At 41.3% G+C, this 113110-nt stretch overlaps 1 protein-coding gene across 3 annotated transcripts; it reads left to right on the top strand.

Annotated features, from left to right (window-relative positions):
- Positions 1–24808: 24808 nt before the first annotated feature.
- PKIA (cAMP-dependent protein kinase inhibitor alpha) lies at positions 24809–99909 on the top strand. Of its 3 annotated transcripts, XM_084864339.1 has the most exons (5): positions 24809–24973; positions 73770–73896; positions 84644–84781; positions 93068–93245; positions 96337–99909. In XM_084864339.1, exons 4-5 carry the CDS (start codon positions 93095–93097, stop codon positions 96414–96416), a joined length of 231 nt encoding a protein of 76 aa, XP_084720465.1. In that variant the 5' UTR covers positions 24809–24973; positions 73770–73896; positions 84644–84781; positions 93068–93094; the 3' UTR covers positions 96417–99909. The 3 variants fall into 3 exon arrangements, with proteins under 3 accessions (XP_084720465.1, XP_084720464.1, XP_084720466.1); XM_084864338.1 differs by lacking the exon at positions 84644–84781; XM_084864340.1 differs by lacking the exons at positions 73770–73896; positions 84644–84781 and having other exon boundaries at positions 24810–24973.
- Positions 99910–113110: the final 13201 nt, after the last annotated feature.

Genomic DNA, 113110 nt, shown 5'->3' with positions numbered 1-113110 from the left:
AATGGAGCTTGGTTGGGATGTTTTGCCACATCCACCATATAGTCCTGACCTTGCACCATCTGATTACTTTTTGTTTCGATCTTTACAAAACTCCTTGAATGGTAAAAATTTCAATAATGATGATGATGTCAAATCGTACCTGATTCAGTTTTTTGCTAATAAAAACCAGAAGTTTTTTGAACGTGGGATTATGATGCTGCCTGAAAGATGGCAAAAGGTCATTGATCAAAATGGGCAATACATTACAGAATAAAGTTATTTAGTTCCATGAAAAAATTGTCTTTGATTTTCTTTTTAAAATCCGCAATTACTTAGTTGCCGACCCAATAGATGATGTGTGTGGGGGGAAAAAAGACAAGTGCTGGTATGACTACCCACCCTGCGCCTCTAGACTGCCTTCCACTCCCCACTGCAGGCTTGCATCTGTGGTCATTCCCTTTGTGGTCATTTCCACTTATCTCCACCCCCTACCCCCAATCCATGGTTTTGCCCGCACTGAACCAACCCGGCCAACTGGTCCACCCCTTTTCTTTGGAGCTTATAAAAGTGGCCACTGCTAGGCGGGGCCCTACTATGGGGCACCGTTGTGAGCTGGCTGGACCATATTGGGCCCACCGGTGAGGTGGGGACACTTTACTGGCAACTAGGAGCTTTGGAACCTTTATCCTCTCTCAATCTGTCCCCCTCTCTCTTTCTCATGCTTACATATTTTTTTTTGGAATAGAACTTTGATCAATCCTATTCAAAATCTGAAAATTGAGGGGGGGAAAAAAATGAAACAACAAAATACTCAATATGGCTTTCCAGGCAAAAATTCACATATTCTTTTTCAAATTATAAACAGCACATAAGATACCTAAGAACAAAACAAAACTGTGCCTGTTTAGCAAAGCACATTACTATATGTTAGGAGAGTAAATGATTGTAAATATGATGGTGATCCATTTTATTTTTTAAAGATTTTTATTGATTTTTAGAGAGACAGAAACATCCATGTGAGAGCAGAACACTGATTGGCTGTTCCCTGTCAGGAATCAGGCCTGCAACCTGGGCATGTACCCTGACCAGGAATTGAACTATGACCTCCTGGTTCATAGGTAGATGCTAACCACTGAGCATGGTGGCCAGGCCCATATTATTAGTTTTAAGCAAACTGATAAAAAAAAAAAAAAAAAAGGCAGTAAGAAAGATTTGAGTTTTTATCCCATTTTCCCACCTTACAGCTGAACGGTGTCAATCATTATCAGTTTAAGGGTAATATCTAGTATGGTTCTTTCTAATAGTAATTGCCTTCAGAAACAACTGATTAGGTACATGAGAATATCGCTGCCTCATTTGAAGCATAAATGCTTCCATACTGATTCAAAAGCACAGTACCCTCATGTTTAACAATATTAAAAAAAGAGATAGGAAGAGATATTTTTATTACATTTACAAGGTTGACATTGGTTAATAGGATCATATAGGTTTTAAATGTACATTTCTATGATACATGATATGTATCTTGCATTGTATGTCCACACTCAAAGTTAAATAATCTTCTATAGCCATATATTTGGGTCTCTTTACCTTTTTTTTTAGATTTTCTTTTTTTTTAAATATATTTTATTGATTTTTTACAGAGAGGAAGAGAGAGGGATAGAGAGTTAGAAACATCGATGAGAGAGAATCATCCATCAGCTGCCTCCTGCACACCCCCTACTGGGGATGTGCCCACAACCAAGGTACATGCCCTTGACTGGAATCAAACCTGGGACCTTTCAGTCCACAGGCCGATGCTCTATCCACTGAGCCAAACCGGTTTCGGCTCTCTTTAGCCTATGCAGTTGTCTGTGTGTATAAGTCTCAGTTTTATATCCCACATATGAGTGAATTCATATGGCCTTAGCTTTTTCTGATTGACTTATTTCACTTAGCAGAATATTCTCAAAGTCACAAATGGCAGTATTTCATCTTTTCTTATGCTGAGTAATATTCCATAGGATACATGTGCCACATCTTTCTCCAATCCTCTGCTGAAGTACATAGTTCTTTCCATGTCTTGGCCATCATGGATATGCTGCATTTAATTAATATTAGAAATGTTTCTTGCCCTAATCAGTTTTGCTGAGTAGACAGAGCATTGGCCTATGGACTGAAGAGTCCTGGGTTCAATTCTGGTTAAGGGCACATGCCCCGGTTTTGGGCTCAACCCCCAATAACAGGTGTGCAGGAGACAGCCAATCAATGATTCTCTCTCCCTCTCCCTTCCTTTCTGAAATCAATTTATATATATATATATATATATATATATATATATATATATATATATATATATATATTTCTAAGTGATTGCCTATCTCAATTTCTTTCCTTCAAATTCAGGATGGGTCCTGGTATATTTAGACAAGCGTTTTCAGCATGATAGGTAAGATATAAGTTTCATTAACTAAATTAAAACATCTTGATCCTGGTTGTGCACATAATCTCTAAGGACCTTTCAAAAACGCTCAAGTCTGGGCCTCAGTTTTTTTTTGTCCTTCAAAAGTTTAATAACATGCAATTTTGATACAACAGAGCATCAGAGTCCAGAACAAGAAACAGAATTGACATGAAAGGAAACATGTATGCTGAGGGGTTGGTTCTCAGTGAACCACTTCCCAAAGCTGGACTGCTGGGCTTTTTCAGCACAACTTCCTCCTAATTTTCCTTCGGTTCTTACAACGTTCTTCTTGGCTCCTGGCTTCTGCCTCCCTGGCCAGCCTGTCTGCCCTCAAAGCCACACCCTCTCCCTCTTGCTTTTTTTCACTTTCAGATCTGTCTCTGGATATCTCCAAGGGTTGCCTGCAGAGAAGCTGTGGGCCACAGAGACTGCTCCTGGGATCATCTCTGCCCAATTTAAAAACTGGGCTGCCGTGAGCTCCGGGCTGGTGTGTAGAGACCCAGGACCAGCAGGGCTCAGTCTTGGATAAAATGCATTGTCTCTTCTCGGCTAAAGTCTGGGGCATCATATTACTTTGGAGCTTTCCCTGAAAAGACTGGTTTGTCTTCCAGATCATTCCAGGTTCCCCGTGGTGCAGAGTTGTCTTGCTGAACCACTGCTGAGATGCAGACAGTCTGTGGATTGTTGGGAACTGCCTGGGCCTCACTCTTGGTCAATGATTTAAAATATCTGGGGTGGGGGGTGGGGGGGACGAAACTAAGTGTTAAAAATTAAAAAATTAAAAATTAAATATCGGGAAGGAGAGTCTGGACAGAAATACTTTGTAAAAACGTTTTAGTTGGTCTTAATGTGTAATGATAAGAAGCACAACACCAACACTGACATCATGACAAAGTACTTGTTGGCTAATGTGTACCCCTAAGTCTTAGCTTAAATAACAGATGATGTGATACACATGTATTGCAAAATGATTACCACAGGGTTAGTTAACCTTTATCCTCTCACATATTACCATTGTGTGTTTGTATAACATTTATAATCTACTGTCTCAACAACTTTTAAGTATATAAGACACTACTGTTAATTATAGTCACCATGCTGTAATTAGACCCCCCAGAAATTATTTATCTAATAGCTGAATTTGTACCCTTTGACCAACATCTCCCCATTCCCCCTACACACTCACAGCCCTAGCAACCACTATTTTATGCTCTCTATTTCTTTCTGACTTGGGCATGTGTGTGTGTGTGTGTGTGTGTGTGTGTGTGTGTGTGTTTTCTTGCCTGTGGTTACATTTTCCATGCATTCACAACAGATTCCTCTTCTATGCTAAAAAGCTTCACTTGCCATGGAGTTATCTTATTTCCTACCCTTGAAATAACTTTCCTAAAACTGCTCCAGAGCCATTTCTGCTCTTAGAATGTGTATTCCTCTGACTGTTAAATAGTTGTTTTACGCATTTATTTGACATTGTTGAGAACTTATTCCATGCTACCTATCACAATTGGTGCTAATATTCAGACATAAGCAGAAAAGCTGTAGAGTTGTAGGTCAACTGAATAAAACACATGGATTCTAAAATAATTATAATAAAAATAAATAGATGTAATAAAGAGTCTGACTCCAGTGTTTTTTTTTTATTTAATTTTATTGATTTTTTACAGAGAGGAAAAGAGAGAGGGATAGAGAGTTAGAAACATCGATGAGAGAGAATCATTGATCAGCTGCCTCTTGCACACCCCCTACTGGGGATGTGCCTACAACCATGTATATGCCCTTGACCGGAATCGAACCCGGGACCTTTCAGTCCGCAGGCCAACGCTCTATCCATTGAGCCAAACCGGTTTTTGCCTGACTCCAGTTTTGATGTTGGTTGCTGACAGCTTTCAAATGACTTACCACTTCCTCTTTCCTTTGTTGTGGAGCAAATGTGAGAGAATGATCAATGGAGCTCAGACCAAATTAAAATTTAGGGAGCTTTTATTAGCTGGCTGGCCAGCCAGCCAATGACTGCTCTACCTTTCTCCACACAGGGAGTCCAGAGAGCAGCCCGACCCTTTGTGTAGGATGACTGTTAAGCATATTAACCACATCCTATTTTTGCAGAGCAAGCAACCCAAGACAAAACAGTTTTCCCCAAGCAACGTCAGGATCATGCCAGTGACAACCATGTTATTCCCAGGGTCATCCTGTTCTTCAGAAAGCTTACAGTGATCTACGAAAGGAGGCATATGAGCTGGGAAGGGGCCATGAGACCATATCTCAAGGTCTGGCCTGGTCTCGGCACTGACAGCTCTATCTGGCGCTTAGTCCACAGCCCCTCTGGTTCTCCCTGCTCTCCTCACCAACACCACCCCTTTTTCTTCATCAAAAATTGCCACTCTCTAACACCTTTAGGCTCTACTTCTGAGCAAGCACATAAGAAATCAATATATATATATATATATATATATATATATATATATATGGATATATAATACAGATATTAAAATGGCAGCAAGAAAAATTGATTTTATTTTTAGCAATCACTCAATTATTCCAGAAATTGAGCACCTTCTACGTTCTGGAGACGGTACCACAACTAAACAGGAAGCAAGACAGAGGTGGCCCCTACCCTTATATCCATTCCCAAGGTGTTCCACTGATTTCTGCTTGTATGAATTAGAAACTCAAGTAGTTCTTTTGGGGTGTAGCTCACTTTGTGAGTCACACCTTCTACCTCACCTTTAGGGTCCTGTGGGACTGCAGTCTAGGAAAGATCTAGAAGCACAGAGGGGTGGTGGGGTGGGTTGTGAGGATCACCCACATTGTTTTCATAGTAACTGTCTCAGGAGAGGCATGACTGTTTTTTCTGGAAAAGCAGAATGAACCTCTCAGACAGACATGGAAGGACCCCTACCCCTGAGGGTCAGGAGACCTCCTTACAGAGAAGATTCATATTCTAAGACTCAATGGCCCCAGCTTCAGAAGGATCCTCCCACACATCCCCCGTGCAACTTAAAGAACCCATCCCCCCCCCCCCCCCCGACCCCTCCAAATCAAGCCCTCCTTTTAACATAGACACCCTATGGGGCTGGGAGCTCAGCTTGCACTGTAATTCAGCCAATCACAGGATGAGATCCTATACTGGGTTTTCTCAAGAGTCAGCCCTGTGGTTCCTGGAGGGAAGCTCCTAGCTCAAGCTGAGAATTCAGATACTGAGCTCATCCTGTTATTTTAGCACTTTGTCCAGAGGCCTTAGAGGCCAATGTCATATTTCTTAGTGTTCCACAACATTCAAAAGTATCACAGACGGAGTTACACAGTTCCTTGCTAAGTGTCCATGAGGAGTGACCAATGCAGATATTTTGCATATCTCTATAAACAGTTCAAGCTATAGGCTATGAGGGTCCTCGTCACTGCTGGAGATAGAATCATTAGCATCTTTCAGTCTAATCAGATTAGAGGGCCAATTCCAGAAATTCTAGAACCAATTCAAAAAATTTATCCTTAAAATTGTGTTCCTCTAGAACACATGTGTCAAACACAAGGCCTGCGGGCCAAATCCAGCCCGCCAGGCCTTGCAATGTGGCCCGCACCACGCTGTCATCACTGCACTCCGCTGTCAGTTTATGACATTGTCAGTTTATGACTGTTCAGTAAACCATTCGGCCCGCGATTTAGGCTGGATTTTAGATTTTGGCCCCTTCTCTGATTGAGTTCGACACCCCTACTCTAGAAACACTGTTGACACCAAAATCAATATTAGTCAGGATTCTCTGGGGAATAGAACCAGTAAAACATTAGTTGATATATATATATATATATATATATATATATATATATATATATAGAGAGAGAGAGAGAGAGAGAGAGAGAGAGAGAGAGAGAGAGAGAGAGACTTACAAGGGATTGGCCCTCATGATTGTGGAGGCTGAGAGATCCCAGGAGCTGCAGTCTGCAAGAAGAGGCCCAGGAAAGCTGGGGTGGGGGGCAGGTTTCGGGGGGGTGGGGGGGCAGACGTGGAGTAGGGGGTAAAAGTGGGAGGAGGCTAGCTCCAGTCCAAACCGAAATCCCTAGAACCAGAAAATCAAGGATGTGAGTCCCACTCTGAGTCCAAAGGCCTGAGAACCAAGAACATTAACATCTGAGGGCTGGAGAAAATGAATGTCCCAGCTCAAGAAATAGAGCAAATTTGCACTTCCCTGCCCTTTTGTTCTGTCCAGGCCCTCAGCGGATTGGATTATGCCCACTTGTAACGGTGAGGGCAATCTTCTCTACTCTGTCTACCAATTTAAAGGATAAAAACAGCCTCACAGACATACCCAGAAACAATATTTTACCAGCCACCTGGGCATCCTTAGACCAATCAAATTAACCATCACATATAAATACTTGGAAGACTGCAAACAGCATATCAAACAGAGCTGCCTACCCGGTAAAGCCTGAAGGCATCCAGGTTTCTGAGAGCTTTAACAATAATAAAGCCTTAATGGTGTCAAGACACCAAAACAATTATTCCAAGATCCAGTATTGCTCTTCCTTTTAAAATGTATTAATATTCAGATGTTCATTTTGAAATAATATCATAAAAACTGTAACCAGATTAATCTCTCAAACACTTCCAAAAATGGAACTTATAAGACATTCACAAATGTAGGTTACCTTTTATTCTTTTACAATAAACTATAACTAAATATAGATAACAATAGGTCTCTATATACTAAAATTTGTAATGTAATCTAAAGTTTTTTTCCAGTGCCTGTCTCCTTAATTTTTCCCATTGTTTTCCTCTTTTTCTTCTTTATTGATTTTAAAGGTAGAAAGGGAGGAAGAGAGAGGGAGAAAGAGAGTCAGAGAGAAAGAGAGGAGTGAGAGAGAGGGAAACATCAATTTGTTGTTCCACTTATTTATGCATTGGTTGGTTGATTCTTGAATGTGCCTGACTGGGGATGACACCACAACCAACTGAGCTACCCGGCTAGAAATATATTTAGTATTTGTGAAATATGTACATTTTAAATATTATCCTTGAAAAAAAGTTGTAGCTAAACATTAAATACATTGTATCTTTTAACTATAACATACTTGAGGAAAATCAATATCAGCAAAATCATACTATTACTGAATACCCTAATATTTGTAGATATATTGCCATACTTACCTCTATGTCCTTTAAAAGACTCTCGTTTATAATAGAGACAATATAATTTTGCAAATCTATATCATAAGGTCATCAAGAAGTATTTACATTATGATAATCAAAAGGCTTAATAAGAAGTTTAATAAAAAATTTAAACTCTGTTTTTCTTTGAATCAACCAAGATTTGTGCAACTGCTTCACTGTAGTTTTTTATTTTGCTGGTTCAGTGAATTTGGCAGAGAAACAATAAACAAGAGATTTTAGTCATCTATTTTTCAAGACAGAAATGAGTTCCCTCTTTGCTACAGGGTGTTTTGTGAAGGATTCATTGACAAATAAATTTATGCTTTTCTGCTCTATTGATGACTTTTAAACATAGTAAGAATTGGTCTCTAAAATTCATATTTTGATTTGACTAAGACAACTAAGCTATGTCAGGTTTAATTTAAATTTATTTTCAACTTGTTTAAGATATGGGCACATATTCATTAGAACAGTATTGTGGTTGCCCATTGAATAAGTAGAAATAAAGTATAATATTAAATTCAGATATTCACAATTAAATAAAATATTTTATATTTATATAAATAATTATGTATAGCAATAGTATAATAAAGATAGATGAAAGATGGTAAAGATTATTTGTCTACAATAATACTGAGTTTTATTTTCTTTCAATAGTTTCATATCAAATAGAAATGTGATTTAGTATTAGTTAAAAAGCAAAAGAGAAAAATGCTAATTGACCATACCTTCGCTACACCCACAGCCAATCAGAGTGAGTTTGCAAATTAACCCAATAAAGATGGTGGTTAATTTGCATATGCTGAGGAAGGGAGTAGTGAAGACTGAAGACTGCATAGAAGGAAGAGGGAGGGAAAGTGGAAAGCAAGGTGGCTGAGGCGGCTGTGAAAGGGAAAGTGTGGGTGGGCTGGGCGGTGGCTGGCAGCTGAAAAGTGCAGGGCAGCAGTGAAAGGGAAAGCACGGGGTGTGGTGGGAGGGAAAACGCGGGGTAGGGGGAACCGCAGCTGTGGGAGGAAAAGCACAGGGGGTGGGCAGCTGCAGGAGGAAAAGCATGGGGTGGGCGGTGGGGTCAGAGGCAGCAGGAGAGGTAGCAGTGGTGGGAGGGAAGTTCACTGGAAGCCTTGTTCTTGCAGGAATCTTCCTGTTACAGGCCTCTAGTCATAATATAAAAACTCAGTGTGATAATATTAATAATATATATCATAATATAAACAAAGTATGATATAAAAGTCATAAATTTACCATTGTACAAATGTAATCATGTAGAGTTTTTTTGATTCAGAAAAAAAGAAAGATTATTGAGAATTGAATAAATGTTAATTTTAATCCATCACGCGCATGTTGTTAAGTATTCTTTGGAGGCGGGGGCGATAAACTTGTTTAACTTCATTTTCATCATCCATACAATAGTTATAATCATTCCAACCTTAAAAGATTGCTGGTTAAAATATACAATGTGCATAAAGTACATGACCAAGGTAGTCAACTAATGGGAGTTCATGTTTCATTCCATTAATGAAACACGAATTCACAGTCACTCATTCTTTCTTAATTTTTTAATTTATTTTTATTGATTTCAGAGAGGAAAGTAGAGGAAGTGAGAGATAGAAGCATCAATGATGAGAGAGAATCACTGATTGGCTGCCTCCTGCATACCCCAACCTGGGGATTGAGCCTGAAACCTAGGCATGTGCCTTGACCCAGAATTGAACCATGACCTCCTGGTTTATAGGTCAACGCTCAACCTGAGACACACTGGCCAGACCAAACACATGTGATTTAATAAGTAAGTACATGAATGAATGATGGAAGTACTGAGTGATTGTGCCCTGCAGAGAATGTAGTTCTTTCCATTTGTTCACACTGACGTTCAGACATTTGTCTGTAGACTCTCAGCTCCATTTTCACCTCCTCATTGACTTCCATGTCAGAAGGTCTCATAGACAAGGCACCCATGTTAATGGAGACTTGGGCAAGAACCTGGAAGATGGGAAGACAAGAAAGGTTTTTGGTTTTCCTGGAGATGCTTTCTGCAGTGGCAACGTCAGTGGGGACCATGGGAAGACAGCAACCCATGCAGAGAATTTCAGGCTCTGCTGGCATTTGTGGGATTTTCAACCACAAGGTCAGTAGCACAAGCCTTCAGCAACGTGCTGGCTGACCAGTTCAGGGTCAAGGACGTGTGGGCGCAGCCTTCTGACATGTGCTCACATCCTCTTTGTCCCCTTACTCCCCAACCTTGCCCCTCTCCCTCTTTCATCCCTGCCAGTGACTTTGTAACCAGTCCCCTGCTTTAATTCCTCCTGTCTGAATGCCTGAGGCTGCTTCCATTTTCCCGACTGACACTGTCTGATACAGTCCACGTCAGTGGTGACTCTATCCTTAGGCTGCAGCAAGATGACAAGATCCGTTCCCCGCACCATCCAGACATGACAAGGTTCACAGGGGGCAAAGGTGGCTCTTCCTACAGTGCTCTCAGCAGTGAGGGTCCCTTCCCCAGAGGGCCCACACCGGATAGCTCTCCAGGCACACTGGGCAGTCTTGAGTCTTCAGCGGGTGTTAGCAAGCCAGGCTGCAAGAACAGACTCATAATCTTGTCTCTAAAGACAGACTTAAAAAAAAAAAAAATCTCTAACAAGCATTTCAAGATAGATATTCCAAGACTAGTACGGTGGTTCTGGCGTTGCATGAGACACAGCCTAGTTCCACTTTTTACTTCACTGTCCTAGGAGACTGCCTGGGTTACACAGAGCAGGAACTCTGGGTGGAGAGAAGAGGTCTGTGTCCAGAAGAGAAGGAATGTCCCACACAGGAGCCCAGACACATTGATTAATGGTTCGGGAAAAACCCAGACGAGGTGGCGGCATGGAAGCCACAAATAGTAAGTCCTTCAAGGAGGGAACACCGACCCTGAGTGGCAGGGATGAAAAACGCTCCTCATAAAAATAGGCCCCTAGGCTCCCTGCTTCTCAGAGAATGCTCATCGCTCCCGCGGAGATGGTCCACACTCCTTAGGAACAGAAAAGAGCGCCCAGGCTTCTTAGCACAATGGGGATGACCTGGGACAAACAGCACTGACAAAACTGGCAAAGAATAGGTCACCCCTCAAACCTGATGGCATTTACTCAAAATATCATTTCAAAAGTTCCATATGTTTAAATAAAACTATTTTTTATTAGAACATTTAAAAGTTAAGTATTTGTCCGAAACTGGTTTGGCTCAATGGATAGAGCGTCGGCTTGGGGACTGAAAGGTCCCGGGTTTGATTACGGTCAAGGGCACGTACCTTGGTTGCGGGCATGTCCCCAGTAGGGGGTGTGCAAGAGGCAGCTGATGGATGACTCTCTCATCGATGTTCCTAACTATCTCTCACCCTTCCTCTCTGAACAAAGTCAATAAAATATATTTAAAAAAAAAAAAAGTTCTCTCACCCTTCCTCTGAACAAAGTCAATAAAATATATTAAAAAAAAAAAAAGTTACGGTAAGTATTTGCCAATAATAGGAAAGAGCATCAACTTCTAATTCTTACAGTTATAAAATTGTTAATATAATCTAGTTGAATGTCATAGGAATCCAGTAGATGATATGAGTTTTAGTATTAAGTGATGATAATGACTTTATGAAGAAGGTCAATGAGCCATCATAATCCTAAATTTGGTTTTCTAATATTCACCAAAGTACCTCAAGAGTATTGTGATATTTACAATTAATTTTCCCCTTCAATTAAAAATAACTATCAGCCCTAGTCGATTTGGCTCAGTGGATAGAGCGTCAGTCCGTGGACCGAAGGGTTCTGGGTTCGATTCTGGTAAAGGGCACATTTCTGAGTTGTGGGATCGATCTCCAATGGGGGTGTGCAGAAGGCAGTTGATCAATGATTCTCTCTCAATATTGATGTTTCTATTCTCTCTCTGCCTCTCCCTTCCTCTCTGAAATCAATAATAAAAAAAGTTAAAATTAAAAAAATAAAAATAAAAATAACTATCACCAGTCAGCAGCTGAGAAAAGAAGGACCAGCATTTTACTACAGGGAGCCTAGCAAAGAACTGTAGATAGGATTTCTTGTCGATGTTATATACATATATAACTACCGTGTTTCCCCGAAAATAAAACATCCTCCGAAAATAAGACCTACTTACAGGTTTCCTTCTGAGTAAAATATAAGGCATCCCCCCCCCCGAAAAAAAGGCCCCCCTAGGCTCTGTCTCAGTCTCAGAATGAAAATTAATTTACCGTAAACTGGTTGCTAGGGCTGCCCCAACTGGCTTCTAGCAACCAGTGACGTTATGCGGAGTCCTGATGTCACTGCTGTGTGGAGGCGGAGCGGAGGTTGGAGTGAGCAGTGAGTGCGGGGCTGGAGAGAGGAGGAGACTTTCACAGATGTGTGTAGAAGAACAGGAAGATTAGAGTGGACAGGACACTGCGAAGGTGGTGAGTGCTGGTCTGTCTCTGGTGACACTACCTGATGCTCACTGCCGCCCTCATGATGACTGAAGGTTCTCAGTCAGTGGCAGACCCTGCTCCAGCCCAGATCCAGGCCCCAGCAAGCCCAGTGACAGTCCCCAGGCAGGCCCCAGGGGGTAAATGTCTGATAAAGGGGTAGGGGGGATGTCTGGTGAAGGTGTTCAGTGGCACAGGGGTGGGGGGGGATCACTTAAAATGACACAGGAGGATCAGAGGAGGCAATCAAAATGACACAGGAGGATCAAAAGGGGTTACTAAAATGGTAATCCCCCCTCTGATTCTCCTGTGCCATTTTGATTTCCCCCTTTGATCCCCCCTGTGTCATTTTAAGTGATCCCCCTCCCCCCACCTTGATACCCCAATTCCTTTTTTTTTTACCCCTAGAAATGAGCGCAAAAAGAAAAAGCTATACTCCATGGAATACAAGAAAGGAATCGTGGAAGACTCTTGGGGCCAAAATCTTACTGCTTTCTGCAAAGAGAAGATGTTGAGTATCCGATTGGTCCGAAAATGGTGAGCAGAGTATGGTAACCTCATTGAACAAGTGGACAAGGGAAATGCTAAAAAGCGCAAGTGTGGATCAGGTCGGCAACCATTATTTTCCGAGCTGAAAGACCTGATCTGTGAATGGGTTGTTGACAGGAGAGCAGAGGCTTTGGTTGTGAATAGGGTTCAGATTTAAGAATTTGCCCTTGCAATGGCACCATAGTTTGACATAGCCCCCGAAAACTTCAAAGCATCACAACACTGGCTGGATAATTTCCTTCAGTGAAGTGAACTGTCTTTAAGAAGATCTACAACATTGTTTAGGTTGGAAGATACTCAAGTTAGGTATTAAGCGAGCACTTGCATTCAAGTCCTTTATTGATGATGCTGACTTCTCTAAATACAATCTTTCCAACATGATTGCTATTGATGAAACTGCAGTGTTTATGGGCCAATCATCTCAAACAACAATTGAACAGCGGGGTGCCTCCTTAGTGTACATTCCCTCCACTGCTTACAAAAGTGTACGTATTTCCTGTATTTTGGCAATTCGTCTGGATGGCACTAAAACCCCACCTTTAATCATTTCTAAGGGCAAGAAGGAAAAGAGTGAACGTGTTTTGGGCGTTTTTATTCTTGAAACTGAAAAAGCCTGGGCCACACAAGCAGTTATAAGGAAGTGGTCGATTTAATGCTGCCACTAACAAACATTGCCAGAGAGCCAAAGAGGTCTTCATGAAAGAAAAATAGATCAGATAATGATTCCCACAGGAATGACAGCCTAGCTCCAGACTCTTGATATTGCAATAAACAAGTCATTCAAAGACAATTTGTGCATGGAAATTAATGACTACATTGAAAATAGAATGGAGAGAAGTCAGCGTGGAAACTTTGTGAAACCTAAACTGCAAGAAGTTGTGACTTGGGTGAAGAATTCATGGGAGAAAATCACTGACAGTTGCATTGCAAATGCACTGCCAGCAGGCTACCTTGACAAGAAGTACTCATTTAAAGACAGTGCTATTGCTAAACATGAGAGATTTGGTCTACTGATTCTGAAAGAAATGGAGTCACAAGAAATTCACCAAGAAATTCAGGAATTGGATTGTTATGATGATATTCCAGAAGATGATGACATGATTATCATTGAATAAATGAGTAAATTCTTGATACTGTAGGATTCACAGTTTGTCTGGTTTGTGTTGACAACTACCATAGTACCGTACCGTATACAGGTAATAAATTTCCTTTATTTTCATTTAACAATAAATGTGTACCATATTCTTCTTCATGGAAAAATAAGACATCCCCTGAAAATAAGACCTAGTGCATCTTTGGAAGGAAAAATTAATATAAGACACTGTCTTATTTTCAGGGAAACAGGGTTTGTACTACATTTATATAATTGCATAGATTATAAAAATTATGACAGGCTTTGATCAGAGTCTTTAAATGAGTATAATTTAGGCAGTTAGTAGAGCTGCCCTCCTCTGTGAAAATAACTCATGTGGACTCTACTCTTTTTTTGTAAAAGACAGACCACTTTTTCCAAGGGGTATTCTTAAAGTCACAGACAGGAATGTGACAGTCATTTTAATCAGTTTCACCACAAGAAGGATTTGTTCACAGCTATTTTCCTCTTTTCCTCCTCCTTCTGTGATTAGCTGGGGTCACTTTTAAATGGGAGGTGTACTCTGGAAATGGAGATGGAGGGCATCTCTTTCTCTCAGAGCTCAGAAAGAAAGGTGTGTTTCAGTTTCCCTGCGGAACGCTCTAGTATCTTGCCCCTCTTTTGGAAGAGCAACTAACCCAGTGTTCCCTCTTCTTTGTCTTCTTCCCTTCATCAGCAGGGAGGCCCTTTTCAGCCCAGAGGATAATTTGTCTGATTCCAGACCATTCAAAAATGGTACCTTAGGAAGATAACGGGAACAGTTCATGTTTGGGTATAAAAATGGAACAGCTATGGCCTTACTTCCTAAACAGTATAAAACTTTGACCCCTCACTATCAAAAAGCCTTCTTCAGACTGAGGGTTCAAAGAAAGGCAGCAAACAACCTGAAAGGAGCTGTTTACTGTTATTTGTAAAAAATTCAAACATAAAATTTTCAACCAACCAATAATTCATTATTTGACTCATATAATTCACATACACCAGTTGATTTGTAAAATAAAAGTACCCAACTGTTTCAACCTTAAAGAGCGATCATAGCATGTACTTCTCTCTACTGTGCATTGCCTGGGGGTGGGGAGGGTTTCCCTGATGCTGCCTAACAATGACATATGCGTGTGACTTCCCGCTATGTGGGCAGAAGTCAGACATTCAAAAGAATTCTTTGTTCCCAATAGACATACATGACACAGATTTTTAGTCTCTACTCCTGGAGTAGTTCTCACTTTTATTATTCATCCATGGGCACTTAAGGTGCATTCATCGAACAGCATCATAAACAACAAAGTCAACCACTTCACTTTACCTTTTATGAAGTTATTGTACTTAACAACCAATACGTGAGCTCTTAGCATGGGCAAACCGTGCCAGCCAGTAGAACGCAGAGGTTCAGGGAATGGAGGTGAAAGTGCACAAGCCCAGATTTTATCTGGTTATTTACTCTGTCTGAGCCATCTCTTTTCTTTTGTTTTGTTATCCTCACCTGAGGATATTTTCTCCATTGCCTTTCGGAGAGAGTGGGAGGGAGGAAGGGAGGGGATGGGGAGAGAGAGAAACATCTATGTGACAGGGACATATCCACTGGCTGCCTCCCACGCACACCCTCCCACCAGCGGAGTGAACCTACCATCCAGGTAGGTGCCTTTGACTGGGAACTGAAGGGCTGAGACTCTAACCACTGAGGAAAAGTGGCCAGGGCTGAGCCTTTGTATGTGTAAAATGAGAATAACGACAACATTGAACTCCTAAGGTATATGGAAGAAAACATTTATTATACTACCTGGCAATAAAAATTTGTTCTTTAATTGTTAACATGATGAGGAGGATGAGAATGAGGATGATGAGGAGGAGAAGGAGGAGGAGGAGATCAGCTGGTGTCCCTTGAGGCCTCCAAGAACGGGTGAATATGAACAAGACCATGCCTGTGCACATGAGCTTTCTAAGACCAGACTGCTCTGCCCCACTTCCCTTCTGTTTAAAGACTCCCAAGACAGCTCAGCCCTCTCTTCCATGGAGCTTTTCTGAGCTGCTCCTCTGAAATGAACTGAAAATATGTCGCTTGCATTTGCCCCTGAGCAAACTTCCGCAGTGAAATGTATAATGCGTTATGGCCATTTTTGTCTCTATATCAGACTGCAACTCTTCTGAGGAAAGAAGGTGGGTCTTATTCCCACAGCCTAACACGTGCCACGCACACACAGTAAGTGCTCGGTGGTTGTTTTGTTTAATAAATGAAGTCACAAGTAAACGGAGGAATGACTGTTATAAGATACTCTGCTCCCTAGGAACCAGTCATACATGCTGAGCTAAGCACATTGAAGTTATTTTTACTAGTGTGTTAGAGGAAACCCTAAGGGAAGGCCAGCCTCATGGGTGTGTGCACAGTCTCCAGATGGGATTTTCTCAGAACTGGTAATTCCATAGGCAGCAAGTGAAGATTAATCAAATGGCTGGCTTCCCTTTATTTGTATTTAGGTTAACTTAAACTAACTTAAGGGAAGCTTTATCGCCCCTTGGCCCCACTCTCAGTAAACATTAAGGCTTTTACTATTTAAATAATGGTGAGAACAGCTTTCTTTTATAACTCTGTATCCTCATATTTAAAAAGAATGTCAACAATTTTTTACTTCTTTGACTATCATCTCCTTCAGATTTAAAGTGTGGCCTTTACCATAATTCCAAGTTTTGAAACTAATAGAAGAGTGTTAAATGTCTGGAAATTTCAACCTTTTTTAGTCAGTCTCAACATTTCTTTAAAAAGAATGCCCATTGGCCACAATACCTTAAGTTTCAGTCTTCCCCCCCCCCCCCCCCACTTAAAACAAAAAGAATTCATGCTAACAACAGTTCCAGAAATATCCACAAGGGGGCAACCATGGCTCACATACACAATGAAGGGAAAATTAGAAGTACCTAATAAACTAGTTCCATTGGAGGGGAAAAAATGAAAGTGGACTCAGTAGCACGATTGGCCCATATTAGAGAAAACCAGAACTGAGTTACATAGCCCTTTGAAGATAAGATGTTTAATCTTGGCTTTTTATTCCTATTTTCAATGCCGAAGAAATACACCTGAAAGACAGGCAGGTGTAACAGGCAAATGTCTCTTAAGAGATAAACAAAGTGCTAGGAAACATACTGTAAGCTCTGCTATACTTATTATTTTAAATTAAAAATGAATTTCATAAAATACATTTCTGAAAGGCTATCAAAAATTCCCCCCTCACTTCAGATGATGTTACTGACTTGAGAGCCAAGAACTGCAGGCAGGAATTCAGGGAAAGACAATGTGGAATTCCCGTGTAACAGAGTGAGCTCCGGGGCTTCTAGCGTGCTTGCTCCTAACATACCAATTGTGAGTCAGGCTTTCCCATAAGTGGGATCCAACATACAGTTAAAACCAAATGCAGCGCTCAAGGTCTAACTCCTCAGTTCCCTGCCTACCCTGATTCAAATCCACGGCCCATTATTAGAAGCACTTCTTTGTATAGATTCTGTGAGGTCCCTTGGCCTCACTCTCAGTTGTATTGGCCGTGCGAAATGCCAACTCTAGTGAACTAGAACTTCGTGCCAAGTCAGCACCTGTACCAAGTAGCCAAACCTAACTGAGAAGAATGAGCAACCTTGCTAATTGGCTTTCTAATCATTAACCTTATGTCAACTCTTAGTACTTACTAGAAAAGTAACTAAATCAATTTTCATTCTTTCCGTCCTAAGCAGCAATTTCATGACTTCTTTCTTACATCTCCAACACCTCTTCCTCTAAGTTCTCAGCTGCCTCTTATTTCACCGAGAATATAGGGGAGATTAGAATAGAATCTCCATTAGCACCAACATCATGTCTACCTGGGTGTACGCTCTGCCTTCCCTCCTCCTCTGACCTAAGGGGAAACCCTCTACTGTGCACAGAGACCTCCCCTGTTGGCTAAGCAAGGATTTCTCTCGTGTCTCCACCTTCCTGCACCATCAATGATTTGCTGTCTACTAGATGCTCCCATCAGCATGCAAAGATGTCATATCTCCCATTTTAATGGAAAAAGCTCCTTTGTTCCCATTTCCCAATCCAATTACTGTCCCATGGCTCTGCTCCTCTTTACTTGAGTAAAACTACTAAAAAAGGGTAGCTCTGCCTAATGTTTTCTCTTCCTTTCCTCTCATTTACCTATTTTGGTCCTCTCCACTGCACATTCACTACTCTCTTCAGGATTATCTCTAGGGTGCCAAATCCTACACTAAACGACCAGTTTTCATTTTTATCTGCTGGAAGCATAGGACTAATAATCACTCCCTCCCTTTTCTCCTAACACCTTTCCACAATTCTTCTCATCCCCCCACTCACTTCTTCGTACCCACCTTGGCCAAATCCTCTGGACACTAGAGTCCCCCATGACTCAGCGCTCTAACACCATCTATTCTCCGCCTCCACCTACTTCCACAGTGACTTGGTCTAGCTTAGAGATTATAAATACCACGATGATTCACATTTCATCTACAGACATGCCGTCTCTCTCCCCCGAATTTCAGATTGGTATATCAGTTGTCTGTTCACATCTCCACTGAGACTGACAAGCATTACAAGCTTAGCGTGTCCACTTGCAAACGCCTACAGCTGTCTCTTGACCAGTGCACCTACCTGTCTAACCTCATCTGGTCACTGTTGTGGGGTCGAACCCTGGGTTCAGAATAAGGCCACCGGAGGCTGATGATTGATTAAAAAAGCAGGCAAGGATTTATTGAAATATCTGACCAGGACAGCCTCGAGAGCACCACACGCAGGTGGATTCCACAGGACTGCACCATTTCAGGGGTAGGCAGTCCCTTTTAAAGGTTCGAAAACCACAGGAATTTTTCTTTGTTCTAAATTCTAAATCCTAAAGACTGAGATCAGCCTGCAGGATCGTTGCTAGTCACATCCTACTGGACATTGGAATGTGGCCCTATCTTGCGATAGCCGATAACACAGAAGGAGAGCTCAGAGGTTATCTACAGTTTCTATCTCTGAAGGTTACTGAGTTAGTGGGAATTAATCTCCTGTGGTCCTGGTCCCAGGCAAGGGAAAATTGCCTTAGCCTCCAGGTCTCCACCTGAAAGCTAAGGTAAATAGCTTCCACCCCCCCCCCCCCCCCCCCAGGTTTAATCAGGTGCAAGAGCCAAACTAGAAGGGTTAAAATTCAAACAGCAGTTTTTACCAAAGTATGGTTGCCACTATATTTCAGTCACACTTTCCCCCTTTGGTCATTTCACTACAGACATACCTTCCAGCCTCTGGAACACGTAAGGATAAGCCCACCTACCTGAATATGCCAGGCCCCTTTCTCAATGTGTTCATGCTGTTTGCCCCCACACTCCTTTCACATTGCTGCTCAGATGTCCCTTGACTGTCCTATGTAATTGCCCCCATCCCGCACTGTGATACTGTTCCTGCATAGCCTCTCCACTAGCTGCCACGCCCTGTTTCTGCATCTGGTCCTCTCCCTCCGTGGGAATGTGCGAGTCACGAGGAAGAGATTTCTTTGCTCACTCCCGTCTCCAGTGCCTAGAATACTCTGACGATATCTATTGAATGAATGATACCAACCACACACAGCTCATTGAGACTTATTTTGAAATCAAATTTAAATGTCCTTTGTTGTATTAGCCTAAATTGGATGTGGGCAATTGAATACTCTTTTTTTCCCCATTAAAAATGAAGAATTTTAAAGACGCAATTCTATATAAATACTATTTAATAATCTATTCATTTCAAAAGAAAAGTTTTCACTAAAGGGTGCTTTTCTGCAGAAAAGATTTATTGGTTTTTGTCAAATTCCTTAAAACACTTGAGGTCAAAAAAATATTGAGTATCACCTAAATAGATTATTTGACCTCATGACTTCATAATGAGGATTAAAAAGCTTATCTGAGAATCACCTATACCACACTACTGACTGTATCATATGCCATTTATCACACATTTCACTTAAGTGAATATACATTTCACAATAAATATGGAGTTCCAATTACAGAATATTACCTCTGTTACGTATATCTGTTCTACATATGTCAACTCCCTACCCAACGAAACAAGGGGAATTCTCAGCCATGCCCACAGAAAGTTTCTATTCTGTTTTTGTCACTTCCCCTTCTTTCACTGTCCGATTTCTGTTGTAACTGCTGATACTATTCAATGCCTAATACCAAGCTTTATCTGAGTGTGCATTTTCTTGTATCAGTGCTTTCATATTAATACAGAAAAGTCTTAGTGTATCTATAGTTTCTTGAATGCAACTCTATTTCTATTACCATAGCCTTGCTGTCCCTGAATTACATTTGTATGTATTTTACATGATATATCTTCTGAGCTCAGTGAAAGAGTAGACATTTGTCATAAAATTGTAAGATTTCTATAAAGCATAATGAATCAACCCCAATCAACTGGCCACCACACACACACACACACACACACACACACACACACCACCTACACACTATTATTATAGAAACTCCCCTCCTATCCTTTCTCATAAATCAAAATTATATAAAACAATACTGACTGTCGTGTACTAAGTGCCCAACTCTTTCCTGGTGAAGCAAGCGCCCAGCTTCCGGCAGACCCCTGTAGAATGATGAGAAGAGGAGGCCTGGCACTCACTGGGGACATATGCTTGGGCCAAATCACCCAGATAGCTCCTCTCACAATAAATCTGAGAAGCTAATCTCTGCTGGATTGTTAATGGCTTTCTAATGAGATACTCAATACAAGGTTACCCCTCCCGGTAGTGCATTTGCATTTAAATGAGCCTCTTCTGGAAGGACTCCCTAACTCAAAGAGTGATTCTACTGCTGGCTGGCAGCTCCAGGCACACCACCCAGGCCTCGGGGTTGGGTTTCACATGATCTCATTAGGCCATTTGATCCCTAATTCCAGACAATCAGGAAGGAAGCATGACAGACCTCAGAGTCACAGTCCAAAGACTGTTTTTATAGAGGAGCATACAGTGAAAAGTCATGGAGTAAAACATTGATTTGTTTCACCTCAGGCCGGCCTCTTCTGAGTCAATCATCTGGCATACTGGTGTAGGTTCAGGCCCAAAAACATACATTCAAACCCTGCGATATAAGACATCTTTCGTCTTGCTATCTTTTCCTTCCTAGGTCCCTCATGCCTTTAGTTGTGACACTGTATCTGCCCAGAGGTACTAAGATAATTAGTTCCTGACATTTAACATATTTCATTTTTGTCTTTTTCTCAGCACCATCTACAAGAAGTCTCTTCCATGGCAAGAGTTGTTTGATGGGTGAAGGAGCCTCAATTACCCTGAGAAACTGTCTCTACCTCCAGGGGGTCTGGCTTTCCAGAATGGAAACCACACCGGGAGGGATGCTAAGATAAGTCTGGGACCTTCCCATGTCACCACACGTAATCCCCCACTGCCTCATACCAATGGGAGAAAAAGCTAAACTTCCACCATCACTCTCAAGGACAAACCTTTGTAATAGTCTTTGTTGTCCTTATTTCAAAAATGAGACAAAGTCAGCCTGGGGAGGGAAGAATCCGAGCCCAGATGTGTTCGGTTACAAAAGCCCTGAACTCAGACATCTCAGTCTTCCCATCCCCGTCACCTTCTCGTCCTCCCTCCCCTTAACTTCATACAACCTTTTACCTCCAACACCTGATACCTAATGAACCCTCCAGCTAAATGATAAATTATTAGCCACCAGGTTTAGCATGTTCTCTCTTCCAAGGTACTGAGAACTCTAAAGGAGATAGAAGCCTGCTTACATCGGCAAGGATAACATTTATAAGGGTGAGCTCCCCCTATTGCTGGCACCAAGCAATTTCACTCCATCTCACTATCCCAGTGGTTGGACCTTAACCTTTTTACTTGCCTCGGATCATTTTGACAATCTGGAATAGCCCTATGAAACTCTTCCTAAAATAACACTTTAAATTCACAAACTATAAGAGACTTTCAAAGGAAGCTAATGACCAATTTAAAATGCAAATTTGTGAATACAAATGTATCCAATGAAATAAATGAAATATTTAAGCTCATTAAACAACAAGGTGTAACAGTAGCTCTACTAACTACTATATTTAACAATAGTGATGCCAGGGGAATGAGTTACCTCTAGACACATGGACTAGAATGGAACAATTAACTAAATGGATGATGAGTGGTGGGAGCAACATTTCCCACTATTAGAGAAGGAATTTACAGACAAGCAAAGGGTAGAAGCTAAAATGATTCATGTGTTAATGGATTAGAGTTGGAGAAATCCGTATGCATGCATTTAGATCAATATCAAAACACTTTTAGACAGGTGCCCATACATGGGCTATACATAATATTTCTTTGCTCTCTCAGTTAAGAGAGCCTAAACAAATGATGCCTCATTAGCAATCAGCACACATAGGGCCCAAATCTTGTTTTCTATTCAATAAAAGGAATTAGGGCTCCTTGAAGAAATGGCTGATTTTAGGACTGGGGCAGGAAATAGTATAAGAAAAGCTTGGAGCATCTTTGCAGTGTCAGAAAATAAAAAAGTGTTCACACACAAAACACCCCCTTCCCCCACCAAGGGAGTATGCCAAAAGAGCTGCAATGGCCAAGTCTGGAATGTTAGAACAACAAAACAAAGCAGCATTGCATTAAAACCCAAACTATAAAATAAATATTCATGAGTTTATACTGACATAAGTAATTGAATAAATTAACTTGGGGGGGGGGGGTAGACAAATGTCACTGCAGAAGAATTCCAAACACTTCATTCATGCACATACTCTGTCCTCAAGGAGGTGGATCCAACTCTTCACCCTTCGGTGTGGGCTCCACACAGTAACTTCCTTCCGACAAGGACATACCAAGGGGGCAGAGGCGTAACCTCCCGGGGGAGAAACGCGGGACCCTGCCTCAGCCAGGTGATCAAGGTCAACAACAGGCATAAATAAACCACGTCGATAGCATATGCCTTTGACAGGATGTTATGAAAATGGTGCTTTAGCTCTGAGATTGTTCTCCCAATAAACCATAACCCCAGTTAAACATCAGACAGAGATGACAGGAATGAGGCATGCTGCAAGAGACTTGACCAGCACTCCTCAAAACTGTTAAGGTCATCCAACACAAAAAAAGGCTGAGGCATTACCACAGCCCGGAGAAGCCTAAAGGGTCATAACGACTAAATGGGATGGGGTGACCTGGATGGGAGCCTGGAACAGAATTAAGGACATCAGGTCAACCCAAAGAAAATCTGAATAAAGCACTGACTTTGGTTAACATTAATGTATGAATACTAGTTCATGAATTGTAACAAAAGAACAATACTAATGCAAGGTGTTAGTGATGGAGGAAAGTAGAAATGGGAACTTGACTATCTACTTAATTTTTCCACATGACATTCTAAAATACAGTTTACTAAATATAACAAAAAAGGTAGTGATGGTTTGATTTGAACATCAGAGTAATCTATAAAAGGTGCAATAAAAAATTATCTGTGGCTTCCATTGTGCTCCTATTATTACTGTGGTTTGCTCTCTGCATGTGTATTTACAGGAAACGCCAAACTTCAGTTTGAGGTTAATGAAACGAAAGATGTCCTATTGCCACCCAGACCTCACTTACCCCTTAGATACAAGTTAGGGATCCCTTGAGCTGTGTTGACATGAATGGCCTAATGCTCTGAGTGTGGGGCTCAGAGGCATGGGTTAGCTTGCTCTGCCTTTCATACAACACACATTCTAGGGCCAAGAATTCTCACCGAGCTTTGTTGGAACCCCTGTTGCTACTCTGCCTCCCAGTTTGGGAGCTGGCAAAGGAGGATGGGAACATTTTACAGAGCAAAGGTGCTTCCTGCGTGTGCAATGCGCTTGTTCAGGTCCCTGGTCAAACCCGCATTTGAAGGCTGGCCTGGACCTGGTGACGGGTTCAAAAGCGAGGCAAGGTTGCTGAAACAGGTTTGGCTCTGTGGATAGAGCTTCAGCCTGCGGAGTGAAAGGTCCCAGGTTCGATTCCGGTCAAGGGCATGTACCTGGGTTCTGGCACATCCCCAGTAGGTGTGCAAGAGGCAGCTGATCGATGATTCTCTCTCATTGATGTTTCTAACTCTCTATCCCTCTCCTTTCCTCTCGGTAAAAAATTAATAAAATATATTTTTAAAAAACCCCAAAAAACAAAAGCAAGGCAAGGTCAATGAGCGAACTCCAGAGACAAGGACCCTCCCTGCCCTGGAGGGAGTGTCTCAGCCTCGATAAAAGAACCCTAGGCTTGGCTATAAGACAGCAATCCTTGGCTCCCCTCCCCTTCCACCCCCCTCTTAAACCCCCAACTGCTCATTGGTCAGCAGAGGAGAAGGAGGTGGGGGAAAGATGGGGCGGGTGAGGGAAGCAGGGGGCTTCTATGCTGGTACTCTCTTCTTGTTCCTAAGGCCAAGTCTGTTCAGTTCTCGGGGAAGGAAAGAATAAAACCATCCGTGACTGTGGCTCTGCTTCCTCCCCAAATGGCACAGCTGTCAGCCGAGCAGCCAGCGGGCGGGGTGGGAGGGGGGGACGAGGAGAGGGCGTGTGTCAGAGGAAACATCTGTCCACTGCGTGCCCCACGGAGCAGCCACCTATCCTGGGGTGACCCCTCTCTGCTCCTCCGCGGCGGCGGCGGGAGTTTCCCTCCCGTGACGTAGGCGCGGGGGCCGAGGTCCCCGCTTCCACCAGGACAGCGATCCGGCCGTGCGTTCAGGGAGGGTGGGGCGCCCCTCCGGGGGCTTCCAGACATGGGTGGCCAATTTAAAACGTTCCGGATCCTTTGAATGTTTATCTGAAAAGACAAGCCGGTACACCTCGAATTCGGCGAAATGAACAATACCGGTGCCGGGAGCGCGAACGGGGTGGGGAAACCCACTCGGCGGCTCGGAGCTGTCCATGCAGCCCGGGCGGCGGGGGCGCGCGCGGGGGAGGGCGCTTTGCAGGGACCGCCGCCCCGGCTCCTCTCTCTCTGGCCACGACCCCGCGGCGCGCCCCCCGAAAAAGCATTGGAATGGGGAGCCACCCGAACCCCCGGAGGGGGAGGAGCGGGGGGCGGGGGCCCCGGGGGCGGGCCGCTCCCCCCGCGGCGGGCGCGCAGTGCGGCGGTCCGCCCGGCCGGATGACTTCATGCGCGCGGGCCGGAGCGGCTGCTGCAGCGGCAGGTGGGGCGCGGGCACCGGGCACCGGGCATCGGGGACCGGGGACGGGGATCAGGGACCGGGGACCGCGAGGAGGCTCTGCGGCCGGGCTGCGGGCGCCGGGACCGGCGCGGACTGCACCCCGAGAAGGTAAGCCGCCGGGCGGTGATCGATGAGCCTGGACCGCGCAGAGCCGTGCATTCCGCGCGGCTGATCGTGGGGTTCGCGAGCCGGAGGAGGGGACCGCCTGCCCTGCCTGCCTCTGCGGCATGCTGCCGGGGACCGGGGCGCCGCTGGGATCGCAGGGGGAACCAGCCCGGGGCCCGGGATCGGGGGAGGCTGGAGGGCAGACAAAGGGGGCCCGCGGCCGCCCTGTGCCTAGCGACCGGCGCCCACGTCGGGGCCCGGCTCCGCACACCGGGAAGGGGCTCCAGATGCACCATCACCGGAGTGGTACCTCCGCCTCTGCCCCTGCAGCCTTCGCCTGTTTTTTTTTGTTTTGTTTGTTTTTTGTTTTTTTGTTTTGTTTCTGGCTTGGGAGCAGCAGGTGCTTGGCTCGGGGAAGAGGTCAGAAACCTCCCTCTCTACCCTGGCCTCTGCCTTCCCAGCGGGGAGGTGGGTCTGTGCAGGTGTCAGTGCCCGGCGCCCCCGCCCGTGCAGCGCCCTGAGGAAGTCTCGCATCAGAGGAGAAACTTCTCTCCTCTGCAGTTCAGCTTCGCCCAGCAGCACCTGCCTTCATGCACAGCCTTCGCTGTCAGTCCTTCCACGGGCTGGGGAGGGAGGGAGGCAGGGAGGGCGGGCGGAGGGGGGTGCTGGGCTCACTCACAGGCCCCCCTCGCAGCTCCCGCCCACCGCCTCTATTCCTGGACTGACGTTGCCAAGGTCCCAGGAAGGACGGTGCGCGCCCCAGGTCTGGGGATTCGCTCTCTTGCTACCTGGGCCCTCCCTCACATACATGACATCAGAAATCCTGCTTTTAGCCCAAATACCGGCGTGGTTTGCGGCACCTCCCTCCACGGTGGTCCCTGCGCTACCTGCCAGGAGGGTTTCCCGGAGAGCAGAATCTGCGGGTGAGCCAGGAGGCCGTGCCGCACAGGGGCCCTGTGCCCGGGCGGAGGGGGTTAGAGGTGTGACTGCCAGTCTCGCCTGTTACGCCCAGAGCCTTTTTCGTCGGGGGGGTGGGAGTAGGGGGGGTTGAGGGGTGGGGGTGGGGTGTTGAGGGCCATCTAGCTGTGGGGTTTGGGCAAGTCCTCCCCCCACAAGCAGTGCCTTGTCCTCAGGATCCCCAGTAACCTCAAAGGGGTTTCCAGAGAGCCTTCCCCTTGGCTCTCTTAGGAAGCCAGTGGAGCTGGCCAGGCTGAGCCTCAGGTTATTGGAGCTTCAGGTTAGTCTCCCCGTGAGGGGTGCTGACCTCTTGTCCTAGGGGTTCCCCCGCCGCTGGGCCCAAGTGCCTGCCCCTGTTGCCCCTGGGGACGCACATTTGACTAGCATGCTGTGAGATGGTGGAGATGGCCTTGCCAGGATCCCGGTACCCCTCCACCGACAGAGAGCAGTTGCACTGAGCCAGACTGTGGGGAGTCTGTGTGCCAATATTCCATTCAAAAAGGAGATCTGTTATCTTTAAATTTGACATGAGAGAGACGTTCTGACTCAACAGCCATGCAATTTCATTTTAGCAAATTAAAACAGATCAATGAAAAGGAGGGGCAGGGTTTGCCGCTAGACCTTTACCCCTGCTTACCTTCATGTCTGGATGCTGCTTTTAGACAGAGATGTCCTGGCTCTAAACGTTTATGCTAATTCCATTATATGCCGTTGTTGCTCTTCTGAGGACACATACTCTTTAAAGAAAACCCTTTAGAAAGATTTGAGTTGGTTTCTTTGTCTCCACCTTCAGTGCATGAGGCAGAGGGAGTGGAGGGGGTGGGCAAATCCCACACCAGTGGCCCCCCCAAAACTGTTCCCTGGGACCACGGACACCTCAGGGCCCATTTCATTTTGGGCTTGTTGTGGATGTTCCTGATATATGTCGAGTGTGGGCTGCGTTTGAAATATAACATTTTCAAGAGCCTAGAATCTTAACGCAGGCACACCAACTAGAAGAGGGAACAAAGAACAAGAACAACAAAACCTTTTATTTGATCACCTTCCTCTCCTAACCTTGAAATATTGAACTATATAAATAATTATTCTGGACATTAAGTGGTCACAAATATTAATGCAACAATTCATTTAGAATAAGTTAGCCCCAGGCCCGTGAGCTACAGATGAGTGCAACTGATTTTAAGTGCAACCTAAATTTCTGGAATTTTAAGAGGCATCTTTCTGGTGAAGAATAGTGCATGGGAACATCCTATTGATGAAATAGAAAGGAAAAATGTCTATTGTTTGGTTTTTGGAGAAACTAAAATCTTTGGCAAGACATGGGTCAAGATTAGTGGACAGTTGCTGCCTAAGTGATCATCCCTGCCAGTGATCTTACACGTGAGAAGAAGCCACTGAGCCAGGGGCTGGAGCAGCCTTTCAGAAAGAAAGAAAACTAGTTAGAAAATGTGATTTTTTCAATCCTGTACAACCGAGAAAGATACTTACACTTAAGGGGTCACTCTCTGAGGAGAGTGTGGATTCAGAGCCCTAAAGAGAAATCTCCCTATGGTTTCTGACTAACGCTGGCTTTAGGACTTTCTTTCCTTTTCTCTCACCGTCTCTGAGGGAAAGGAGAAGTTAATTGCCTGGTGTTCAGCAATGGAGAAATGAAAATAGGCTGATGTGCGCTAGTGGGTGCAGAGTGACCCCGGCGCTTCTGTAGGTTTGTCAGGGCGGAACTGGAGTCAGTCTGCCGCTTTCCAACCTCCTACCAAGCATTCAGCCTGGGGCAGTGGGCGCTGTAAGGAATTTAGTACAAACGTCCCAGTCCCTGTTCCCTCTCAGAACAAAGACGTGTCTGGTGCTGCATGAGTACCGGAAGCTAGAGTCAAATGGCCTAAGAGATTTTAAGAAATGGGAAGGAAAGAAAGTAGGAATAATAGTGTGAGGAAGAAAGGCCGTTCCTGTTTAACCAGGGCCCTCCTGAGAATGGGTAGGAAAGCACTGTCTTGGAAGGTCTCACAGCCTCTTGATCGCCAGGTTCCTGTAACGTCACCCTGGTCACTGTGTATATATGTTTGTTATTTAAAAATACTTGGATTTAAAAGTTATTACTAAGTTATATCTACCAGACACTGTAATACTTCTTTTTAAAAAATATATATTTTATTGATTTTTCACAGAGAGGAAGGGAGAGGGATAGAGTAGAAACATCGATGAGAGAGAAACATCAATCAGCTGCCTCTTTCACACCCCCCACTGGGGATGTGCCCCAACCAAGGCACATGCCCGGGACCTTTCAGTCGGCAGGCCGACGCTCTATCCACTGAGCCAAACCGGTTTCGGCTGTAATACTTCTTTATCTAGTTTCCCACTAATTCCCTTAAGTTAGCCTCTCCATGGGGGGTGCTCACCCCTTGTCCTAGGGGCTCCCTGCAAAGCCCTGTGCTCAGCCCAACTGCCCGTTCCTGTTGCCACCTAGGGATGCACATTTAAGTAATATGCTTCACACACACACGTAGAATTCTACATACCTTACTGGTGTGTGAAACACACACACAGAATTCTGCATGCCTTGAGGGTGTGTGAAACACAATTCTGCATACATTGTGGGTGGTTGAAACACACACACACACACACACACACAGAGTTCTGCATACATTGCAGGTGTATCAAACACAATTTTGCATACATTGTGGGTGTGTGAGGCCCGAAAGCCCTCCTTAGAGAATTGTTTGAGGACATCGCTTTGGGCTCCCTTTGACAACACCCATGTCCTCCCTTCGCCCAGACCTTTCTGCTCCTCGTTCTTTGCCCTCCACACGTAGGGCAAAGGGAGCTCTGTGCTAGCACCGGCTCAAAGGCGCTGGCATACCAAGAGGCAGGTGCCTGTGAGAGCAGCCAAAGCACCTCCAGGCAGGAGAAAGGAATCCCAGAAGGAGCCCTGAATGTTGCACTTCCCACGTGACTGGCTTAGGTTGTTCCTGCCCAAACCGTTTTCCCCAAAGGGAAAGGGTTCCCAGACGCAGAGGGATCACACCTCCAAATACTCGCAAGAGCTTCCCTAGTAGTTGAGTGGTGAGTTCTACTCTAAAATGTATTCAGTTTCTTAGGGTGGACGTGTTTCTGCCTCAAAATCCCTGTTTCTTTCTGGCAATGCTGTCTGCAGTGATAGATTTGCTTTTGCCAAGTTAAGGAAAGAATGACAAGGTATGTCCAGCCCTCCTAGTTTCTAAAACGATTGCCAGCATAAAAATGCGTTCAGGTTCCGGGCTTCCTATGGCCTTGAGGAGTACTAGCTCGCCTGGTTCCTGCTGGTGCTGGTGCTCAGAGAGGTGTGACAAGAACCACATTGATCTAGAAAAAGCAAAGACGGAGAGTGGGGAGAGAAAACTCGAGGACAACGTAAGCTGCTGCTTTCTTAACGTTCCCCGAACTATGAAATAACCGCACATGGAAGTTCCTAAAATGAGTGCGATTTTGTGGGAACTTCATCATAATATGCCTAATATGAGGCACATCTGAACTTTATTTGATAGTAGATTTTTATTGTGATAAAGTATAAATAACAAAATTTTACCATTTTTAAGTATCTACCATGATTCACTGGTACTTCAAAAAAATTGAGTAACCATCTCCACTCGCCATTTCCAGAACTTTCACATCATCCCAAATAGACACTTTGTACCCAATGAACAATAACCTCTCATTCTTCCTTCTCCTCAGCTTCCGGTAAATTCTATTCTATTTTTTGTGTCTATGAATTTGCCTTTTCTAGGGTCCTCACATAAGTGGAATCATGCAATATTTGTCCTTTTATGCCTGACTTCTTTCACTTAGCATAATGTCCTCAAGGTTCATCCACATTGTAGCATGTAATAGAATTTCATTTTTTTTTTAAGGCTGAATGAGATTTAATGATAAATATACTGTATATAATAATTTCTAGTTACAAAACACTTTCAGCATATCGCCTTTCTATTATATTAATGTTAACCTGATATATAACACTACCCTATTACCTTAGCAGATGCCTAATAATGTGTATTATGGGTGTGCCATAATTTTATTCATCCAAAAACAATGGATAAGCATTTGCTAAGTTCCAAATTGTTTTATGATTTCAAATGGTAATGGACATAGGGGTACATGCCTTTATATGTTGGTGCTTTTAGTTCTGATGGAAAAATTCTTGGATTCTTGGAGTAGTATGGAGTGGTATTATTGGGTCAGAGATTATGTACAGTGACTATCTGTAATAACAAAAGCATAATATGCTAATTAGACCCGACATCCTTCCAGAAGAGCCGGGGCTGCAAGGCCTCTAGTAAAAATCATAAACTTTTTATAAATAAGTTAGAAATAGTCTAACTTTTTTCACTTTTAGTCCATGGGGAAAATACACTACTCACAAGAATTGACAGATTTCAAGTTTCTCAATCATCCATTGCATAATTTCAGAAATATTACACAGCCATTGCAGATGTCAGGAGAGGCTTCTGGAAACAACGTGGGAAACTAGACACATCTGTAGTTAGTTTTGTTTTGTTTTTAAGCTCCAGCAATGGGTCATGTGTATCCAGCCTAACCTTAAATTTGATCTATTTTTTTGGTTCAAATATATGTACCTGCATTATGGTAAATATTTTATTTTGCTGCATTTCCTTTACTTTCTCTCTTTTTTTAATTTAAATATTTTATTGATTTTTTACGGAGAGGAAGAGAGAGTGACAGAGAGTTAGAAACATCGATGAGAGAGAATCATGGATCAGCTGCCTCTTGCACACACCCCCACCGGGGATGTGCCCACAACCAAAGTACATGCCTTTGACCGGAATCGAACTCGGGACCCTTCAGTCCGCAGGCCGATGCTCTATCCACTGAGCCAAACAAGTTTTGGCTCCCTTACTTTCTCTTAAGTGCATTCTTTTTAACTTATACTGGAACAAAATAATTAAAGCCCAATGATGGAAGTGTCTTATAGAGTAAATTGCACAATATTGGAACATCTGAGGTATAAACAGAATTGGCAAGACTTTTAACTGCCCTCCGATGGGGACTGTCTGGATTTGCATTGTCCCACGGAAGAGAATCAGGGAGCTTGCTGTGGATTGCATCATGCTTTACACGAATCAGACATTAACAAGCCAAAAGGGCAAAGCTCCCTAAAGCGAAAAGGCGGCAAGAACACAAACACACCTCAGACACACAGTATTGTCGGGTATGGTTTTTCTTTGGTTGATTGGGCTGGAGGGACCAATTAAGAAACATTTTCCCTATTATTTACTTTTGTGTGTGTTGCTGGTTCATCAAACCCTCATTAAAAAGCAGACAGAAAACCAATAAGCATTCCGATTTTTGCCCGAATCAGCAACAAGAAGCCCACATTTTCAACAGGGCACTGCTGTGGCTCTGAGCCTGGGGGTAGAAGTGCTGGTGTTTTGGTCCTTGCAATAGTAGCGACCACGTGACCTGCTCTGTGTTTTCTGCTCAGCGTCGCACTGAGTCAGCGCGGGGGCCAGTCATGCCATTCCTATGCTCCTCTCCATGATCTCTCACGCTCAGGCCCTCTGCTCATTGGAATGTAGAGAGAAGCAACCAGGATGTCAACACCCTCTCTCCACTCACAGACGTCATCTCGCCAGGATTTGCAGATACTGGTATCATGTTGATTCTATATTGGTGGTTGATCCCGTTGGGTAATGGGTTCACTAACAATAATGGGTCAGACTCACCAAACCCAAATTCAGACTTAAACGCTATCAGATGTTTAAAGATTGCAAAGATTTAAGGATTTTAATATTTTCTATGTATGGTAATATGTAAACATTGTAGGAAAGTAACGTTATATTTATGGGTTTTTAATAATAAGGTATGCATGTATGCAGGAGAAGGATGTATTTTTAGAAGAATTCATTCTGAAAAGGCTGCATTAGCACATTTTCTAAAAAACACCACTGCCCTTAAAAATTCATTGTGACAAAATCATTGTTCACCCAAGTTCATCTCTCCTCTCCGGGAAGTGAGTTGTTTTTAGGGAAAGTGCTGCCATGTAATCTGTGCTTCCCACTGTGGTAGGGGCTGAAGTGAAATGGGCTGGCATTCTGACCTATCGCAGCTCACCCACACTTGCCAGAACTACCTAATGATCGGCACAGAATGGCTTTATAAGAAACTAGGGGCCCAGTGCACGGATTCGTGCAACTTGAAAGGAACTGTGGGCAGTGAGGCTGTGATGAGCACAGAGGTGGGTCTCAGCCCATCTTCCATGCCCCTGTCTGGCTCTTCCCGCTGCAGGACCCCTCCCCCCTCCCCCATCCCCTGTCTGTTGGCAGACCTGCTCCCACACCGCTGATGGTGTGGAGTGATCTGGGCTGGAGCCAGCAGCGAGTGTGAGTGGGATCAGCACCATCAGCGGGTGAGAGTGACCCCTGATCATCCCTCAAAGAGGAGAGGGAGGTGGAGAAGCCCTCAGGGGCAATCGGGGCCACCAGCTACTGCTCGCACCTGCTGACCACACTAGTCCCTCTTGCATTAGTGCCAACCCCAATTGTTCCATGTTGGCAGTGGGTGCAAGTGGCAGCTCTGATGCCAGCTGTGGGTGTGAGTGGCAGCTCTGGTGCCGGGAGCAGGTGAAAGCGGGGCCATCATCAGTGGCAGGTGCAAGTGGTGGCTGCCAGCCCTGATTGCCCCTCAGGAGCAGGGGGGGGGGGTGGTGTAGAAGCCCTGAGGGGCAGTTGGGCTTGGCAGCTGCTGCTCGAACCTACTGATGGTGCTGAGCAATCAGGGCTGGTGCCAGGCACCGGCAACTCCGGTGCCGGCAGCAGGGGTGAGTGGGGCCAGCGCTGACAGCAGGTGTGAGCACCCAGTGGGAACATGGTGCGTGGGAGCAAAGGGTTTTCAGTAATACGAGAGGCTCACCAATGACAGTGACTGGGCCCACCTTGGTCTGGTTCTCCTGCTCACTTGCTCCACCATCCCACTGTGGCCAATTCCCCGCCATGTTCTGTGCTCTGCCGCCCCTTGCCAATGTCCGCCATCTTTCACATGTGCCCCCTGGTGGTCTGTGCACATCATAGCAACTGGTTGTTCGGTTGTTCAGTTGTCCCGCCGTTCGGTCTATTTGCATATTAGGGTTTTATTTATATAGATAAATATGTAGCTACTGAGACTCTCCACTGATAAAAGTCAGTGGAGATATGGAGTGATCTTCTAGAAGAGAAATCTAAATCACATTTTCTATATCAACTCCATGTTAGAGAAGAACCCAGTATTGCAAAGAAGGCACTAGCTATATCTTATAAAAGTTCAGATGTTTAGGGAGCTTATTGGTATCATACTACGGTAAGCCCTCAATAAATGTAAACTGTTACTTTAAAAGAGTAACATATCAAGAGCATAAATATTTCTGCACCACAAATGGCCAGTTTTGTACTTGCTTTCATTTATAGGCATTTACAAAATATTTGTTTAAGAATAAAATGAATCAATACCATTTAGTATTAAAAGCTGCCTTCTGCCCTGAACAGTTTGGCTCAGAGGATAGAGCGTCGCCTTGTGGACTGAAGGGTCCCAGGTTCGATTCTGGTCAAGGGCATGTACCTTGGTTGCGGGCACATTCCCAGTGGGGGGTGTGCAGGAGGCAGCTGATCGATGTTTCTCTCTCATCGATGTTTCTAACCCCCTCTCCCTCTTTCTTCCTCTCGGTAAAAAAATCAATAAAAAATATTTTTTAAAAAACTGTCTTTTACGCAATTGGTATTCTATGCACGTTCATTGTGATTATTTTCATAGGTGTGGTGGGGATGAATTAAAGATGGAACTATCATTTTTCCTGTTTCTTGCCAAATCATATACTCTCCCACTGAGGCTTTGGTAAGGTGGGAATTAGAGGTGAAGCGCTTTTCAACCTCATTTATTGTGAAGAATACCATCAGAGAGTACGCAGAATCATGGTCGATTGAAAACGTTTTCTGCCGGCCTGTAGGTTTGAGATGGTGGACTGGTGGCATTATCATAGGGCTTCACGAAGTTACTGTTTTACCACAAAAATTAAATAAGACACTAAAATGGTCTCACACTGAACAGTCTCTGAGTAAGGGGGGGAGGGGAGGTTTGGCATCTTGGTCACCATCATTTAGGGCACATGTGTCAAACACAAGGCCCGCGGGCCAAATCCAGCCCGCCAGGCCTTGCAATGTGGCCCGCACCGCGCTGTCATCACTGCACTCCGCTGTCAGTTTATGACATTGTCAGTTTATGACTGTTCAGTAAACCATTCGGCCCGCGATTTAGGCTGGATTTTAGATTTTGGCCCCTTCTCTGATTGAGTTCGACACCCCTAATTTAGGGGGGGAAAAAATCACTGTCCTGTTCAGACAAAATACTTAGGTGGTTAAATTCCCACTTAAAAGAGAAAGTGGAAAATGACATAACATGGCAGTACAATGTCATGAAAGCAAAGCGATTGATCTCGAAATGCCTAACCATAAAATCACTGTTTTTGGTTTCGTGTGGTAATTTTCTGCTTAGAGCTCTGGATAACTTTTGGTCATTTTCAAGATCTATCAAAAATCTCTAAACATTAAGTTCAAACTACGCTGATCACTAGAGCTCCCTTCCCTTTCCTCTAATTTTTCTTTATTTTTGAAGTGTTGGCTACCGCTCATAACCGAATCCCGCCTTTCAGGAGGTGATTCTGGGCCTTACATCCACCTGGTGTGAGCCCGCCCGTACCGTTCTCTCGCGCTGCGACTTAGGGGAACTTACTTGACCTCTATGAGCTGTTTCTTGATATTTAAGACAGGAAAGTCAGTGTTGTGAAGATTAAAGGTAACATAAAAGAAGAACTTGGTGTAGTATCTCAAACATAGTAAGGGTTAATAAATGCTTTCAATTTTTATCCTTCTAATTGGTCATGGGCAATTTGCAACCAGGTCTCATTGCGAAATGTTTTTGAACATGCTTTCCTACGTCTCTCTCCACACTAGTTAAGCGAAGCCTTGAGATGGCTCTGAGCCTCCCAGGAAGATGTCTATGTGCAGATGATAGCAGGGAGGGGCGAGGTCGAGTCCAGCACAGTTGTTGTCAGGCTGTGATCTGGCCCTGGCTGTGGCCATCGGACTTACCTTCTATATTTAACTCTGCAAGGAGTTGATTGGATGACCTGGAAAAGTCGATTGGCTCTTAATTCTGCAACTTATTTTCTTTCCGAATTGTGTCATATGTCTAAACACTCTTCACTGACATGATCAGAAAGGATAGCAAGGTTGTTGAATAGGGTGCTCATTTCAGAAGCAGGTGTCACACAAAATGAGAATGCTCCCTTACTTAAAAGCAAAAGGCAACTTTTTCTTTCCTTTTCTTTCCTTTTCTTTCCTTTTCTTTCCTTTTCTTTCCTTTTCTTTCCTTTTCTTCCCTTCCCTTCCCTTTCCTTCCCCTTCCTTTCCCTTCCCTTTCCTTCCCCTTCCTTTCCCTTCCCTTCCCTTCCCTTCCCTTCCCTTCCCTTCCCTTCCCTTCCCTTCCCTTCCCTTCCCTTCCCTTCCCTTCCCTTCCCTTCCCTTCTCTTCCCTTCCCTTTCTTTCTTTCTTTTTAATAATATAATGTGGAAGTTCTTGGAGAGGCAGCACTGATTTATAAAGAGCTGTTAACACTTCCTCTAGCAAAAACTTTGACTATTCTGCTAATTAGCTGCCTTATACCCAAATAGATTTAATATATATATATTATTGACTTTTACAGAGAGGAAGAGAGAGGGATAGAGAGTTAGAAACATCGATGAGAGAGAATCATAGATCAACTGCCTCCTGCACATTCCCTACTGGGGATGTGCCTGCAACCAAGGCACATGCCCTTGACCGGAATCAAACCCGGGACCTTTCAGTCCACAGGCCAATGCTCTATCAATTGAGCCAAACCGGTTTCGGCCCAAATAGATTTTTTTTTTTTTAATATATTTTATTGATTTTGTACAGAGAGGAAGGGAGAGAGACAGAGAATTAGAAACATCGATGAGAGAGAGTCATCGATCAGCTGCCTCTTGCACACCCCCCACTGGGGATGTGCCCACAACCAACGCACATGCCCTTGACCGGAATCGAACCCAGGACCCTTCAGTCCCCAAGCCGACGCTCTATCCATTGAGCCAAACCGGTTTCGGCCCAAATAGATTTTTGAATGTGTAACTATTGAAGAACTTTCTTACTGTTAGTCAATGTCATTCAATTGTCCAACAGGAAAATTAATCTGTTACTCCACAATCTATCTTATAGAAAGGACTCTTTGGTAGATGTTATCTTTCTCTTTTACTGAAGCTCAACGTTTTTAGAGAGCACACGTAAGCATTATAAAATTCAGGCCCTTGTTCATTACTAGGTGCTACGGAATTGATTTCACCAGTAGCAACACTTTTTAAACAAATAAAAAATAGAACCTGAATTAATGTGAAACTTTAGTACCAGAAACAGCTGCCCATCAAACCTGCATTATTAGTGTGCACACATGCTTTAGTATGATGACAATTTCTGTTGGTCTTGAAAAGCACATATGTATACATTTTTTAAATATGGATTTTTATTATTGATATGGACTGTTTTGGTTTAAGGAGACAAGTATAAAAGCTGCCTTACACCTAATATGTGAGCCACAGTTGTTAAAAACTGAGAATTTTGTGATCAACCTTCAGCCAAATTTGTAATAATTTATTTCGATTGGTAAAGTCCATGTGCACATAACAATTCTTTCAAGTAAAAAGTACAAATCATTAATAGGAGTAAATTATCCTACATTTCCAAGCCTATCATGCTAATTCTTGTTTCAGCCCTGAATTCATTAGCTATTCACTAAAGGCTTGAGGCATAGATTTTGGCCATAGTCTGATTCTAAGATGAGATGTTGCAAACAATGAAAATACCTGTTTTAAATATACATGCACATACATGTATACACATGCAAATATAGTCACATGTTTTAGGTGTATGTGTTATATATTGATTATATTTAAGTAGCTATCTGTGTGACTATATGTACACATATGTGCAATGTGTATATGTCTAGTTCATGAAAATTTTCCTTCTATTTAAAATATTTGATTATATTATCAATAAAGAATCCTTGTTTTCAGTCAGGTTTTGCAAAGAAAATATTTTTTTTCACTGCCCATTTATTTTTCAGAAGTTAAAAAATATTTAAAATTTCAAAGTGGTTTTTAAATATATGAATATGTCTCTATTTCAGATTGCTACACATGTTAAATATGTTATATGTGTGCATACATGTATACGTATGTATGTATATTCTTAACTTCATCTGATTGGGCTGTATCTACCATCCAGTTCTGGGAGAACAGTGGTGTGGTCGCCTTTCAGCTTGGAACATGTTCACGTGATTCCATTTTATCCGTTCAGGTCTGGCCTTCCATAGTGGTTCTGCTCTGAGGAGTACATTGTGCCATGGCTAAGAAATGTTCTTCTATGTCTGTAGGTCATGCTAATATTTACCAGTGTCCCAGAGAATCCTGATGTGAACTGCTCTCGATTGAATTGTGTTTCAGAATAGGCTGGTCCCTCTGTGAATCATCACATCTGTTCCTTCGGCATTTCTCACTTTTTCCGTTAGAGAATGAGCAGAGAAAAGGGGAAGGAAACTGTTTGTATTAAGGAACATTCCAGTTATTTTTATGTTTGTACTTTTAAAACATGCACTTTCATAGAAACACTGGGAATGTGAGCGTCATAGTTACACAACATATTTTATTGATTATTTTACAGAGAGGGAGAGGGACAGAGAGTTAGAAACATTGATGAGAGAAAACATCGACCAGCTGCCTTCTGCACACCTCCTACTGGGAATGTGCCTGAAACCAAGGTACATGCCCTTGACTGGAATCGAACCCAGGACCTTTCAGTTCACAGGCTGACGCTCTATCCACTGAGCCAAACCGGTTAGGGCTGTTTTCATTTTATTAAGTTACTAGAGGCCCAGTGCACGAAATTCATGCACGGGGGGTGGTGTCCCTCAGTCCAGCCTGCACCCTCTCCAATCTGGTACTCCTCGAGGGATGTCCAACTGCTTGTTTAGACTGGATCCCACTAAACGGGCAGTAGGACATCTCTCTCAGAATCCAGAACTGCTGGCTCCCAACTGCTTGCTTTCCTGATTGCCCCTAAACGCTTCTGCCGGCTAGCCTGATCACCCCCTAACCACTCCCCTGCCAGCCTGATTGATGCCCAACTGCTCCCCTGCCAGCCAGTTTGCCCCTAACTGCCCTCCCCTGCAAGCCTGGCCACCCCTAACTGCCTACCCCTGCTGGCCTAATTGCCCACAACTGTCCTCCCTTGCAGGCCTGGTCTCTCCCAACTGCCCTCCCCTGCTGGCCATCTTGTGGTGGCCATCTTGTGTTCACATGGGGGCAGGATCTTTGACCACATGGGGGCAGCCATCTTGTGTGTTGGAGTGATGGCCAATCTGCATATTACTCTTTTATTAGATAGGATAGTTCATGAATGGGGGCCAACTGGTTGCTGAAGGGTGTCCCGGATTAGGATGGAGTTTCCTTGGAGTGTGGGGCGGCCTGGGCAAGGGGCCTGTGGTGGTTTGCAGGCAGGCCACACCCCCTAGTGACCCAAACAGAGGCCTTGGTATCTGGGATTTATCTTCTGTAATTAAAACTTTGTAGCCTTAAGTGGAGGTCAAGGCAGGCCAGGGCTGCAGAAGCTTAGCTTCCTCCATTGCTGGGGGAAACCCTAGCCTCTTGCTCTCTCCAGCTCCGTGGCTGCTGCCATTTTTGTTGGGATTTATTTATATTCTATAATTGAAACTTTGTAGCCTTGAGTGGAGGCCTGGGCTGTCCAGGGTATGCCGAAAGCTTGGCTTCCTCCATTGCCGGGGAAACCCAAGCCTCCCTCCTGCTTTCTTTGTGGCCACAGCCATTTTGGTTGGAGTTAACTTGCATACTCTCTCCTGATTGGCTGGTGGGTGTTGCTTATTGGTGTAATGGAGTGATGGTTAATTTGCATATTACTCTTTTTTTAGATAGGATTGAAGTATCATATGTAATATTTCATATGAACACTGCATCAACTGCAGTACTAGTTTAGGAATTTTAATCTGGTATATAAATATGCTAACTTCTGTTGAAATTGCTACAACTTTAGGTTCAAAATTAATTTAATGGTTACTAATTGGTGTTATTATTCTTGTTTCTAATTATTGTTACCCCAAATAATGCATTATAAAGATAAAACTCCCTGCCTTAGAGTTTCTGTCCTATTAATCACAGACTAAGATTTCTCTTGGATATCAGCACAATGATATAATTTAGAGCACAGCCTAACAGGGGTTCTCAAACTTTTTAAAGTGGGGGCCAGATCACGGTCCCTCAGAGAGCTGGAGGGCCGGACTATATGAACTACTAATCCCTACTGTAACACCTTGGCTGCGCTCACTGCCCAAAAAACCTGGTGGGCAGGATCAGACTCCCCTGGGGGCTGCATGTGGCCCGCGGGCCGTAGTTTGAAGACCCCTGGCCTATGACATGACTTGTGAGTTAACAGGCAACCTTTAACTATAAGACATTCCTGATACTCCACTTTTGCAAATTCATTCTACACAAATGTGATCTTAATAACTGACACATGACTATCAATATTCAGTCATTCTCCATAATACGCTATTACAAATTATTAACAGAATATTGAGTAGCCGATAGTTCTATAGTATTTGTTCAGATTTTTATGTAAACTCAAGTGTAATTTACATTTATTTTTTAAAAATAATTTGTTGATTTTTTTTTTTAGAGAGAGGGAGCAGGGATATCCTTTATAGCCTATGAATTTCTAATATTTTAAGGTTATGCTGAACTTGATTCACTTACATAATAACTCACAGGTAATCTTTGCAATTAAGTATGCTTAGAGTAGGAAACAATATAGAAACTAATAACTAAAATTTTCTTTTTGTGAAATGCTAAGTGAAAAGGAAACAATGTTAAATAATAAATAAAGCATATTTGCAACTTGGTTTTGAATATCACATACATGGAGGAAAAAGACCTCAAGGATGTTTAAAAATCAATTCTCCCTGGCTAACCCAAGAAGCATAGCCCTGGCTCTTGTGGCTCAGTGATTACAGTGTCAGCCTGTGCACTGAAGGGTCGAGGGTTCAATTCCTGGTCAAGGATTCCTGTACTTCGGTTGTGGGTTCGCTTCCTGTGCTGGAAGCAGTCAGTCAATGTGTCTCTCTCACATCGATATTTCTTCCTCTCTCCCTCCCCTCTTTCATTCTCTGAAAAAGCAATAAAAAATATATCCTCTGGTGAGGATTAACAACAACAACAAAAAGATGTAGAGAGTCAGGGAGTCCTCTATGTCCTCTTGATCTCATTCTGTATTTCCAGATCCATCGCGATGTGCGTTACTGTTTAAGAAGAAATGTGCTAGCTCGGATGTGTGTTTTAACATGGAAACAGTGCTGAGTGTTGTTAAAATGTCCAATTTTTTGGCAGATTTCTGGAAGACCAAGGCTGAACCATAAAAATATTGAATATATGAGAAGAAAGGGAATTTCCCTTTATCCTGAAATCACAATGATAAATATTTTTATTTATTTTTTAAATAAAATATTATTTTTAAAACACTATACTATAATTCTCAAAGCGACTTTATGCTGGTCGCCTCACTGGACAGAGCTAACTCTGAAGCCGGGGAGCAAGGCCGCCCTCAGCTTGCAGCGGGCAGTGCGGGCCGCAGCTTACCCGTGTCCGCGCTGCGTGCGGTTATCAGTGGCAGCTTTCCTCGTGCCAGCAGCTTCCAGCCTTCTTCAGCTCACGGCACACACGAACCAGTTACTAAAATTGTGCCGACCTGACAAAAACGGAGGTACAATTTTGATTTATTCATACCAGCCAGCTATTATTGTGTTGGCTGTTGTAATTTTTTTTTTTTTTTTATTAGACAATCTAAGGGAAAATGAGGGCAGTGATCCTATTGACTAGCTCAGTATTGCGGCTTTTAAAAATCCTTTCAGCACACCAGTTCAAAGTCTCCGACAGGAACTGGGCAGGTCTAAGAGGTAAAAGCAAAAATGAAAATAGGCCGGGCTCCGCCTCTAGTTAGGAATTTGCTTTTGGTCTTCACTGGAGCCTGAACCAGGACAACCTGTGTTGATTACTTGCTTCAGCACAAAAGAGATGGACACCGTAAATAAGTTCTTAGGTTTAAAAATAAAACCTAGATTTTTTTTTCTGCCATATTCCAGTTTGTGTATCTGGTGTCTGTCAACTTCTCCAGAGAACCATGCCTCCTACCTAAAGGACTGCATTGCTTATAAAAACAATTGACAATGCTGACGGCTTACCAGAGTTAAATAATATGCCAATCTAGGTTACATTGACATATAATCATATAATCATGAGATTATATCATTTTATTTAGACACACACACACACACACACACACACACACACACACACACACTTACAAAGTCTAACTTAAGTAGTAAATTTCCTCCAAACTAGAATAGCTACATTGGACAATTGTAAGACATGCCTATGAGTTTGTTAAGTATAAAATTATTTAGAAGGTCACCTGTGAGACCTGCCTTAGAGTATTTGTGCTTCTAAAACATCACCACTATTACCTGCTTTTTAAAATACTCTGACTCCCGCCGAGCACTCCTTCACCTCCTACAAGAAAGCAAGAAAAACAAGCGTTTCTGTTCTCAATTTTAGTGGAAGGTTCTTGATTTAAGAATTAGTCATTGTCTGCCATTTGAATTTCCAGTATGCAGTAAGTATTTGGGGTTGTTTTAATATACTTTTCTGTAGTTTTCACACATATCACCTTTCACTTTGGATTAGTAAAATCAAAACGTTGATTTTCTACTATTTCTTAGTTACATTTTCATTTCAAATATTCAGAGCCTTCTCCAAAAATAGTACTATGGCTTTGGACTGTTTGATGACAGATAATACCAGGAAATGGTGATTCAGGTTTTCAGCTAAAAAAATAAAATGAGAAGCCAAGGGAATAATTACTATAGCATTTTCCTTTCCATGTAGCCAATCAGCTATTCACATCAATGAATGTTAGATTTTGAGCCTATGGATCCAAATGCTAAACATTTTGCATATTCAGAGAAATGAGAAATAATATGAACTGTGCTCATTCTGTGCTAAATGCTGTCCTAAAGCCAATGGTTCTCTCTCTCCCTCCCACCCTGCCAACAATCGTAAGAGGCAGGCACTTCTGTTCCCTATTTTACAGATGGGCAAACTGAGGCATAGAATGACTGAGTGACTTTCCCCTGGCTACACAGCTGGTAAGGCGCAGAGAATAGTATTGAAAACCAGGTCTTTGGTTATTGTCAGAATCTACATTCCTCACCCTATAATGAACATAAGGGTCTGGATCCCTGTTTGTTTTATGCCCATGTACTTGCTTTGTGGAAAGAAAAGGAAGGAAAGAGAGAGAGAAGGAGAGAGAGGGGGAGGGAGAGAAGAAAAGGAGGAAGAGGGGGAGGCAGGAGAGATGTGGGAATTCTGCCAGTTTATTGACACAACTGTGTGTTGTAACTTGCAATGAAGTTCGATTTAAGGACTTCTAGAGATTACAACAGAATAAATACTTTTAAATTTCCCCAAGTAAAGTCCCTGGAAATATTGCTGGCTGGAGACAGTAAGTGAGTTTCAATTAAATTATTCTCATAATTGAAATGCTATAGCAGTCTTGTGTTTGGAACAAAACCAATTCTGGTCATTTTCACAGAGATAATTCTACCATTTCTTAAAATTAATATAAGATTTTCTTTCTCCACCCTCGACACTCTCTGCTTATTTAATGCTAGTATCAACTCTTTAAAACAAATAGAATAAAATAAAACCCACCCGCCGAAACCGGTTTGGCTCAGTGGTAGAGCATAGGTCTGTGGACTGAAAGGTCCCAGGTTCGATTCCGGTCAAGGGCATGTACGTTGGTTGCGGGCACATCCCCGGTGGAGGTGTGCAAGAGGCAGCCGGTCGATGTTTCTCTCTCATCGACGTTTCTAGCTCTCTATCTCTCTCCCTTCCTCTCTGTAAAAAATCAATAAAATATATTAAAAACAAACAATCAAACAAACAAACAAACAAACAAAAAACCCCACCCATAACAGTAAAGTTTAAGTTAAGCCGTTGGAAAACTGGAAGAAAATGTAGTCTGTAGCAAAAGGGAGGTACTCCTCCCCCCGCCCACCTCTGTCCATTCCTCCAGAGCTACTCCAGCAGGAAAGGAGGAATTATGCTGATTGGTTGGATTTAATTGGACAGTCACTGAGCCACCTTTTAGGATCACCCAGCATCACTGTATGTCTACAGTACACAGCGGTGGTGCCCACATTCCCTCTTGCCCATTGCCTGATTCTATCAGAGCAGATAAAGGAGTGCAGATCTCAGAAGCCTAGAACTCAGACTCCCCTCTCCTCCCTCTGTGCACCGTGGAGGGCTTTAGCCATCAGAGCAATGGGCCTTTCCATCTTTCACGTCCCCTTCCATGAAGATGAGTCAAACTCCAGTTGGAGCCTGGGAAATCCTGCATGCTCCGTGGCCAACTTCTTCCTTCCGTACATTCTCAGAAAATGGCAACATGCCCAAATCAGCCTTTACCCCAGCTCTGAACTCAGGGTGATCAGGAAGTCACTCCAAATCTCAGATGTGTTCTGTACCTTCACAAGAAATTTGTTCTTATAGTTAACAGCTTCTCTGGATTATTCACACGTTCTTATGCAATCAGAAATTTATTTCTGTCTTCAAGTGGTTGAAGCCCATAATTAAATGTACATGGGCCCAGATGATTTTTAAAAAATCAAGTATTATCAGAAAAAGCGCAAGAACATTCTTTGGGCTACTCCTTGATGAGCATCATTACCTATCCCTGAGGTGTAATAATAGAAGTCGGTGACTAATTCATCAGCTACTACCCCATGGGACTCAAAATGAATATTTTTTCCTTCAGTCATTGGCTTTCAACAGACATAGCCAAGGCAGTTCCACTTTCCCTGCCAAGAAGTCACCCAAAAACAGCAGAGATGGCATGTGTGGGCTACTTACTGCCACAGGGCTGGGAAAAAATGAGTGAGCTGCACTTTGACTACCTGTCAAGCATTTTGACATCTTGGAACAGAAAGTGTTGTTTAAATATAAAGTGCATTTCTGTTGATTGCTCTTTAGTCATCCCTCTGAGGAAATGACCGATCTATCAAGCCATAGACCAGCTCTTGGGAGAACTGCCACGACATGTGATTGCTTCCTGCTAAAGAGACCTTAAAGTAACTACATGTTTCAATTTGTGGTTGTTTCCAATCATTTGTAAAACCCCATATTAAAAACCCAATAAAAAAAGCTATTTGAATTTACTTTCCAGCATAGTTTCCTGGGCATTCTGTCTCATTGATTTTTTTAAATTTATTTTTTATTGATTTCAGAGAGGAAGGGAGAGGGACAGAGAGATACATCAGTGATGAGAGAGAATCATTGATTGGCTGCCTCCTGCACGCTCCACATTGGGGATCAAGCCCACAACCTGGACATGTGCCCTTGACCAGAATCGAACCTGGGATCCTTCAGTCCACAGGCCAACACTCTATCCACTGAGCCAAACCGGCTAGGGCTCTCTCTCATTGATTTTATTCTCCTTCTCCTCTCCTCTCCTTCCCTCTCCTTCTCTCTCCTCCCCTTCCCTCCTCTCCCCTCCCCTCCCCTGTCTCTCTCATCAGGAGAGCAATGGGTCTTAAGCTTTAGTGTGAATCAGAAGGCTGGTCAAAACAATAATGATGGGCACCTGGACATCTGCATTTCTAACAAGTTCCTAGGAAACACTTTTGCTGCTGGTACACATTTGATGAACCACTGCCCAGGCGAAAGGTCTGGGGAATTTGGAAACTGGAAAGAAAGAGCTATAGAAAACTGAAGCCAGGACCTCTCTGATCCTGCTCTCACAGCTGCCCAAGCTCCTGGAAAAGCAATCACGGCTGCCCCAGAGGGCCCACGGAGAGGACACGCCCTCTGAGGGAGGGACTGGCCTAGGCGGGCATCAGGCGGACACTCCCACTCTTCCCACTCTTAAGCCCGGTTTCCATTAATGAATCATTTCACCTCTCTGCTTCAGTCTTTCTCGGATTCAAAATAGTAATGGTAATTTATCTTCTCTTTTATTAAACACACACACACACACACACACACACACACACACACACACTACATAAAAATTTCTTTGGATTTACTCTAATGTAACACAGAAGAGCTACAAAAACTCAGCAAACTCTCTCCTTGCATGTTAAGCATAACAATGTAACTAAAAAATACCCAGTAACTGTCCTCTACTGCCTGGGGTCAGCCATTTCCTGGCCCTAGAGGTGGGAGTCCTGAGGGAACAAATACTTAAGACTCTAAAAAAGCACTATCTGCACCCCATCCACCTCCACCGGCTCTCCTTCATCCACGATTCTCACTCCTTCTACAACCACCAACAGCCTCTCCCTCCTCCTATGCTTTCAGTACACAGCACTACCCATCCCAGGGCCCTTGCCTTTACAATTTCATCTGCTGGAAATGTTCTAGCAAAGTAATCCGTAGTCATACCAACAGAATATTAAAATGGTGAGCATGATAATTGAGGGGATTAGAGTGCCCTCAAGTCTGTGGTCAAATGTCACCTCATCAGTGAGGCCATGGTGATCCTGTGAGAAGAACTGGTGCTCACTCTTACCCTTGGCCTCTTGCACTCTAGTCATTCCTGACTATTGGCAGTTCTTGAGAACCCCCATTGCTCATTATGCTTCTGTCTAGAATGTTCATTCCTAAAAATGTTTTGCTGTCTTTCATTGGATTTTGTTATTTTAAAAATCCAGCCCAACCATAAATCAGGTATCCTGTTCTGCAAAGTATTTCATGATAGATTTCACTTAACCCATTCTTCACTCCATTCTGTCCATTGTTCACTGTTTTCTGGCATCAAAAGCACAAAAACAGAGTGACTGGCACATGGCAACTACTCATAAGTGTTGTATATGTGAACACCAGTTCACTTAATTTCTTTTCTCATCATGATAAGCTACTCTTCATTGCTCCACACTTTGAAAATTGGCCTGGGGGATAAAAGCATAATAAGGATTGACCCTAAAAGTCAAGAGAATAGACACTTATAACAAGTTTGAAGATCAAGAAAGTCACAGTCACAAAACGAAGGAGAGTAATTCTCAAAGAACAAGAGAGAGGCATTGTTTGTCTTCCTTTTGTTGTTGTAATGGTAAATGGGATAGCTTTTTTAGTTTTTATTTTTGAGAGTTCATTATTGGTGTATAAAAATACCATTGATGCCAAAACCTATTTGGCTCAGTGGATAGAGTGTCGGCCTGCAGACTGAAAAGTCTGGGTTTGATTCTGGTCAGGGGCATGTACCTTGGTTGCGGGCACATCCCCAGTAAGGGGTGTGGTGTGCAAGAGGCAGCTGATGATGTTTCTCTCTCATCGATGTTTCTAACCCTCTATCCCTCTCTCTTCTTCTCTGTGAAAAATCAATAAAATATATTAAAATAAAAATGTCATTGATTTCTGGACGCTGATTTTGTATCCTGCTACCTTGCCGAATTCATTTATTAAGTCTAGTAGTTTCCGGTGGAGTGTTTAGGGTTTTCTGTACAATATCATGTCATCTTCGAATAATGACAGTTTTATTTTAATATATTTTATTAAATAGTTGTTTTTCATAGTATTTGCTTACAATCCTTTGTATTTCTGTGGTGTCCATTGTTATATTGCCTCTTTCATTTCAGATTTTATCGAATCCTCTCTGTTTCTTGATGAGTCTAGCTAGGGGTTCATCACTCTTGTTTATCTTTTCAAAGAATCAGCTCTTGGATTTATCGATCTTTTGTACTTGTTTTTAGTCTCTATGTCATTTTTTTCTGCTCTGATCTTTATTATTTTCTTCTTTCTACCTCCTCTGTCTTTTTTTTTTTCTTTTTTCTGTTCTCTTTCTAATTTATTGAATTGTAGGGTTAGGTAGCTTATTAGTTCTTTTTCTTGTTTCTTGAGGTAGGTCTGTAGTGCTTTCGCTGTGTCCCATAGGTTCATTTTAATTTGTTTCCAGGAATTTTTTATTTCTTGCTTGATTTCATTGGTAACCCATTCAATGTTTAATAACATGCTATTTAGTCTCCATGTATTTGAGTGTTTTTGAGTTGTTTTTTTTTAATTGCTGTGGATTTCTAACTACATGCCATTGTGATCTGAGAAGATGCTTGGTATTATATCTCTGAGGTCAGGTGGGTCTCTTATAGACAGCATATATATGGGTCATGTTTTCTTATCTATTCAGTCGCCCTATGTCTTTTGACTGGATCATTTAATCCATTTATATTTAAGTTTACTATTGATAGGTATTTATTTATTTCTGTTTTTATTTTCTTAGCTTATGATTTTCTTTCTCTCTCCTTTTCTTCTTCTTAAAGCAGTACCTTTAACATTTCTTGTATAGCTGGTTTGGTGGTAATGTACTCCTTTAACTTTTTTTTTGTTCTGGAAAGCTTTTTATTTCACCTTCAATTACAAATGATAGCCTCACTGGAAACAGTAGTCTTGGATTTAGGTCCTTGCTTTTCATTACTTAGAGTACTTCACACCACTCCCTTCTGGCCTGAAGTGTTTCTATTGAGAAGTCAGCTGACATTCTAATGGATACTCCTTTGTAGGTAATTTTCTATCTCTCTCTTGCTGCCTTTAAGATTATTTCTTGTCTTTAGCATTTGCCATTTTAATTATGATGTGTTTTGGTGTGGATTTTTTTGGATTCATCTTGATTGGGACTCTCTGTGCCTCCTGAACACATGTGACATTTTTCTTCACCAGGTTGGGGACATTTCTTTAAACAGGTTCTCTGTTACTTGCCCACCCTCCTCCCCTTCTGGTATTCTTATAATGCAGATGTTGTTACATTTCATGTTGTCCCAGAGCTCTGTTAAGCTATCATCCTGCTTTTTAATTTTTTTTCTATTGGCTACTCTAATTGGGTATTTATTTCTACCTTGTCTTCTAAATCACTGATTTGATCCTCTACTTCATCCAATTTACTTTTAATACCTTCCTGTGTGTTCTTGATGTCAGATATATCATTTTTCATTTCTGTCTGGTTCTTGTTTATGGCCTATATTTCTCTTTTCATGCTGTTGTAATTTGCACTAAATTCTGTAAGCATTTTCATAACCATTGCTTTGAACTCTATGTCTGATAGGCTGCTTGTCTCCATCCCATTTAGTTCTTTTTCAGGAGCTTTCTTCTTTTCTCTCATTTGGGGGTTTCTTTGTCTCCCCATTTTAGCTGTCTTTTTGTATTTGCTCCTATATATTAGATAGAACTGCTATGCCTCCCAGTCTTTGTGGGTTGGCCTCATAGAGAAAGTTTCTTGAGGGGTCCAGTGTTGCAGTCTTTGTTCACTTGAGCTGAATGCTCTCGGCATGCCCCTTATGTGTGCTTTTGGGGTTCTCCTGTTATAGCTGGGACTTGATTGTTGATGACCCCTTCATGGGAGGAATCCCCCCTCCAACTTGCTGCCAGTGAGATCCAATCCCAATGTTGCCATGTCAACTGTTATACAGGTGCTCACTGGATTTTTCTCTGGTGATGTTGAATCTGGTGCCTTGGTGAGTCTATCCTGGGCCTCCTAGGAGCTTCTCTAGTTAGGTGCATGTGAGTCCCTGTCACTTTCTGGCCCTGGGCAACCTGATTGCAGTCCAGAGATTGAATTCCCTAGTAGTCCAGTGGCTGGGGACTCCTTAGCCCAGAGGCTGTGTCTGCCTTGAGTCTCACACCTTGATTGTGCCTATTCTGAGCTGTACTCTTTTCCCCAGGGAGCTAGCTGGTCCTGTAGTGTCAGCTGCAGGTGCTTGGGGTCCCACTGGCTTTTGCCTCACTAAGCAGTTTGGGATGGGCTTTTGCCTCACTGAGCAGTCCATGAGGACTTTTAAATAGGAGAAATCTGGTTTTTAAAATTCAGCATTTAATAATGCTACTTTCCCCAATCCCAGTCTCTGGAGAAAACTTTGGGAATATCTTTTGTAATCTTAGAAGATGAAATCTAGCAAGCAGACCCAGGTTACTTTGGGTAAGAGCTGAAGAATATGACTTGTGGGCTGAGCTAGAAATACCATTGTCATGGCAACCTCTAAAGATTTCATAGAAAAAGCATGGCTTGGATTTTTTTTTTTCATGGAGATGACTAACAATACCCCTTTTGAAATAGTTCTGATATAGTGAGGGATAAGATGCAATATGTTTGGTAAACTGTTAAATTGGGACAATCTAGCATAATATTAAGATTAGAGGTGAGAATCCCTAGTCTAGGCTCAGCACATTCTGTGCACTGATTAGCTTTTAGTGACATAACACTGATGTGATGCCAACCTGTCTTCACTGTCTTTGATGATTTGTTTATAATAAAATGTTAATAATAGTATAATTAATTCAATAATGATAATAATGATTATTCTCAATAAAAGAGCTCAGTTTGCCTTGTCAAGAGAGACTTAATATATTTTTCTGATTCTTCATAAAGACTCATTTATGCGTTTTCAGTGTTTTTCTGTGATACACTATATAGCCTTTGCAACCACAGGCCTGTGGAAATACCAATAGTGTCAATATAAATTATTATAACTTTTTCCTCAGAAAGGGCATATCCCAGCAGTTTCAGTACCTTATTTATAAGCCGAATTTCCAGCCTAAGTGACAAATCAGTTCAGTGTCTGACCTTACTGCAAGGATTTATGTGTCTAACCCTATTCTGTTCTAGTTTAGATCAAGAATGCCTCCAGTATAATTTTATGAGCCAGGCTTCTATAGTTTGCAGAAGCTGGTCCAGCCCACTGGCCATGCTGTGATTCTCTTTCTACAATGAAGTTCTCCTGAATGTGACTAAAACCCATGCTGTCTAATTAGCAACTAATACATTAAAACTGCTAATTTTATGGTCATGCTAAAATATGAGTGGTTTCTTGACTTCACTTGGAAAATCTGCCAAGATGATGGCGTAGTCTGGTGGTCACAACTTTGTTATCTTGCACCAATAAGCAGCTTAGATAGAGGACCATATGGCTAAGGAGGAAGAGATTGTCAGTAATTCCATTTAAGGAGAAAATTCTAAATAACTTTTTTTTTTTTTTTTTTAGTTTGAGGTTAATGTATGTAAATCTGAGTTTATCATAAATAGCAATATACTCAAAGTATATTGCTATTTATGATACCACAAACTAACCTTTGACTCTGGTCCCTTGGTGTGTCTAGTCTCCTATTCGACATCAACACACTTGCATGCAGGTGTGTTGCATTCTTCTATATCGACATCAACACACTTGCATGCACCCCCCCCCCCCCCCCGCCCACAGTTAAATAATCTATTACCTCACAGTAAGGGGTGGTGTGGCAGCACCTAGAAGCATTATGAAATAAGCCAGAATTAACAAGGCATGGATCACGTTTGAAGCCCGTGCAGGTCAGGCTGTATCACTGGGACTGGAACCTGACTGTCTTTACAAATCATACCTGTTTCACTCAGCTCCCAAACCAGTGGAATATATTTACCTTAATATCTTGATTTTTCTAACCCGTGTAGTTTTCCAACCTGTATATGTTTTCTGAAGCTATCTTCTGGAGACAGTGGTCACGTTATCAATCAAATGGAAGTATTGAATTCTATTTCCATTTTGCAGCATTTAACTACAACATTCATCCTCAGATTGTTATAGAAGAATGCAGTCATCGTGATAGTGTGGGCCTTGGATCTGTCCATTCATTCAACACTTACTGAGCTGATGCTTCATATACAGGACTGTGCTCGTGGGTTACAAAATGTTTGAGGAACTTAGTCATCATCTAATCATCACTCCTATTGAAGTACTGGAATCAGAAAAAAAAAAATAGTTGAACCAGTATTTATTACATTTCTCACACAAATAACCAAGGGAGCACAGAAGAGAAGACTTACATTGAAAAATACAGATGGGGCAAAAGTAGGATTATTGTTTGTATTAAAAATAATACAAAAAATAAATAATAATAATAAATACACAATATTTTATGTACCCACAACTGTAAACCTACTTTTGACCCACCCTGTATATGACTTCTCTATAACAGATTAATATTTATGTTAATCATCTATGTTTCAATTGAGGAAAAAATTAATCTAGCAAAATCATTCTGTAAAACCCCTACTGCTTTGAAAACTCTTGTTAATTTGAGGCTTTCTAAATTGAAGATGAAAGATAAGATGAGTAATTAATAACCTTGAAATTTAGGAAAGTGGCTAAGGTGAACTAGCCAGGATATTGCTGACACTAACTTGATTTATATTTTTTACGTAGCCCTACTCTCTCCCTTTCCCTCCCTCTCTCTCTTTCTCTTAGATAAGTAAAATATATCTTTGGGTGAGTATTTAAAAAATTCTCTACCTTTAAATATTAGTAAACCTCCTGATGAAAATTTTTAGATTAATCTGGATAAATTTAAAACGTGAGGAAAGATTTTTTTAAAACTTACTAAACAACAACATATTTTGTTCAATTTACTTAACATCAGAATTTTCATTTGTATAATTTGAACCAGGAGAAGTACTTTAGTTGATCTATTTCTTTTCTAAAATCCGAAGACTAAATTGTTATTAAAGTGTTTTCATAAAATTATTAATAAATGCCTTCACAATTTTCTCACAAGAATACTGAGATAAATAGCTATGAAAAGCTGAAATCTCTCAAACTATTATTAGCAAAAATGTATTATTTCTAAAGGTATATCTCAGGTTAAAAAAGACTAAATAGCACAGACATAATGTTTAATGCTCTCTCTCAAAAGATAAGAACTTACTATTAGAAACATATAATATATTAATAACTTCATTATGGGTTAGTTTTCACCAGAAAACAATAAGGGCACATGTGACTAACTAACATTTCTTTGCAATATTCCTATTGCATTTCTTATCTCAGTTTCATAATATAGCTACATTTAAAGTACACTCTTAAGCATTGTTAATTAAAGAAACTCATCATAAAGATCCAGTCTGAACTTTCTAAGTGATATGAAGTTAATAAAAAATGCAGCTCATTGGAATCTAGTGTGTTTAGGGATTTTTGCACACTTAGCTCTTCAACTGATTAGTTTGGAACCTGGACAAATGACTCAGCACCTGGGACAAGTGGGCTTGTGCAGAAATTTTTATATATACACGCAGTTCATAAGGAGCTAACAGCTATGTGTTTGCCAAGTATTTTGAGGGAAGAAACATTAAGAGGAAAGAAAGCTGGATTTCCTTAAGAGCAGTAAACTGTATGTGCATGTAAAGACTGGATAATTAACAAGGATAAACACTCCTGCCAGCAGAAGCCAAATACATGCAATTTCCTTCTTTTGCTGAAAACCTGTTCTAGAGTCATGTTAAATTTTATATTAAAAGAATATTACATTTTCTTCTTTTTAAAATGTTATTATTAATTTCAGAGAGAAGAAGGGAGAGGAAGAGAGAGAAACATTGACTGGATGCCTTCTGTGGGCCTCTACTGGGGTTGAGCTCATAACCCTGGCATGTGCCCTGACCGGGAATCAAACCAGTGACCTCTTGATTCATGGGTTGGTGCTCAACCACTGAACTACACTGTCTGGGCTGCATTTTCCAATAATGATACTATTATAATATAGAGGATATGTTTCTGATCAAAGACTTTCCTTCCACAACATATGATAAAAGCAAAAGTGTAATTATAAAACATCATATTCAACTCATTGAAATAGTAAAGTATATTCTAAGCCTCATTATAATGGACAAATGTATGCATTGTGAGATGGTTGTATGAGTGTCCAGTATGTTTGAAAAAGTACATAATTTATATTAAAACCACATTTCTACTATATCTTAAATTACAACTACACAAAAAGTAACACACTAACCTTGATTACCATTTGTTTTCATCAATACAAATCTGTTCTCCAGAAAGAAAGATGCATGTATATGGATGTTTGTGTGAGTTAGATGATTGGCACATTTTAAAAAACTGTCCAAGAAAGTTTGAAATAAAACTCCCGTATTTCTTTAAAATAAGGCACCATATTTTATACCAAATGTCCTTATGTTATTAAAACTTTCTTTTGGAATGGGAAAAAGCTGGTACCACAGATGAGCACATTAGAAGAAAAATTATGGTTTATAAATTCTATAATGAAAAAAAGGTATCAAAGTGACATAAATATTTTTATTTACCTTAGAATTAAATTTGAATTTAAGCTTAATTCCTACAGTAATCTTTAGAAAGTTTTATTATGCATTTTTCTTAAAGATGAATTTTTTTTAAGTAAATGTTACCTTTAGGGCTTTAACAATATTTTTATTCATTTCAGAGAGGAAGGAAGAGGGAGAGAGAGAGAGGAACATCAGTGATGAGAGAGAATCATTGATTGGCTGCCTCCTGCATGTCCCCATATTGGGGATCTAGCCCATACCCCCGGGCATGTGCCCTTGACCAGAATGGAATGTGGGATCTTTCAGTTTACAGGCTGATGCTCTATCCACTGAGCCACACCAGGTAGGGCCAGTAGGGTCTTGCTTGAAGATAATTTATAACTTCTTACAATGTTTTAGAAATTTCCATCCATTTTTAGAATTCAAAATTTTGGCTAAGACCATCAATTAGGCGAAGTCTTCTCTTAGTTGTTACCACCCATGAGGCCTGAGCTCATCCTGTAAGGAGCTTCATGGGGAGCACAGCAGGGAGAGTCCTGCATGAGTAACATAGATGGTGACTATGAGGAGCAGCACCCACGTTTGCTCAGGATTCTGAACTTTTGACGTCATTGAAATGCCCCCAAAATGAGCCTGCAGTTACCAGGAAGAATGACTACGTTAGCCTACTCCCAGTGTCTTTGAGGGAAGGGCACCTTGAGTGTGTGAGGGTAAAGAAATATTTTTGAAAGAAGAATTCTAGTTACAATGACAAGATACTGAATGAACTCGGAGGCTTCATTTATTACTGGTGACAGAGTTCAGAGCCATTGAAAACATTTCCCTCTAGGCATCGACATGACGGGCCTATTGTAACCAGCAATTCCAGAGGCTGGCCAAGTGCTAGGCAGCAATACCGAGCAAAAGTCGGTTTCCCCTTGTAGGAAACCTGGGTGCAAACTGTTAAAGAGGAGCCTTAAACAGGCCAGGGGAGGTTTATTTAAGACTATTGCAAGAGGCCCTAACTGGTTTGGCTCAGTAGATAGGGCGTCGGCTTGTGGACTGAAAGGTCCCAGATTCAATTCCAGTCAATTCCAGTCAAGGGCATATACTTGGTTGTGGGCACATCCCCAGTAGGAGGTGTGCAGCAGGCAGCTGATCGATGTTTCTAACTCTCTATCCCTTTCCCTTCCTCTCTGTAAAAAGGCAATAAAATATACTAAAAAAAAGAAAAGAAAAAAAAAGACTCTTGCAAGAGAGGAGACTGGACTCAATTCTGCTGAATCAAACGTGGGAGGAGTGTTTCCGCCCTGGGCTGAGCTAGTGAAAAAGTCTTGGAGTGGGGATTGGTCCGTGTGCTGGCGCCATCCGAGTTTGATAATTACTGGCACTTATTTGAAGTTGGGCTCTTACCTTCCCACAGAGAATGGGAGTTCTATCTTCCCTGATGATTGCATCTCAGAAAGATGGCTCCCAGGCTCTTAGGAAGACATCCCTTACTGGCTCAAGGCTGGAAGAGGATTGACATGTCAAAGGTGCAGAGAAAGAATTTACAACCGCAAGGTTTCTAAAGTAAATGGTTATAAGTGAGGAGAGTGCCAGGGCTTATTGCCAGGGAGAATGAAGTTTAAGGCCATCTTGGTCAACTCAACTCTAGAACACAGGTGCAGGTCTGCTTGCCAGCGACAGAGAAAAGCCCAGAACAGGAATCCCCCGAATCTCCCCTCCTCCAGAATCTGATGAGATATTTCACTTACATATCCAGGGTGGCCCAGGCTTGCCAATATCACAGAACTTATTGGGTCAAATTGCAATTTTTGGACACTAATCTACAAGCTTCCCAAGGACAGCCGTCCTGCTTACATTTTTAACCTCAGGACCTACTGGAATGCCCTCCCCTCTTAGTACCTCAATCAATGTCTGCTAAGATCGACTGAATTCTAAGAAACTCAGAGGTTGGTAGCTGACATGGGAAATAAGAACGTGGGAATTACGAAAGAATTTCGAGCCTTTGGTAAAATGAAGGTTGCAAAGAAACAGATCTGAGGCCAGGTATTCCTAGAAGGCACCAACTTTTCTAGTAAATCCTAGAACGTGAGAAGTGGAGACACTGGGGAAGAGAGGGAAGGGGCTCACATTTAATGTATGCTGGACAGTAGACGCCAGGTTAACATATACGAGATTTAATCTTTATCTGGGATGGTAGACATCATGTTAACATTTAAGATTTAATCCTTTATCTGAGAGGAAAGCATGGCAAACCACAGTTTGTAAGGAAGGAAGCTGCCCCCTATAGTGGCCATATAGCTATAAACTGTGAGCCAAGATTTCAGCCCTCACCTTTCTAGTCACAAATTATAAAGCCATTAAATTGACTGCCTTAAGTTTAAATTGTAATAGTTTTAGAGAAAGGGAAAAATAGGCAAAATATTAACTTTGTGTATTAGATGATCATTCTCAAAAAATATATAAATCGATACAGTGCTAGAAACAAGGATGTTACAAAGCAGGCAGGTGATATTTTGAGGTACCTTCCAAAACTTCCACTGTGGCTTCACCAGCAACTGTGCACGGATGGACTGAGTGACATTCGTAGGGCTCCTCTCCAGGATGTAGGACAGTCTCTGTGCTTCATCAGTAATGAAATATCATTGTATGTTTGATTCCATTATCACGGAAAAGGGTTGATTCCAAGATTCATTTTTTTGTGTGTTTTTTTCAGATACAGTTTGGGAATGCTATTTATTAATTCTGTGTGCTAGAGATGTGCCCGTAATCCCCTGAAGTCCCTGGTGCCGGCCCTGCTGGTTACAGAGACTGTTTAGAGGAGGGGGCTATTCTGAATGGGGGAGGGGTTCTGGGACAAGAGCAAGCAGGATGGGAAGAATTGAATGAACAATTTAGTTTATCTGAAAGCCTGATAAAATTCAAATAGCCCTATTAGGCTTATATGAAACTTGTTTTCCAAAATAACATGACAAGTTTTTCTTAAGAATTTGTGGTAGTGCTGAAACTGGTTTGGCTCAGTGGATAGAGCTTCGTTCTGTGGACTGAAAGATCCCAGGTTCGATTCTGGTCAAGGGCATGTACATTGGTTGCGGGCACATCCCCAGTGGGGGTGTGTGTGTGTGTGTGTGTGTGTGTGTGCAGGAGGCAGCTGGTCGATGTTTCTCTTTCATCGATGTTTCTAGTGCTCTATCCCTCTCCCGTCCTCTCTGTAAAAAAAATCAATAAAATATAATAAAAAAAAGAATTTGTGGTGAGAAGAAATAAAAATGGAATCTAGCCAACAAAAGGAATGCTTTTGGTCCCCACACTCCTATGAAGTTCTTTGGTGAATTCCCCGATCTGTCACCTGACCGGTTTTACCCTTTTCCAGAACAGAACTGCTACTGGGAGGAAGTGAGGCCCATGCTCCAGGGCACCCAGCTCCCTCCAGCTCTCCTGGAAACCCATCCTACCACGTACATCCTAGACAACCAGAACTGAGAGGGGAGCCAGCTCACACAGCCGCTCACACAAAAGCGTCTTCCACAAAAGCACAAGAATATTCTTAAAGGAACCACAGACAAACAAGCATATTTACAATAATTATTAGTTCATCATCATGTCCCATTGAGACCACGGGGTTGCTTGGCAACAGAATCTGGTGCCCTTAACGTGAACATGCATGGGAACAATGGTGAAAAGTAATCAGAACCTTAAAAAGCCAGTTCTTTGAGATAAATCTTTGTAAAAAGACAACTCATCCTGGGAAAATGAGTTTTTCACCTAAGAATAGTGTCTGAGAAGGTGGGCCCTTCCTTCATGGCTGAACCTGAACCACTTTCCATAGAATAGATAGAACAATGGGACTTTCAGTTTTTATATAATTTAGGGCACTTAAGAGGATTACTTATCAGGGTTGGCTTGAAAATGCATAATAGTTCTATGCCCATTTATTATCTTAAAACTCTAGAGACATACACAGGAAGATACTTAAAAAAATAAGTAAATATTATAAATACTATTGGCTCAGTGCACAAAATTCATGCATGGGGGGAGGGGTGGTGTCCCTCAGCTCGGCCTGCACCCTCTTCCATCTGGGACATCCCTCTTACAATCCAGGACTGCTAGCTCCTAACCAGTCACCTGCCTGCCTGCTTGATCACCCCTGGCCTAACCACTCTGCATGCTGGCCTGCTTGCCCCCAACTGGCCCCCCTTGCCAGCCTGATCACCCCCAACTACCCTCCCCTCCTGGCCTGATCGCCCCTAACTGCCTCTGCCATGGCCCCACCATCATGGCTTTGTCCAGAAGGTCTCCTGGAAGGTCTCTGGTCTAATTATCATATTATCCTTTTATTATAATAGTATAGATAGGATATGACATACCGCCGTAACTATAACATATGTACCAATATTACTCTATGAGAATACGTACTTCTTGTGATAGGAAGGCATCTAATACATTACACTGTTTATGTTATAAGTAGTAGGAATACTGTACTCGTAGCAATAATGTACACCCTGTTATTTTCCTTCCTGATTTGGGAATGGTTCCCCAGTTCTTTAAACGTTTCCTGGCTCCCGATGTATTTGGAAAGAAAATAGCTCTGAGTTTGGAGAAATTAAATTACAATCATGACTCTAATTCAACTGCCTCCTGTCCTTCCAGCCAGATAACAGGGAAAACATCCCGGGCCGGCGCCTCCGATGGCAGAGCTCCGGAGGGAGGGCCCGCGGCCCCGTGCTGGGCGGGTGACAGTGACTGGAGTCATCTCAGGTCCCTCCTGCTGTCAGCCCGGCAACCGGGGCCCTCTGCTCCCAGCCCCTCCTGAGCCCCGGCGCCTCCTAATGGGGTCCCGAGGCTGCGCCCCCAATCCCGCTGCCCTCTCATGAGACCCGGGTGTGCACGGGGCACAGGTGTCCCATTTTCATTAAAATGTTCAACCTGCGCCTGCTCCACTGGTGTCTGCCGGTGGTCCGGGGCAGACAGTGATCCCAGAGTGCTCGCTGCCCCCGCCAGGGCTCAGCCACATGGTCTGGGGTGAGACAGACCCCAGGCCCTATGGCTGTGACTTGGATCGGGTTCCTTAGCCAGGGACCTGGCGCTGGGCAGGCGCAGAGGCACTTCCCCCCCAGCCTGCACTGGAGCCGGTCCCTGTGGTTTCAGAACCGAACTCCGAGGGCCTGTCTGGGCGGCCGTGGCCCTGAGCCTGCCGGTTCTCCCTCAGTCCCACCAAGGCTTGCTTCTCACTCTTGCTTCTCACACTTGCTGAAAACCTTCTCTGTCCATTTGCCATAGTAATCTCCGGTGGGGAGGAGGGGACTGGGTGCTGCCATCTTTGTGGCGGTGTGACGGTCAATTAGCATATTCTGTCTTTGTGAGATAGGCTATCTGATTAACTACAAATGTTCTGCTTTTATGTCATCATATATATTTGGGAAATAAAAACTCAAAACTTAAAAACTATGTTCTTTTGAATTTGAAATATGTATATGCATTATCTATCTAATTGCCATTTCCAGTTTTTTTTTAATTTAATTTAATTAATTAATTAATTTATTTATTTTAAGCCTTCAAAGCTCTGTGTCTTTGGGAATACTAGATTAACTAATTTTTGACAAGTTTGACTGAATGGGCTGATTTTGCACTGTAATGCCTGTAGGAGCACTGGCTTGCTTCTGTTAGTGACCATGGAAACCATCCCAGTCATGTGGTCTCTTGCTCAACAAATCCAAAGAGTCAGCTCAGGGCCTGGGTGGGAGGCAGGCAAGCCCTGCTCTGGTCCTGTCCTGTTTGTGGCTTGAACAGTCGCTTCCCCATGGCAGACCGTGCATTCCTCCTTCTTAAATGGGGACTTCCAACCTTCTTTCCAGGTCTGACATGACACTCCGTGTCCATGTCCGGCACTCTCAGTGGCATCATTCTTTTTTCTCACAGAAGAATTGGTTGTTTTATTGAGTTGGCTCCTTGGCCACTATCTTTAGAGGGTTATTAAAAGTAGCAGGTCTTTAGATGATTATTAAAAGTAGCAGGTATACTAACACTACTCAAGTATCTGGCAGAATGATTTCATTACTGGCTTCTTTTTTTTTTCTTTAAATATATTTTATTGATTTTTTACAGAGAGGAAGGGAGAGAGATAGAGAGCTAGAAACATCGATGAGAGAGAGTCATGGATAAGCTGCCTCTTGCACACTGCCATTGGAGATATGCCCGCAACCAAGGTACATGCTCTTGACCTGAATCGAACCTGGGACCCTTCAGTCTGCAGGCCGATGCTCTATCCACTGAGCCAAACCGGTTTCGGCTTTTACTGGCTTCTTTTTGATTATCTTTGATGTGCTGCAGAGCTGGTGGTTCATTCTGGAAGCGGGAACATGCAGGTGCAGATGTAATATGCTTTATATCAAGCCGTTCTGTTTTAAAACAGCTGGCTTGTCCGTACAGTCCTTAGAGGGGTACATGAGCACATCTGCTTTCCTTTTCTTGAGAGGTTTTATAACATCACCAAAAGGTCATCCTCAAACACACCAGATCAGCAACAAAATCTTAGACAACAGCCAGTGCACCGACAAAACAATCCCGATGCACTATTTACAGATTTTAATTTAAATAGGTACAAAACATGAGTGGGTTGGGGGAGATGAGAGAAATAGCTTATAGGCTTAGCGAAGAAATAACTTCATGCTTCATAATACTGAGTTGTTGGCAACTAACGGCAGTAAACAAACCTGGGGCTGGTGACTGGCGAGGGTGCAATTACAAAGAAGCTGGAAGCCAGGAGGCTAAGATCATGAGTCAGAGGCAGGATTATGGGCCTCATCCGCACTGGGTTCTATATGCCACCTCTAAAACCAGGCGAAAGTGATGTAGATATTTTAATCACAGTGAAATGAAAAGTGGGTTTTAATCCCACTATTGATATCAGGCCAGCATTTTGATTATGCAACCGAGGATGTACACTCCAGTCCTGGCAGCTCAGTAGCAGGGAAAATGCCCCTCTTCCCACAGAAATACCACTTCTCCTACCGAGAATGCTGATGGAAGAATTCTCCACCAGGAAGCAAATTGGAGGAGAATCTCAGATATTTAAATCCAGAAGTGTAATATTGACATAAGAAGGAAGTTGGTTTAGGAAGAGAGCGAGCTACAGAAATCACTGACAGGGACTTTGCCCTTTTAGTCAAACATTTTAAAATTATGAATAGAAGTGGAGGATTCTGCAGTTTGTATATTTTATCCAGGGTTTAAGGAAGTAGCTTACTGGAAGTTCCCCAGAATTTGGGGAATGTGGATGCCACTAGTGTGGAAACAATGACTTAGGGCGGAAACAGATTTTTGGAGCAAAGAATCTCACTGAAGTGTAAAAGAGGATCTTAGAGTTGACACCAAAATCATATATGAATTTTAGATTATGGGATACATAAATTTTTACTTATGAGAAACAATCAATAAATTGTATGCAATATAACACAGTAGCGTTAGGTTCTTTGCAGTGAATAATTTTACAGTCTTTCTTTTGAAAATGTGTTTTTATTGATTTCATAGAGAGGAAAGGAGAGGGAGAGAGAGAGAAATATCAATGATGAGAATCATTGATGGGCTGCCTCCTACACGCCCCCTACTGGGGCTTGAGCCAGCAACCTGGGCATGTGCCCTGACTGGGAATTGAACCATGTCCTCTTGGTTCATGGGTCCATCCCCAATCACTGAGCCACACTGGTTGTGCAATTTTAGAGTCTTTGTGTGGTCTTTTTCAAAGAGCCTAGCTTTAAAACAAAGATTGGTTCAGATTTGGGAAACAAGAAGTTTAAAATCAGATGAATCAGATTTCTACACTCCAATTTCTGAAGCTCCAAGGTGGCAGGCTTTAAAATGGTGCATGACTGAGGCCATGTGGACATCTGTGTGGGCCTTCCCCTCTCTGAACCCTATTACACATTCCGTGATATGCAGGAGGCACAGAGCATTCACGTTATGCTTCTCAGGCAAACCTTTACACAAGGACAGCAGTCATCTTCAGAACTTCCCTTTCTAAGTAATTAGAATAGATCTGGGCTGTCTGCTGGTTGTATCAAGCTCCACTTTCTGAGCTTCTTTTCCCCATGAGCTTAGTCATCCCTCTGTCCTCTGTGTTCCCTAATGCCCTTTGCAGAAAGCTTAGGCTCCACGTTCTCTTCCTTCCTACACATCATCCGAACTTGCTTTTGGATCAGTCAGGCCGAGGAGGAATGACTAAGATCTTAAAGTGTGATGGTATTTGGAATTCAGTGGGAAAAAAGATTTAAGAAAGCTACGGGGATGAGGTCCAGAGATAAAGGGATTAGTGTTGACTGTCAAGCATCGGTGAGTAGGATGGGGAGTCATCTTTAGACATCAGAACTGTTCTGCCTCTCCAACCATACAGCCAGTCCTGTGAGCCGTAGAGTTGGAGAGAAGCAATTGTATGAATGGCTTCTATCTTTTTTTAAAAAAAATATATTTTATTGATTTTTTTTACAGAGAGGAAGGGAGAGAGATAGAGAATGAAAAACATCAATGAGAAAGAGTCATCGATCAGCTGCCTCTTGCACGGCCCCTGCTGGGGATGTGCCCGCAACCAAGGTACATGCCCTTGACCAGAATCGAACCCTGGACCCTTCAGTTCGCAGGCTGACGCTCTATCCACTGAGCCAAACTGGTTTCGGCAAATGGCTTCTATCTTTAAGTGATTAATAGAATAATTATTATTAGTCATTAATGCACTAAGAAGAAACTATGAACTTCAACATCATTTCATTGCCAAATTGGGTCATATTTGAGGGATGAATTAATAGCAATGACTTCCTTGAAAAGCCTCCTACGGCTGTTGATTCTTTGTGTGGCCTGATAGGCAAGGGATTTGTGCCAAAGAGACACAAACAGGAAATACTTGCTGCCAAGAATCTGGACAGTAGTAGTTAAGCAAAGACTAAAATATGACAGAAAGCACTGTTCTCTTGGTCTCATATGCAAAGTTAATATGAAAAAGCAAAAAAATCTGAATTGTATTATTTTTATATTTAGCAGTTATGTAAACTAAAATAAACAGACATTACTACTCATTATAGTTATTCAAGTACCTAAAAATTTGCTTTGAAACGATTCCTGAACATGAATGCATTTCACATTAGAAACAGATAAAATGAAACTCTGCTTCGTTTACATGGGCCAGTATTTAGTAGTTATTGACCATTATCCACAGTTAGTAAACAATTAATTTTCCAACATTCCTTAAGTTACTATGTTTTAATCCTCACCTGGGGATATGTTTACTGATTTTACAGAGAAAGGAAGGGAGAGAGAAACATCAGTGTGAGAGAGAGAACATCTATCAGTTGTCCTCCTTATATGACCAGACCAGGGATCAAACCTGCAACCTAAGCACATGCTCTGACCAGGATTTGAACCCGCAACCTTCAATTTACTATTTAAATTTTTTTTTTATTGGTTTCAGAGAGGAAGGGAGAGGGAGAGAGAAACAAAAACATCAATGATGAGAGAGAATCACCGATCAGCTGCCTCCTGCACAACCCCCACTGGGGATGGAGCCCAGGCATGTGCCCTGACCAGGAATCCAACTGTCACCTCCTGGTTCCTAGTTTGATACTCAATCACAGAGCCACCCTGGCTGGGCTGATTTACTATTTCTTTTTAAAAAACAGAAGTTGGATTTTACTTTTCTTATCTGATGTTCTATTCTTTGCTAAGAAGGGAAGAAAAAAAAAAGCACTAATTCTAAGCAAGTGAGCTTCTTGCTTTGCCTGATGATTCTGACAATGATAGAGGCTTTCTCTATAGCACAGCAGCTCTTGATAAGGAAAGCTGACTGCATACAAAGAGGGGTATGGCAAGACGTAGTGAGCCAGCTCTTTTAATTTTCCGGAGCTTAAACCCGTTATTATACTTTGCATAAATTTGCCTTCATCCTGTGGAACTTATACCGCTGTAATACTAAATTTGTGAAGAAAGTATAGTAGGTTCATATACACTGGTGATATTTAAACTCGACCATTAAAATTGTTATTGTGGCATCAACCAGGAGCAAATTGCTCTGTTAACAAGTAGGGCTCATAGGAAGAATAGATTTTCCACTCTGCCCTTTTTATGGTGTGTGAGCCTAATTACTCTAGTTGGCCAATTAATGGCAACACATGACAAAATTTTCCTGACGGCTAATTAATGAACCCAAATGTCACTCGTGTTTTTACTGGGAAAGCTTCCACTACTTCTGTCTTACCGTCTGCATCCTATTCCCCCCTCGACCTTCCTCATACTCAGCCCATTTTCTCAACTTAGGAGTCAGATGATACTTGTTACAATCAGAAAGGAAGCAAAGAAGAATGAATGCAATGGCAATTAATTAGAGGTTTTGAGGGCATTAAAACAGAAGAGGGATAGAAATAATCATCATATAGTTTTAGGACAGCTATGGTATATAAATAGAACACAGATGAGCACCAGAGATAATTTTCCAGGATCTAATATGTTTGATACACACCCAATGTGTACCCATGGGTGACAAGTAACTAGCAGTAAAGAAGAATAAATAGTTACATTTCTGGGCAAACCAGTTTATTGGAATGAACTAATAATGCACTGTTTACCTCTATAACTTCTTAGGTTTTCTTTGTTGATTTTGCTAGAAGTCATATGAGACTATCTGAGTGGAAGCATTTCAATGGCTTCTGCATTGTGGGACATGAAACAGTGAGAACTCGGGGCAGGGAAGGAAATGTGGGAAGAAAGAAGGGAAATGAGAAATGAAAGGGGGAAAGATGGAGTGCTTGGCTATCGGTGCCAAGGGAGTTTAATTTGTGCTCTCTTACTTAGTCTTCACAATGTTCTTGTTGGATGGTATTAATGAACCCATTTTAGAGACAAGCATCTGAGACTCTTCAGCTATAGGTGACACTTCGTTATCTGCCAGAGTTTCAGGCCTGTGATGGGCACAGCAGTGTCTAGAATTTCAATCCCAGTCAAATCAGGAGCTGGTGGAGACACCTTCACAGACACACTGTTCTGATCCAAATTGTGACCCCGTTGAAATGCTCTTCCTCCTCTTTAGGGGGTAGTTTCAAGAAGAACTATAATTTTTTCCTCTATAATAATTTTTTTTCTGAGTTGTTTGTGCCAACTAATAACTTTTGATTGGACTTTCTATGAACAAAGTCTGGAATTACATGCAAATGCTGTGAACCATTTATTTGCTTTTTGGTTGTCTGTCATCACATCCCCCAAACTCAGTTATGCTACCTAATAGCTTACATTAAATGAGGCAGTGAATGCCTCTCCTGCACTCAAACACTATTATAATCATTTCTCACTCTTACCCTGTCCCTGTAATGTCCATTATGTCCAATAAGGCTGTGTTCACTCACGCTTGGCATCATTTTGCCTTTCACCACTTACGTGCTGTGCTTGCAAACCCGTTGTTTAAATAAATAGCTGGCACAGAGCACTTCCTGATGGCCAGGAGGGCAGTGCTGACTTTATCTGCATTTTAGATCATTAAAACCCGGGTCCTGCAGGCAAAGCAGTGCTTCCCTTGGGCACTTTCAGAGGAGGATATTTGTAAACATGCATTACCAATGAAAGAAAACACACTTACCTCACCTGCAATGCCCCCCCGCCCCCCCCCCCCGCAAAGTAAAATAACATTTTGTACCAAAAAGAAAGGTTCTCCTAACAACTTCTTAAACCATTGCTGCCCTCTTATTTGAAATTTAATTCTGATTAGGATGTATTTTATATCTCATTGAAATCTTACAAAGCCAGCAGAACTGTCCCTGTGCGTAATGATTGACCTCACATTGAAATATCCTTCTTAAAAATATGTTTTTACTGATTTGAGGGCGAGGAAAGAAGGGAGAGAGAGAGAAACGTTAATGAGAGAAGAGAACCATCGATCAGCTGCCCCTGCATACTCCCTATTGGGGACTCAGCCTACAACTGGGCATGTGCCCCGACTGGAAATCACACCAGCAACCTCTCAGTGCACAGGACAGTGACCAAACAACTGAGCCATGCCGCCAGGGCTCACATTAAACCACCTTAAACATATGAACAATAATGGATTAAGTGATAAATGTAATGTTGACACCTGACTCATCAAGGAGAATATGTTGCCAATACAAGTGGACAGTGAACGGACAAGAATACTTTTAAACTAAATACTGCAATGATATTTAGACTACCGGCTAAATAGCGAGAAGGACATGAGAACAGGTTTCATCCATTTCAAGGAAGCAGAGTGTTTGCAGATCACGTGACATTCACTAGGCATGTCCTTACAGTCTGGAAGGCTCTAGCACTTACATGTGTCATTCAGTTTAACCACATCCTCTGTCCCAGTGTTATCCCTGTTCGCAGATAGGAAACATGCTCAGAAAGAGGGAAGTAGCAAAACCTAAACGAATCCAATTCTAGAGCAAAGCGGAAACCACATCAGTGTGGATCTACATCTCTTTTCGGAGTGATGGACTCTAGGAGCCTTCTTCTAGAAGAATGCTTTAAAATTGCCGAAACCTGTTTGGCTCAGACTGAAAGGTCCGGGTTCGATTCCGGTCAAGGGCATGTGCCTTGGTTGTGGGCACATCCCCAGTGGGGGGTGTGCAAGAGGCAGCTGATCGATGTTTCTCTCTCATCAATGTTTATAAGTCTCTATCCCTCTCTCTTCCTCTCTGTAAAAATTCAATAAAATATATTTTAAAAAATCACACACTTTAAAAAAAATCACATGCTACATGCATGATGATATTTCAGTGCAAATCTCACTAGCCGATGGCTGTGATGGGACTAGCGTCTGCTGGTAGATCTCTGTGGAACTGCTCTCCTCTGAGATAGTGTGCTTTCAATATGTTCTCTGAAGACGTCCCTGAATTATACAGATCATAAAACTGCTCTGCTTTAAGTCTAAAGAAAAATGGAATGCTTAGATGCCAGTGTTGTCCTCTTTGACATTTGCCATGCATGGTTCAGGCTAAGATGTGTCCACAAACTGTCCATCATACCACAACTTCTTTTGGATATTGTGGAGTAGACGTAACAATAATTATGAAGAAATGGAGATTCATCGATCTTGGCCCTCCCCATCACACTGGCAGCCCCCCCTCCCTGCCCTGGGCTAGTTCCTCCTCACTCCTGCTGCCCCTTAGGACAGACTGCATGCTTTGTGACCCCCCTCACAGTCTTCTCAGGTTTGAGAAATTTTCAAAGCAATAATTTGGAAATACTTGGGTTTCCCTAATCTATTATGTCCCAGGACCTCAGGGTCACCAAGCATATATCGATATTAATGCAGTCTAGTTGAGACTAACGATGATAATTAGTGAACCAACTATTTAAGAGCTTGTTGGGCTTCTTAAAATTTATTATCCGTACTTCACAGAGGCACAGCTATTTTGTTTTTATAGGAGATTCAATAGTAAAGATAATCTTTAAAAATAAGATCATATCATATCCTTGGCTTGCTTAAACCTTTAAAGGTCATCCATCTAGCATGAAGATACTCAACTACAAACCACCAATAAGCACCAAGTGCCCTGGCCACTTCCTATGTCTTTCCCCAGCCTTCATCTGGTTCTGGGTACCTGAGTCTTTCTTCCGTTTCAGATGCAACCAGTTTGGATTGTTGCTGTCTCACAGCTTTGCACTTGCTGATTCTTCTACCTCATCCAGTTTCCCTCTGATCAGGAAGGTCTCCGTTAAAATGCCATCACTGCTATCTTGACCACAGAGACCTGCCTCCCCAGTGCCTCTCTACCCCATTGTCAGTCACTCTGTGAAATCTGTTGACATGTTTACTCATCTCCCCCATCTCTGGGGTATTTGCCTAAGAATAAGGACTGTGTTTTCTTGTTCATCGCTGAAGCTTCCAAGACTTTCAACAGAGACAGGTGACAGAAAGTGCTCAGGAAATGTGTATGGAATAAACGAGTAAATATGTGAATGAGGGAAAAATGTAAAACACTAAAGCAGGACTATTTCTCTTCCAAAGGAACAGAGTAATAAGAAATCATTTTGTTCAATTAGAATCAATTAGACCTAGTCATTGATGCTTGACTTACTTGTTCCCATTCAATACAAAATGTTCCATTGCTTCCTGCTTCTTTACAAGCTGTTTATTAAATTTTGCTCCCGTAAGGTCAATTGGTAAGACATTATTTAACTTGCCTACTCTAAAGTTCCAGCATTAACTCAGCCAGGGGCGTCACAAATTACTGACCACGTGACTTTGGGGAAATGATACTTAACCTCTCAGTGCCTCAGTTTCCTCTTTCGAGCTATGGGAATAGCAATAAGGGTTATCTCACAGATTTATGAGAAGCATAAACTCATATGTAAAACAGCGCCCTATAATAGTGCCTGGCACACGGAAAGCCTTACAGAGGTACTGACTGCTGTGACTAATAATTGCTATTATGAGATCAAAAATTTGAGACTAATCCTTCATGTAGTTGCATGCACCACTGATAAATGAAACTAATAGAATATTTAGAAATCAGATTAAAGAAGGGGAGCCAGTTAAATACGCTCTGGTAGAAGGTTATGAGGCTGTAGCAGCATAGAAACATAAAAACAAATAGTTTTTTGTTTGCTTTTTTAAAGAAGAAAATGGTCTAGAAATATGGAGACAAAAATGATAGATAGGCTGTGTTGACTGAGGAGATTGCTGGCGACCTCCGCCAGGAATAGTCCAGGGCAGTGGGAAAGGGGTTGGGGTGAGAGAAGTCCGAAGGGAGCAGCTTACAGAGTGAATGGGACTTGGAATGGAAAGGATGGACGAAGATAATTTTGAAAAGCTCAGTCATGAAGTGGATAAGGAAGATAGGCAGGAATCAAGGGAGGGTTTCATGTTATATGTATACTTTCAAACTAGGAGTTGCTATTCTAGAGTAAGTTTGAATTTTAAGGGGAATAATTCATAAGTACTTGAGAAGAGGAGAGAAAATGGAATACCTACCATATGTGGTGCAAATGGCCTTTTAGCTTGAACTCTTATAATAGGAATACAAAGATTAGTGTGAATAATAATGAATTAATGAACCAGACAGTGGGCTGTTCACTAGCTTCTATATTCTTAATAAGATATGAGGCAACTCATCAGCAGAGAGCAAGGGAAGGAGAGAGGGCAGAGGAAAATTTGAGGAGAGTGGGGAAGGCTTTTTAAAAAAATAGTCATTAAGGAGAATTAGAAGGAACTTACTGGTAAGTCAGAACAATATTTCCAGCCTAGAAAACTCATTTGAAGTTAGTAATTATTAATTTATTAGAATTTCAATTTGCCCTGACTCATGATTTTTCTCCAGCTATCTGGATATAAGTTACAAAAAAAGCAGAAAAGAGTGAGAGATGATGAACGAGAGAAAATTCAATTAGTACTATACATATATGTGTGCAGTTCAACCTTAATAGTTACAAAAATTCAAAGAATTGGAACATGAGGTTTCAGTTTAACTTAGCAAAACAAACAATTACATATATTTTATATTGGCAAAATTTATTGCATTATAATTTGGTTTGATATTTTGAAAAGTATTTTGAAAATATCAAGCAAGACAAAAATGTTCATAAGTTTTTACACATTAATTCTAATTCTAGAAACTTACTCCAATAAATAATTTATATTTAAAAAATTGTTATGTAAATAAAAGTGTTCATTGGCATGTCAATTCTAATAATAAAAAATTGGAACCACTTTTAGTAATCAACAATACAAAAATGTGTTAGTAAAGTATTATATATCCACTACTAGAAAACTCATTATCCTATTACTAGAGGCCCCTTGCACAAAATTCGTGCACAGGTGTGTGTGTGTGTGTGTGTGTGTGTGTGTGTGTGTCCCTCAGCCCAGCCTGCACCCACTCCAGTCTGGAACTCTAGAGGGATGTCTGATTGCCTACCGGGATCAGGCCTAAACAGGCAGTCGGACATCCCTCTCACAATCCAGGACTGCTGGCTCCCAACTGCTTGCCTGCCTGCCTTCCTAATTGCCCCTAACCGCTTCTGCCTGTCAGCCTGATCACCCTTAACCACTCCCATGCCAGCCTGATTGATGCCTAACTGCTTCCCTGCCAGCCTGATTGCCCCTAACTTCTCTCCTATGCCAGCCTGGTCACCCCTAACTGCCCTCCCCTGCAGGCCTGGATCTCCCAAACTGCTCTTCCCTGCAGGCCTGGTCCCTCCCAACTACCCTCCCCTGCCCTTCCCTGCAGGCTTGGTCCCTCCCAACTACCCCCCCCAACTGCCCTTCCCTGCAGGCTTGGTCCCTCCCAACTACCCTCCCCTGCTGGCCATCTTGTGTCCACATGGGGGCAGGATCTTTGACCACATGGGGGCAGCCATTTTGTTGGAGTGATGGTCAATTTGCATATTATTCTTTTATTAGATAGGATAGAGGCCTGGTGCATGGATGAGGGCCAGCTGGTTTGCCCTGAAGGGTGTTCTGGATCAGGGTGGGGATTCCCTTGGGGTGTGGGGCAGGGGCCTGTGGTGGTTTGCAAGCTGGCCGTGCCTCCTGCAGAGGCCTGGTATCTGAGATTTATTTATCTTCTATAATTGAAACTTTGTAGCCTTGAGTAGAGTCTAGGGCCTGCCAGGGTGTGCAGAAAGCTTGGCTTCCTCCATTGTCAGGGAAAGCCAAGCCTCCTGCTTGCTCCATGGCCGCAGACATCTTGGTTGGGTTAATTTGCATACCTGCTCCTGATTGGTTGATGGGCGTGGCTTGTGGGTATAGTGGAGTGATGGTTAATTTGTATATTATTCTTTTATTAGATAGAATAATTACAAGACTGCAGCAAAATGGAATTATTCTTAATGAAGAATGAAAAAAGCTGGTTTTAAAATACTGTTTACCTTTTGACAACTATGCAAACATGTGAATATTTATTAAAAATAAAACCAAAATAAAAATTTAAAAGCTCTGTAACAGTAATTGGAATTTTTTATTTGTTTCAAAATAGTCTTTAACATATTTTATTTTATAATTTTGTTTTTAAGAGGATTAGTGAAGGAATTCTTTTCTAACCCTTTTCTTAAGACTTTCTTATTATTACATTATTATACTTTATACTTTCAAATAAAGTCAACCATTCCATCATCAAGAAGATTAGAAGATTTGACAGTTCATACTTCTAAGTTATTTGGTATAAAGAGACCAGATTCACTTGTAACTCCTTTAAAAATATCATTTAAATTTTTTTTTCCTTTTGCTTAATCTTTCCTAGTATAGAGATTAAACAAACTACCCAAATTGCTAGCCATTTTCTTCCACTTTTCTCAAGTTGATTGATTTAATTTTCCCTTCACAGAAATGAGAACAAATGAATCTGCAGGTGCACTGTCCTGTGTTACTCACAGTATGAACTGTGCTGGTATGAATGCTTCCTGTTTCAGAGCACTTCCGTTATTGAGTTCATCCTTGGTCTTCTGTAATAAACATCTTATGTAAACATAAAATTTGGACTCAACTTCTGGAAGCCCTTCGCTTTCTCAGTTCCGAAGTGAGAGATCTTTCGTTCAGCCATGTGGTTAACAGTTATTTGAGTAGTTTGGAGCTCCTAAGTTATTGTTTGATGGGTACCTGGCAATGCTTGCCATTTCTCAGTTCTCTATCAAACTAATTCCCTCTCTCTCTCTCTCTCTCTCTCTCTCTCTCTCTCTCTCTCTCTCTCTCTTTCTCTCACACACACACACACACACACACACACACACACACACACACACTGTACTAAGAGCACAGAGTCTGATACCTTTTGACAATGAAGTCCAGGTGCTGATTCTGGTCCTGCCATTTCTGGGCCATTTCACTTTAGGCAAGTCACCTAATAACTCTGAGGCTTCTTATTTTCATCTGCAACGGGGAGATTCCAATGACGTCAGACAATCCTCAAAGCATTACTAATGATTTTAGAGGCTTTTTTACAGAGTCAGATATAAAGAAGACTCTATTAGAAACCAGTATTTCTATTAGTTTATTATGATTTAGGCCTTGGTTTTTCCTGAATTTGCGAGTCTCCATTGTGAAATGCAATTTCCAATAAATTGAGTAACACCTGTTATCAGGAAAGATTTTAACTGAGTTCATGACTTCTGAGGCAACCCGGGTTAGTTTTCTGCCTTTTCTCTTTGCCTTATGTAGTTGTTCAATAAAGAATCATTTAATAAAAAATGAATAAATAAGTGCATGGATGAGTGATTTAATGCTACTTTTTGAGAAGGTAGAACAAACATGAGTTGGTGGAACAGATGACTAAAGGATTAAAAAAAAAGCAAACTGTGTGTGCCCAGAGTCAGCCTTGGAAAAACTGCTCTGTTTATAAAAACACAAAGGAAAATATGTTGAATAACATTTTATTTTTATTTTATTTTATTTTATTTTATTTTATTGTTTTACTTAGAAAATAATGTGATGTGTTCTTTTTAAAATTTTTCTTTCTTGCCGAAACCAGTTTGGCTCAGTGGATAGAGCATCATCCTGCGGACTGAAAGGCCCCAGGTTCGATTCTGATTAAGGGCATGTACCTTGGTTGCGGGCACATCTCCCATAGGGAGTGTGCAAGAGGCAGCTGATCAACGATTCTTTATCACCAATGTTTCTAACTCTCTATCCCTCTCTCTTCCTTTCTGTAAAAAACTCAATAAAATATATTTAAAAATTTTTTTCTTTCTTGATTAAGGTATTACATATGTGCCCTTATTCCCCCATTACTCCCCACCTCCCATTCTGCCCCCACCCCACTGTTGTCTGTGTCCATTGATTAGGCTTATATGCATGCATATAAGTCCTTTGGTTGATCTTGAATAACTTATTTTAATTATTTTTTAAGAGTTAAGTACAAACATCCCTTGATGACTTCCATGTTTGGCACCTATAAAAAATAAGATAGGATTGGAGCCATATGACAGACATTAAACAATAATACTATGTAGTCTAAATCTATGGAACATCTCTGAGTTGGCTGATGAAGAGTAACGAGTGACTTTTTAACAGCAGAGACAGGGAGAGAATGGCCTGTTCAGCTTTCTGTCGGCCTCGAAGAGAAATGCGTGGTAATCTGGCTTCACAGCTGTCTATGCTGATGGCTGTGAGGCCCTCCTGTGTCAGGTTTCTCCTGGGAAGGTCAGATTTCGCCATGGGAGGGCTTTGTGGAAGTGCATCCAGTACCATTCACAATCATAAGTGTCAACAAACTCCCATTTAAAGTGATGAACATGGTGAAATGATGGTATTATTTGATTGTGAGGTTTGGGGCAAAGGTGGGTAGGAAATGTGTAAAGAGATGCATTTACAGGCAGGAACAACAACACATCACTTTGCTAACAGAGAAGCATTCACTAACGTTGTCTTGGCAAATACTAATACCTTGCATTAGTATTTCCCTGTACTCCAGACATCGCCAGCAACCAATGTTTATGATCATCTCCTCCCTCGGAAGTGGAATCGTGCCCGCAGTAAACATTAGTCCTGTAAGGGATTAATTACTGAAAGGAAATTCAGTTTCTAAAGGCAATTTGCTCTGATTTATTCCGTGGCTTCTTCCAAAAAGGTGGTACCAGGAATTATTGCTTATTGCATTGAAGTTACAAGTCCTTTCAGAGTTATTGATTTTTCCCCCCAACATCAATATCAATAAAGGTAAAGAACAGTCACATATTCAGTAAGAAATACAGGCACATAATAACACAATATATGGACCCCTAACACTTCAGTGCTCCTTTTGGGGTCATCATTGGTACAAGCACCAAGACACACGTTATGTGTCACCCCTCCTACATCCTAATGTGTCTAAATGGGCAGGAAAGAGCATAACCTTGAAGGGCAAAGTAATGTATTTGAGAATGGCCAATGGATAAAGGGAAGGAGAGATGCTGCCACTTGTCCATGAATGATGGTGTGGAATTTATGGGCAGATGGTCTGGGACAGCTGTGACTATATTTGAGGAGACTGCTTGCTCCTTTAGTTGCTCCGAAAACGGATTACTACTTTGGAAGCACAACCTTAGGACTTTATTGCTTCACCTGTTGTAGCCTTTTCCTTTACCTTAATATCTGGCTTTCTAAATCACTGGTTGGCAGTCAACAGATTTGTTCTTTCTCTGCCACACCATCACAAAAAGAGACCCACAGGCACTTCTGTGCACACGCACACACATGCACATGCACACTTTTGTGTGTGACAGCGCTTGAAAAGACAAGCTCACAGGATATTATTCATTAAAGATCTCTGTGAAATATCCTTTGCAAGTTGGCTGTGTTTTTTTTTTTTTAAATGAAGAATTAAGTTTAGTCAAATTAATAATTTCCTGAAAAATCTAGGCGAAAACTGGAGAAAGGAAGTAAATAAAAAAAAGACTTGGAAACTTTTTTGTCCGCACTGTGTGCTTAATGAACTAAGGATAGCCGGAAAGTCTTTGCTTGGCGGGAAGACCCCAGGGGCCCCTGGACTCTGGTCACGTGTTCACTTTGTGAGTATTCAGACTTATAAACGGTGAATCGCCCTTATGTCATTAGTAAGCTATATAGAAGATGGGTGCTTGAACATTAATTTAAGACTTTAAAACTTGAGATCTATACGTATAATTAATTCCCCTTTCTCCTGCTGTCTCCATTTCAGATTCCTGAATTTCTGGGAAGGCCGTGTTTCCCAAAGCAGCGATTTCTGGTAGAAGACTAAGGTCTGATCCAAGAAAAATAAAATCCAGTATAGCCAATGAATTAAGGACAAGAAAGTTTCCATTCAGGTAGGAACACTGCATATCACAGATTCAACCACTTTACATAGAGTGTGCTGATGCTAGACATGGTACGTCTGCTTGGAAAAAGACGGGGCTGTGTTCAAGTCCCTAGGAGGCTGTGGTGTTTACCAGAGAATACCTTGGAGGAAAGGGGATACAATAACAGTATGATGTTTTATTTCCATTTTTAGCTCATTGTTGCCAGTACACGAGTGATCTTAGAGCCTGTGGTTTAATCCCTAGAGTTTAGGTATGTGGACAACAGATGAACTCCTTTGGCATTTTTTTCTAAGACAAGTCATTTTCCTAAGTTTCTCCATGACCTAGTTGTTTATTAAAATTAAGTGCCATGATGACCTCAAGTCTCCTAAGTGGGGAGCAGCCCAGTGAATGGTCTGAGGACATTGACTGGTTTATTGCGGGGTACCTCTAGTCTTACTCTCAGCATAGAAGGGAGCAGAATGGGACTGGGAAAGGGTAGGTCTGCTTTGACTACCTATGTATGTCAAACCACACTAACCATTTTATCTTCATTAGCCATTTGAGATAAAGGGAATAACGGAGATATCCCAAGAAAAAAGATCCCAGTGACATCAAAATCAGGGCCTTTTCATCTCATGCATTATTACATCTTCAGGTGCTAGCTCCTGACTCCTAGGTAGTGCTCATTGTGGAACCATTAACATCAAGTTCCTGCAATCCAATGAGTAAATTAAACTAATTGTTGTTTTCAACAGTTTCTTAAATCAGCAGTTTCTTAGAAAAATGGAAAACTTATCTTTAACTGCAAGAAACCTGGGCAGTTATTGGTTAAAGCAAATGTGTCGCCTGTAGACCCACACCTGGCTATAAATAGCGGTCAGACTTGAGAGCCCCCGGACACTGAATGCACTTCCTGTGCATTTTCCTCTCTCCAGAGGCTTTTAGAAAAATGCTATCTTTCGTGAAAACTTGGCCTTTGTAAAGGGCCTAAAAACACGAAGGCCAGTGGTCCTTAGACCTGGAAAAGATTTGCAATATTTTCCTTAGTCTGGGAATCCACGTTTTGGAGGCATGAAAACTGAAACTCAAGGCAGTTCATGCAATACAGTGTTTGCCCAGCATCGAATGGCAAACAAGGAACAATGGTGGCACTCAGATCTGACTTCTAGCTCCCCTGAGAGCGGCAGAGAGTACATTGCAGTAGCAGCTTATTTTCATTGTCCACAGCCCACAGTCCCACTATGCCTCAGCCCTCGTGCTTCTTTATGAAGGATAGGATAGCATTGTTTGTAAACTTGAGCCATAATTACATGTTTAAGTATTCGCCTTTTATAACTAAATGCTGTCTCTGTTAAAAATGTATGGAAGCACACTTCTTCCTTCTCTAAATGTCTTCGCCTGTGTTTATGACCTTCTATTGTTGACGGCTGAACATGACCTGTCTGCCTGGAAAAGATGAATTAAAGGGTTCTTATGTATTAAATATTTACTTCATACCCTGCAATGTGCACAGAACCCTTTCCCCTAAAATTTGGAGCACAAACTAGAAACATAGAAAATCTTCATACTCAGGCAGTTTTTCCTGCAGTCAGTGGAAAGTTTCCACTTGGAGATATTTAATTTCTGAACCCATTGTAATTCTTCATCAGATAAGTTGTTTTGTACTTGTTAAAACCAGTATTTAGTACTTTAGTTTCTTGAATGTTCTTGATAATAAAATATAGTCATAATGGTAATTTCTGGTACTGACAATAGAGTTGATAGTAGAGACGTAAAGTGATTTTTTTTATAATGTAAAAAATGTCACGATGTTTTCCAGATAATCTGACTCATGGATCAAAATGTACTTATTATTAATCCCCCACTTTACAAAAAATTTTTAATTTTATTAACATAATGATTTTACCACATCTTTTAATTCATGTTTTCAGTTACTTTGTTCAGTGCATTATCTCATTTTAAAATGAGATTATCCATTATATATTATGTAAATATTAATTTATATTTCTTAATGGCCAGATTAATACTTAATTACTCAGATTTGTTTAATTCCTACTGCTGTTCTTCAGTATTCCCTTTCTCTCTGGAGCCTATCCTACCGACTTCAGAAGCTCACCAAGTCAGAAAGTCCTGTTTAACTCGAATGGATGGACAAAGCTTTAAATAACATAGAGTGATAGCTGTGAAGAAGGCTATTAAACTTTGTGCTGAAGATCATCACTTTAATAAAGAGATTAATAAATAATGCTAACATTCAGACATATAATAAGGATGAAAACCATTAATGATTATTCTGAACAATGACATTTTCAATAAAGGGAGATATTAAATACTATATAGGAAACTAGTATTGCAAAGCAGATAAATTGACAAAGATTATACATTATTTAAAATATGTTCACACATAGTCATAGCAACTGTTTTTGTTTCTGGCTGCAAAGAGGCATATTGGAGTGTTTAAGCACTATTGCGCTTGGAATAGCTAGTTAGACACGACACAGAAAATACTTGATTGCAGAAGAGCAGATGTTAGCATATGTGGGAATGTGTGTGTTTAATGAATGCGTTTTTACTCATTCAGGAAGGAAAAGAAGGCCATACTTACTTTAAACGTGGCATGGGGAGATGTTAAAGTGCCGTTCTTAGACTTCTGCTGCTGTTCCTGTTCCTCTGGCATTCCCCAAAGGGTACCATCCTTCATCCATCCAAGTCAGAAGCTTGGAAGCAATCCCAGGATCCTCTTCGTAGGTCCCCCACCTTCCTGCTCCCCATCCCGTAAGCCACGGATTCCCGGCTCTCCCTCAGCAGATAGCTCTCGCCAGCGTGCATTGCTCTGTCACTCCAGGCCACAGCCTGCCCCTGACCCACTTCTACTCCTTGTGAGCAGGCCACCTTTCAACGTCCCTCATCTTAGGTGATGGCACTTTTGGAAGCTCCACACACATTGTATTTAATGTATTAAAATGTGCCCAAATCCAAGATTCAATATCATTTATCGGTAACTAACTATAGGAGAGCTGAGTGACCCTGCGGTTGATGAGAGGTACTAACTAATATAGTGATAAAATATTAATTAAGTAGGTCTTTATCTCAGTTTTGCAGGCTTTTCACACTATAGAATTAATTTTTTCTGGTGTTAAATCATTTTGTAACTCCCTCTCAAACTCAAGGTCCGTGGAAATGTGCTTTTCCTGTCACAAGAGGCCCTGACAGTGAGGTGTTAGATGAGGGCCGTCACATGGACAAGAAGACCAGATACCTAACAGGTGGAATGTAAAGTGTTTATAGAACAACTAGAGGCCCAGTGCACAATATTCATGCATGGGAAGGGTGGTGGTGGTGGAAAGCAGTGTCCTTCAGCCCAAACTGAACCCTCTTCAATTTGGGATCCCTCTCACAATCCAGGGTTGCTGGATCCCAACCACTCGCCTTGCTTGCCAGCCTGATTGCCCCTAACTTCCCTCCTCTGATCACCCCTAACTACCCTCTCCTGCTGGCCTGGTCACCCCTAACTACCCTCTCCTGCTGGCCTGGACACCCCTAACTACCATCTCCTGCTGGCCTGGTCACCCCTAACTGTCCTTCCATGCAGGCCTGGTCACCCCCAACTGACCTCTTCTGCCAGCCTGGTCACCCCCTCCCCTGCAGGCCTGGTCACCCCCAAATGCCTTCCCCTGCTGGCTTGGTCACCTCTAACTGCCCTCCCCTGCAGGCCTGGTCCCTCCCAACTGCCCTCCCCTACAGGCCTGGTTCCCCCCCAACTACTCTTCTCTGCAGGCCTTGTCCCTCCCAACTGCCTTCCTCTGCTGGCCTAGTCACCCCTAACTGCTCTCTCCTGCAGGCCTGGTCCCTCACAACTCTCCCCTCCACCCCCACCCCCCAAGCCCCCCGCTGGCCTGGTAACCCCTAACTGCCCTCTCTTGCCAGCCTGGTTGCCCCTAACTGTCCTCCCCTAAAGACCTGCTTGCACCCAACAACTCTCCCTTGCATTCCTGGCCCCTCCCAACTGCCCTCCCCTGCCAGCCATCTTGTATTCACCTGGGGTAGCCACCTTGTGTGTTGGAGTGATGGTCAATTTGCATATTAGGCTTTTATTATATAGGATTATAAAAATCAAGGAAGATCCTGTGGTATCAACTAATATGTATATTAGATGGTAATTTTAAAAAACAATTTGTAGGGATGTCAACAAAATATCACTTTACAGATTATTGTCTCAAAAACAGAAAATAAAGTGTAGTAAGCTGTAAAATAAATATTGAAAATGGCAACTGGTTTAGTAAGTGATTAAATCAGTTCCCAGTTTCAAGACTTAATGCTTCTAAACCTTTGTTATGTCATCTTTAAAATGGAGATAATGAGAGTACCTATTTGAGAGAATTGTTGCAATACTGAACTTCTGTACCTCACGTAAACTTCTTAGTGTTATATATGGCAAAAATGTGGCATTTTTATTGTTATTATTGATAATGCACTAGTAAACAAAAGCTGTTTTGTGATTCTTGTGGTCATTGTTACTACTTGGAACAGTCAAAAAAATACTACTCGGCTTGATGTGACTTTTCATTGTAACTTTAAAGATAGAAATGTTAATAATGAGTTATTTTGAGAAGAAATATATCATTGTTCAAACATCCTTTTAAAAGCTAAATATTTATTTGAGGAAGCAAAAAACAGCTTTAGTTTAATGAAACGGTATATATTTTAACAGCATCTTTCCTCCTTGGACTCCTCAGAGCCAGAAAAGGAGAATATAAGAGGATGATTTAGAAATCACTGCGTTATATAACAAAGAACAGCCCCAGCCCCAGGCTCTTCATGCTCCTGTGATTTTGATGTAAATAGCCCCAGGTTCCCAGTCTGACATCAGTACTACCACTGACTGTGGGAGACACAGTCCACTTGATTAACCTCTCTCTACTTTAGTTGCTTCAGTGTAATGTACAAATAATATTACTTGTCACTTGCCAACCCTGGGTGCTTCTTCAGCTAATTGGCTGTCTCAGCAGGGATGTTACAAAGGGTTTGTAAATGATTTATAAATCATTTGCAGTATTAAACAAATGATGTAAAAATCCCTAACAAAGATGGACAGAACGAATCATTCCATGCAGTAATTTGCTACTTTAGTCGTATATATTTTGTAAAAAAAAAACTTAAAGGAGGTAGCCCTCAGTAAAGTGAAAATAGGATGGATTACTAGGAATTCTAGAATGCTTTTGATTGCTGTTATCTTTTAAAATCCGTTGTTATAATTAAGAATATACAGACAAAAATGTGTATTAGTGGGAATGATTATATTTCATCTCCTTATATTAAAAGTCTATGAGCCCCAGCCGGTTTGGCTCAGTGGATAGAGCATTGGCCTGCGGACCAAAGGGTCGGGTTCATTCTGGGCAAGGGCAAGTACCTCAGTTGCAGGCTCCTCCCTGGCCTGAGCCCTGGTCTGCGCTTGTGCAGGAGGCAACTAATTGATGTGTCTCTCCCACATCGATGTTTCTCTCTCTCTTTCCCCCTCTCTTCTATTCTCCCTAAAATCAATGAAAAAATATCCTCGGACAAGGATTAACAACAACAACAACAGCAAGTCTTAGGAGACAGAAAAAAAAACTGAGTAGAAATAAGGAAACCTGCTTGCTCAGCCTACTTTCACTATTGACAATGGTATAACCTTGACAAATGTACTTAGCTGAGAAGGATATTGAGTGAGATAATTAAAAACAGAGTTATGAAATACTTTTTATAGATGTAACATCAACATGCAAAATCCTGTGCCAAGCACTGTAGGGGACTCCAAAATCAGATCTCAAGGAAAACATAATACATCCCTATTAAAGTAACATGGAAATAATTATTGCTTAGGGGTGAATTAAATAAACACACTAATAAACATTATTATTATTACGAGGGTAAATTGGAGAAGAATAGGTTTAGGTAAGTAAGTACAAGTTGGCCCACAGTTGCAACAGTAAAGAAAGAGATGACGAAGGTAATGACCAGAAAAAGAATGGAAATGCGGAACACTGAAGTCACACTGAATGGGTAGAGTTAAAACATGAAGTTTATGAAATGACTGGAAGTGAGGAATTAGTGAGATGGAGTAACTGAAGACAATTCTAATTTATCTATCATAGGCACCTGAGAAAATAGTGCTTCCATACACTACAGTATGAGGGGAATGAGAAATTTTGAGGGTGAAAGTGCAGATAAAGCAAAAAATTCCATTTTGAACTTTCTAAATGTGAGTTTTCAAGGACATCAGTGGTGGAATATCCATTAGGCTGCAAAAACTCTCAAAATATCAGGCCACACATTTATTGATTTGATAGTCACATACATACAGGTGGCACCTAAGAATTACTAAAACAGAGCTTAAAGGACACAGAAGAGAATAAAGATTCTTTAAGAGGTAAGTGGAGGGAAGAGCAAGATAAAATATGAGAAGGAGATGATGGGGGAACAGAAAGTACAGTGTCTGTGGCAGACCAGGGAGAAAAAAGGACTTGTATGCATGCATCTAGGCGTAACTAATGGACACAGACAGTAGGGGGTTGAGGGTCAGTGCTGGAGGGTTGGAGTGGGTGGGGAGAGGTCACTGGGGGAAAAGGAGACATATGTAATACTTTCAACAATAAATAATTTAAATTTTAAAAAAAGAAGAGGAGTAACAATATGAACTGCTATGTACAGTTGATTCAGTGTTTCCCAAACTTTTGACATATGTGTACCCTTCTATAATTTTCGTAATGCTGAGTACCCCTCATACTCATGAGAACGTAGAATTAGGCGCTGCTAAGCATGGTGCAGTGCATATCCCACCAAACTCCGGTGCAACGCATACCCCCACCAAACTCTTCCTGTACCCGTGGGGGTACGTGTACCACACTTTGGGAAACACTGAATAGATGATTATTTGTGAGTAATCTGTAATAGTCTTTCTTTGAGAAAACGATGGTATATTAATAGCTATTAAAGGCAAAGGAATTAAAATGAAATAATATGGAGGAAACAGGAACAATCAGCATCCACCTCTATTCCTGTAAGTCTGACAGTAAATGAAAGTAAAACAGGTGAGTATATTAAAGAAGGAATTATTTTATAACAGGGAAAATGCAAGCAGTTTTATAGGCATCGGGGAAGTAGGGAAAATGAGACTGCAAAAGCACAAGACAGAACGGAAGACCAATAATGAAGAGAAGATGGACTCAGCACCAGTCAGTTGTTAACGTTGGGCAAAAGGATTCTTGAATGAAGAGAAAAGACACCTTTTGGTGTGATAATAGAGGGAAATTGATGATATTTATGTAAGACAAGTCTTGCCATAAAGTCAATAGACAAGATTTTCTGTGACGAATAGGAAAATGAAATATAAATAAAACTGAAAGATGTGAAGGGATTGAGAAGTACAGGTTGGTTGTTACAAAATAATTGCATGGATGTAAAGTACATCAATGGGAGAATAGTCAATAATATCGTGATATCTATGTAAGGGGCCAGGTGGGTCCTTAAAATATCGGGGAGACCATTCTGTAAAGTACATGATTGTCTAACCACTATTCTGTAATCTGAATTTATACAGAATAATAGTGAAAGTGAACTATAATTGAAAAAAGACTGAAGAAGCACAGAAAAATAAAAATAAAATTGCTGTTGTTAGTGTGGTAAAAGAGATAGCTAGAAGTGAGCAAAGGGATTTATGAGTAGCTGTAAGGCCACCTGTTGTTGCCTATGTAGGCAATTTATTTCCTCAAGGAAGACAGCTGTGCCTCTGGCTCATAAAAATTACAGGCTTAGATTTCTCATTATAAAGTTTTGATTTGTTAAGCATTGTGTAAAGAAAAAACAGGATTTGAATCTCAGCTAAAGAAAGTTTCTGAGAAGAAATTAATGATATAATTGACTACATTATAAATTGCAAAAAATATGAAAATGTATTCATGTATTGATAGATAATAGATATAAAAGCATAAGGGTCACAATGATCACATCAGAAATAAATTGATGAATAGGAAAACAATTGAGAGGAATGATTAGTAGTACCAAATATTGGAACTTTTTGAATGAGAATTTTTATTACATGGTGGCAATCAGGGAAGAGGTAAAGACAGACCTTCCCTTCAGCTAAGGAGCAGGGATATTATCTCTAATAGTATTAGTCAAAAGCTCATTGTGAAAGCCATTAAAAGACAGTCTATTTTTCTCATATTTTATTTTAGCAATGTTTGTGATAAAAGGTCAATGCCTTGGGTTTAGAATAAAAACACACACACAAGGTTTGGCTTGACCTAGTTAGTAGATGTTGGCGTATATCAGTGATACAACTCAGTGTGTGAGTTTGCCTTTGTAAGTGTGGTTTTGCTAGAACACGATCCAAACTCCTCTGAAGGGCAATCCGAGAGCAAGGAAGCCGCGGTCTGGTGCGGGGATGAGAACTGTGCCTTCACAGAGGAGACTTGTGTGGACTTTTTCACATCAACTTGTGGTTCTTGGTTTTTTTCCTTGATGGCCTTCACTCCAAAGTGTGACTCAAGGGAAAAGGGAATGGAAGCAGCACAAGTCCCGGAACCCTGTCCAGAGTTCCTGAGACTGAGTGTGACACCCTCTGGCTTGTGAGATTGTGGCTGTTTTGGAAATAAGCCAGTGGATTGTTTTGAAGATGGAATTAGACAAGTAATATCCTTATACAGCAAAATAAAAGAGAAAAAGATGGATAACCCTTAGCATGGTAATAGATCGGCGGATACTTCTAGAGCATTCTAGGAATTATTTGCTTAAATTCTTTACAAAAGGATTTTCTTCTCTAATTCGCAGCGTTCCTCGATAGCTTCCTCTTCCCATTACATCCATGGTTCTCAGTTTGGCCCCTGAGTCCCTGCATGTCCTCCCAGCCCTTTCAGTCATTCCCAGAGACACCTTCAACAGGTTCTCCAGTTTAAAGAATTCCCATGGTAACCCCAAGGCTGTCTGCCTTGTTTGCTTGTCTGCATTTGCTGTCTGCATTGGTACAGAAGTGGTGGGAAAGGCTGGCACCTCGGCACTGGTCAAGTCCGTGGCACCAAACTCTCCTAACAACCCTGGGTTCCTCCCCACCCACACTCACAGCCAATGCTTTTTACGTGTACTTGGTGAAACAGTAAAAAAAAATATTTTGCCCCATCTCGCCCTGCTTTTTACGTGTACTTGGTGAAACAGTAAAAAAAAATATTTTGCCCCATCTCGCCCTTTAAGTACGGGTCTTTTTAATATTCTGTGTGATGTGGGGGGGGGGGGCGGGGAGAGGGTCCCCAGGCACTTCTGCTGTGTACCAAGGTCATGGCCGTCTGAGTAAAGCACCCCGACCGCTTGACTACGGCAGAACTCGCACCTTTTTCCACGGACCACCATTTGTACATGAAAGAACAACTGACAGGCGAACTGTGGTTTCTCAAATTTGGGTACTTGGAGGAGTTTTTTTCTTTCTTTCAAAATGAACCAAGTGAGCCAGTCACTTAAAGGGATCCAAAATCCAACTGAATCTGTTGCCAGTGAAAAAATCTGAATGGTGAGACAAAAATTCCCATCTTGGAAAACTTATCTGTTCCTGTGAATTTGTCAGTTTTTTGCTTTTTAAAGAGTTTGTTGATGAGAGAGCTGGCTATAATAATAAATTATATAGTGAAATATGATAGAATTTGGAAATTTTATATAACCCAAGAAACCAATATTTACCAAGTAACCAATGCCTGACATAAAAAAAAAATATGCATAGGCAAAAGAGCCATTTAAAGGACTAGGTACACAATAGGTTTTAATAAAACAGAATCTGGAAAGCACATTAATATGGCTTTAGATTACACATTGCAAAAATTAAAAAAATCTGCAATCATCCCAAAAGGGTATTATAATTCGCCTCACTTTTCCAACTAAAAAAATCTGTGTGAGGCCAGACTTCTTCACATACTTCAACTAAAACAACAGATTGAGATGGATTGATTGCAGAAGCAGATCTGAGAGACCAGATGTCTTTCATTAAGCCAGACATTTGCAAATTTAGCCAGAGAATTACAAAATTTAAAGCAATGCCATTTCTCTCTCTCTCTCTCTCCTTTTTTTTTTCTTTTTTCTTTGGAAAATATATTTTGTTTTATTAAAAATATTTATGGTGTCAAAACCGGTTTGGTTCAGAGGATAGAGCGTCAGCCTGTGGACTCAAGGGTTCCAGGTTTGATTCAAGGGCTTGTATCTTGGTTGTGGGCATGTCCCCGGTGGGGGGTGTGCAGGAGGCGGCTGGTCGATGTTTCTCTCTCATTGATGTTTCTAACACTCTATCTCTCTCCCTTCCTCTATGTGAAAATCTATAAAATATGTTTTAAAAATATTTAATGGTTTATTACCTATATTTTAAATAATTAATAAATATTTAATTCAATGTGTCTTGTGGTAAATATTGGCAGATATAACCACAGAAACAAAAGCTCGTTGGAGTGCTCAATAATTTTTTAGGAAATCCGAGTTAAAATACTTCAGAAACACTAATGTGGACCGCGCCCTAAGCACATGGTGTTATACTCCAGGGCTTTTAATATTCCCCATGATTTCATAAAGTGACAGTTGGCACATTTTTTCAAGAATGGCGTTTGTAATAACGGGGCCGGAAGATTTTTCCTTCTCTTTTAGACTTAAGTCATGTCATTCACATTAAAAGAAAGAAGTCTCCAGTGCATGCTGATGGCATTCTCTCCATTCTTTCTTCCAAGTCAGTGCGTCTCATTTCATGTGTCCCCATTTGCAGGAGTAAAATTAGCATGACATCCAGTCACCATTTGGCTCATGACTCAATGTCACTATAAAAATCCCGTTAGCAGCTTCCCAGGCCCCGCTTCCAGGGCACACCCATGTGGAACTCTTCAATCTGTGTGACACAGGACATGTAAGTACAGGCCTTTCCCAGCGTCTTGCACTCTAAATAAATCTGTAAATTCCACTAGAGCAAAATCTTCTGGTTTATTTTCGCAAGTACTTTGTGTAGGTGATATTTCAAAAGGTAAAAGTTACAAAGAAAAGACGAGTATAAGGGGAGAATCGTTAGGCCCTCCGCGTACCGCTCCTTTTGTTAAAGAGTGAGGAAGGGGCACTTTTTTTTTAAGTGGGAAGAGAAAGAGCAAGCTTATTTCTTAGGCGTGGATTTTGATTGAACTTTCAGATATAAATATTAGAGATTTATGCTTTAAATTTTAATCTGCCTTCAAATAACACAGTACTTAAATAATAAAGTGTCTTTTCTCCTCTCCAGTCAGAGGTTAAATATTAGTACAGTTGGCTCTTTTGTAAAACTGGATACAAAAAAACAGCAGCATGTTATCTTGTTTATGGCTAATACTACCGTTTTGTCATGCCTAGAAACTTCTAATTATAGCAACATAAACAGGGGAACGCTAGTGAAGATTCAAAGCCCGCTTTTGGTAAATTGTCCAGGTTTTATTCCGACTCGCTTATTTTTATAAAGCCAGACTGTTTGCTAATTACTTCTCTTTAAGCCTCTGCCAGCTGCTGACATTTATTAGAATTTTGGTGACTTTTATAATTTTTTTCCTTTTGGTGAATATCTGTCAGAAAACATCACTTGGCAACAGTTTCCCCAGAATTTCTAAGCAAAACTCCAGGCCATTATACAGTGGCATATGAGGTGTAACTGAACAGCTATGTCTACATATTTATTAACTGAAAGAAAAGAGTAACATAGCTGCCATGCATGTAAAAATACTGTTTTGAGCATATAATCAGAATTCATCAAAAGAGTAATACCATGGAGAGAGAAAAAAATATAGAGCTCACAACATCTATATATTCTGTATAAAAATATAATTGTATTCCTTCATTCTCATATTTCTACATGTGCTATTTATCAGTTTTTGTGTGTGTGTGTGTTTTTTTTTTACTGTTAAGTCTATTGCCTGGAGAAAGTAAATGTAATAAAAATTAAATACTTCTACAATAATAACTATAATAATTATTATAATTGAGTACCCAGTACTTAGTTTCTATGTTCCCATATAGGTGTAAAAGTGGGTGCACACCAGACTAGCAAATTTCATAAATGCTTAAGAAAAGGGGGTGTCTATAGGACTGAGCTCTTCTCACAATTGCCATTATTGTCTTTCATTCTATTCAACTGAGCGGTTGAAGTTAAACAGCAAAAGTGGGTTCTTCTCAGATAGCAATAATCCCACTAAGAGCTTTTCCTATTTTTCACAAGGTAAATATGAGAGTCATCAAATAAAAACCAACACAACCTGGGGAAGTGATTATTGATAAATATGGATATCAAGTGAGAGAAATGAGTAAAAGATGTTCCAACATAGTGTATCCATGAGGCCAGTTTTCTTTGTTTGTGTGTTTTGTTGTCTTGGTTTGCTTTATTGAATTTGAAATGCCTGTGCAAAACCAAGTGAAATACCTCTTCAGAAATTGTCCGAGAGCTTGTGAGAACAATCCCAGTAGGAGATGCACATTTCTGCATTAGCTGTAGTGAAGAATTAGATGCTTTGAGATTAGTTGACTTATTTAAGTCAGAAATGGAGAAAGTCAGGATTGGTCCTTAATTCCTACAAAATGTGCCCTTATTTCAACAGGTGACCCTTGAGAAATGTGAAGAATACAAATAGGATGGAACCAGATTAGTAAGATTTCGTGGAAGCTAAGAAAGTGACAGCTGGTATTTTTATCAGCACCTCCCATCATGTGCCAGACATTGTATTAGCCTCTGCAGATACACAATCCAGATAAATTCTCAATGCCACCTTGACTAAGTATATTTATCACTATTTATAGATGAAGAACTGAATACAGGGGGGTTAGACATAGCATAACAAGTTAATGGAAAGTCTAGGTTCAAATACAGATAGGTCTGATTCCTAGAATAAGTAAATGGGCCTCATTATTTGCTGTTTATTTGAGGGGAGAGTTTCAAACAGAATGTAGCTGGCAGCCTCAAGCATTGCAGAGAACTCAAACAGGAACAACCCTCAGAAGCATCGTTAACATCAAGCTGTTACTTAATATTCATAAAGATCACTGCAGTGATTTATAAGAAAGTAGTCTACATAAAATATACTACATAAAAGCCAACAAAATACAAAAAATTATAAAGGTTTGTTCAAAGAAATGGAAAATAAAAATAGTTGAATCCTTCAGAGAATTTTAATGAAGGAAAAAGATTAATCAGTGCAAAGATGAGTGAAGATTGAGGAAAGGTTATTTGTTTGAATGGTTCATCCCACTTTTTAGTTAAAGAAGACATGAACATGCATATAAACTTAGGGAGAAATCCAGAGGAGAAAGGAGACTCAAATTACTGAAGGGAAAAAAATGGACGAAGCCAGGTACTATGGGAAGTGATAGGAAATAGAACTGGCAGTATGCTTCTGAAAGAAAGAGGTAGTTCATCTAGGAAAGAGAGACCAGTGATCACAGAGAAACTGTTGGAGAGAGGAAGAGATTTAAGAGAATTTGCAACAAATGTCCCGTATCTTCTCAGAAAAGGAACACCTAAGTCATCTCTGAAGGCAGGTAGTGTCTGGTTGTATGGACAGAAAGGGTTTGGAATCCTTCCCACAAAGACAAGCTTAAGGAAGAGTCAACTAGAGGTGAACAAAAGAATTTCCCAACAACTCAGGGTGTTTACTAATAATAGTGTCACAAACTCCTAGTTGAGCCAGTTGGCACAATTTTGTGGCTTTTTCTGGTAACACTAGCTACCCAGAAATAAGATCAGAGAAAAGACACCTTCTGTTTTCCCAGGTGAGGCTTAGGAACGTTGAGGTCACAGAGGGACTTCTTTTTTTAAAATCCTCACTCAAGGATATATTTTTATTGATTTTTAGAGAGAGAGGAAGGGAGGAGAGAGAGAACAGTTTGAGAGAAAAATATCAGTAGTTTGCCTCCCATACGCACCTCAACCAGGGAACAAAGTATTACTGATGGCCCCTTTGTTTTTGTTTTTGTTTTTCTATAGACCACCTTCTCCCCACATATTCCTTTCCCAGCCTTCTCCATTTTATTGTCCGTGTTCAGGGGCCATATATAAGTATATCCACGTAAGTTCCCTGGTTAATTGCTCCCCCCTCACCCTCCACCCCTACCTTCCCTCTGAGATTCACCAGTCTGTTCCATGCTTATATGTCTCTGGATCTATTTTGTTCATCAGTTTATTTTGTTCATTAGGTTCTACATATGAGTGAGATAATGTGATACTTATCTTTCTCTGACTGGCTTATTTTGCTTAGCATAATGTTTTCCAGGTCCATCCATGTTATCTCAAAGGGTAAGAGATCTTTCTTTTATACAGCTGCATAGTATTCCATTCTGTAGATGTACCACAGCTTTTCCCCCCACTTGTGCTGCTATGAACATTGGGGAGCATCTGTTCTTTTTGACTGGTGTTTTGGGTTTCTTATGAAATATTCCTAGAAGTGGAATTGCTGGGTCAAATGGCAGTTCCATTTTTAATTTTTTGAGGAAACTCCATACTGTTTTCCACAGTAGCTGCACCAGTCTGCATTCCCATCAGCAGATTGCTACTGTGTGAGATGTCTGAGATGTTGCTGCCTATGGTTTCTTCTAAGATTTTTATGGTTTCACATTTAGATCTTTTATCCATTTTGAGTTTATTCTTGTGTATGGTATAAGTTGATGGTCTAGTTTCTTTTCTTTTCTTCCTTCCTTCCTTCCTTCCTTCCTTCCTTCCTTCCTTCCTTCCTTCCTTCCTTCCTTCCTTCCTTCCTTCCTTCCTTCCTTCCTTCCTTTCTTTCTTTCTTTCTTTCTTTCTTTCTTTCTTTCTTTCTTTCTTTCTTTCTTTCTTTCTTTTTCATGTACTTGTTCAGTTTTCCCAACACCATTTATTGAAGAGACTGTCTTGATTCCATTGTATACTTTTGCCTTTTTTTGTCAAATATTAATTGAGCATAATGGCTTGGGTCAGTTTCTGGGGTTTCTGTTCTTTTCTTGTGCCAGTACCAGCCAGTTTTGAGAACAGTGGCTTTGCAGTATTACTTGGTATCTGGTATTGTGATCTCTCCAACTTTGTTCTTTCTAAAGATTGCTGCAGCTATTCAGGGTCTTTTTTCTTCTACAATATATACATTTTTTGGAGACTTTGTTCTAGGTCTGTGAAATGTGCCATTGATATTTTAATAGGAATTGCATAGAATCTATAGAGTGCTTTGGTTAGTTCAGACATTTTAATGATGTTAATTCTACCAATCCACTTGTTTTATCTTCTATCTCTTTTCTCAGCATCATGTAGTTTTCTGAGAACAAATCTTTTTACCTTTTGGTTAACTTTATTTCTAAGTATCTTATTTTTTGTTTTTTTGTTGCAATGGTAAATTTTATATATATATATATATATATATATATATATATATATATATATATATATATATTGGTTTTGTTTCTCATTCTGAAAGTGCATTATTCGTGTATAAAGATGCTACTGATTTCTGAGAGTTAATTCAGAAATCTTGCTATATTGCCAAATTCATTTATTAAATCTAGTGTTGTTGTTGTTTTTTATGGAGCCTTTAGGGTTTTCTATGTACAGTATCATGTCATCTGTGAATAATGATAGTTTTTATTCCTCCTTTCCAATTTGGATACCTTTTATGTATTCTTCATGTCTGATCGCTATGGCTAGGAATGAGTGGTGAAATTGGACATCCCTGTCTTGTTCCTGTTCTTAGGGGAAATGTTTTTAGTTTTTCCCATTGTATGATGTTGGCTGTAGGTTTGTCATTTATGGCTTTAATTTTGTTGATGTATGACCACTTTATTCCCATTTTGCTGAGAATTTTTATCAAAAAATAGGTGTTGGATTTTGTCTAATGCTTTTTCTGCATCAATTGATATGATCACATTATTATTGTCTTCTAATCTATTTATGTGATGTATCACATTTATTTATTTGTGAATATTGTACTAAATCCCACTTGGTCATGGTGTATGATTTTTTTAATGTATTGCTAATGAGGATTTTAGTATCTATGTTCATCAGGGATATTGGCCTATAATTCTCTTTCTTAGTAATGTCTTTATCTGGTTTTGGAATTAGGATAATGCTGGCCTCATAAAAAAAATATGGAAGTATTCTTTCTTCTTGAATTTTTTTTGTAATAGTTTGAGGAGGATAGGTGTTAGTTCTTCTTTGAATGTTTTGTAAAACTCCCCTGTGAAGCCATTCAGACCAGGGATTTTGTTTGTTGGGAGATTTTTGATTACTGCTTCAATTTTATCAGTAGTTATTGGCCTATTTAGTTTTCTGTTTCTTCTTGATTGAATTTTGGAAGATTGGATTTTTCTAGGAATATGTCCATTTCATCCAGGTTGTCCGGTTTGTTGGAGTATAGTTGTTTATAATAGTTTTTTTAATAAGCCTTTGCATTTCTGTGAGGTCAGTTGTTACTTCACCCATGTCATTTCTGATTTTGTTTATTTGGGTCCTCTGTCTTTGTTTGTTGATAAGTCTGGCTAGAGGTTCATCAATCTTGTTTGATGAACCAGCTCTTGGTTTTATTGATCTTCTGTACTGTTGTGTTTTTTTTAGTCTCTATGTCATTTATTTCCACTTTGATATTTATTATTTCCTTCCTTCTACCTACTCTGGGCTTTTCTTCTTGTTCTCTTGTAGCTCTTTAAGTTGTAGGGTTAGGTAGCTTATTAAAAGTTTTTCTTGTTTTTTGGAGGTAGGCCTGTTATGTTATGAACTTCCCTTTCAGAACTGCTTCCACTGTGTCCAATAGATTTTGGGTTGTTTTGTGTTAATGTTCATTTGTTTCCAGGATATTTTTTATTTCTTTCTTGATCTCTACGGTAACCCATTCATATACAGTGGTGCCTCGCATAAAGAACGCCTCGCACAGCGAACGCTGCACACAACGAACTTCATTTCATGATTCATACAACGAACTTCGTTTCACACAACGAAATCGCCCGAGCTTCCACGACTGCTTCGCCCGAGCTTCCACGATCGCTGCCGATGTATTGCATCCTTCCGCGCAGGCACTGCAGACAGTCGTTAGTCACTGCGCTTAACTTAAGCACGTATCGCGGCAATCGTCCTTTTAAGTTAAACTCAATATTTTTTTTATATCATGGCTTCTAAAAAAAGCAGGAAGGTGATTTCTGTTAAAATGAAACAGGAAATGTATCTAAATAAAAATAATAACAAAAAATTTATCTTTTTTTATGTCATCTTAGCATATTTTATGCTACAGAACGAATTATTTTTTTTAACATGTAGTTATGGGAAAACGCGTTTCACATAACGAACTTTTCGCATAACAAACTTGCTCCTGGAACGAATTAAGTTCGTTGTGTGAGGCACCACTGTATATATAAAAGCCTAAGTGACTGTTATGGCCAAATGACTGGACAACCACCTGTAGCTATGACATGCAAAGCAACCAGGAGACAGGTGCTCAATGCAGGAGCTACCACTTGGTGGTTAGTGTGCTCCCATGACCAACCTCCCACAGCCAGCCAACCTCTGGCGGTCCTTCCCCCCAGCTGACTCTGATCGACCCCGATCTGGAACTGGGCACGACGGCCCCAACTGGCTTCAATAGCTGGCCAGGCCCCTCCCATGCACAAATTCCTACACCAGGCCTCTAGTTGTTTAATAACATGCCTTAGCCTCCATGAGTTTGAATGTTCCTGAGTGTTTCTAATTTCATGCCATTATGACCTGAGAAGATGCTTGATATGATTTCAATCTTCTTGAACTTGTAGAAACTTGTTTTATGTCCTAACATGTAGTATATCTTTGAAAATATCCCCTGTGCACTTGAGAAGAATGTATATTCTGTAGCTTTAGGGTAAAATGCTCTAAAAATGTTGATTAATTCCATCTGATCTAGTGTTTCATTTAGGATCACTGGTTCCTTGTTTATTTTTTGTCTAGATCTATCCAGTGATTTCAGTGGAGTATTAAAGTCCTCTACTATAATTGTATTGCTACCAATCTCTCCCTTTAAATCCTCCAGAAATTTTTAAATATATCTGGATACTCCTGTATTGGGTGCATATATGTTTAGCAGGGTTATATCATCTTGTTTTGTTGATCCTTTTACTATTGTGAAGTATCCTTCACTATCTCTTATTATGGCCTTCAGTTTGAAGTCTATTTTGTCAGATATGAATATTGCCTTTCCAACTTTTTTCATTTTCATTTGCTTGGGGAAAAAAATTTTTTTTTTTCATCTCTTCTCTTTCATTCTGTGTGAGTCCTTTTTCTGAGGTGGGTCTCTTGAAGACAGTACATATATGGGTTATGTTTTCTTATCCATTCAGCTACCCTATGTCTTTTGATTGGTGCATTTAAGCCATTTACATTTAAGGTTATTATTGATAGGTATTTATTTGTTGCCATTCTTTTCATTATGTCCTTCATTAAGGATGTGTATCACCAAGTTTGTTCTGGAAAATTCACTTTGACTCCTTTGTAAAGCTGAAATTTTATTTCAAAGATTCAGTCAAGAAAGATTATTATTCCTCTCAAGCAATGGCGTCCCAAGGGGCCACATGGGCACTGTCCTCCTTCATTGGGGGCAGTATTTGATTCCTGACATTGTTTAGAATTGCTTGTCATAGCATTGCTGATGATAAAAAGAAAACTGGATTTTGCTCAGTTTTATTATTGTTCTTAGACTTTCTGTAGACGAGGTGCTAGCTTACTTCTTATCTCTAGAATGGACCACTTCCACCTCCCCTGAACCCTCTCGCCTTGGTATACAACTGACCTCAAATTCTCTTCTCTGAAGTTGAAAGCTGACTGACATGGCATTGAAGAAGAATTTTATGATCTAAACCAAGTGGCTACTGTCTATGGCATGTGAACCAATTCTGGCCCTATGTTTATTTTTGTAAATACAGTTTGTTTATAATATTTGTTTAACATTTTATCTTCGACTGCTTTTGCACTACAACCACAAAGTTGAGTAGCTGGGACAGAGACCATATGTCCCTCAAAGCCTAAAGTATTTACTATCATGCCCTTTACAAAAACATTCCCTGACTTTTGATCAAGAATAAAAGCATTTCTTGCTTTGTGGCCATGTAAGCAAAACAGTTATTTCACATTCATATTATAAGCCATAATTTATCAAGTGTCTTGCAACATTATATTTACCTACTAATTTATGTGTGTGTTTTTGTTTTTTAGTTCCTGCTATGTGGATATTTGTTAGCAATGACTGATGTGGAAACTACATATGCAGACTTTATTGCTTCAGGAAGAACAGGTAGAAGAAATGCAATACATGATATCCTGGTTTCCTCTGCAAGTGGTAACAGCAATGAATTAGCCTTGAAATTAGCAGGACTTGATATTAACAAGACAGGTGAGTTGTTTGATACGCATCTCTCTATGAACATAGAATGATGTCTGCATTTCACCAAGTCAGATTAAGGCATGACAATCCACCTTCAAAAATAGTCAATTGAGTTATAAAGAGTCTAATGCAGGATAAGAATCAGGGAATGATCTCTCATTCCCACTCCATTTTCAGTGACTTCTCTTTACAGGATTTCCCATTCAAATGCTCTACAATAATAACAACTATATCCTGGCAAACAAAATATCACCAGCTAAGAACTGTAATTCTTAAGTATTTCAGCTTCTTTTAGTTTACACTCAACATTATTGCTACCCCATGTTTACCTTAACTTGTTAACAATCACCTACTTAGCCATTTATAGCATCATGCTAAACCCAGAGAATTGCCTCCAGAAACTCTAGAATAAATCACCTAGGAAGTCCCAAACACCATGGGGGTCAAATTCCTCATCTTGTATTTACTAGGTGTACCAATTAATAATGCAGATTTTTTCAATAGATGGATTTGATATATATATTTGATTTGATATGTATACTATTTTGTTGTGTTGACAGCAAACTTCAAAACTTAATATGCCAAATTTTCTGAAGTTGTTAACATCATAGATGTTTTTTATGCTTAAAAATGTCAAATTTCGTGCCAAAAAAAGAGCATTTGTGGGAAGTTTTAATTCATTACTTTATTTTGAAGTAAAGTGCTGCTGAATACTTTGGGAAGCTTATGGTGAACATGCTCCATCTCAAGATACTTGTGAACGCTGATTTAACCACTTTAAAGATGATTTCGGTGTGAAAGACAAAGAATGTCCAGGTCAACCGAAAAAGTTTGAAGATCAACAATTACAATCATTATTGTATGAAGAATCATGTCAAACTGACAAACAACTTGCAGGAAGATTAAATGTTGCTCAGCAAACAATTTTCGAACATTTACAAGCAATGGAAAAATTTTAAAGGAAGGAAAATGGGTGCCACATCAACTGAAGGAAAGAGAAATGGAAAACAGAAAAGTCATCAGTAAAATGTTGCTTCAACGGCACACAAAAAAAGTCTTTTTTGCATCGAATTGTGACTGGTGATGAAAAGTGGATTTATTTTGAGAATCCCAAATGCACAAAATCATGGGTTGATCCAGGTCAACCATCAACATCAACTGCAAGACCAAATTGCTTTGGAAAGAAGACAATGCTCTGTGTTTGGTGGGATCAGGAAGGTGTGGTGTATTATGAGCTTCTAAAACTAGGTGAAACCATTAATATTAATCACTATTGACAACAAATAATCAATTTGAACCATGCTTTGATTGTGGAATGACCAGAATGTGCCAGAAGACATGGCAAAGTAATTTTGCTTCATGATGACTCATCATCACACTTCAAAACCAGTTAAAGACACATTAAAAGATCTTGCCTGGGAACTATTAACCCACCTGCCATATTCATCAGACCTTGCTCCTTCAGATTCCCACCTGTTCCTATTGATGGCACATGCACTTTGTGAGCAGCACTTACTGAATGGTTTGCCTTAAAACAAGAAAAGTTCTATTGGGACGGTATCCACAAATTACCTGAAAGATGGGGGAAATGTGTAGCTAGCGATGGACATTACTTTGAATAAAGCACTTTAAATCTTTCTCTTGAAATTATGTTTTCTTTGATTATAAAATCGCATTATTAACTGGCACACCTAGTATGGAACAAGTTTCATCTTTAAATATTCTACTTTCTTGCAACTGCCCTAATTTGACTTCATTCATTTGGTTACCAAGAACTTCTCCTTTTTATCAAGTTCTTGTTGCCTGCTAATCTGCACATCTTAGTTTCAGGACATCTGCACATCTGGGTGCCTAGTCATTGCTTTATAATGAAAGTAGTGTATGAGAATGATATATACTGTTCTTGGGACCCCTTTAGAATGAAATTATTTTTTTAATGTAAAAGAACTGCTTTTAATTTCCTTAAAGTATGGTATACGGTGAGATGTTTTGTGTGTACTTATTAAGACTAAAGGAGAATTCACTTTAAAACATTTCCACCTCAAGAATGGACCAGCTCACTTACCTCTAACCCTTTGAATTATGATAACAAACATTTTTCTAATTTACACTAGAGGCCCAATGCATGAAATTCGTGCAAGAATAGGCCTTCCTTCCCCTGGCTGCTGGCACCAGCTTCCCTCTGGCACCCGGGACCCAGGCTTCCCTCCCTTCCTCGGCTTCATCCAGAAGGTTGTCTGTAAGGATACCTGGTCTAATTAGCATATTATGCTTTTATTATTGTAGATGATTGCAATATCCCCAAATATTTTGTCCATGAAGTCATATTGGTTGCTTAGTAATGAACTACCACAAGCAAATATATGTATCTTTGAATCAAGGATTCCCTCAGCTTGCCCTCAGGTGAAGTGACCTGTATGGAGAGAAAGCCTAGCTTAGTTTCGGTGTTTGCAGCATCACTAGCTGGAATTGCTGCAGAGGGTGCCGTGAGGAGGGTGGTTCTATCGGAGCTCTGTGTGTGCTCTCCAAGGGCAGGCCGAGCCATCACTGCTGTGTGACAAGGGACTGACCAGCTGGCCACTTCATTTGCCATTATTGCTTTTAATGTAAAGTAATGAATCCTCTGAGAAACCAGCGGGGGTTATCATCAAGTGCTATAAGTGATGTAAAATGCATAATAAGTCTTAAATTAAGAAAGTCGGGAATAAAAAGGGAAACTTGCTCCCCACTTCTGATTTCCACCTAAAGACACTTGTGACTTCTGCCCCCCCAAAATCCTTTTTAAAAATGAGCACCAGGACTTGGATGTGAGATTTCCTAGTTACTCACCAAAGGCACACAAGGTCACTTAACCACTGTGAAAATTCAGTTATTTTGTTTTTGAGCCAGGCTGTCCCAAGGTCACGGAACCAGAATTAGCCAGCCCACTTAAGCTATTTTCTTGATGGATAATTAATTACCAAGAAAACACACTTTTCCTATGAGGAAAAGTCTGGAATATTTCTTAAGTTCCCAGTGTGATATGCCTATGTGGAGAGTGGGTAAATGTCAGTGATGGCTTTTAGTTTGCCTTCATCCTTTGTCCCCTTGTCTCTTTCAGAAGGTGAAAAGGATGCCCAGCGGAGTTCCACAGAGCAGAGTGGGGAAGCTGAGGGGGAAGCGTCCAAACCCCAAAGCTAACCACACCCCACGCTGACCTTCCTCAGCCTGACGATGTCTCAGGTCCCCGGGCCTGGCTGGAATGCGTTTGTGTCCAGGAAGGACGAGGGGAGAAAGGGAATGGCTGTGCCGCCCGGCAGGGATCTGCTCGCTGTCCCGTTAGACATGGGGGCAGAGGCTCTGGCCGCAGACAGACCTTTCTCCACCTCTGTCCTTAGCAATGGCTGAAGTCGCGTGGCTTGTGTCTGGACGTCACCACGTACGGATTCCGTGCACTTGACCACATGACGAAATGCTTGTAGACGGTAGCAGCAACCTACGTGATGATCCTCCCCGTAGCATCTGGCCCCTCACAGTGTCAGAGGATTTAATTGTGTCTAATTGCAAAGGGTTGGTTGATCCCAGAGTTTAAGTGTCTCTGGCCCAAGTATTCACCCAGTAAGAGAACTACCCAGAAAGCACTGTTTTTTAGCAACTTGTGTCCATGTGTTCCTGCCGTGTGACTTACACTGTTTTGTATTGTATAATATCGATGCTCGGCACTGCCCCCTTCTTTGATTGCTCATGAAAAACAAAAAACAATGTACGTTACTGTGAATTTTTATACCACTCGTTTTTAAAAGGGCTGCCTTCTTTTCTTCCCCGTGGTGTGGTGGTGTACACAGGATAGAGCACACTTTCCTTTTTAAAAGTAGACTTTCCCCTTGATTCACTGCTGATGAATCGATGAAGACTATAACAGATTTATCAGGATGCCTTTGCTTTTATGAGGCCAGAATTTGGAAAATATCCGTTAATGTGAATATTACCTGAATTAAGTTTGGTTGGTGTCTGCACAGACCAGAATTCAATCTGCAAATTTTGTTTTATTCCCAAGTGCAGAACTTTTCCCCAACTAATACTTTTATTTATAATTGTGAGGATTTTGGAGAATGAGGAAGGTGGGAAAGAGAAGCCAGGATAATGCTAACAACTGGAAATGTTTTATTCTTATGGAATCAAATTTCTCACAGTGCTGTATGCTACTGTTAAACTATTGAAGACAGCTTATCTCCAGGGAGATGAGAAAGATGGAGAAAATGATCTCCTTGCAATCACGTGGACACCAATCACAAAAGTAAAGCCCTCGTGTTGTGGTTTTCTTGTCTTTTAACTCAGCCCTATCAGATTCAGATGTTATTATGCACTTTTTAATGTTTCTAAACTTTTACTAATAACTAGTGTGATTGCATTCTGATATAATCATCATCATCATTAGAAGCTAACAAAACCCTCATTAATACTGTTGATGGCCTCAGCCGTGTTTTGACATCATGGTTCTTATTTGGGAAGCTTCTCTGAGCAGGGTAGTCCCTCTGGTCAGTATTATGATGTCATTTGTCAGTGGTAATAAAAAAAGGACCCCGTAATATGCGATTGGCTCATGAGTTACTGGACAACAGGGAGGCCCTTTATGATAATGAGCCCACGTACCTGTCCTCGAGGTCTCGGTACAGTCCCATGGGAAGAGGGCTAGACAGCATTTCAACAGGTAACTCTAGGGATACACCAGGAACTCAGCCTTCCTTTGTATTTGCAAGCAGGATGGAAGGTTAAGCCTGTCCTCAGCCTCCCACCCGCTAACAGTCCTCTTCAAAGGAGAGGGAGAAAGGCATGGGTATTGTGTGGTCCTCAGGCATAGATTTCTAGAAAAAATGGTAATAGTGTGAATTTCTCAGAAAATAGCCGAACAATGAGCTTTCAGAGAACTTTCTTCTATCTAAACCATTAGGGTCCAAAATGTCCACTTAAAACTCAAACAAATCTACCTGTGATTGGACTTCAAGTGGGAAAGAGGTTCTTGAGGCTATTTTAGATAGTCATTGGTATCCATTTAAACCATCCAACCCATAAAACCCACTTTTCAATATTCCCATTTTACTATCCCCTTAGTTTTCTTGTGACTCGAGGTTAGATTCTCTTCCCCCCCTCAAGTTGTGGGATCCCACACTGATGTTGTGTGATTTTGTAAAGTTTAGGACTAGTGCTGAGTATTTATGGGGGGTTGATATTCCTATGTGATACACTATGATTAATGCATGTGGCGTTCTGCCTGTCTTTGAATATATAATAGTGCTGAACTGTGAAGTCATATGGAGCTTTTGAATTAATTTGACCTCTCACTGTCACTTTGTCTGCTGTATTCAAAACCAGAGGCATTCCCAAGATGAAAGATAAAAATCCACTTTCCAATACATCTTTGCACATGTTACTCAGCAAAAGTTCACAGTATCTTCCAGATTTTACTATAATATCTTTGATGTGCAAGGAACTGCGTTTTTTAAGGAGAGAAGGAAAGGGTAGGAAGCCACTGGTTGATAATACACAGTGAATGCCTATAAACTAACCAATATGCTTCCCAGCACATATTCTTCCATCTAATCCTCAAACAATTCAATTGAAGAGGTAGTGTTATCCCATCTCACAGATTAGCAAAATAAGGGGGAAATGAGATACAACTTTTCAAAGCTTAAGAGGCTATAAATGATGAGTTTAAGATCTGCGCCTATCTTTGTCTGTCTACAACTCATTAACAGAGCAAAATTACAGTTATGAAGCAGCAACAAAAATAATTTTATGGTTGGGGGTCACCACAGCATGAGGAACTGTATTAAAGGGTCTTAGCATTAGACAGGTTGAGAACCACTGGTCTAGAAGGAGCTTTCCCCATCACAGTGACAAAACAAAGCCAACAACAGGGCATGTGTTTCCCGATAGGAACGAGTTGACCTCCACATTTTAGAAAAGGAAACTGAGTTCCAGGAAGGGGAATTGCTCTCCTCGAGGTGACCTATGTGAGTAATGACAGAGATGTGTCTAAATCATGGAAAGTGTACTTTTTAAACAAAGAAATTATGAGCACTTTTTTTTCTGTTATACTTCCCAAAAGTTATTTTTCTGGCATGTAGTCTATAAATTTACATATTTTTTATGTCTCATGCTACCCATTTTGTTTACCTAGAAATATGACAGTTTCAGGTTTTTGATCCATTTACAACAAGTGTGAACTCACTCAATTTAACTTTTATCGATAGTGACCCTCCTAAGCCAGGATGTAGTTATCATAATTCATGGAAATGTTTTTACCCACAGATAACAGGTATCCTTCACTTTGGGGGCAATACCCCCAGAGTCGCACATGGCAGAGCCCTACCCTCCAGTCTTCCTCAGACCCTGTGGAAACGCACCGTTTTAGAGGATGAATGACACTGCTATTTCTCTCCAGAGAAGCGACATAAGGTCAAGAAATGTAACTGCCTGCGGATAGCAATGCTTTGTGACACCTCATGATAGGGACAGTCATGGAGTGAAAACGGGAAAGGGTCTATGATTTGTGGGATCTCCATGGGCCCTCAATTGTACTTTAATTGCAAGTGGCAGCCTCTGAAGTCATGTGTGAGCTTGTATGACTTTTGTATTTAGAAGTGTTGCATGCTAACATGATTGATATTAAAAGTAATGCATTTTTCTGAAACGTGCAGCCTACAAAGAGTGTTTATTGAACGCACGCACGTCAGGTGCTTGAGAAAGTGCCAAGGGTGATAGAGAAACACAAAGCCTGAGCCATCCCGTGGTGGACGCATCCACATCTCAGCTTCACCTTTCCCCTGCTTTTACTGCGATGATTTTTGCCTCCATTCCACCAAGGGAGCCTGCTTCCTGCATTTATCATCTACCAGAGCCAACTCTTACATCGTGAGCCCCACCATCACTCCTGTGACGCTTACTTGCTCATCTGCAGGCAGCGATTTAATATCAGAAGAAAGACGGGTGTTTACCAGAATCTCCTGAAAGTTTTTACAACACTCCCTCCTCCACCAGCTCACATGTGGATACATTCGCGCACAACACTCTCTTCTCTTGAGAGAATTCCTATGCAACTTTGCTATCTTTCCTCCACCCTCACTCCCAGCAATGGGAGAACCAGAGATCTAGAAGAAGTGTAAGTTTCCCAGGTGCACTTGCCCTGTTCAGTCCACCAAAAAGCTTTGAAGTACAGTGCTCACAGACACCCAAGGCCTTATTATATTAGAAGAAAAGTCTTGGCATAGAGGAGCAAAGAGAATTTAACTTCTTTTATCTTGCTACTAGTGGCCCAGTGCACAAAATTTGTGCACTTTGGGGAGGGGGGGGGATCTCCTCATCCCAGTCTACCCCCTCTCACAGACCTGGTTGCCTCAGGGGATGTCCTACTGACGACTTAGGCCCACTCCCCTCTCTGCGGGAGGTGACCAGGCTGATCAGGGGAAGGCGCCAGCCCCATCACCCTGCTGCTGCAGCCACTGCGGGGCACAGCAGCCACCAAGGTGTTTTCATCCACACAAACTACAGTCCCTTCACCATGAAAAAATGACAACTTTCTTTAGGCATTTTCAAGATGTGTCTTTCATAGGATATGACCTACCTTCCTTCCTTCCTTCCTTCCTTCCTTCCTTCCTTCCTTCCTTCCTTCCTTCCTTCCTTCCCCTCCCTCCCTCCCTCCCTCTCTCCCTCCTTTCTTTCTCTTTCTTTCTTTCTTTCTTTCTTTCTTTCTTTCTTTCTTTCTTTCTTTCTTTCTTTCTTTCTTTCTTTCTTTCTTTCTTTCTTTCTTTTCCTCACCTGAGGATATGTTTCCATTGATTTTCAGAGAGTGTGGAAGAAAGAAAGAGAGGGAGAGAGAGAAAAACATCAGTGTGAGAGGGACACATTGGTTGGTTCCCTCCTGCATGAGCCCTGACCTGGACCCCAGCCAGGGAGGAGCCTGTAACTTAGGTACATGCCCTTGATCAGAATTGAGCCCAGACCCTGCGGTTGGCAGGCTGAGGTTTTATCCACTGAGCCAAACTGGCTAGGGCAGGATATGACATTTCTTAGCCCCTCCAGCAGTGGATCTTCGTTTTTTCCTAGATCACCTTCTTGGATTCTTATTATCCAAGTTACTAAGAACACTGCAAGTGGCGGCATACAGGGAGCTTAGCCAATGAGCAATCAGAAAAGGTGTTTACGCTCCAACTGGTTTGGCTCAGTGGATAGAGCATCAGCCTGCAGACTGAAGGGTTCCAGATTTGATTCCTGTTAAGGGCATGTACCTTGGTTGGGAGCACATCCCCAGTGGGGAGTGTGCAGGAAAAAGCTGATTGATGTTCCTCTCTCATTGATTTTCTGACTGTCTATCCCTCTCTCCCCTCCTCTGTAAAACGATCAATAAAATATATTTAAAAGAAAGAAAAGAAAAGGTGTTTCCTCTGCAGCCCATGAGCAGAGGATCCCTGCATTGTATCCACTGGGCTAGGGGCGTGTTCCTGGCCCCCAAGCCCAGCGGCCCTGCGTTCGCTGTGTCCGCCAGGCTGGGAGGCTTGGCCCCAGGCCACTTGGTGCAGGCACACACACAAGTGCACAAGTGTGCAAGCGGCCAAGGGGTGGCAACTTACACTGTGGCCATGCAGCAAAAGTTCCCACCCTGCCCCACAGCCGCTTGTGCTTGGAGCCCCCAGCCACTCTTCCTGGGACACTGGCCACTTGGCACCAGCACTAGTAGGCCACTCCTGGCCAGGGGAGTTCTGGGACTTCAGCAGCTCAGGAGCTATGTGCGGCTACAGGCTCGAGTGGCATGAGTCCCGAGGATGTCCCTGGGACCCAGGCCACTTGGTGCCCATGTATGCAAATTAAACCACCATATTTGTTGGGTTAATTTGCATACTCACTCCTGATTGGCTGGTGGGCATCTTTCTCTTTTATTAGTGTAGATTCTTCTCTTTTCATCATTTATCCCACATGCAGGCAGTAAAGATTGAGCAGAAACTAAAGTGGGATGGACTCTGGAGAAATCCAGCATCACACAGCACAGCCTGAGTCCAGGGGAGGCCTTGAGCCAAATGGGGCAGAAATAACTGCAGATCTTTCCGTGCATCTTACTGAGGTCACAGGATAAACACTACATAGGGCCGTGGGGCAAACTGCAACAATGCAGCAAGTTTGCATCCCTCCAGAGTCTCTTCTCTTGTGTATTTGTTTGCATCTGTCTGGTCCAGGACATGGGGATTGGGATCCTGGCCAGCTCTCATTGTTAAATCAAAAAGAACAAAACTGCCTGACTATAACCGGTTAACTGTGGGTGCTGCCCACATCCTATCTAAGATTTAGAACTTCACTTAAGGTTTTAAAATCATTATTTTCTTTCTGACCTTAGTAGTTCTGTCAATTATCCTTTACTCTTCCCGACATTGCCTCTTCCACAAATATATATAAGTTCCTTTCTTTCCTTCACCAGTCATATTTCTCAAAATAGTAACCTATGCTTTCTGACTTGGTGCTTCTCCTCCGTATTTCTTATCTTTTTGCATTTTGACTTTCAATTAAGATTTTCTTATTACGAATGGCATCTGCAGTAGCTCCCAGACTCTCAGTAACTGTCACCGACGCCCTGGCCACAGTGGGAATGAAAAAGAGATGGTGGTACAGAGGACTCAAGCTTCACCTAAAATAAAATTTAATGATTTTATTGTTTTAATTGATAGCTGCGTGACTGGATATAGCTAAATAATAAAGTCTTAAGGAAGGAATCTACATGTCCCAAGAAAAAGTGCATTTTCTCCTCCAAGTTCACATCTTCCACCAAATGTGGGTGTGTCCTTTCCCTTTTCCCACACTCTCCCCCTGCTAGGGGGCTACAGCCTCAGCTGTGGCGGTGCTCAGTTCTTTGTGGGGCGGTGGCCATGTGTGGGCTCTAACCTGGATGCCGGGCATCTGAATATGGGCCCTGTTCTCTCCGGGTGTTTTTTTTTTTTTTTTTTTTAATATATTTTATTGATTTTTTACAGAGAGGAAGAGAGAGAGAGATAGAGAGCTAGAAACGTCGATGAGAGAGAAACATCAACCAGCTGCCTCCCGCACACCCCCTACCGGGGATGTACCCGCAACCAACATACATGCCCCTGACCGGAATCGAACCTGGGACCTTTCAGAACGTAGACGGACGCTCTACCACTGAGCCAAACCGGTTTCGGCTCTCCGGGTGTTTTTGAGTTCTGTGTTCTATTAAACTCTGGGATAACTGCCAGTGACACATCACTAGTTCCTCTCAACAGCAGCCATGTACCAGCAAAAACCCTCTGGCCTCAGCCCCACTCCAGTTCTCTGAATGAGATCTAAACAAGCTTAGCAATCCCAATGGCCCACTATTTTAGAGAGTTTATATATGTTTTTCTAGCCTACCCTATGGCATACAATTCTGTTCACATGGGATCTTTTTGTGAGATGCTTTATTTGCTTTCCTATCCCCACCACCCCCGCCCGCCAGATAATTTTGTTGTTGTTCCTTTCTCTTGGGCAGTTTCCCAGTCTTCTTGACTAGGTCCTCCTTTTCCACCTCCCGCCTAGTTACTGTGGTTCCCTGGGGCTCCATTCTTATTTCTTTTCTCCAATCCCACTCTTCAGATGACTTCTTCCACTCCACCATCAGGCATCATATTTACATGATCAATCCATATCTTCATCAGCCCAAAACTCACTCCTGACCAACTGACTTATTGGATAGATCAATACGGATTTCACAAAATTATCTTAATATTAAACATTCCGACAGTCAATCTAGTATATGATGCCATTCTTCATATGTGTTTCTTCATATGCTACAGATCTCATATAACGGCATCACTGATTTCCCAGCAACCTTAACTCAACATTCTGAGTTTTCTTAACTCTCATCCTCCACTTTTTTTTCAGTCCTTCAATTCTAAATCTTAGCTACTTATTGAAACAGCCCACTTCTTTTTGTCTACACTTCAACCTTTTAAATCATCACTTAGCTAATATAATACAATGGCCTGCTCGCCAGGGCCTACCTCATTTGGCACACTTTCTATCTATCTTGCAACCAGATGTATCTTTCTAATGTATAAGTGATGATTTCACTCTATTTAAAAAAAAATCCTTCAATTTAGCCAGACAAAACTTTTTAATACAAGTGTCATATTTTATATTTATGTAACTTTGTGCTCTGTGTTGGCTATTTTCCTGTTCAGAAGATCTTCTTCTTCATGCTTGTTGGCAAATTCTCATCAATCCTTTTAGAATATGTTTTACTTTTTTCTTTAGAGCCTTTCTGAATTGTATTCCCACCACCAAACCCCGCCCTAAGAAATTAGCTGTTCTATACTTCTTGCTCCCCTAACACTTGCTAGATCCCAACTATTTGTTTACATGTGTGTTTCTTCAACTAGAATATAAGCTCTTTGTATCTTCATTGTCTATTAATACTCAATAAATGTTTGTAAATCAATGCCTTCCCAATTGAAGCTCACGATATAGCTACGAGACAGAAATCACACACAAATTAAGAGAAAATGCAATTCAGAGATAAAGTTGATAGTTGAAAATAGTGAAGACTGTATAATCCTGCACTATGAAAGGCAACTTGATTTCTATCTCTCTTTTATAGTTTATACCTTAGAATCATTATTTTAAAATTTGATTCTCAAATTGTATGCTGCATGTTTGCACATACACACACAGGGATTTTATATGACTTATATAAATGAGATATCCATAGGATAATGTATAAATAAATGAACCAGTCAATGCAAGCCTGAAAAGGTATTTCTTTGCATTCCATAGTGTGAATTCCCTTCAGTTTGCTGGACTTGAAAACAGCTAAAAGAAGGAGAATGTATCTTAGTCCCCTGGCCTAATTAACACATTAGCCAGACAAGAAGATTCTGGAGAATTTTGTGGTTATTGAATAAGAGGACAGTGGAGTTACTAAGAATATGCTTTACAGAAATACACTCTAATTTACTTTAATAGCCTAAAGAAATGGGAGTTCTGATAGAATATGATGAACTTCAAAATGGCAGGAATACATGGGGAAATAATATGAAAAAACTGAGGAATATATTTTTCTATACTCAAGAAAGGATACACGAGGTCCCTGCCAAGGAGCCTAACAGAAATGAAAGAATTCTGTATGTATAGAACCTGAAAAATTTTGTCCTGAATATTGTATCTATAGGAACACACACACACACAAAAATAGTGGCAATGGAAATAACACTGGAAATCTAACAGGACTAAAGAAGCATTGTGTGCATTTTGACTCTGAAACTAAGAAATAAGAATGGCCAAGTTCATGATGGAGGTTCTCCCAATGGAACACAAGTTTGCACTTGGGCTTCCGTGATTCACTGTACACATTTCTGAGTAGGACAGTATGATTATTATGACTTCCTTACTCAGATGATTCCCAGGCCTTTGTAACACAGAACTAGGAAAAGAGATTTATACACAGGTCAGAATGATAAGAGAAAAAGATTTTTTATGAAGAATCAGCATCAGAGTTGTTCTTCCTTAAGGACAAACCAAATAATGGTTCAAGCAGATTAAAAAAAATTTTTTGCAAGTGAACTAAAGCCACACAATAAAAGGGCAAAAAATTAGAGGGTGATAAAATCAATGAAACAGATTTCTAAAAGAAGGTTTGGGAAGGTTGACAAGTAATAGATTTCAACGAAAAAAAATAGTCAAAGATAATTGAGAAGGAGAGAAAAGAGTATTTTTATAGGGTGTAAACTAGACTTTCTTTAACATTCTTAGAGATATATGCATATATGAGACTTCTGAATGTGGCTCCATACAAAGCCTGGGACATGTGACAGCCTCAGGTTTATTACAGTATATTAATTTAACAGTAATGGTAAGGCAAGCACATACATATACAGGATGTCCCAAAAAATGTACACACACTTTTTTTCTGATTGCTCAATTCTGAAAGTGAGAGAGAAGTTTTTGAAGATAGGCAGGGACCTTTGAAGACAGGCTAAGGGCTTTGAGATGAGAAGCCACATGAGGACTTACTTCAAGGTTAAGACTCCAGGAGCTAAAAACCCCCAGTGGCAGAGGGAATGTGAGCAGCAGTGGAGATGCATACAGCTTGTGCACACAGGACCCTCCCTGTCAAAGCAGCTGCCGCTGTCCTTTACCCACGCTTGCTACTGGTGTGCAGACGCACTCCTCGGTTTTAAAGGCACCACACGTCTCTGCTGACAACATATATATCTTTCATACAGCTCCACAGAAAGGGGGGGGCGTCGAAGACTCCGTGATCTTTTCTCAGGGAACAATGACTGTCAGGTTCTGAACACATTTGGATGTTTGAATATACACTGAGTGGCCAGATTATTATGATTTCTGAACACCTAATAATCTGGCCACTTAGTGTATATCCTATAATAAAAAGGCTAATATGCAAATTGTCTCCTCAACCAGGAGTTCAACCAGCAGGCTGGCAAACTGCTCATGTCCCCTCCCCTTGGCCAGGCTGGCCGAACCCCACCAATGAATGCATGAATTCATGCACTGGGACTCTAATATATATACTGAGTGGTCAGATTATTATGCGTTCAGCGAACATAATAACCTGGCCACTCAGGGCATTACCTCCATTCCTCACAATTCCTCTGAAATATGAGCATGCTTATCCTCTTACAAGTGATCCGGCTCAGAGTGCAAAAGGGCTTGTCCAAGACCTTGCAGTGTGCAGGTTGCAAAGCCAGGACTGAAACCCACGTCCACCTTCTCAGATGACAATTCCCATGCTCTTTCAACATGCCAGAGCTGTCCAGTGAAACCACAACACAAGCCAAACATGACACTTTATGGTTTCTAGTAGCCACGTTGATATAAAAAGAAAGTAGTGAAATAACCTAGTGTACATATAAAATATTGCCATTGAATATATAACCAATATAAACATTACACATTTGAGGGTATCAATTCTTCAAACTCCAGTGTTTATTTTATACAGAGTTCAGACTATTTACCTTTCAAGTGCTCTGGTTAGCACATTGCACCGGGTTACCAAGTATTCTGCAGAGAAATGACTCACTTTGGGGGGATTGGGGTACAAAGTGTACATGTGGGCGTACAGTTCTTTGTCAGCGATTCTCAACTCAGGCTGCCTGTCAGAATCACCTGGAAAACTTTCCGAACATGCTCTTAAGAACTGAGCCCCATCTCTACAGATGTTCATTTTATTATACAGCAAGGCCCAGGCACCAGTATTTTTTAAACTTCATTGAAGTGTAATAAATATTTAACAAGTGCACGTAAACATGTAGTTTTATGAATTTTCATAAAATGAATAGACCTGAGTCATCGGCGTCCAGATGTAGAATCAGAATATCCCAACCCCTTGAAGCCCCTGCCAGGTTCTCTGCCAGGCACCACCCCTGCTGAGGTGAAGTGGTGGGTCCCCATCTGTTCCTTCAGAGCAGGCCCTGGAGGTCAGCCCAGAACTGACACCTAATACGTTAACACTCATTGCAGATTGCTCTTCTGCAGAGTTCTGTTCTCAAGTTTCTTTGGTCAACTTGTATTCCCAGAAATAATAAACACATGCCCATCCATCTGTCTTCCAGTGGCTTTCTACTCAGGAAAACACAGGTCTTTCAAACCTCCATGACCCCTGGCCCATGCAGGTATGACCTCCATTTAGCCCTGGACCTGCAAGCTGGCTCCATCTCAATTCAGCCCTTCTTGGCTGCACAATCCTAGGAATTAGGTCTTTTCCCTCCTTCCCTCAACTATCTACCTATTTTCTCACTTGAGTTTTACCTCTCTACATATCAACAGATCAAATAAGTAACAAATTTGCAGTCATTAACATAGATTCCAACTTCCTCCTGAGCAGGCTTTTATATAAATTCCAGGCTTACAGCTTTTCCTTGGTACTTAATTCCCCAACCATCTGTTTCCGCCCTTCCCATGACCACTCTGATCCTCTAAATTCTATTTGGTGGAAATAGCATTTGTTCTTCCTATTGGTCATTTACCTTCCTCAGATTTGAGTGATTTAAAATTTTTCTAAGAAATTTCAAATAGATGTCTTTAATATATGTCCCCTCATTGATTTATAGGAGGGAAAAATCATCAATTTAAACATTTCCTAACTCTGGCCAACTTGATAGACAGAAATGTGGACTGAATCTTTCAGCCCCATGCTACAATAAATCCTGAGGAATAAAGAACTTCTTTGTGTATTAAATACCCAGCAATATTTAGCCTGCCACTTGTGGAATTGCAATTGCTTCCCAGTGTTTTCCCCCTGCTCCCAGAACAATGCTGTATTGTACTTACAGCCTAAACAAGACCATTTGAATAAGTCTGACTTTGCAAAGACAGCACTTGCAGTTGGAAGAAGGAAATCATGGCCATTGGTGCTCTCCCTTCATGGTTTAATGTGACGATATTCTAACTCAGCTGTCTCCTTGACTCCATCCTCCATCCTACTGGGCTGTCCTGTTCCTTGTTTCCACTTGAATGTCTTCACTTCCTTTATGTCTCTCCTCGTTCATCCCCTTCTACATATCACTACTTCCCTCCATTTGATCGCTTCATGATTTTTTTAACCCTCAAGGATGCCCATTCAATTGCTTTCCCTTCTCCATTCCCTAACTCCGCGTGTCTCCCTCAATCCCTTTGCCTTGGAATTCCTTCACTCTGCTCAGCCACAACCTAACTTTATGTAGGAGGGGGAAAACAAAAAAGGAAAGGAGAGCCATACCTGAGCTTCTAAGATCAACCTGGAGTTTGCAGGAAGTATGGAAATAACCCCTGGATATTGGCGAGGAAGAGGGACCTAGGGAAAGTAAAGGGGAAGAATGCATAAAAAATACTGGTGGCAAGAGTAATTTCACCTCCATCACTACAGAGTTCCACTAAGTCATGTATCAACTTATGGGAGATATGGGAGAGGGGGCAGAGGCTACTCAATGCCACTGGCACCAGAAGTCAGAACTGTTGCAAGTCCCCCAAATATCAGAGAGACAACTTGATTTTTCATCTGTCTATTTAGTGAAATTCTGAATGATTAATAATTTTAGGAAACACTTGGAAAACATATTTAGGAGAGACTGATTTTTAAGAGCATAGGCTCAGAACCCTTACTAACTAAAAGTATGATTTAGCCAAATTTATTTAACCTCGTTGGGTTTCAGTTTCTATCTGTAAGAGGAATGATATAACCTCTTAAGAATGTTGGATAACAGTAGGTAAGAGACTATTACAAGGTTGAGATTGGTTAATACATGTAAAGCACTGTTCGCATTGCCTGGCACTGGGGTTAAGTATCGGCTAGTAACATTATTGTGGTTGTTGTGCTGTTATGTGAGATGTGTATTTATAGTCTTAGATCACTCAGAGAACATAGTCATATGGCTCTTAACTCTTGATTAGTGGTGCCTCCCAGTGGCACGAAGGTTTTATCTATTCACTTGTGAACAAATGTGAATGAATTCCTTCTACTTGCCAGATACTTTGAAGATGGGAACTACACAATAGTTTCACCATAGGGATGATCTTCAAGATGTGAAGCTCACAACATAGTAAAACCTGATTTAGTTGAATCCTAGCAAATGATATACTTAGAGCATTTCCTTCAGTCTATTGTACAGAAGCTGAACTTTGAGGAATGAAATGAGGAAGAGGAGGAGAGAAAGAAAGTACTTCAGGACTGTCTTAGAGTAAATTTAAGTCTGTCTCTAACTTTTTTCTTACAACTGTTACCTTTGCACGTCCACAATGCCAGTAGATAGTGGAAAGGGATATAAGTTCTCATAATGAATGTGAAGTCATTAGGATTGGCCCTGGAAGGTCAGGGATGACCATCGGACAGGCTCAGTCATTTGATGACACTGATTTCTTCTGTCATCAAAGGTGTCATCTCTTTCTTGGCACCTCTGAGCGCTGTTTCTTTTTAGTCTTCTGACTCGAGTACATACAGGTTCTCACTCTTGTGTTCCCCTTACTAAACCTGAGGCCAGGAAGAGTCTGGTAAACACCAAAGTGGCCAAAAGGAGGAAAAAGAGAGAGAGCGAACAGGTTGTAGGAATGACTGAAGGAATGTTTCTCAGTTTTAATCTAGTTAATGTCAGTCTAGGAGCTCACGAGATCCTCCAAATGGAGATGAGACACTATCTGGAAAATCCCCCCTTTTCATCCATAGACTCATCCTCCTGTCCTAGTTTCTGGACTAAGAGATTCCTTTTCCACCAGTGAGATGCTTCATGAAAGCCATCTTTAAATAAGTATTAACATTCAGCATACAATATTATTTATATGATTAATATAATACTCACACATTTTTCGTACATACTAAAGAAGTGTTTTCTTATTGATATTTATATAGATATAAATTTCAAAATGGCCCTCAAACTCTTATATTCTCAATCAGCATATACTGGGGTTACATGTTTATCAGTCTATTTACTAAGCCAGAAAACCTGGGCCTGTTGGGGAGGGACAGTAGGGAGGATATATGGTGAGGAAAGGAGACCTGACATGGTGAATATACAATACAGTGTACAGATGATATGTTGTGTAATTGTGCGTCTGAAACCCATATAATTTGTTAACTGGTGTTATGCTAATAAATTCAATAAAAAATAAATAAAATAGCTGAAACCGGTTTGACTCAGTGGTAGAGCGTCGGTCTATGGATTGAAGGGTCCCCGGTTCGATTCCGGTCAAGGGCATGTACATTGGTTGCGGGCACATCCCCAGTAGGGGGTGTGCAAGAGGCAGCTAATTGATGATTCTCTCTCATCGATGTTTCTAACTCTCTATCCCTCTCTCTTCCTCTCTGTAAAAAACCAGTAAAATATATTTAAAAAATAAATAAATAAAATAACTTACAATAATTTTAAAATAAAAAGCATTTTCCTATTAAAATTAAGCAAATTTTTATAATAGATGTTCTGGTCAATAACATATTTGCTATAATTGTCCTTGAATAAATATTTCTGTGTTAAATAAAGCACATCTCTCAATCTAATAAGAAAACCAAGTCATTTAATAACAATGAATCCAGTGTTTCATATATCTCAAGTGAAAAATAAAAATACACCTTCAGCCCTAGCCAGTTTGACAGTGGATAGAGCATCTGCCTGAGGACCAAAGGATCGGGTTTGATTCTGGTCAAGGGCAAGCTCCTACCTGGCCCGGACCCTGGTCAGGGCATGTGCAGGAGTCAACCAATCGATGTGCTTCTCTCACACTGATGTTTCTCTGTCTTTCCCTCTCTCTTCCATTCTCCCTAAAAATCAATGGAAAAATATCCTTGGGTGAGGATTAAAACACCCCCAAAACAAACAAACAAACACACCCTTATATTTTTCTATGCCTCTAGACTTTTCTATATTTCTATTTTCCAACCTGCATTTTTATAAATATTGATAAATAATAAGTAAATAAGTAAAAGGTATCAGCCTCCTGGTGGCCATATGCAGTTTTTTAAAAAAATGCCCCATACCACAGCAAAGAGATTTTTTCCCCGGATTTCTTTAGAAAACTGCTCTCTGAAAAGCAGTGGCAGGTCGGCTTGGTACAGAGGGAGGAAGTGGGCAGTGGCCGCGGACTAGAGCCTCCCAAGGGTACTGAGAGCACCCCCCCCTTCACTCAGCGGCCTGCAGGTCATAAATGCTGTACATGCACACAATCTCCTGGGAGTCCTGAGGAAAACCAGTTTAATAAAACTAAAATGTTTGCCTGGTGATTCTAATACCTTTATTACAAATATCTCCCTTCAAGCCCCAAAGTCCGAAGGCACAGTACAATAGCCAAATGGAATACTCTTCATATATATATCCTCCTGGTGTTAGGGCCCTGTGTCAGTCAGATGTGGCCAAAGAAATAGATGCTTCTTTGTTTGGTTAAGGGTCTTTACTTAGCAATGGGAACACAGCCTTTTGGGAAGTATTATCCATTGATAGGAACAAACCAATGCTTACTAAAACTGCATGTTAGAAATGCAGGAAATTTGTCAAAAATCATTATTTCAGCTGAAGTCATTTTAAAATTATGATTGACTAAAATTTGAAACAGATTTTGAAGTGTTGCCTCAGTAGAAATATAGTAAAATGTGGTGTATATCATAACACTAATAAACATTTAACTTAAATTCTTAAACACTTCATAATACAGAATCGTTTTTTAATAGAAAGAACATGTTTCAATATATAATGTTAGCAGCTAAGATTAATTTTTAAAAATATGTAATTTGGAAATTTTTAGATGAGTCAACTCAAGGCTAAGTATTTGAATCATTTTTTATTGCAACATTGGATTTAATTGAAAAATTAACATGGGAAATATTTATGATTTCTTCCACATATCTCACCATATTCTTTTGATTATAGTTGGTTTGAAGGACGAAGAGGAGTAAGTGGCTATTATTTTATCACTAGTGGCCCAGTACATAAAATTTGTACACGGGGGAGTGGGGGTTGTCCCTCAGCCCAGCCTGCACCCTCTCCAATCTGGGACCCATTGAGGGATATCGAGCTGCCCGGCAGTTGGACATCCCTCTCACAATCCAGGACTGCTGGATCCCAACCGCTCGCTTGCCTCTGTCTGATTGCCCCTAACCGCTTCTGCCTGCAGTCTGATCACCTCCTAATCACTTCCCTGCCAGCCTGATCAATGCCTAATTGCTCCCCTGCCACCCTGATCATCCCATAACCACTCTTCTGCCAGCCTGATCGAGGCCTAACTGCTCCCTGGCTAGCCCGATTGCCCCTAACTGATCTCCCCTGCTGGCCTGGTCACCCCCAACTGCCCTCCCCTGCAGTCCATCCTGTGGCAGCCATCTTGTGTCCACATGGGGGCATCCATCTTTGACCACATGGAGGTAACCATCTTGTGTC

This window comes from Pipistrellus hanaki (assembly GCF_964339955.1).
Source record: "Pipistrellus hanaki genome assembly, chromosome: 17".
Lineage (NCBI taxonomy): Eukaryota > Metazoa > Chordata > Mammalia > Chiroptera > Vespertilionidae > Pipistrellus > Pipistrellus hanaki.
The sequence above is the reverse complement of the archived record's forward strand: the minus strand, read 5'-3'. Positions and strand labels throughout refer to the sequence as shown.

What these genes read in the sequence shown, in the direction of transcription:
- PKIA (XM_084864338.1), top strand. Translation starts at nt 93,095, where the DNA reads ATGACTGATGTGGAAACTACATATGCAGACTTTATTGCTTCAGGAAGA. An exon ending in ACTTGATATTAACAAGACAG is followed by an intron (nt 93,246 to 96,336) that starts GTGAGTTGTTTG and finishes TGTCTCTTTCAG; the next exon opens with AAGGTGAAAAGGATGCCCAG.